The sequence below is a fragment of the Leuciscus leuciscus genome (genome assembly GCF_965113295.1).
Source record: "Leuciscus leuciscus genome assembly, chromosome: 1".
In the NCBI taxonomy this organism is placed as follows: domain Eukaryota; kingdom Metazoa; phylum Chordata; class Actinopteri; order Cypriniformes; family Leuciscidae; genus Leuciscus; species Leuciscus leuciscus.
In genome coordinates, this window is record NC_138725.1 from 48904297 (window position 1) to 49033619 (window position 129323).

The following is a 129323-nucleotide window of genomic DNA, read 5'->3' on the forward strand; positions in this document are numbered from 1 at the left end:
CATTCGAGTCAAGTTCCAGCTAACCTTGGCTACATGTTGACAGTTTCTCTGTTTGAATGTTTGCAGAAAGGTGGAAAGAATGAAACATGGGTATATCTAACTTGCCACAAGTAAATAGATGGATGAATATTTAATATGAGTGCACAAGCATTATGTGTTGCTAAAACATTTGATTGGTGATATTGGTGATATAAACTTTTTGTATACCAAAACCAGAAAAAAACTAATGTTTACTACATTAAAGGCCACATTTCAGTCTGTGTTAACTAAAAATGAAGCTTCCAGATTTCCATGGCATTCATCTATCCTGTTAAAAGCACTCGATTCAGACTTGCTGACTACTGAAAGAGAAAACCCCCCAGAAGAGAATCATTGTGCCGCCAACAAATGTTGGATGATTATTCTACAAAGAGAGAATGGACATGAGAGGTATTGTAGCATTCTGGATGAAGACAAAAAAGGACAAAAAGTGTGAATTATTCATGAATTAATATATTCTCGCTCCTCTCTAATTCAGATTTGTACAGATGAATACTAGCCAGCTAGAAACTGCACAGTCACACGGCATAACATGGTTGAATAATATTTTGGTAATTGGTTATTTATTCTAAAAATGTTTCCATGAATCACAGTTGTACTTCTCGTCTTGTTTATTGTCACTAAATGCACTTTCGAGTCTCAAATGATCACTTCAGTGGCTGGTTTGTTTATCTTTTTTATGTGCAGTGCATGTAAGATGGCTGGAAAATTCGCAATACTTTTTAAAAAGGACTGTATAGCCTTTTATGAGTGCTTAAAATAAACATGAGAAATATGTGTTGATAAACAGTTCATACACTAGTCATTTATACGTCTAGTCTACTGCCCTCTAGTGAAGATTTAAAGCAACCGCTTTACGCAGGATCTACGTACTGCACTTACTCAGCCAATCAGAACTCAGGCGGAAGAAGGCTGTTCTTTCTGCTCTCTAACTGAGAGGTGTATTATTACTTCAAATCACTTATCTGTAAACTAACTAACGGTTGACGTTTTTGCATATGGAAAGTGTTTCTACAAAAGACTAAAATAAAATGGCACCCCGGAAACGAAAAAGTGACGAAACTACAAGCAGTAAGATTCCCAAAACGGAAGAGATCAGGTAATTTAGCCTAGTTATGCTTGATACATTTTCTGCATTATATCTGAAGACCACGTGAATCAAAGCAGCATTTTATTTCCATTATAAGTTGTTATAGCTATACATAGTTATAACATCCCTTATGACATGTTCTTCTCTTTGGTTGTTTATTCAGCTCTGAGTCTTGCCTCGATCAACCAGGCGATCAAAGTGTTCATGAGGTCGTAAATTACGAGCCATCCACGTTGCCAGGTATTTAATACATATTATAGCCTATGCTGCGTTTTATTCTTTCAAGAAGATATTGATCTTACAGGGCCTTCATTTTCTGTGGTCTAACAGCTATCCACTATGATCCTGACACAACTGAGCCCATCAGCTGCAGTCTGAAGTCTCTTGATGAGCTGTTATCATGGACAAGGAAGGAAGCAAGTCCATTTAATGTGGCCACTGTGCCCCTGGCTAGCAGGTTTCCTTCACTGGACAGCTGCCCTAGGCGTACATTGGTGTCCCATGACATGATGGGTGGCTACCTGGAGGACAGGTACAACTCAAGAGTTTGATTTTAGCCTGATTTTCAACCACTGTATGTCACTTTCATGAAGCCATTTTTAGCCAGTCTTCAGTATCTTCATGGTCCTGTTCTTTCTGCTGAGGTTCATTCAAGGCACAGAGGTGGAGATGCCATATGCCTTCTATCACTGGGAGTATATTGACATCTTCAACTACTTCAGTCATCAGATGGTAACCATTCCTCCTGCTGTTTGGACGAATGCAGCGCATAAGCATGGAGTGCTCTCTATTGGTGAGTCTCTTGGTGGGTTCAGTTTATGGGCCAAACTCACAGTCTTAAGGCCTGTTTACAATATAGTTTTAAGATATAGTTCTAAATATAGTTCTCAATATTACAGAATAGCAGAGTCCACACCACAGCTATAACGATAACGGCACAGATAAACGATATCGTTGGAATCACTTTAGTTTCAGAACGATTTTATCCATTTGATGAACGATTGAAAACATTCACACCCAATCAGAATCAATCCTGCTATAATGAGCTCGAGCATTTAGAGCGACAGATAAGCACACTTAGAATAAACCGAACCATATTGTCCACTGGTGTGGACTTTATAGTTATTGTTATAGTTATCTATATAGTTAACGATGTTGGTGTGAACGGGCCTTTAGGGTGTGTTTACACATCAACGATGTACTAAAAACGGAAAAGTTTTTCCTTTTTGTTTAAAAAAAAAAAATCCCCAGGCCAGAAGTTGGCGAGGTCAATTTGTAAAGGAACACTACACGTAATACGCATGCGCATGATTTCACTTTTTTCACAAATTGGCATTTTTGTTGTTTGACAGAGACGATACCGGTAATTCGACAGAATACGATACCGGTATTGTTTTCAAAAACTTGCACTTTGTAACCCGTTTGCAAAAGTTAAGTTGAAAGTTCTGTTTAGTTGAAAACGGTGTTGTGTAAACGGCCCATCAAACATATTAGCCTTGCTGTAAAAAGAATATCCTTGTGAAAAATAATTACACTTTAGCATACTTTTAAAAAGTACAGAAATAATATACTTTAAAATAATATACTTAAGTGTGAGCTGAATGTAATGTTTTCTGACTCTTCACCCAAAATTGAAAATTCTGTCATCATTTACTCACCCTCAAGTTGTTTCAAACCTGTATGGTTTTCTTTATATAGATATTTATATTGAATGTCTAGATATTTTGAAGAATGTCGGTAACCAGACAGTTGATGGACTCCATGAACTTCCATATATAATTTTTTTTTCATTATATGGATTTTTCCCTATCTCACTCCTACTGTAAGTCTACCTGGGTTGTCTCCAATCGACGATCCCTAACGTCTCCAATCGACGTTTAATATATAATCTACCTCTCTAAACGAACTCACCTGCTGCACAGCAGAAATTAAAAGACAGACTTCAGCAAATGTCCTTTAAATTCTTTAATCACGGCCGGGAGAATACTCGAGCAATTCTCAGAGAATCTCGCCCAAGAAGAAGCAAAGCCGGAGGATCTCAGACAAATTCCATTGAGAATCCCATCAGCTAAAAGAATACAACAGTTTTTATAGAATAAGGAGGTATGGCAAAAATGTCATATTTGATTGGTTTTCATAGACAAACCCTTCTGTTACTAGGTAAAGCAAACTTTGTTTTAATGATTTACTTCATTGTTAATCACAAGGTTCAAATCTAGTCATCAGTCTAGTTTCATTTCCCATATTTGTTATTTTTATACTCACACAACCAAAGTAAAAGGGGTATGGCAACACAACATACAACATTCAAAAACACAGGACAGAACGTTTTAGTACATTGCGTTTCAAACTGTTAGCATGTTAGGCCTAAAAAGAGAAATAAGGTTAGATGCTAGAAACATGGTTAGTTTAATATACAGTTTACTATTTTATCTATTAAAAATACACCACACCTGATGCATTTCTAAACCATACGTTTATTCTTTTTTCTGTGTTGCACAAAAGGAGAAATTTAGCAGAATGTCCAAGCTGCTTTTTTCCATAAAATAGACAGCAGATGGTGACCTGTGGCTGTCAAGCACCCTAAAAGGACAAAACAGCACCAAAAAATAGTCCAAATGACTTGTGCACTATATTCAAAGTCTTTTAAAGCCATATGACCTTGAGCTTGGGAAAGGCGCTTTATGATAAAATTATTATTATTATATGACAGCTTTTGTGTGAGGAATAATGAGTTAAATTTCAGTATGCTTCAAAAAGCTATTATATGCATAATATAGCACACAAGTCATAAAGACGCTCTGATTATACTTTTATAGTAGCCTGGGAAAACCCAGACGAACTTCCGGCAAATTTAGATTTGCTCTGCAAGTCAGTCTGACCAAGAGCCCATTCAAGCCCATTTCCAATCTTTCCAAATCTTGGCACCAATCACAAACGTTGAGGCGGGCTTTGCACAATGACGATCGCTCTGATTGGTTTTCGGTCTATCCAATTGCGCCTAGAGGCATTTGAGCGACGTCCGTTGGTGACGCCCCTTTGGAAATGGGATGTGAATGAAGCTTCCCCAGACCCACTCTCAGTTACGACTGAGAAGGGTCTGGTGTCAACCAGGCTACTTTTATAGTAGCAAGTTGATAGCAGTGGTCTTAGTGTAATGGCATGGGACAAGAGCTGCCTGGACATTCTACAAAATGTCTACTTTTGTGCTCTAAGGAAGAAAATCTATTAGTTTGCAATGACAAGAGAGTGAGTAAATGATGACAGAAATGTCATTAACCACAGCACCTTTATAGACAAGTGTAAATCAGAATGGATGTATTGAAATTCCCCTCCAAGGCACATTCATCACAGAGTGGACAGATGGAGCCAAGATATGTGAGGCCTTCCTTGCAGATGAGGAGAGTTACCGCGCAGCTGCTGATAAGTTGGTTCACATTTCCCACTGCTACGGCTTCGACGGCTGGCTCATTAACATAGAAAATGTGCTGAGTGTGAGTAAACAAGGCATATCTGATTGGAGGATTATACGGTCACTATGTTGACATAATGTCTAATACTTTACCTCATATTTGACTGACTCCTCAGGAGACTGCAGTGAAGAACACTGGTCACTTTCTGCGCTATCTCACAGACCAGATGCATGAGCGCGTTCCTGGCAGTGTGGTGATCTGGTATGACAGCGTACTGAAGAATGGCACACTCAACTGGCAGAATGAACTCAATGATGACAACAGGCAAGTGATTGTCTTGAGGGCTTCTGCAGGGGGAGATTCAGGTCTGTGAGATTTATACGGTAGATTTTGTACAACTTATGCCATCAGCTTCCTTTTGTCATCCTATCAGAATGTTTTTTGATGTCTGTGATGGAATATTCACTAACTACAACTGGACAGAGCAGAGTCTGGAGAGGATGAAGTCCTACTCTGCCGCTCAAGGCCGCTTTGCTGACATCTATGTTGGCGTTGATGTGTTTGCAAGAGGGAAGGTGATAGGAGGGAAATTTGAGACGAATAAAGTTAGTGAAGTTTTTATTTATTTATTTTACACTAGTTTTACACACATTCAGAAGTTTGGGGTTGGGAAGATTTTTTGTTTTCGAAAGAAGTCTCATATGCTCACCAATGCAAAAATACAGTAAAAACAGGAATATTGTGAAATATTATTACTATGTTAAAATAACAGTTTTCTATTGTAGTATGTTTTTTAAAAATGTATTTTATGTAAACATGTGATGGCAAAGCTGAATTTTCAGCATCATTACTCCAGTCTTCAGTGTCACATGATCCTTGAGAAATCATTCTAATATGATCATTTGCTGCTCAAGAAACATTTCTTGTTATCATCAATGTTGAAAACACTGGAGCTGCTTAATATTTTTGTGGAAATTTTTCAGGATCCTTTGATAAACAAAGTTCAATAGAACTGACTCTTACTGACTCCAAACTTTTGAACAGTCCATAATTTCTCAGTGTTTTTGGCTAAAGGTACGCGGAGAGTAAATAAGCAATCTTCTCGTTTTGTTTTTCATTAGGCTTTGGAGCTGATTCGCAAGTATGAGCTTTCAGCAGCCATCTTTGCTCCTGGTTGGGTCTACGAATCCCACGAAAAGGCAGAATTTCGGCAAAACCAGGACAAGTACGCTAATTTCTTGAACTAATCACAGTGCGTTTGCTGTTCTGCGATGGAATATGTGTGTAAACACACACACACACACACACACACACACACACACACACACACACACACACACACACACACACACACACAAGCAAACTTCACTGATGTGTATTATCTGACCACTCTTCTAAGGTTTTGGAGCTTGCTGTCTGAGTTCCTTTATATCCACCGGCCCTCGTCCAGTCTTCCTTTCATCTCCTCATTTTGTCAGGGCTTTGGAAAGAGCCTGTACTGGAGAGGACAGGTACACTACACACAATCACACTAAGATTCTCTTCTACACCCATGTGATACATTGATGGCATTTTTCCTGGTGTCAAAGGCAAAGTTTTGATGAAGTACACAATTGTTTGCAGAAATCCACATAACGTAAGAGCCCAATAAAATAAAATGTCTGTTGACCCTTTTGCTGCCTTGACCCTCAAAAGCATGTAGTCCTAGTCATGGTTTACTGTGATGAGACTTCATAAAACTTGAATGCTACACTCACAATAATTGGTAGCATATCGGCTATAGATTTTTATTTATTTATTGGTGTCAGTAGATATTGGAAATGTACTTGTTCATGTCTATTTTTTTACATTTAGATTACCTTTGCCATCATCAAACCATCACTTAATCTTTTTCCCCCTGTTTCACAGACAAGGCTTAAGCCTAGTCCCAGACTAAAATGAATGTTTGAGCTGGTTTAACTGAAAGCAACATGTGAAAATATGTCAGTGCCATTGTTTTTGTTTTCTAAGGCACATTTATAAAAGCTTCTTAAATGTCCTAATTGAACTAAGGTCTAATCCTGGCTTAAAGGGTTAGTTCACCCAAAAATTCTGTCAGTAATTACTCACCCTCATGTTGTTCCAATCCCGTAAGACTTTTGTTCATCTTCGGAACTCAAATTAAGATATTTTTGATGAAATCTGAGCGCTGTCTCACTCCTTCATAGGCTGCTAGGCAATTTCATTCTGCCGGTCCAGAAAAGTTACTGAAAATATTGTTAAAATAGTCCAAGTGACTACAGTGGCTCAACCTTAAGTTTATCAAGTGACGAAAATACTTTTTGTGCGCAAAACCCCCCAAAAATAACGACTTTATTCAACTATTCATTTTCTTCCGTGTGGGCCTCTGATGTGAGCTTACGAGCGCCACGACGCATGCGAACTGAGAAGAACTGAGAAGATGCCGCTCACAATCATTTGATGGGAAAGTGTGAAAGGTAAGCCATTCATTTGGCGTCATTGGTAAGGCACTTTTACGTTTTCTCGTTGGTTTCTCACGATTCGGACATCCAGGAAATGCACACTTTAGAACCATTTTAAACACTACATCGAGACCCATCTGCGTCATCTTCTCACTTCTTGCGCATGCGTCGTGGCGCTCGTAAACTCACTCAGAGGCCCCGAGGAAGAAAATGAATCGTTGAATAAAGTTTTTTTTTTTTTTTTTTTTTTTGCATAAAAAGTATTAGCGTTGCTTGATAAACTTCAGGTTGAGCCACTGTAGTCACTTGGAATATTTTAATGATGTCTTTACTAACTTTTCTGGGCCGGCATAAGCAATTACCTAGCAGCCTATGTGACACAGCTCTCAATTTCATCAAAAATATCTTAATTTGTGTTCCGAAGATGAACAAAAGTCTTACGGGATTGGAACAACATGAGGGTGAGTAATTACTGACAGAATTAAACATTTTGGGTGAACTAACCCTTTAATCTAAGCCCGGTCTGTGAAACCAGGCCTTAAAATACACAAAATTGAATGGCACTGTTAAATGTAATCTTTAGTAATCTCAAAATGAATCTACTGTACTTTATCATGTGATGCCTAAATTCACTTGTAGCATTCAAACGATCGATTTTAGTTTTTAATATTTTATTTTGAATTTATTTAGACAAAATAGAATAGGAAATGTTTTAAATATGGATACGTCCATAGTAATTTCTGACTATTTGATGTATGATGTAGGTGGAGATGGAGAAAAGCTGGTTCAATCTGCATGCTCAGGAGATCCAGCCTCTGTACCTCTCTGAGAACATGGAGAATGGAGGCTGGCTGAGAAGCCGCGGCTGCTCAAAGGAGGCTTGGATTGGAGGCAACTCTCTGATGGTGGAGGGTGTGATTCCATCAGGACTTCCTGAAGTCTGTGCAAGGTACTGGAGGTTTTGTTTTCTGGAGTACAAAAAACGTACAATCAAACACCTTCATTTTGCCCCTTTGTAGGATATTTTCTCTCCATGTTCCCTTGGCCGCCAGGACGTTTGTCTCTTTTGTCTACAAGCCACCTGTGGGAGTGAAGGTGTCCTTGGAGCTTAAAACAATAGATGTTCCCCTGTGCACTTTCAATGGGACGGAGGAAATAGCATGTTAGTGGTCTTTTAGGCCTTCTTCTTCTGATCTCTAAGAGTTCCTGTAAACTGTCATGATAAGAATGTGTAATATTAATCTGCTTTATTGGGTGTGTGTTTAGCTACCAGTGTCTTTCCAGTAGCGTTAGCAGAGGATAATCAGTTGGTGGAGCAGTTTGTTCAGAATTGTGGTCGGTGGACTTCGGATGGCTGGATTACCAAGTGAGAGTCAACCTTTTAAAGCAGGGGTCGGCAAGCTTTTTGTCATAAAGTGGCTTTTTTTATTTTATTGTCCCAGTTAATCAGGATATAACTCCCAATTATATATAAATATAATCAAATAAATACATCATGCATCTCTCATACAAATAATGCATAATCTTTAATATTTCTGAAGCAATTTTTCTTTTCAACTTTTTTTTTAGATTTCTCAAAATCCTAAAACTTTGTTTAAATTAGACTTTGAATAACAGATTTCCAGTGTAACCCTAATAAACCTCACAGTATGTACTGTATATGTGAATGTTGTACTTGTGCATCACCATCATTGTGATTTATCGGGTGATTATTCACTGGCCTGCCATAAGTTACCGACCCTTGCTTTAAAGTCAAAAAGGTTTTGGTCATAACAAACATATGAAACTCTTTTTCTAATAAATCTCAATGTGGTTTCATGCATAGATGTTTCCTGTTGAAAATGATTGGGTGCGCATTGCGAGAAGTGTGTATTCGTGTTTCCCGAGATGAAGGAGATGAAGACGTCTCCTTTAACTGCAGGATTGGAGAGATTATGGTGAGATACACATGGACAAAACACGCACAGAACATGTTACGCATTATGGGTTGTTATAAAAGCGGTTTTCATTTTATGAGTGAAATAAGGTCTGTGGTTCACAATAAATTCAGGCTGAGACCCATAAACCAATTATTTTAAAATATAGTCTATATATCCTATTAGTTTAAAAACAAAATGCTTTGAGCTAAAATCAGTATTAAATGCTGAATTTGAAATGAATTTCACTAAATTTTTAAGTAAAAAAAATAGACTTTTAACAGTTTTAATAAATTATTAGTGTTTTTAAAGATTGACTTTACAGTAAGTGAGCGTTATATGTAAATGAGCAAATGTAAATCTAATGTAAAAATATGGGGAAATGAGCAGCACAGTTAAAAATACAGTATCAACTAATAAATCAGCAAATGTAAAAAATCTCTAATATTGTCCGATATGGTTATTTTTTCTACAAAATAATTTACACGCATTAATACATAAAATGTGAATTTAGAAATCACAGGTTTTATATTTGCCTTCTGGGTTGCCCTACAGATTGACATCTTGATTAAACATGTTGTACACTACCATTCAAAATTTCTGTAAGATTTTTAAAATGTTTTTTTATTACATTTTTTACGAAATAAATCTCTAAAGCTCAACCCAGGCTAATCAAAAATACAGTAAAAACACTAATATTGTCAAATATTATTACAAATTAAAAAAACTTTTATATTTGAATTATTTTGAAATGTAATTTATTCCTGTGTTGGCGAAGCTGAATGTTCAGCAGCTGTTACTCCAGTTTTTTAGTGTCACATGATCCTTCAGAAATCTTTTGTAACATTAGAAAAGTCTTAACTGTCACTTTTGATTAATGCAGTCTCTCTGAATAAAAGTATTCTTTTCTTTCAATCTTACTGACCCCAAACGTCTGAACAGTAGTGTAAGTGTACGAGTAATGTTGGCAGTGGCTAAATTGTCTGTTTGCATTTTTGTGCACAGCTTTTGGATGCAGAGACTCTCCATGCGCCCCTGCAGTCTGTTCAAGGCATCTGCGTGAATGATGTGGTGTGGCAGACGGGTGCTTTGAAGGGACCCGGACACACACTGAAGGTACTTTTAAACACCACCTTACGCTGGCAATATCCCATTCAGCAGGTCCGCCATTTCCGGATACACTGGAGGCGTCTCCGTGGTCCTGACCCTCGGATTCCCCCTGGACCCCTGACTCTGATTGGCAGGTCTTACTCCACCCTGTACCGTGTGGTGGAGCTGGAGGTTCCCGCTGCTCCGGGTCTCATAGAGCTGGTGGTGGAGCCTGTGAGCAGAGAGGGATTCAGAGTGCCTGAGGACCGGTGGGGAAGACGCACACTCAGCTACAGTTCCTCAAGGAACCCATGAACATGAACGCTATTGACCAAATGCCTTAATACTGTATAGCTGACATGCTGTTTTGATAGTATAAACAAATTCTTCTTCTAGTCAATTTGCAGAAGAAAGTGAGATGAGTTGGTGCTAAATCTGTATTCAGTAGTTGTTTATTCTGAATATTTAATTGAAAGAGCAGGAAATTGTGTAAAATATGATTTGCACAATTATATCCTTTATTATAGTAAAAGCAGTTTTAAATACTAGTGTGCATTTTAAACACTAGTGTGTGAGGACCTGAGTGGTCTATTCTTTTAGCCATTGCACAGCCCTAGAAGTGCATATATTTACATTTATTCATAAGTGGCATGCAAACCTCATGAAAATAATCAAGTAGCTTCTTAAACTGATATATTTTAACCAGAGTCTCTTCATGAAATTCCATTGTTTATGCATTTGTGTGAAATCAAGCAAGGAGATGATTCCAATTTCCTTTCTTCTTAAAAGACTTGCAGATACATTATTATTTGTGTTTCAAATAAATGGGAATGTAAAAACAACTTTAAGGTTAGTTCTTTCTTAGCACATGTAGATTCCAGAATTCAAACTGTATAAAAATTCAGACTTTTATTGTTTGCACGCATTAAAATTTACAAATTTTACAAGACGGGCATTGTAAAATGATTACATTAAGATCTCAAACAAAATGTCAAAAGAAAAAAAGAAGGAAAAAAAAAAAGTGTCAGATTTTGGTAAAATAAGTGTTGATTGTCTAAAAGTGATTCACAAGCCAGTTTGTATCTGAATGAGATCCATCACTCCTGCTGAGTCACCATCCTCAACATCCGTAGAGCCATTGGCCCCTGGTCAGATGGGATCTGTGATGTAATGGATAGAGATGTTCACATACACTTAAAAATAAATACTGAGAAATGCATTTTCCTTTCAGGAAAACTAAAACTAAACCACTATAGCTCCTGCTGTTATTGCCATGCTAAAACTAAATGAATATGACAAAATTAAATATTACATGATTTTATAAACATTAAAATGACTTTAAAAAAAAATAAAAAAAATGTGTACCATATGTCCAGCTTTGAGGATCCAGTAAAAGGCAAAGTTCTCAAAAGTCTTATAGAAAGCTGCAGTCTGGCTCTCAGTTTGCGGGTCTTCCAGTGCCGTCCATTTCATCTTGTTGAAGTATTGGAGTCCATCCCATTTCAGCTGTTTCACCCACATCTCCTGCCCTGCTCATAAATAAACAAATCAATTATCACTGCAGTGCAGAAAAGCTCTCCTGACGACAGCCTATCGTAATGGTCTTCCTAAATATCAAACTTATGGGCAAAATGGATTACAAAAAGCTTACAGACACCTTCTATTAACATCCCCTTCCTAACAGGGTGATCTGGTCAGCTGTGACATGTTACCAATCACACCTGGTATTAAAAGGCATTGTGTTTGACCACTTCTGTTTGGATGCCATGGATAGGACTGTCTCTGTCTACATAAATCAGTGTCTGGTGAGTATGTAATGGTCTTAGTGTATGTTACTTTAAGACCCATGTTTGGGGTGAAATATATGCTGTGCTATTCTGTTCTGGTTTGTGCTTTTCTTTAAACAAAATACAATCGTTAACCTGTCATGTGGATCATTTTCAACACACTATCGGTTACAAGTAGAGCCTTTATTTGTCCCAAACGAAAAATAAAGACAGTGACACACCAAGCCGACTGTGTAGGCTGCGTCTGGGCCAGAAAGCTGATCTGCCACTGCCACTAGCCCGACTAGAGGCGACATAGAGCCGCTAAAACTAGCCCGAAAGCTGCTCATCGATCATCGGCTTGGTGTGTCACGGCCCTATGAGGATATATGGTGACATGCACAACTACCAGGTGTAAATGGTCCAAGCGCTAGTCTAAATTCTGTTGGCCAGGAGTTTCCATTCTGAAATGTTTACTAACGGTTGACGTCCTCACCCATTGTGTCCACGATGAGATCCAGCTGGCCATTGTAGACAGTGACATTGACACCTGCAACCAGAAGCTGATCCACAATGTTCACCACAGGCTTCATGAAATCTCCTGCCATGCTGACAAACACGGCACCAGCTTGTCCTAAAGAAACAGGTTTCACTTGTGAGAATCATAAATTTTGTTTTTTTATTTACACAGACGTACCTCTGTAAATCATAAAAAGAATAATACCTCCCCATGTGACATTCTTTGGTATGATACCAAGCTTCTGTCTGATTGGCCCGTTCATCAAGTTAGAGAGGGACTGACGGTGCAAAGGGTGAATGTGGCGCCGCTTCAGTAACGCTGTGAAAAAACAAGACAAAATGATTCCTAAAACATTTATGTAACGAACAGACATTTTTAATAACAGTGCATGTTGAAGGTCTCACTGAGAAATCCATCCATGGCTTGATTTGAACTGGTCTTCATCTCATCAGATTCTTGAGTGAGGATGTTGTAGAAGTTCACACCATTTGTGTTCTGTAACAAAATAGTTTGAGGAACTAAATGAATCACATGATGTTCATTAATCCTATTTCTTTAATTAAACAATGAAACCTCTACCTAAACCTATTCCTAAGCTACAGAAAGCTCTGTAGAGCACGTTCAGCTCACCTGCTCCACAACATTCTCTGTGATGGACCACAAGTCAGTGGCTTTTCGGTACTGGCCCTGTTCTACTGCGTCCAGCACCGCTTTTGCTGCGTTAGTCACCTCATTCAGCCCATTCTCATCCAACAGAGACTATAGACCACAGCACAGACACACATCAGAAGCATTAAACTCTTTAATAGCAAGTTATGAACAGTGAATGGCTGCAAGGGAACATTTAATTTGGCCAAATCATCATATTAGAATGATTTCTGAAGGATTATGTGAAACAGAAGACTGAAAATTCAGCTTTGCATCCCAGGAATAAATTATGTTTTAAAATATATTTAAATATAAAAGAGTTGCTTTAAATTGCAATAATATTTCACAATATTACTGTTTTTAAAATAAAATAAATGCAGCCTTGGTGAACATATGAGACTTCTCTCAGAATTTTTTTTCTTTAAATCTTACCAACTTCGAACTTTTAAATGGTAATGTATGCATATATGTCAGATCATTACTGTAGTAGTATGTTTTGATCATGCTAATGCAATCATGCTTAATCACTGTGAAGAGGAGACAGAGGAGTTATGGTGAATTACTCACTGTGCTGTAAAGATAAGGACCCCATGTCATGACTGAATCTGCAGGAAAAACAAGCAATCGGACGTGTTTTTTGGGGGGGTTTATCACCAGGTTTATGCAGTCATGTGAGTCAGGACTATATAATCATGATGAATCATGATGAATGTGCATGCATAATGACTAGTAAACTGAGATGTGATAACTTAAATCAATAAAAAGACATATAGCTGTCCACAACCAGACTGAAGCTTAACAAGCTTTTTACAAACCTATAGGAGAGATCCAGGAGTCTCCTAAAGCCACCCCAGAAAACTTGCATTTGATTGAACCAGCTTGAACTGCCTAAAGAGAGAGGAAATTACCATTCAGTGCAGATTAAAACAAGTATTCTGAAGAGTTGCCTGATTTACTTATAAGGAACCAAAATATCTGACTCAAGCTCTCCCACTTTTAGAGGAAATCACCGAAGCACATGACTTAAATAGTGTTATGCGTGTTGTACAAAATTGCCTCTCATGAAGCCTAAAGTGAGAACAAACATTTCAGTACCTTTGTGAGCTCGAGGGAAATAGCTGCTGCCATTTTGCCTCCGTAAGACTCCGAAAATATATAGAAGGGAATGCTCTGTTGAGGAGAAAAGTAAGATACTATGACGAATGTGAAGAGTATAAATTCAGTCTGGTAGGTATTTTTGTTTTGCTTACTTGAAACTCTGTCTTTCGAGAGAAAAAGCTCTTGAGGAGGACCATCATGTCTGATGCTACCATCGCAACGTCCTTGGCGAGGGCATCTTCAGTGTCTGTGTAACTGTATCCGGTGCCCACTGGGTTATCCACAAATAGCACACTGGAAGCACGCACCTGCATAGACACATATTTTTGGATGAACAATAAATTATTCACAGATTCCACAATAAGTGTTTTTTTATTGTACATAATGCTTATATTAAAGTTATATATACAGAAACACTGAATCAAAACATGCAATATATGAAGAGTTCAGATACAAAAGCCTCTAAATGCCATCTGAAATTTTCTTATAGAATGATAATTTTTATCAAGCTCGTATATTTAAGTTCAGTAATTTCACTTAAATGACAATTAATAGGTAATCTTCATTGCCATTTAAGTGAAATTATTGAATTTAAATATACGAGCTTGATAAAAATTATCATTCTATAAGAAAATTTCAGATGGCATTTAGAGGCTTTTGCATCTGAACTCTTCATATATTCCATACTTCCTGAAATAAACTTCTTAATCAATATTGCAGATATGAGAGCCAAGACAATATATTAGTTTACCAACCCAAGAGGTTTCTCTCAGCTTCAGGTCTCTATCAAGAGGTCCAATTTCCTCAAAATTGCCAAAACCACAGCCAGATCCCCCAGGACCTCCCTAAAATAAACAGGAGCATGAACGACCTTAGATGTACTTCAGAAAATGACAATGAAAATCAGGGTGGATAAACAGGAGAAGGTAGGTATAACTATGTGAATTCTGATCACTGAATTCTGAAAAGCTTCCAGTGAGATATTTTCTAAATGGAGAGGATATATGACAGTTCACACAGGTCAGAGGAATGACTAACCTGAAGCCACATCACCAGAGGTAGTTCTTTATAACTGGCACTGGAGCTGTTGGCGTAGTACAACCACCAGAACATATGAGCTCCATCACGGACATCCACATATTCCCATGATTCTTTGGCTTGAACTGGAACACAACTACCTGTTTTTTTGATGATAAGAACAACAAAAGTCACATTATTTATTATTCGAGCTTGGAGTTTGTGCAAAACGGTCTAATTGTAAATAAAGCATAGATTTTCTTAAGAGACGTTTAATGGGCGACAAGAGGGAGGATATGTAAATAATTAAACGGTTCCGATTCTTTTAAACGATTCTTTTTTTTTTTCTTGCAAAACATACAGAGATTACATGTTTATGATATACAACTTTGAATACAATATAAGTTACAAACATAACACACCTGTAACAGTTTTTGGTTCATTTCGAGTCGGACATGACGACAGTAATAACTGCGGTATAACAGTATGGAATTCAATTCAGTAACAGCTCCAATTTAATTATTTATGTTAAAATGAGAACTAAGCTGTACAAACAATATAAAAAAAATTACAGCAAACATCTTACAGTATTAAACTAGTTGCATGATCCCTGTTGTAAATTTTTACTTTAAGATATTGTTTCGATCCGTTTTAATGTCAAATTTAAATAGTTCAAACATGAATATTATTCCATTCCATTTGACTTTATGAATATAGTAACGAACAATTATAATAATTAAACCAAATATCAATGCTCAACTGAAGAGTTTTTGATTCTATAAAAAGAGCCGACTCATGAGTCATTCGTTCTGACTGCCAAACTGTAGGCGCATGTTCGAAAACGGTTAAGGGAACCGAAATTTCAGGAAGAACATTCGGAATAATTTTAAAAATGGAACTTGGTTCACAACCTTGGGTCGATTAACTGGATACAGTTGAAACAACGGACAACATCTTTCGCTTTCAATTTGTGTCTAAAGTTACAAAACATTTTAGTATATATTCTCATGCTGCAATTGCACCCCCTAAGACCAAAAAGGGTGACTGTGCCTAAACATTAACAAGTTATCCCTAAAAGTGTATACAGCACATAAATATGTCATACCTTTGTGAAAGCTCAGAGAAAACAGCAGCACAACCAGCATGCCAATCCACGACAGTGCCATTGTTATTGATCTCAAGCTCGCTCAAAACAGGCTTCCACAGTGACCCACCGGCGGCTGGTAGTGCTCAAACCCAAACCTGTGAGCAGCAATGTGATGTACGGAACCGCATCATGTGATTTCAGTCAGCTGACGAACTGGGAAATAAATAAACCGCCACTATTCTCTTCCACACCAGAAGAGGACAGCAGAGGGTGTGACAGCGTGACTGAAGCCCTCGTTTAAAACAGTGAGCGCTTCCATCGGCCTCATTGATTCTAACAAACAATACTGCTCAGGCATGGCCACCTCCTGTCTCAATGCTGTCAGGGTTAGATTGTACTTTGATTATCCTCCTCCCGCGACACCTGAGTGTCGGATGTGTTGGTTGCTGGTGGACTTGAACAAATGCCGAGTTATCGCAGATCTTTCCAGCATTATAAAGGAAAAGTTTGGCTACAGCCGTAAGACTATTTTAGACTTGTTTATTGAGGATTGCTACCTTCCTTCCACAGAAAGTATTTATATAGTACGTGATAATGACAGTATAAGGTAAGAAGTGTATTTGTATAATAATGTGGTGGACGTTCTTGCTAGGTTAAATAACCTTTTAAATGTTGATAAATGTTTATTTGTCATCCCCATTGACAGGGTAAAGGTATTCAGTCCTGTTTATGTTAATGGTGCCGAGGCTTACCAGAACTCTGAAGTACAAATCTCAAAGACCAAGAAAAGAGTGAGAGAGGATGAGACGCAGATCTGTGAAGGTCTGAGTAAAAAAAAGAGGAATGAAGATGCTTATAGCAATGGCTCTGCACCAGCAGAGGATGGTAAAAAGAAGAAGAAAAAGAAGAAGAAAAAAGGGGTGAAAGAGTCAGCCACCAAACCTGCCACCCCTCAAAAGAACATTGCAAGCCCCTCCTCTTCGAAAAGCAACAGAAAAAGCACTTCCGCTGTCGCCATCAGTGACAAAACAACTCGTTCAAAGAATCATGAACCAACGTCAAGTTCTTCAGATAGCAGTGAGGACGAATCTCACAAAAAGGCCTCTCCACCAAAACCTAAACCCAAGCAGAACGGTGCAACCAAAAAGCCCGCTGTGGCTGCGCGAAAAGAAAGCGCATCATCGGATTCATCATCTTCGGGTGCTGTTAATAAATCCAAAAGCAGCATCACTGTACAGCCACCTCCTGTTACACCGAAACCATCTAGCACAAACTCAAAACTTCTACTACAGACACCTCAACGTAGAGAGAGCTCCACAGATTCTTCTTCCTCCTCATCACCCAGCCAAGTCAAACCTGTAGCCAAGAAATCACAAGCAGCAAGTCAACCATCCTCAACCACTCAAAATTCAATTCAGTCGGTCTCGTCTTCTGTGTCTAAAGAGCCCCAGGATAAGGCAGAGAGCTCAGACTCGGATGCCAGTGAAATAGAGCTTGTGATTAAAAAACCAAACCTACAAGGAATGGGATTGAGAATTGCCGGTTTGAGTGAGGCAGCAGGCAGAGGCCGAGGAAACACAAGAGGTCAGGAGAGAGGCAGAGGTCGAGGTGCAAATCGAGGCAGTTGGAGAGGAGATTTTGGTAGGGCCAAGGGAACACCGTGGAAACAAGACTCTCCTTTCGAGCGGCAGAAACCGAACGATTCTCTGACTAATGAAAGTTTTATTCTGCAGGTGAGATGAATGTGAAGATGTGATTTATTATAAGAAGCTACTGTTATCTAAATTTAGCAAATGAACTAAAGCTTAAGCCTGCTAACAAATTCTCCACTACACCACAAAATCAAGGGTTTTCAAGCAGGACTCTGTGGATGTCCGGTTTCACAGACAAGGCTTAAGTTAGTCCCAGGCTAAAATGCACTTACTTAAGACACTTACACTGGCATATCTTGAAATATGTCAGTGCCATTGTTTTGTCTCAAGATGCACATCAGTAATGTTTTTTTTTTTTTCTCTAAGGCACGTTTAAAAAAGCTGCTTAAACGTCCTAATTTAACTAAGGCTTAATTCTGGCTTAATCTAAGCCCTGTCTGTGAAACCATGGGTTAGGAAAGGTTGAAAATTAAACATAAAAATGTTCACAATTTCTGTCATCCATCCAGACCTGAACAACACTTTCAACTAATAGTTCTTTGTTTTTCATACTTTATTATATAAATAAGTTATAAATGTATTAATGTAATGTATTATCTATGTATTTATTGTTTTATTTGATTATTTTTGAAAACTTGAATCACTAACCATGCGGTGGATGTTTTGTGTTGTTGTAGAATCCACCTGAACCTGCTCCCAAACGAGACTACGCTGCTTTACCCCTGCTGGCAGCTCCTCCTGCACTGGGTCAAAAAATTGCTTTTAAGGTGTTATGTGATTTGATGAATGATAATAGAATTATTTTTTTATTTTATAATTTTTTTATCTTCTTGATAATATTGTACATGCATGATTATTTATGCTCAGTTGTTAGTATAATACTTCTAGTTTCAGTGAGCACATGCCAGTGATCAGTTTTCCATGGAGATGTACTTTGAATCTCTTTGATCGTTCTCTCCTGTCTCACAGCTTTTGGAGCTGACCGAGAACTACACACCAGAGGTGTCTGACTATAAAGTAAGCCATCGTACACCTCTGTAATGTGAATTGTGTTGTGTGCACATTTAAAACAGTCTTTGCTGTTATTTAGGAAGGGAAGATTATTGCATTCAATCCTCAAACAAAAGTGATGGAGCTTGAACTCCTCTCTCAACCTCAAGGTATAACCAACAGCAATAATTTTATTATTATTATTGCCACTGTTATATAAATCTGACGCCTGAAGCTTGGCAGCTGCTTTATTACGTGCTAGATTGCACTCTTCCTTCTGCAGCAATAATTTATTTTGTTATGTGTCTTTTAGCTCCAGTTGAACCTGGCAAGTTTGACCTGGTATATCAGAACGCTGATGGATCAGAGATAGTGGAGTATGCTGTCACACACGGATCACAGGTACTGAATGCTCTCTTAAATGTTACTTTAGGTTCACACACCCACATCAAGTGGATTTTAGTATGGCTGGAACATTGAACTGACCAATCAGAATTCAGGGAAAGATCTATCTATATATTTAAAAGATTTTATTATAGGTTGTACATGAGCTGATCCGGTATAATACTAAACACACAGGCAAGTTTACTGGAACTACATCATTAGGTGAATGTGTATAATTTTTTATTTTATTTTTTTTCATCATTTGTAATTACAATGTAATTTGTAATGAACAAATTAACTCCCGGCTGTTACCTTCTTTGTTGGTGGGGAGATATTTTAGATATCAGCAAGATAGTCCGCGGTAGTCATATGAAAAAAATAAAAAAAGAAGCTTGAAGCACGAAGAGCGACTAATTAGCGCCACAACTAATTATATCTCAGCTCATGTCATATGGTGAATTCAGATTTTGGATCATAGTTACTACACTTGCTGGGGAAATGCATTTGACACAAAGGAATATAAAAGTGCATACTCCATGTTTAACACATGCCGTGTATGTCCTGAGCTGACAGTGCTAATGTGAGTGCTGTTTGGCAAAGCTCTAAACCCTTTTTTGTAGTTTGGATTGTAACCCCATCCCCCAATCCCACACAATTGTTGCTTTCTGATTATCCCTTTTAATTGTTGAAGTGAATAAGGGCAGTTCTTTGTACAAGTGCGTATGCTGTGGTAGGCTAAAACAAGCCTGTCTTTGATGTCTTTACTGCAGCTGACTGAGCGCTGGGATTCTCTTCTGGAGCCCCGGCTCATTATGGAAAATGTCGGATGATGGTCAGAAAACATGCAGCCTGAGACACACCTATTCGGATAACCTTTCTTATTTTAATTCTGTTTTGTGGAAAATTATCATGAAATTGTATTAACCTTTTATTTTTTATTCTCAATGTCAGTTAAATAAATACTTTGTTTAAAAAAAAAAAAAAAGGGAGTATTGGCCGTGTCTGTTTATTATATAGTGAATACAAATAGCCAACCTCTTGGCAAAGACTGTTTTTACTAATCACTGCAATGCCGAGATTTAATTTATTTTTTATTTTTATTTTTTACAAATATCATATTACTTATTTTTACATTTAGTTTGTAAACTTACTGTGAATAGCATCTTTCCCTATTTGGACTTGTAAACAATGATGAATACAGAAGATATGATGAATACAGTAAACAATGATGAATACAGAAGATATGATGAATACAGAAGATAAGTGAAGTCACCACACAAACCAACAACTAAAAAGTACACTTTTTTTACTTGTGAATGAATATGCTCCCGATCTTGACTACGCAGCTTTACCCTTGCTGGCAGCTCCCCTGTAGTGGGTCAAAAAATAGCTTTTGAGCTGCTATGTGATTTGATGAATGATAATAGAAATGATTTTTAAATTATCCTTGTAATAATATTATATATGATTATTTATGCTCAGTTGCTAATAGAGCTGACCGAGAACTATTTTATACTTCTGAAATTTAAATTGTTGCATAAACTGTTTTTGATGCTGTTATTAGAATGGAAAGATTGTTGCATTCTATCCTCATACTGTATATACAGTGTGTGTATAAATATTGAAGCATTTTGAGAGCATAGGGAGACCATCTCAGTTATGTCATTCTCAGTGCTTCATAGGAGTGGGCGTTCCCTGCAAGCTCTTTTGGCGCAATTTTGTCGCTGTGACTCTGATTGGTTGGAAAAAAAAATTAGGCAAACAGTATACCGCCAATTAATAACATCAAAGATCTCAATTGGTCTGACTTTAAAAGTTTATAAGTTACTATTATAAAACAATTTCCCGAATGGAGTTTTTACTTGCAGAACCCGGTCGTTGCACACTATATGCTGCATTTGTGTTTTCTCTCTGGAAGGATGAGGCCGGTAAAAGCAAACGTTTTTCAATACAGAGAGAGTCATTCAGATTAAAAAGTTTAAATAATATAAATAAAATCCTTTCATATGGGCGTATAAACATTATAACATTTTAAATTGGAATTACAACAATCCGATTCTTTGTCATGCCATTGTTGCAAGAACTAAATCCTTGGTCTCAAATTCTCTCTGTTTGGCCCATGCGAAAGCGGAGTTCTGTTGAGTAATGAATAGCAAAGATAGTATATATATAATAGCCTACATGAAAATGGTAAGAATATTATGAACTGATATTCATTCAGCAGTGCTGACAAGAGTACAGGAACATATATGACCATCTACTACTACTGTATCTGTTTTGAAACTGCTTTGGATTCAGAACAGTCCAAAATTATGTTAAAGTGAATTCAATTGATTTAATCCAATCAGAGTTTTGTTGACATTTATGTCAACTGCGTGAACCAATTAAAGCGAGCTAAACACATCCGCATCACAGGTGACGTCAGCAGGCGCGCGCTACCCCTCCGCACGCGCAGATGATGGTTTCTTCCAGCTGAACTGAAGTGATGCTGATCTGATGTCAGAGCGCTGAGTGAAGCTGAGCTCCGCGCGAGCAGAGATGATGGCGAGCGCGCTCACAGCATCACAATCTCGCTAATACAACGCGTTTAACAGCGCATCATCATAACAATGGACGGCAATGTCTTCCCCGACCAAGAACAGCTGTTGGTATTCCTGAAAAAGCTTAAAGAAGTGTTCGACGTTTGCGACGAGGATGCAGACGGATATATTCGTGTTGAGCACTTCGTGGACCTCGGTCTACAGTTCGGCCAAGGAGATGAAGTAAGAACCTGTCTTTACATAGTCATTCACTCATTTTCTTGACTCAGGAATGTTTGTCATTTAATTCTGCAGTGCACTTTTGTACCCATACACCTAACAGTCTCTGGGAATATTTCAGTAAATCACTTTAACCGATCTTGTGCAAACAGGTCGGCTTGTATTCTGTAATTGGTGCTGGACGTTTATAGTGCTATAGTTTTATTTAGGCTACTGGCATTTTAATAATTGCACTTCCGCCAAGTAACCAAGACAACTGTCTCCTCACTCTCCTTCAACTGTGATGTCATCAGCCATCACTTACAGAGTCAACAGTTCATTTTTGTTTTGTTTTTGTAGATTTAACAGATCAAATATATTCAAGGAACAAGGAATACATCACAATATTAATTCCACAATAGCCCAGTTTAATGACAGAATGTATTTAAATGTATAGTTGTTGTCCAGGACATAATATATGTCCTGAAAGGTACAGTATAGTTCGCCCAAAAATGAAAATTCTGTCATTATTTAGGTACCCACCTCATGTCGTTCTGTGTGACACTCTTCTTTGAGACATAAAAGACGGTATTAAATAATGTTGGTGATTAAAAAGTTTCCATTCCCTTTGACTTCCATTGTATGGACAAAAATAGAAAGGAAGGCAATGGGAACCAAAACTGTTTGGTTACCAACATTCATCAAAATATCTTTTGTGCTTCACAGAAGAAAGAAATTCATGACATGATGGTTTTCCCTGTTTGTTGTACTGAAGACATTGTGATACTTGACATAAACAAAACACAGGATACCTTGAAAACTACATTTTGAAATTCTTATTTATAATAAGCTACACACTTTTAGTTGGTGATCAAAATGACCATTCATTTCATTTTTAATGTTGATCATGATGTTATATACGTTCTGTTTGTAGAATCTCAAGCAACGAGCAGTACTGGTTTTCTTAATTGTAGATCTTGACCTTGCATTTCTGGCTTCGGTGGGTCAGCTGTGTTGCTCAGTGTGTGCTTCTTGAAGACCTGCCAATAAATACTTTTGTCTAGAAATCTGTCTAATGGAAAGCATGTCTCCTCGGAGTGACCAGTCAATATCCACCGGCCTGAGTGATGATTGCTGCTGCTGCTGAATATCAGTTGAGCTGAGTTTGTGTATTTTGGTTGAAATTACTGTTTATACTCAGTCACTCAGAAGACAGCTGTAGCACTATGTTAAAGGGATACTCCACTTTTTTGGGAAATAGGCTCATTTTACAACTCCCCCAGAGTTAAACAGTTGAGTTTTACCGTTTTCGAATCCATTCAGCCGATCTCCGGGTCTGGCGGTACCACTTTTAGCATAGCTTAGCATAGATCATTGAATCGGACAAGACCATTAGCATCTCTCTCAAAAAAATGACCAAAGAGTTTCGATATTTTCCTATTTAAAACTTGACTCTTCTGTAGTTACATCGTGTACTAAGACCGACGGAAAATGAAAAGTTGCGATTTTCTAGGCTGATATGGCTAGGAACTATACTCTCATTCCTGCGTAATAATCAAGAAACTTTGCTGCCGTACCATGAGTCCAGCAGGCGTAATGATATGACGCAGCACCTGAAAATAGTGGACCCTATAGTCTACCGAGCCGATTACTGCAGAATAGTCAAGTTTTAAATAGGAAAAATATCGAAACTCTTTGGTCATTTTTTTTGAGAGAGATGCTAATGGCCCTGTCCGATTCAATGATCTATGCTAAGCTATGCTAAAAGTGGTACCGCCAGACCCGGAGATCGGCTGAATGGATTCGAAAACGGTAAAACTCAACTGTTTAACTCTGGGGGAGTTGTAAAATGAGCCTATTTCCAAAAAAAGTGGAGTATCCCTTTAACAAAATAGAGCAAGTGAACTTTTTTTTAATTAATAAATTAAGTAGAAATATTGAAATTGGCAAAATAATGATAACCTGACCTTTCATAGATTTATTTAACGCTGTACTTTAAAACGTGACATTGCTTTTCGTGGTGATCATTTAGTTTATCGGTTAGCTGATCTGTCAGTTCAGCTTATCTTCCAGAGCATGACCAAAACAAACAACATAATGGGAATCACAGGTGCTTCGGCTAATCCTCATTATCTTTTCTTATTTACAGAGACGCCTGTTATTCTGCCCAGTTGGGCTACATTGTATTTGTCAGCTTAGTCGCTCATCGTGCTTTGTTTTAAATTTATTAGACCGTACACTGGAGAATCTGGACCCTGAATGTGCTTTCTCGTGTCATTAGGCAAGTATGAAATAACGGGTATAAAAATACCCTTTTCCTTTACTGTCACCATGGTAATCATGTCTAACACTCTGATGATGCTGAAAAGGCCTTTCAGTAAATGCTGGGTGGTGTTTACGATAAGGACATGCAGGTTGTTTTGGATCTGTAGGTTTAGGTTACATAACTTTACAAAAGATGGCTTGATTTATCTTGAGATTGTAGTTTGAGAGTTTTGGTGCTCTTAGTTGACCGTAGCTGAAGTATTTTCTTTACATGACAAATTATAGTCCGTTTTTTTCTGCTCTGTGTGCTGCTCAACCATGTGCAACCATTCTTGGTTGGCACTTGCTGTTTTATTCAGCTGATTAAGATGTTTAATTGGCTTCCTTTACACATTCAATTGAATCCATAATGAATTGTGGTGCCTCAAGGCTCTTTGTCATTTAAAATAAGTCTCTCAGTGGACTGCAGTAATGGTAACGGAATGAGCAACCTGCCTCGGTTTGCCTAAATCTTTTTCAGGAAATCTTGATGATGTGCACTGCTTAATGTGCTTATTTCATATATTGAACATACTTACATTCAGTATTATCTAAAGTTTTTTTTTTTAGAGATTAAGATTTATTATTTGTTTTTGTAATGATTTACTGTGGCTTTAGGCTCTCTTATTCCAGTCATTTTGGATTATTAATGTGATCATTAAGCACTGAGATCATCTCATTTGATTTCAGAAATTACCCATGCCAACTCAGACAGTATATTTTTACAACACATTAGGTTGTGCGACTGTATTGCTTGCTAAACAGTGTGAGCAGTGGTGACAAATGGGTTGATTTTATCAGATTGATAGTGGGCACAAAGGGGAAGGACTCTGTAAGTGTGGGACGGGGCCTATAGTGCAAGGTAGCGGGAGCGGAGCCACCCCTCGGTCCGATAGCATTCGGGGGTGGTTGGGGTTCCATTCTGAGGGTTGTTCCAGAGGGTGGACGATCTCCCCCTCGGTCCGTTTGCCGTGGGTCTCCGGACGGCCCTGCCTTCACCACAGAATCAGAACAATCCAAAATACAAATCATTACTGCTGCACAGGACAAACTCGCAATGTCTTGCGGTATGTAATCACCTCTGATTACATCAGATTTGAGGTGTAAATTATAATGTGAAACTATGTAAATTACATTTTCTCAAATGATAGTTTAACATTTTGCAATTGTTGTTTTCTTTGTAATGTATATGATTTTCTGAAGTGTCTCAGCTGTTGATCATATAACACCGATTTTATCATCACTGCATTGGTTACCTATAAAGTTCCGTATTAATTATAAGATATTGCTACTGACTTATAAAGCCCTAAACGGCTTAGCTCCAGTCTATTTAACGGATCTTCTATCGCCCTATAATCCATCGCGCTCTTTAAGATCACTAAATTCAAGGCTTTTGGTCATACCTAGGATATCCAGAACCACCAAAGGAGGGAGAGCTTTTTCACATTTGGCTCCAAAACTCTGGAATAGTCTTCCTGATGCTGTTCGTTGCTCAGACTCGCTCTCCCAGTTTAAAACTAGATTAAAGTCGCATCTCTTCAGCCAGGCATTCATATAATCCTACAGTTCAAACTACAATCCGGCCTCTAGCTCATAAATGCCAGAGGAGAACTGGCCCCCGACTGAGCCTGGGTTCTCCCAAGGTTTTTTTTCTCCATTAGGTCACCTGATGGAGTTTTAGGACACCATTAGGTCACTTGATGGAGTTTTTCGGTTCCTTGCCACTGTTGCCTTTGGCTTGCTCAGTTGGGGATATTTTGGGGATATTTAATTTAATTTTATCAATCAATAAATTCCTCTTGAAACAAACTTTGTTGTATTATTTTAATTTAATACTGTGAAGCTGCTTTGATACAATCTGTATTGTGAAAAGCGCTATACAAATAAACTTGACTTGACTTGACTTGACTGTAAGATACTGTATAACCCATTATTTATCGGATTTGATAGATTGGCCAAATTTTCTTATCGGGCCGATAACGATAACATAAAAAATTAACATATATCGACCGATACCGATATGATGGCCGACATTATCGTGCATCCCAAATTTTTATGGTGTTTTTGTATGTTATTTTTAGTTGTATTTTTGTATTTAAGTACACTACTGATACACACCAAATCTAGTGTACACCAGAAAGGGATTAACAATTATAATAATAATATTATGATGATGGATTATAGGTACTGAAAATTGCTTTCATTTTTCAGCATCATTACTCCATCATTACTCCAGTCTTCAGTGTCACTTCAGAAATCATTCTGATATGATGATCTGGTGTTGAATAAATATTTCTTATTATTATTATCAATGTTGAAAACAGTTCTGCTGCTTAATATTTTTGTGGAAACTGTGATGCATCTTTTTTCAAGAATCTTTGATGAATAGAAAGATCAAAAGAACAGCATGTATTTGAAATATCAATCTTTTGTAACATAAATCTCTTTACTGTCAAAAAAAAAAAAAAAATCTGAATAAAGTATTAATTTCTTTAAATAAAACTTTTAATGAGCCCACACTTTTGAATGGTATTGTAAAGTAAACTTTTATCATATTCGTATGTTATTTATTTATTTTTGTTACATATTACTCTGTTACTTTTCATTTATTTTCCGCTTTCTATATTTAACTGGATACTATTATAGCAGAGTAAAATTGAATAATAATAAAAAAGAATCCTGTAATAAGTGCAGCAAAAAAATAGCTGTAAAGTAGTGCTTGTCATTAGTCAGAAGCAAATGTGTTTGTGCCATGTTGTACCATTTACTGTGATACAGTTCAGTGCTTTGTGCAGAAGTAAGTGATGTAACAGCATGAGTGTGAGTGTGAGGTACAGTCACAGATGACTAGTCTCTCTACATGGATTCTGAGTCACAGTTGTGAGGAACAGTCATGGTAGCAGCTTGAATGTTTGTGATGACCGTCTCGAAGTCCTGGCAGGTCTTCTCACCAATCCGTCCTCCATTTCTTTTCTTTAATTAGTTGCATTCAGTCTTAAACCATTTCAAATGTTATCACCCCTTCTTCCGTTTTCCTTTCCTATTATCTCATACCCTTTCCTTTTTCTCTGATGCCTTTTTCAGGTCAGCTTTTTCTTCATCCTCCATCTAGTCTTCACCTTCATTCCTTATTCCTCACTCTCATCTCTCCCCTCCCCTTCTCCATCTCCTCCTCCAGTCCGTTTCCTGACGCTGTATGAGGATTGCAGTGATTGATATGCATGAAGAGCACGAGGATGTTTCAGTGCAGAACGTGTGGTGAACGTGTGCCTCTGCTCTTCTTCCCCTCCCACAAGCTGCACTGTAGTGGCCTTGAAGAGCGCTTGCTAACATTGAGCCCTTGACACAACGCTCATTCACAGCAGCACTACTTCACAGGGACCCTGATAGATCAAACAGTGACAAGATGTGAGGGTCAACAGCATCTGACAGAGCTTTAATTTAATCGTTCATTGATGCTGTATGACTTCTCATGGCTAAGATGTAACAGAGAATGCAGAATTGAAAACAAGAATGGTGCTTAACTCATCACGTAGGACTGTGAGGACGAAGTTTGATGTGCTCAGTGAGTTTAAAGAAACAAATTGTTGGTAATAAATCTGCAGCTAATCTGGACGTGGTGTGAATTTTTAGATTTAGCTGATGTAGCCAGTTTTAGTGATGTAAACTGAAAACAACTGCGCCAAAGAACATCTTTAAAGGGTTAGTTCACCCAAAAATCAGTTACTCGCCCTCATGAGTATCCTGTCATTCCAAACCCATACGGCTTCAGTTCATCTTCAAATGAAGATGATTTAGATTGTTAATGAAATCTGAGAGATTTCCCTCTCATTCCCCTTAAAGGCATCATAAATGTAATCCAAGTCTTTTATATGTGAATAAAAGCCTAAATTAAATATGTTCATCATACTGTATAAAGCGATCATGTTTCTTTAGAAGACTTGGATTAAACTGCTCAATTCATATGGATGTCTTTATGAATTTTTTGAAGCGTGAATGTTTTGATGTAATGGACTTTCGATGGAGGGACAGAAGAAATTATTTAAAAAAAATCTTCATTTGTTTTTCGAAGATGAACAAAAGTCTTATGGCTTTGCAACAATATGAGGGTGAGTGATGACAGCATTTTCATTACTGTTAAAGTCCCCCTGTAGTCAATAATTGTATCCCTTAAAACTCATCTTTGATCACCAAAATGACATATTTAAAAAAAAGTTTCTTGAAAAAAATTCTTCATGTCTTAAAATAGCTTGAATGTAACTCTACACCCTTGCCTCATTAAGTATACGCGGTTCTATGAATATGAGAATTAGCCCCGCCTCCACTCACTTGCACAAGCTCAGAGATCCAATCGTTGACGTGATTGGTAACAAGGTAGTTAGTTTGTGATGTCAGAAACACCAGCGATTTCATCTTGCATTTGAGTTCACTGCAGTTTTAAAGAGAAAATACTCAGCAATGGTGTTTGACTTATTAATTTGTACATGGTTTGTCTTAAAGCATATTAAAAACACCACATAGACATAAACAACAGTAAAAGCTTGATTTTCACCACAGGGGGACTTTAACTATCAATTTAAGAACAGGATTTGATGCTTCTGCTGCACAAAACTTTTATGCATGTTGGCTTAAAGGGATGGTTTGGAGTAATTTCAACCTAGAATCACAAATACAGTAAAAACAGTAATATTGTGAAAATATTATTGCAATTCAAAATAACTGTTTTCTATTTTAACATATTTAAAAATGTAATTTATTCCTGTAATGTCAAAGCTGAATTTTTTAGCATCATTACTCCAGTCTTCAGTGTCACATGATCCTTCAGAAATTATTATAATATGCTGGTTTGATGCTCAAGAAACATTTCTTTTTATTGTTGATGTTAAAAACAGTTGTGCTGCTTAATTTTTTTGTGGAAACCTTGATGCATTTTTTCAGGATTCTTTGATGAATAGAAGGTTCAAAAAGAACAGCATTTATTTCAGAACAGAAATCTTTTGTAACATTATAAATTTCACTTTTTTTTTATTTTTTTTATTTAATGCACCCTTGCTGAGTTAATTTATAAAAGTATACATTTCTTAAAATAAAAAAAAGGACTTACTGACCCAAACTTTTGATTGATAGTGTGAATGGTATATGAATTGCATTTTTCTGTAGGCCTCTCTGAATTACTTTCTCTCTCTGTCTGAGCTGAAGTAGAGGAATTTGGGGCAAGTGATTTATTTAGCTCATGTGTGCTCCTCTGTGTGCATGCACCATTACACAGATGCATCACATCACCTGCTTTAATGGCCACTGTGTTTCAGCTCTCTGTTAGAGCTATTGCACTAAACACCTCTTTTTCCTTGGCAGCGTGGTGAATCATCCTAGCAGGTTATAAGGTGAGAGATTCAAGACTGAGAGGTTGTCAAGAACACTTCTCCTCCTATTGGAGGTGAATATATTTAGAAAGGAGTGACGTTGTCAAGGAGCTGTGTGTGAGGTGTGCAGTGGTGGACGAAGTACACATACCATGTACTTGAGTAAAAGTAAAGATACTCAAGGTAAAATATTACTCAAGTAAAAGTAGAAGTGCTGCCTTTAAACATTCACTTGAGTAAAAGTACAAAAGTATTTGCCTTCAAATGTACTTAAGTATCCAAGTACTATGATTTTTTTTATGACTATAATGTCCTATTATAATTTTTGTCACAAGACTCTTGCTTAACTCAGTCTACGTGAAGACTCCAATGTCACTCTTGGCACATCAATCTATTAATAAAATGACATTAATTAGTCTATATATATATATATATATATATATATATATATATATATTTGAATTGAATACATTTTTTGTTTGTTTAATTTTGGACGGAAGGGCACTGTTCCCAATACATTTACAGTATTTACTGTATATATTTTGGAAGACTATATATATATATATATATATTTTTTTTTTTTTTGTATATATATATATAAAAAAAAAATTCTACGTTATGGGAGTAGCCAATTTCCCTCCAAAATTAAACACCAAAACATAATGCAGTGTTTCTGCTACTCCCCAGAAAAAAAAATGCTATTATATGCATGTAATTTTAGTGTCAACGTAATAAGCAATGTTCATTATGCCCCAATATTTACCGATAATTGCTGCTGCTCTCTGCCCCGCTTAAAATCATTGGCAACGCGATTTGTTTGGAACTATTGAGAGCTACACGAATCACGTGACCGCGCGGAGGCGAGATCACAGCGGCTGCACACTGCACAGACCATTCGGTGAATGATATTAAAATACTGCGAGATCGATTAGAGTGTACTAGTGTAGACGGCTCTGTATGCTTTTCAATCACTCTCGCGATGTCATAAACTGATCGGTCTGTGCAGCTCCGGTTCAAGTCGAACAAGCCTAGTGTGTCGCAACCTCATAGCCTACTGTCTATGGTCGCAACTCTCATATTTAACGGCTCTGGTTCACGCAGATAGCGCCAAGGCAAGTTCAAAACAAAGCACGCACGTTAGGCTAGTGATTGGTGGCTCGTTTGACCAGTTAAGTTTTTATCCACTCATAAATAAAAAGGAACGACTGATTTTGAAAATGTAGTAGAGTAAAAAGTAAGATATTTGACTTTGAAATGTAGTGGAGTTAAAGTAAAAGTCTTCCAAAATTTAATTACTTAAGTAAAGTACAGATACGCAAAAAAACTACTTAAGTACAGTAACGAATTACATTTACTTCGTTACTGTCCACCACTGGAGGTGTGAAACACAGTGATGATGAATTCTGTGTTACCATGGAACGTTTTCTCATAAACTCGAACAAGTCTGGCAGCCCTTAAGGGCAACTTTCCCATAGGAATGAAAAATGACTAATGAGATCTTGATATCTCCCTCACCATACAACCAAGGTAGCTGGCATAAACAAACAAACAAACCTTGATGTCTCAGTTTCATATAGATGTGAGAATGAAGACATTTGCTAGAGAAAAAGGTACCCGGATTTTGGCGCGTTCGCACCGCAGGAACTATTTTAGCTCTAGGAACTACTTTTGGAGGAACTAATTTAGCTCCTACTTCAGAGTAGGGTCTAAACCAGCGCTATAGGAACTATCCGTGACGTTAGTGTTCGCTGATTGGCCGAACGCACGCGAAACACCAGCAACCGCCATTTTTAAAAAGGCTGTGTAAACACACAGATTATAGCCTATATATTTACTCCACAAACTAACTCTACGAACATGGAAAACAGTGATAGATGAGCCTCTTAACCTTTACGCGGAGGAGAAAATCCAACGCAATTTTGAAGGGATCAAGTGAAACATGATCATGTATTTCTGCTCAGCTAGCAACACTGGACATCAACCACATGGCAAACGCTAATAACTTTTCATTACTGTCTATGTATAAAAGTTTTATCTAATAACATATTAGACTGTTCGACAGATCATAAACTAATGAACATGGAGAATGCGAACACTGTTTGCTCAGGCTCTGGCGTTCTCAGCGCCGTCAAAATAAAAGTCACAACAACAAGCGCGGCTCACGTCATTTCAGAGTTCCTACTGGCGGTGCGAATGCAACCAGGAAAACGTTCCTAGGGGAACCATTAGTTCTCGGGGAACCGCCCTGGTGGGCTAGTCCTAGAACTATCTGGTGCGAAAGCCCCTTATATCACTATGAACTTGCTATGAACATTCATCATCAAATTCTTCCAAGACCAAATGATCTGAGCTATACTTTTTCACATTTCACATTTGATAGCTTTAAACAGACTGTATGTTAACAATGGTCTGTGTGTCATCTTTAGGAAATGTTGGACAAGAACATTTGAGACTTAAACATAACTGAGAACTCTTAAGTCTTCTAAGTCACGAAAAAGCAACCGCTGAGCAATACGGTATTCACTGTTATCAGAAAAACATGGTTTATGAGATACAGCTACGCTTGGCCAAGGTGTTTGAAGCCAAATCGTCTATGAGTTGAGTAAGCGAGTCGTGTCACGTGTCAGCAGAATGTCAGGATCAGTCTATTTCTCTTGGACAGCTGTCCAACACAGAGACTTGCTGACAGTGGGAGACGACACATCCTGACAGCAGCTGCTCTACTGCATCATCTGTGGGAGGTGAAGCTGACCACTGATAATACACACATCTTCCCATTTATCTATAGGAAGGTACCATCCTGAACATGTCAGGTGATCGCCCTCCTCATTAAGGTGACTTTGTGCTTACCATTCTCACGACTGTCCTCTTTTCTTTCTTTTTTTTTTTTCAGGTTAAGAAGTTTGCCAAGTACCTGGATCCCAATGCTCATGGCAGAATTAACTTCAAAGATTTCTGTCATGGAGTGTTTGCAATCAAAGGTAAGAGGACGGTTCCCCTCGAGCAGTATTTCATGCCCATATATACCATTGATGAATCTGTTCTTAGTAGATCAAAGGGATTCTAAAAACATCAAATCATGAAATCATGAGCTACACTGCAAAAATTATCTTTTTCCAGTAAAAAATATCAAAACATCCTCAGAACTATATACATTTACTTGAGAAGAAAAACGGTGTAAAATAATATATATTTTTTACCTTTACTGCAGGGTTCATGAGGAAATTGTTGGGGTTTAATTTGATGATGAAAAGTTAATAATGAATTAAATCATAAAATTGTAACATTAAAACAAATAAATTAAATATAAATAATAAATTAAATTAAATACATTTTAAAATACAAAACAATCAAAATACAATAAAAAACCCATTAAAAATAATTAAATAATTAATTTGTTTACCTGCATGTTATGGGACCATTAACCAACATCAGAGAAATGTGAACATGCAAATGTGTTGTTAAATTATTGAAATATTAACTTAAAATCTAAGGCAGTTCTTTAATATAAATATTTTAGGTAAAAGGGGATCAACAATCAAAAAAGTTTAGGAATCCCTGCTTCACCCCAGTGAAAAAGATTTAATAATTAAATAATGCAATAGAAATTAAATAATGTATGTAAATTTATCTTATTTTAAAGTTATTTTTATTGAAAAACAAGAATAAAATACTGATTTATGAAAATTATTCGTATACATACTATAGCTTCCTTTCAGCCCTAAATGTTCATACTGTGGCATCAAATAAAGAGCAAATCTCTTATGTTCTGTCACACACAGGTTTCAATTTCAGCACAAAGTGTGCCAAACGATGAATACCGATAAATGCAATTTTATCTCCAGACTAGTATTATAACTTCATTTTGTTGAACAATTAATCTGAAGAATCCAAAGATCGATAAAGGTGCACATCAGCTCTGTCTTTTTAGCATTCCCTTCTATGTGTAGAATTGCTAGGAATAATGAATAGCTTGAGTGAGCACAATCTGATTAGAGATCTCTGCTTCAACGCTGAACACTCTTGATCTGCCTAATTGAAAATAACCACATTTGAACAGCAAATTTACGAGCATCTCTGGGTGTGCCTTTAATTAAGGTTTATCAGATTGAAATATTTTCCCATATAATGACAGCATAGTAATTCACTTGTTAGCGTGGGTTGTGCTTCTCAGTTAAAAGAAGGGGGGACTTTATTCCTGATTATAGTGTCAAGTATCGCTATGGGATATTTTTTAGGGTTTCACAGACACTGTTACTGTGTAATCATGGTTCAGCAGTCTAATTTCAGATTATTTATAGCTGTTTTAGGACACTTATTTTCTTGCCTAGATGGGAGCATCTCTCTTTTCCCTATTTCACTGTCATTAAGAGCACAGTAAACAGGGTTACATTTGTCAGGCATGGACACTCACGCTGCTTGGCAGACTTATGAAGCCCAGATCTGCCAGCTGAATAGGCAGGCCACGGGCAGGCACGGGGACCCGGGTACAACGTCTCTCTGTCAGCACTCTGTGGAAGTGACTGAAGAGGTAGAAGTAAGCAGGCCAAATGGGCTCCAGGCCGAAAGACTTTGTCCCAGAGTGTTTAATGAGCTCCAGTGGTCTTCCCACTCACTCTTTCCTTAATGAATCCCCAAATCCCTGATCCCCAGCACGCACACCAAGTCTACAAAGCTAAAGCCTACGTTGCCTATCCTTTTGAGGTCCCATAGGATACTCTGCTGTTGTGTATGGTGTACTCAAAATATTGTACCACTGCTTTACTATTGGTCTGCCTGTGGCATCTGCTAAAACTGACCTATTGTGTACAGCTTTATATATTTATGTATTGCCCACAATATGTTCCCATTTGGGACATTCCCGCAGCCGAGTCGAGCTGTGGCCCACTTGAGATGTTGCACAGAGCTCCAAACCTTCACTGCACTTCATGTTATGTGACTATAAATGGAGGCAAGGCCTTGGCTGCCCTACGCTGTGGCTCTCAGTACATTATTTATTCATGGCATTTTACTTAGCCTGTTGTATTTCTGCAGATGGGCTTGTCTGTTTGTGTGTGTGAGCAACAATATAGCCTTATATTTAAGAGAACAGTTCCCCTTTCCTACATAATATCTAATGTTGAACTTTCAGTTTTGATCAAAATGAGGATCTTGACATTTTTCTTGTAAGTGGAGCAAAGGAGGCCTACATTTTACAGTGATGTATAGTTCAATAATTAAAGCATGGGTTGAGAGAAGATGTCGTCAAATAGGGATCTGAAATTTAAAGTAGCAGAAGCTGATTTATACGTACTGTACAATGGCCGCAGTGTCTGGTAAATCAGAAAACCACATTTCTTGAATTAGTGTACATCTGAGATTCTCTAATGAAAAATATAATAGATATAAGGAAATCCTTCTAAACTAATGTAGTTGTTGTGGTGTTGCAACCTTAATCAATGGCTTAATTTTGTACTTTCATAAAGCACATTCGGAATTAGAATTAAAGTGATAGTCCAATCAAAAATGATTTACTCACCCTCATGTCATTCCAAAAGAAGATATTTTGAAGAATTTTATACCAAACAGTTTTTAATCCCATTCGCTTCCATTGTATGGACAACAATTACAATGTAAGTGAATGGGAACCAAAACTGTTTTGTTAAAATTCTTCAAAATATCTTCTTTTTCGTGTTCTGCAGAAAATAAGAAATGCATACAGGATTGGAACGACATGGCGGTGAGTAATTGATGACAGAATTTAAATTTTTGGGTGAACTATCCCTTTAAATGAGGTGGATCTTACAGGAATGTATAGCATATCAGATTCAGTGCAGAGAAAGATTCAGGATTTGTGCCACAAATTTATACAACTTTTTTACACAGTGCTCTGGAGTACTCTATTCTGATAGCATTCAGCAGTCAGATATTTCCTAATTTTAGTTGTCAACTATGGCACCTTTGCACTATTGCCACGGGTTGTTTTTTTCTAGCCCGCAGGTTGAAGGTTTTGGGCTACTTTCATGTTTCTCGTATCACACAGACATGCATTTAAATGCAACTGGTGCCATCTTTTGTTTCACTTATCGATTGTTTTTGAAAATGAAATTGATTCATTGTTGTAGTGTTCCTCTTGTTGATAGGTCTATTGACTATTTTTTCTAATATATATATAAAAAAAAAATTTATTTGCTGAGGTAGCCATGGATTAAGTGATATTTAGGTTGCGTTTGAAAGCTTAAAAAATGCTGCCTTCAGAGGACGCATTCCAAGGTGGGAAGACATCAACGCACGTCCAAAACCAATGTTAGCTTCACTTTCTTGTCTCCTGAGATACCTTCATCTGATGGATTTTTGAAGGCTGCGTATATGTATCTTTCACTGCCTTTGATATCCCACAATCCTGTGTACTCCATTCTGTGGCAGTTATGTTCAAAAATAAAGATGGCATCTGAAAGGTGCGGTTGGTGGTGCAGTTTATGCGTAAATGTACGTGTTCCACTTTTTATGTCATTTCTCGTGAGAAATTAGTATTCTAGTAATTAAATATTCATTTAGTAATATTCAGCAACAAGTCAGCTGCCTAAGCTTTTGAACACAGCCGTAAACTGCACCCAAACCGACTGACTGCACATTATCTCTTACTTATTTGTGCTTAATGAGACGTGTTTTCACAGGACTAATGTTTCTTTCTATGTGATTCAGGCTGTGAAGAGATTCTGAAAACTGCACTTGGGAGTGGGACCCCCAACATCGGAGCACAGACATACCAGACGGACAATGGCTACTACTACCAGGTGGGCAGATTTCTGTGTTTGGCTACTTGATGTTTTTTTTCCCTTTCCCACATGACATGCCCAATTAGACTGTTGGCCCCCCAAAAAACAAGACACTGGGTCTGATCAACTGAAAACACTGCATATTTGTCATTTGTGCACCTAATTGCACCGCATTGGATTAGTGGCTATTGACAGAATCAATAGGGTCACCTAACTACTGAAAGTCTAAAAGTTTTGTATAGAGATTATTTTATTGTTTAAAGGTTTCTCTGTGTAATGTGTTAAGATTTATCTCTAGTGGAAGAAAGGGATTTTGTCTCTGACTGGCTGGTATTTTGAGTTTTTCCCTATTTGTGAACCAGCTAATTTTTTTTGTTGCACAGGTTTTGTTTCACTTTACTGGGAGGCAAGCACTCCTGCTTGTTCTTATGGTGTTCATTGCACCATATTGAGGCAGGCAACCCAACAGCAAGCCAGAAACTGTAAGCACTTCTGTTGGCAATGTGTCTAGACGCATTAGGACACTTAATGGAGAGATGCGTTGTTCTCTGATATAACAAGGAATGACCTTCCTTTCGTCTGCCTTACTAGCAATTCAGTGCTTGGCTTGTATGAACTTGATGGATGAGAGTAAGTAGAGCCAAAACACCCCCCCAGCATGTCAGCTCTCAGTCACACACACACACACACACACACACAGCAATCCATACTGCCACTGTTTCACAGGCTTCTGCTTGAGTTACTGTTTAAGCCTTGTAAAACATAACCTGACTCGGGACGTTTTAATGGCTCCTGTCAGCATGCTGTATATGACTCAATGGAGCTGTCAGTCAAACAGCTCGAGTGGAGGGGATTCCTGACATTCATCGACACATACTGTACACAAAGACATGTATATGTATTTTTATGCAAATAATTACACACTTTGTTTTTCTTAAAGGTCTTCACTTTTAGCAGATATTTGTATGTAAGATGTAGTTTTACTCTTTTATGTCTTGCAAAAAAAATGGAGCATAAATATTAATTAAACTCCTCCATATGGCATATACAAATTTTATTGGCCAGCCTCATCCCCCTGAATTATAAATATCAAAAATAATTGAATGCTGGTAAGCAGACAGAAATGTAAATCTGTACCATTTGGAAACATCAAAGTCCTCCCATTGTTGACCACAGTTCTCTTTATAAGTGAAGGTGATCGTGTGAAATCCTTCATAATCAAAGTATCTATATCGTTTTCATTCATGGTAAAAGCTGTTAGGTGTATTTTCTCGGACTTTGATTTAAAAGCTTAATGAACAAGCCCATTCATACATCCAGATATATATGGGGTTTTAAATAGGGGGTTATTTGCAATTTGCACTTTTTTTTTAATTATACATTTGTTCAGAGTAAATGTTTTTCTATATGTACAAATTTGGCAAATCCTTTTGTTGAAAACCTAAAGTTTTCACTGTTATTACTCAATTTATAGATTTTAAAGATATAGATCTTTACAGTCAATACAGTTAGTACTACAACATCACAGTAAGCATAAGAGCTGTTTCTAATATTAGAATGGAGCAGGTGACTGCAGCAGTGTTGGCATCATCACTAGGTGGCAGTGTTTGGAAAGATATGAGATGCATTTAACTCAAAACAACGATTGAAACCGCATTCATAACAAATACAGCAACACTTTGGAGATAATATTATACATGCATGTGAAGCGCAATGATTAGTGTTTTTCATTTAGGAAAAAATGGCATTATGCAGATTTTATACATGCACCATACTGGTCTATCCATTCGTATCGTCCATCACAAGTTATAATCTAAAATAGCTTATTCATTATTACAGTAATGCATGGATAATTTTGAGTGTTTTATCAGTCAGACAATGCACTTCAGAGTGAAGCTGGATCATAGTGTCCCTGTGGATATTAAACACTGCAGCAGCAGCATTGAACAGACCTCCTCCACAGTCTGAAACACATTCAGTCACACTAGGAATGTAATGATGCGCTTCGTAACCATATTGTCATTCATTTTAAGACACTAATAATTACATAGTAATTACATAGCAATACCCGAATGAAAATGTTGAGAAATATGAAGAGAAAAGGAGAGAAATATGAATCATTCTTGAAGACGGGCTAATTATGTAGCTAAAACATTGCCTGTTTGAGACGTTCACAGTCTGAGCAGCATGTTTTAGTACATTTGTAATTTTAGTATCATTTATTCCTGCTCATTTGCTCTCTGGAAAATCCAGCTGCTGCAAAAGCTAACTATAATTTTTCCAACAGTTACAGGAAATGTTTTCTATATTGTTGATATAGAGGGTGGCGCAGGTTTTAGAAATATTTCCATGATATCTCCTGCACTACAGCTTTTTAAAAAAAAAAATTATTTTTTTATTGTGTGATGGCTATCGTGTGAGGATGTGCAAATGAAGTCTGTGTCATCTACTGCATTGCTCTTTGCTTTTTCTGTGCTCTGCTGCAAACGGTTCTATTAGCACTTCAAATGAACACTGGACTGAAGCTTTGCATTGATCTTCTGCAGAGCACCTTTATGTCTCTCTCTCTCTCTCTCTCTCTCTCTCTCTCTCTCTCTCTCTCTCTCTCTCTCTCTCTCCTTTGATGAATAAACTGACACCATAAGATAGAATATCAGTGAATGGCATGATTACCTCCATGTCATGAACATATTTTCTAATTGGACCAGCATGCACCTCTCACTAATATTGTGCCGTTTCTGTGTCAGACATGTTCTCACTGTCATCTGTCAGGTAGCACAGTTTTCCGATCATAGTAGTGTAGTGTCGTGGTGGCTGTCACAAAGCAACACTGTCATATTAACACATTGCTTTTTAACATACTATTAACATACTATTCACAGTGTTTGGTGAAGTCTTCAAAGTGTGTGTGTTTCATTGTATGGATAATTATGTGTGTTCCCAGGACACACACAGCATGATTTAGAGATTAAGGTTACAGACAGCTGATCAGATTGACCAAGCATAATATGTCTCGTGTACAGGACCTGCTTGAGAACAGTTAATGGCTTACTTGGTCTGTTAATGCTACTTATGTTAATACTATATCCTTCACTGACACACAAAAGTTCTCCACTGACATTTTCTTTTCTCTTTGGTAACTAAGTACACACTAAAGTTTTTGATAAGACTATTAGTGGAACATTTTTGTCTGGGGTGAAAATAACATAGAAAAATAACCCAAAGTTGTAATTTGTGTAAAAATGTAGGAATACATTTTCACACAGTAGATATTGAAATGATGTGTGTTGATTTAACACTTTGTGTAGATGATCTTAGTTTAACAAATATAATTTTGGCTCTGGGGCTGGGCATTAAAAAAAAAAGAAAAAAGGTAAAGTTACTAAGGCACTTTTAATATGACCTTCATATAACAAAATGATATAAAAAGGTGCTGTCTCTTAGTTTTAATAAAATCACACTCAGAGACAAAACAATTCCGGTTGACAACATTCAAACCCGAAGCTCATATTTTAGTTGTGGATGTGGAATTGTGATTTTTCTGGGTTCATCGGTGTATGTGTGTATACGTGTATGTATTGTGCTCGGTACAGATCAATCGTGATTGGAGTTTGAACTCAGAGATGTTTCTTCTGAGTGACTGCTGCTGAATGATAGTTGAGTCAGAGCACTAATGAGCCTGTCACATTGATTACACTGATGGATAACCACAGAGAGAGAGAGAGAGAGGCTAGAAGAGCATGTGTTGAGGTGCTTGTCCTTTTTGTGCTCCTTTTTTCTAGAGATCTTATTAATATTATATTATTAAACTCTTTTGTTGTTGACTTCTAAGGAATACAATGTGCAATTTTTACTTTCTATTCTCACGGCCTTGTAGTCTCACCAAACCTAGTGTACACCAGAGATGGTAAATAATGGATAATATACATTAGGGACTGAAGATTTTGTGATGGGCTTTCAATTTGGACTTAGCATTTGGTGCTAAAACATGTTAACAACATGTTGAAACATGCTAGGATCATGTTAACTTTGCAATAATACATGCTAGCAACATGATAAAACATGCTAGGATCATGCTAGCAATGTTTTAAAGCATGCTAGAAAAATGTTAAAACATGCAACATGCTAAAACATGTTTGAAAAATGTTAAAACATGATAGGATAATGCTAGAAAATGTAAAATAATGTTAAAACATTAGCAACGTTAAATCATGCTAGACAAAATGCTTAAACATTCTAGAAACATGTTAGAAAATGTTAAATCATGCTAGCAACTAAATCAAATGTTAACAATGAGCTAAAACATGCTAGTGTAGTAGAACAACCGCTACACTAGCAACATGATAAAACTTGCTAGCAACATCTAAAACATGTTAAAAAGCTTATAAAACTTTAAAACTTTCAGAAAATGCTTTGCCAAGCCAACATAAAAGTTTGTACTGATGAACTTTACTTTCTACTTTAAAATGTAATTCATTCCTGTGATGCAAAGCTGAATTTTCAGCATCATTACTCCAGTCTTCAGTGTCACATGATCTTTCAGAAATCATTGTAATATGCTGATTTGCTGCTTAAGAAACATTTCTGATTATTATCAATGTTGATAATATAAAAGTTTTGTGCAAACCTCAGTTTAGAGTAATCTGTTATCAGAGGTGACTGTGTCAAAGTGTTTCAAGCAAAAAGATAATCATGTGCATCTGATCTGATATAACTGGGGGAGTGCAATTTTATGAGATGCATTATGTGAATGCTTGGCTAAAGAGATGTGTTTTTAATCTATATTTAAACTATGAGAGTGTGTCTGAGACTGGAACATTATCAGGAAGGTTTTCAGGAGTTTTCCTGAGAATGTTTGGGGCTCTGACTGTTTAAATCTAGATTTAAGACACATCTTGTCACTGCATACTGTACATTTCTTTTCAGGAATCTTTGAAGAATAGAAAACTCAAAAGAACAGCATTTATTTGATATAGAAATCTATTATAAATGTCTTTACCATCACTTTTGATCAACTTAATGCATCCTTGCTAATTTTTTTTGGCCCCATATATATGACATGTGTCTATAGACACAAATAGACACTTATAGACAATGAATGTCTAACTGTGTTACTATATCTTTGTAGTATCATCTGTCTATCAGCAGCATCTAAATCTGCGCAGCACCACAACAAACATCATTATAAGGTCCAGTATCTGTATCTGCTCAGAGCAGAATGAATGCATAAAAAGCATCTTTTTGCTTAAGCAGGAGATTCAAGCTGTTGGTATTTTAAGCACAGACGCGTGTTGAAATGAGATGCACCGCGACAGTGTATGATGAAGATGTTTCAGTGTGAGTAAAAAGCCCTCGGCTTTCATGCACCACATCTCTCCCTTCATCAGGAGCACTGCAACACTGCTCCATGTGACATTGAATTTCACAGGCCAGTGCCTGCTTCCTGTGAGCCTAAAGGGGGCTGAATTATTTTTGTAGCCATAATTGCTTGTTAATAGGTTTTATGATAAATACATTTGTTTTAAAGGAGAACTTGGTAATTTTTTTAACTTAATAAAACTGTCTAGAAATCATTTGGATGGTTAAACAACCTGTTCTGGTGATATTGGTGACTTTCCCCGCTCCCCCCAGCGTTCCCAGGCGGAAAACCAACCTTGCAACTTGCAACACTACCGTCCCGGCAAGTTAGAAATTGGAAGTCTCGTGAGAAGCGAGAACGAGAACGAGAACGAGCGCGAAACACAAATTGCTTTACGGCAATTCGACATAAACATACACGCATGTATGATGTATTACCAGATTACCCACCTCGGTAGACATAGCTCCACACGATACAGTTGGCTTGCTCCGATCAAAACAAACGCACATGAGCAGCGGTAGAGAGGGGGAGGAGGCCGCCGCAAATTAATTTTTTACAACTGTGTTGTGAAATATACGCCCCCCCACAGCTGTAGGGGGAGCTCGTGGGGAAAACATGCGAAAACAAAAGGGAAAATCAGCGAAGAAGTGACTAGAGTTCGCTAGAGTTACCGAGTTCTCCTTTAATGCTCCTGCTTTTTTCAGTGTATCCATTTTGTTAAAGGAACACGCCGACTTTTTGGGACTTTAGCTTATTCACCGTATCCCCCAGAGTTAGATAAGTCCATACATACCCTTTTCATCTCCGTGCGTGCCGTATCTCTGTCTGACGCACCCACCGCTAGCCTAGCTTAGCACAAAGACTGGAGGTAAACGGCTCCAGCTAGCATACTGCTCCCAATACGTGACAAAATAACGCCAACATTTTCCTATTTACATGTTGTGATTTGTATAGTCACAGCGTTTATGAATAACAAGGTCACATGAGACACAGCCATCTTCTAACCGTATACATACTGGAAACTATATTCTCAGAATGCGAAGCACTGCTACTTCTGCGGAGTGATTTACTCCAACTCTGAGCGAACTCTATGCTTTTTGTACACGCTGTGACTATACAAATCACAACATGCAAATAGGAAAAAGTTGGCGTTATTTTGTCACTTATTGGGAGCAGTCGGGTCTTTTTTTCTGTTCTTTTTTTACAGATTGGGCTTTGGTCGGACTCGGCCTCATTTATAGCTTCTCTCCTTTCATCGTGCCCATAATATACATGCAGAGCGCAGGCTACTGTATGAAATATTGTTATATTGATAATATTATAAATATGCAATGCAATATGCGATTACGCGAGTGCAATGCATTAGATGACAGTTGACCATGCAGAGCATCAGGGAGAAGTTGGAGCTTGGGGAGTTACTAAAAGTTCCCAATACTTCAGGAAAAGCTGCATTTTGAAAGAGTTTTGATTTGATTACCACAACAAACAATGAGCCGGAAGCCTTCAACAGTGGATGCTATTCTTTTTCTTCACAACAGTCGCGAATAAACAGTGAATGAGCCTACTCAGTTCAACAGATTTTTTTTACATTTATTATATTTTTATTTTTATTTAACATTAGCCAGTTGGCGAAGAGTTCTTTAAAAATGTTGTTCTTTAGTAAAGGTACTTAACATCAAAAAAAGGTAGGCCGTAAATCTTTATTTACTGCTGGATCACATTTGGCTATATAATATTCTCTACTGCATGCTTATGCTTCTCTACTAATGGACAGTCTGTATTAATATTTGTGGGCATAATTGTCGGTGGTGGTAGTTATGTTTGAGGCCTATAATAAAATTTTACCTAGTTGCGTGTGTGGATGTGTGTGCGTCTAACAGAGACAGCGTGCATCAGAGAGCGCGCGTCAGAGAGAGCTTAAAGTGATATTGATGTTGGTCTGGGGTCGGGTTCGGGCTGAAAAATTGCAGACGTTGTCGGGCTGGGGCCGGATTAGGGCTTGAACACCACGGGCCAGGGCTGGGTTAGGGCTGGATTTGTTTGCCCCGTGCAGGGCTCTAAGCAGTATGCTAGCTGGAGCCGTTTACCTCCAGTCTTTGTGCTAAGCTAGGCTAGCGGTGGGTGCGTCAGACAGAGTTACGGCACGCACGGAGATGAAAAGGGTATGTATGGACTTATCTAACTCTGGGGGATACGGTGAATAAGCTAAAGTCCCAAAAAGTCGGCGTGTTCCTTTAAATGGCAGGACTTAGTTCACCTAACCAGGGGATAGGTCACCCAACAACCTCCCTCATGTCATTCAAAATTAATTTCTTTCTTCTGTAGAACACAAAAGAAGATATTTTGGAAACATTTTTGTTTTTTGTCCATACAATGAAAGTCAATGAGGTCCAATTTTGTTTGGAACCCAATGTTCTTCAAAATGTGTGTGTGTGTGTGTGTGTATGTGTATGTGTGAGTGTGTGTGTGTGTGTGTGTGTGTGTGTGTGTGTGTGTCTGAGAGAGAGAGAGAGAAAAGGAAAAACGTATAGGATTGTAGTGACAATGTAATTTTGTTGGGAAAGAAAATATGAAAGACGGATGAATTGGTGGCAGTACAAAAAGAGATGATGTGTTCTGTCAATACTGACTGTGCAGAGAGATAGAGAGATTGAATGTCATGTGTATGCCAAATAAAACGACATCAAAAGTTATTTGAAAAACTGTCACTACGTTTGACATTGTCATTTGGTCCCGGGTCAGATTATAAAGGCAACCCATTTCTGGATGATGTTGTGCAGTACTGCTACCCACTGAGTTCAATCACTGCCATCAAGCTTTCAACATCCTCTCCTCTCTCTGTCTGGGTTGATGTGAGAAGCCAGGTTTTTCTGAGTGCATGCACTGCCACAATGACATCACATGTTAAGTACGAGCTTTCTCTTCAAGTAGCCAACTGTCACGCACAGCATGAGCTCGAGGTTGCCTTTTATCACTACCATTAGATAAAATGTCAGCATGTTGGTCGGAGCCATTTGCACAGCAAGAATATGACCTCTTTGCACTATAGCTTTTATTTTTTTAATTTTAATTTTAATTTTTAATTTTAATTTATTATTAAATTTACTTTTAATTTAAAAGTTTTCATTGCAAAACAAATTTTTTTACCTAAACTTATTTATTTCAGTAAGTTGCGAAGGCAGTTTCTATTTCAGTTTTTAAAGTTTTCCTCTAATATTTAGATTTTTATTTTATATCAGCTTTATTCCAATGGCCAAACAGGATTTTAAAAGTTTTATTTTTAGTTAACAATAACAATATTATAATTAAACATTGAAATGTTTGAAGATTACTATGACTGAATAATAGACTTAACATTATGAAAAAATTATTAACATCCCTGCTGGAAAAAGACACTTAACACAGCCTAAGCTGGTTTAAACTGGTTTTAGCTGGTTTAAGATTGTCTCCCAGCCCCATCAAGTTGTTTAGCAGAGTGACCAAGTGCCCAAAACCCCTTTAAAACCAGCTTGACTAGGCTGGGGAGCCAGCTAAGACCAGCAAATCAGCTCAGGCAGATTTATTTATTTATTAATTATTACCAACAGACATAACAAGAAAACAAATTGGGGTCTACACAAACTGTTTATTTGCAATGTAAATGAACTCATAATTAATGGAGCCTTGGTTGCATTTTCTTATAGGCTACTTTGTGTAGTTTCTTTGCATGATTAAATGGTTAGTTGTATTTCACTCTTTGGATCTAGCTTTTCTTTTTGCTGTCCGTGAGCCTATCAGAACAGACCTGTGACTCAGTTATACCTTGCAATCCACCGATTGAGACCCCTGGTTTTGGATTATAGAGGAATACAGTCATTTGTATGCACACTGTGCCCAAACTGCCAAGCCTGTGTTCACTGTGTTCCCTCTTGCTCTTCTGTCTGCTTCTTACTCTTGCTCACTCGCTTTGTCTTCTTTTCATTTTATAATCCACTCTGTGTTACACTAGTAGCTACTTGAACATTTGAGGTTTCGGTTGAGCATCTTCATTTTTAGGACTGTTGATATTTGTATGTATCAACTGATGAAAATTTGCTGTTGACCAGTATGTGTATGTTGTCTGATTCCTTGTGCTTTTTTTTGGCCTCATTGGGTCTGTTTGTGGCCTCCCTCTCTTATTCTCTTTCCCACTTTTCTCCTCGTCTTTCTTCACATTCCAGCAGTCCTCCTAATCTACCAGCTGTCAGTCACAATAAAGATGGGAAAGAGAAAAGAGAAAGTTAGAAGAGGTAAAAGCTGTGCTCGTATGCACAAAGAGGCTTCTCTGTTTAAATTAAAGCCTGAAGCAATCATTCACACATTAGAGAGCAGTTGCAGTTAACAGCCTAAATGTTTTCTGTCTTATATAAATCTTAGGTCTTACTCCTCACTGATATACTCCTTATTTATTACCTCTCTTCATTATTATGACTGTTGCTTGCAAGCTTCACTATTGTTATTAGATTGAACAAACCCTTTAGTGCCAAGTATTAAAGTTCTGTATAGTAAGCAACCACATAGCAACCAGTTAGACCCCTAGCAACCACCTAGAACATCCTAGCAACCAGATAGCAGACATCTAAAACACCTAGAACACCTTTGCAACTGCATAGTAATGCCCTGGAAACCACCCAGAAATATAGAAACCAGATGGCATTTGTCAAAAAACACTCTGAACACCTGCATAGTCTTGGCTTGGCTTCGCAAACGAAGATTTAGGAGAGACATCCACGTCTTCTACAGGCACGCTGATGGCTGACGAGGCCAATGCGGGACAGGCAGGTCCTGCCACAACGGCTGCAGGTAAAGGTCTGGTCCAGGATAGGTGCTGAGGGGACACGGTTCTTTCCTCTTCTCCTTTTGTCCGCCATACTGGCCCTGCGGGCATCTTCAAAAAGGGAGGTAGCCTGATGGACCGTACGCCGCCAGGAGTCGCGATCATCTGCTTGTGCAGCCCACTGACGGTGATCGATGCAGCAAGCAGGGACTTCTTCAGGGAGTCTTTGTATCGCTTTCGCGGTGCACTGATGTTGCGGTAGCCAGAGGACAGTTCCCAGTACAGCACGATCTTAGGTAGGCGGTGGTTCTCCATCCTGGAGACGTGCCCTGCCCAGCGAAGTTGTACCTTGAGGACCATGGCCTCGATGCTAGTAACCTCCGCTGACTCGAGGACTTCAGTGTTGGTGACGAAGTCACTCCAACGAATGTTGAGGATTTTGCGGAGGCAGCGCTGATGGAAACGCTTGAGAAGTCTCATGTGATGACGGTACGTGACCCAGGACTCAGCGCCATACAGGAGAGTAGTCTGTAGTCTGCTAGAGCATCATGCTGAACAAAATGGTGAACAAAACAGTGTGGAAGCGAGACCGCAGCCCTGTTTCACGAGAGGACGTTACTGTGTCTGATTGTCTAAGCTGATCTTCATGAAGCTGGATGATCATGGTGAGGAACTTTGGTGGGCAGCCTAGCTTTTCCAGAATTTTCCAAAGTCTCTGCTTGCTCACGGTATCAAATGCTTTTGTCAGATCCACAAAGGCGACGTACAGCGCTTTTTGTTCCCGGCACTTCTCCTGAATCTGCCTCAGGACAAACACCATGTCTGTGGTTCCCCGGTTGGCTCTGAAGCCACACTGTGTCTCTGGAAGGTGATCTTCTGCTATCGTGGGTACCAGTCGATTCAGCAGTACTCTTTCAAGGATTTTGCCGGCGGTGGACAGAAGTGTTATGCCACAGTAATTTGAACAGTCTGACTTCTCCCCTTTGTTCTTGTACAGAGTGATAATGACTGCATCACGGAGGTCTTGAGGGAGTTTTCCCTGCTCCCAGCAGCAGACGAAGAATTCATGGAGTTTGGTGTGCAGTGCTGGACCTCCGTTCTTCCATACCTCAGGAGGGATGGCATCAACTCTTGCAGCTTTTCCGCGTGGATAGCTTTTTTTAGACGTGTATATTTCCTTCTTGCCTGCGCAGAGGAGTTTTCAAGTGGAGTGCAGTGTGCACAGAACTGACCCCACCCTTTAAGCACGGGGTTCAACTGCCATGGCCTAGCAAGCTGGGACGGTGACAGCGAGGTCCTCGGGCCGTAGGTTTTACATCAGAGTTTCCCGCTCCTAGGCAGATGGCCTGCCAAGGCTGAAGAGATCTGCCTTCCTTGCTATTTGATACCATAGCTGGTAGGTGGCCGGTGACTCCGTCGTGGGAGTTCATTCGCCCAGTGATGCAGTGTGGACATTAGCCAGAAGTGAGGGATTTAGGAAATGGATGAGGACCAGTGTGTCCGTCCACTCAATAGTTGAGTGCAGCTATCAGGAAACAAAGGCACTACCCCTACCCAGAGCTCCCTACACCCCAATGCTATTGCATTCCTTGCCCTGGCAACCACACTGGACACCCTAGCAACCAAGTAACAAGTGCCAAAAATATTCAGAACACTTTAGCAACTGCATAGTAACTTCCTGGCAACCACCCAGAAATATAGATAGAAAAAAAAAAGAAAGAAAAAAACAACAACAAAAAAACACTCTGAACACCTTAGCAGCTCAATAGTAACGCCCTGGCAACCACCCAGAAATATAGCACCCAGATAGATTTTGTCAAAAGACACTCTGAACACCTTAGCAACTGCATAGTAATACCTTGGCAACCACCCAGGACACCCTAACAACCAAATAACAAGTGCCTAAAATATTCAGAACACCTTAGCAACTGCATAGTAACTTCCTTTTAACCATCCGGAAATATAGCAACCAGATAGCATTTGTAAAATAAAAAAACACTCTGAACACCTTATCAGCTTCATAGTAACGCCCTGGTAACCACCCAGAAATATAGCACCCAGATAGATTTTGTCAAAAGACACTCTGAACACCTTAGCAATGGCAACAACATTTCCACATAAACAGCTTTCACGTTTCCTTCTAAAACTCTAGCTGTGTATAGAGTAATAATGGTCCAACATTATTTTTCATGTTCAAACAGTTCAAAACAGTTTGTGAGAAAATTATACAATTGCAACTGTGTTTCCTTGGAAATCTGACAACAGGAAGCAAGTGGAGATCAACCACACCTGACTGAAATAACAGTCAGAAACAACTCTCTTTACACAGTTACCTGCAATAACAATCAGGGTAAAGCAGGACAAACATGTCTGAAATAGAATGGATTTGGCTTTGTAAACAGCTTCAGGAGCCAAGCACCAGTTTGTGATAGAGCTGTGTGATCGTCTTTTCATCTGCAGCATCCACTCTCGTGTTTCCACCCTCCCTGTCTCTCTCTTCCATCTACAGCTCAGACTGTATGTCAATCCCTGCAGCATCACAGAGATCATGTGTACTGTATTTTGAGATAATTTGAAGAGAGAGAGCTGAATTCTGACAGAGAGCTGAGGACGTGAGAGGTAGGAGGGTCCGGGTCGAGCCGCTGGGCCAAAACTAACTGCCGGTGCTGCGGCACTGACCTCATGGGAATCATGAGAAAGTGGGGCATCACTGATACACAGTAGAGAGTTAGAACGGAGGATTGCTTGCTTTTTCTCTCTCTTACACACACAGATACAGTATCTCATGCACCTGCATAAACATGCATCTCAAACCTCACACGTATGCGTTCACAAACAGAGCACAGCATATATACGAGACTTCTCACTCAAAGCTGTGGAAGTGTGAGTGTACATGTGTAAATGTTCACCATTGATTAGATTTTTATTTCATCCGTCTTTGCCTCTAGCAAGAGCTCATTGCTGCTGTGAGCCTGTGAATTTATGAGAAGTGTTAATTAAGGAAGCTCTTAAGATATTCTATAAATCAGTCATAAAGACCACTCTAGTTATGGAAGTTAACGCTAGTTCATTTTCCAATTGTATAGTTAAATTAGTTTGCTAATGATAAATAATGTCATACTGTGCTTAAAGTTCACCCAGAATTGAAAGATCTGTCATCATTTACTCACCTTCATGTTGTTCCAAACCTGTATGCCTTTCTTTCTTCTGTGGAACATAAAATAAAAGTAGATATTTTGACAAATGGCTGTTTTTTTGTCCATACAATGAAGGTCAATGAACACCAAAACTGTTTGATTACCAACATTCTTCAAAATATCTTATTTTATTGTTCCAGAAAATCATAGAGGTTTGGAGCAACATGAAGGTGAGTAAATGATGACAGAAATGTATTCTATCCTATATGAACTATCCCTTAAACCCTAGGTTAACATTAATCACTTTGATTAAAAGTGTGAAACAAGGATCAAGATTACATCACTATTGGTTAACTATTTCAAATGTTTTCAAGAAATTTAGAAATTTTCATTTCCCAGCTGTCACGATACACACCACAACTAAAGTAATAAACGTATAAAAGTAACTCGCTTTTAGTGACTCTCACTGGACATTCCACTTTAAAAGTTTCGCAAAACGTACAAGAAGCAACGTAATATAATTTTGCAGGAAAGTCACCGCATATTAGTTTTTCCAGTGAGCTTAGATGACCCATATGAAGTGTTGTGCTTTGGATTTGTGGCATTTCTGCTTGTAGTATATTAATAATGTAAAAGTTATTTTATAATGTTTGTTGGTATAGTAGACATTTTAACATCTGTATAAGGGATTTTTAAAGAAAAATACTTGGCTAATGGTTTATATTTAGGACATTTACAGAAAACAAGAGCTTTTACTTTTTTTTATCAAAATAACTGCTGATGTTTTTCCAGGGCAGCGCATGATCAATCCCCTATTGATTCTTTGATGTATCTGTATCTTATTTATCTTTTTGCTTTATTTATCATGGCACTTAAATGAGGAGAAGGTTAATTGTCTGTAATTATGTGTATTATGCAGCACAGCTGAGGTTAGGCTTAAGATAGCAGTGTGTGTTGCGAAGGAGCACACTCACGCTCCACTCGATGTCACAGCTGTGGGACGGCTCAGCGGAATAGTTTCCTAGCAACAACCGAGAGAACGAGGCAGAGAGAGGGAGGGAATGTGACAGGCAGGAGTAGGGGAGGTGATTTGCTGAGAGGAGTGGCCAAAAGCCCAACAACTGTTGCCAGATCAGTAGCGTCTCTGTCCGTGTGTGTTGGTGTGTGGCCGCATGATCGGTCGATGCAGGTCGGAGCGAGTGTGTGTGTGTATGTGTGAGGAGGACTGAGGCAGTTTGGAGCAGCGGTGGCTAGGTGGAGATACCCGAAGCCACACGTCCACAGGAGCACTAAAATCTGACAGGACTGGTCGCTGATATTTCACCTGTTGGACTGTGGTGAGGGTGGGGATCCTGGAGGGAGACGGGGACACTAAGTCTTGGACGTCCTCAGCCAACGAGGGCTTAACCGGCACGGGCAGAGAGGATGGAGATGATGGATCTTCATTATTGAGCGGAGGGGTAAGAGGATGAGATGAGAACACTAGCACGTGTGAACATTTGCTGCAGCCAAGTCCATTGTTCCTGCTCTTTCTCTTATGATCTTCTCTCATCCTCGTTCCTGCACTGTACAAAGTGGGAACCTGCAATTGTTACCTTAAAGAGCTATTTATACCTGATTTAACCCATAACATTGAGTTTTTTTGGTTGGTTCAGTAATGTTAAATAATATTTTTGACATAGATTTTTTTCAGTGTAGCATCAATGTAGACACTGTAACAATCTCTCAGCTTATATTATCATCTTCTCCCAACAATGATGCTAAAGATATCTCTTGGGAGCTCTCGTTGACTCCCAACAGCACTTTAGAGTGTTAAAGCTCAATGAAACGTGAGTGCATTTTAGATTTTTTTTTTCTCATTTTAGTACATGATGACTTCATGATGGCTCTGAGTGTAGTGGAATTCACAACCAGCCTGTGTCTTTCCAAAACGCTACACCTGCCTTTGAATGACAAGTTGAATGAATGACTAGAGAGCCGGGCTGGATTGTGTGGTAATCTGTTGGAGGGGAAAGGGGTCACGCTATTGAAATGCTAATCAGACAGTGTGAGAGACTATGCGTGTGTTTAGACTGCTTGTGTGTGTTTGGACTGTGTCGATGCGTTTTTGGCGGTGCCTGTGTGTGTTTGTGTCTGCCTCCGTCTACTGAACAACCGTTGGTGACCCCATTGTTTCCAGTTTTCTTCTAACTGTTTCGTTTCTTAAATGCCAGTCTGGTGAAAATATCTGTTCTTTGACAAATAACACAAATTACCTCCATTTTTACACCTCAAGTGAGACTAATGGTGTAGAAAAACTAGCAGACTGATTGATTACTGTTGTAAGTGCACATGCTCATAAACCTAAACAGTTAATTCTGTGTCTCTTGGGAGCAGGGCTTATGGTGTGTGCGCTGCAGAGTTGTGGTTTTGGGGGTTGTCGAGGGGGAGGGACTGTGGAGTTTTGAATACGGCTGATAGTTTGAAGGGAGTGTGTGAACATGAAAGGGGAGATTGAGGGTGCTGGGGTGGTTTGGGAAGACTCCCGAACGGTTAATGACCACCTGCTGGTAGCACCGCATCCACATTGCGTTTGTATGAATGTGTGTGGTTCTTAATGTTGAAGTAATGTTTTTTTCCACTGGCAAAGGACAATTCAGAAAGGTCAAGGAACAATAGGGTATACAGCCATTGAAATTCCTTCCCTGGCGCTTGCCTTTACCCTCTCTTGTGGTTTGTTTTGCAAAGGGGGGTCGGTCAAAGTCTTACTGGCTTCTTAAACTTTTACAACCGAGTACTTGGCTGCTATATGCTGACAATTGTTCACTGTACAGCTAAAGTTCAGTCAATACAAAGACCTGGTCTCTCTCTGTGGTCACAAAATATATATGATTTTATCATATAATGTGTTAGCATATTGGATTCCAGTACATGCCCTGTCAAGATTTGTAATTTTCAAATACAGTATATATTAAGAGAGAGAGTGTTTCTAAAATAAGTCTCTTATTCTCATTATTTTTAAGTATTATTAAAATGTAAAAAATTTGAAATGACTGTATTCAGTTTTTTAAATTGTAATTTATTAAGTCATTTATACAGTCTTCAGCGTCACATGATTCTAATTTGCTAATCTGGTATTCAAGAAACATTTCTTATTATCAATCTTAAACACATATGTATGTATGTATGTGTATATATATATATATATATATATATATATATATATATATATATATATATATATATATATATATATATATATATAGCTTGTTAGCATTTTTCCCCCCAGAAATTTTAGGATTTTTATTTTAACTTTTGCTTGCTTTTTGACTATACATTATAAGCTGATCCTGTATAGGGTCAGTCCAGTTCTCTTGTCTACTCCATTTAAGACTACAGTCATTTAGCAGCAGGTCTGACAGCTTTAGATATCGATCCTTTATGAAATGCTGTATCAGGCCTAGTTTATTGCGTGGGCAGCAGAGGACCTGTGTGTGACATTGGCACTATCTGCACTACCATTTCATGGAAACCGTAATGCAAAGCCCAGCAAAAGTTATAATTCAGTGTTATAGTTGAGACAGGAGGTTAATTGCAGTTTGGACACTCTAAAATGTAATAATATGGTGCATCCAGACTATTACGAGATCTCTGCCAAGGGACAGAGGTGGATGAACATTTTGTGACCGACCTTTTAAAGTCACTCACTGGTACGTGTTTGTGATTGTGCCCAGATCTTAGAGCAACTAAATTGAGAACCATAATTTTTACTTGTCTCCACATGTCTTGCTTTCAGAGGGACACCTACACAAGCTGTGGTATAATAAGGTAATTTGCTTTGCCAGGTGCCTCTGCAGTATTGATTGTGTAACTACAGCTCTGGTTGGCCTTTCTGTGTGTTTGCTGGGTTACCATTTTCAAGGTCAATAAAGAGTTCAAAGGTGTTTCGCTTTGATACCGTCCAGAGAAGGGCGGCTGGCAGTTTTAGAGCCCCGAGAACTGGATTATGACTCATGGCTCCCTGTAAATCCACACTGTCTTTTGTCTGCTGACTGTGTAGGCAGTGAGATGGCCAGCTGCATTTCCACTGAGAACTCAAACAAAATCAGCCAAGCACAATTGATACGGAAAATGAGCAGCCATGTTGAATGTCCCCTACTCGCATGTTTCTTTTGTCACTTCAGTAACGTAACTGATGGTTATACTTAAGTGTACATAAGTTTTCAATCCAAATACTTCGCTAGCGACAGGTTCATTTGGGTCATTAGCTAAAATTAGCATTTAGTTAGTTGATATCTGGTAAATAAGAACAAAACAGTAATGTTAAAGCTAAAGCTATTTCAAGATATACGATAATTTGTACATACTTATTGTTTTGAGGTAGTTCATTGTACATTGATTTGGGTTGTCAGTTGGTCCAAAATGTTTGTTTGGTCTGTTACCTGAAAAATCTTCAAAACTAGCAGCCAGTGCTGTATTTGGCAGGGATCGCTATTGTCATCAGAAGTTTGAGAGGTTTTTCTGTCATGTTTATGTGCACACTTGACATTTCTTGCGAGCTGCACTTGAAAAAGCTGTGAATATGATGGTGTGCTTTGGATGCTAGCCAGTGTTGTGTTTGTGTGTGTGGGTTGCTGTCATCATGAGACGGCAGATCTGTGAAGAAGTGCTGCTCTTATGGATCTACAGAGAAAAATTAAACCGCATCTAAACATTAGAGAAAAATATTTGCTCTGCTTTCACAGAGGAAAATAATCTAATGATGTATGTAAGTGTGAGACTGATGTGGATTCCTCCATCATGCAGTCCTCTGTGTTCCATATCTACTTCACAGACAAAAACTTCTCTATTATTTATAATCACAGATCTTTGGGACATGTTGTGCATTTGAATGTTTTCAGGCGTGTTCTGAGACAAAGAAATAACGGTTTCTTTCACTCTTTCTTGAAGACAGAACTTTCATTTTTGGGTGAACTGTCCCTTTAAGCCAAGTAATAAAAGGATATTACTGTTGGTCAGTAATAACACATAAAAGAGTGTTTGATTACACAGTAACTATTGACCAGATCGCACTTACACTCCAGAGGAATACAGCAGCTTTCACTCAGCATTGACATCATTATGCGTTTGAATCAATACCGGGCTGTATATTCCCGAGCGGAGTCATTGGCTTTTTAATGTTGATCTTCCTCTCCAACTCAGCATACTGTATTGTGGACACATTGATGGGTATATTTTAGCACTTAGTGTCCTTAGTCCGTACTCCGCAATAATGTATAAATCACTGAGGTAGGGTGGACCAGCAGTATTGCAGCATGACAGCATTAGTCCATGTTAATAAAAAGCAAAGAGCAAACTGTTTCTGCTGAGTTGAAACATTAAAATACAATTGTGAAACCCTAAATTTGTGTCTCATTACCCTAAATATAAACTTTCGTTCATCTTCGGAACACAAATTAATATATTTTTGATGAAATCTGAGAGCTGTGTCACTCCTTCATAGGCTTCTATGTAATCGATATCTGCCATCCCAGAAAAGTTAGTAAAGACATCATTAAAATAGTCCAAGTGACTACAGTGGCGCAAGTTTATCAAGCGACGAGAATACTTTTAATGCGCAAAAAAATAAATAACGATTTGATTAACATATATATCGATAGATATCGATTACATTGAAGGCTATGAAGGAGTGAGCCAGCTCTCAGATTTCATCAAAAATATATTAATTTGTGCTCCGAAGGTGAACGAAAGTCTTACGGGATTGGAAGAACATGAGGGTGAGTGATTACTGACATAATTTTCATTTTTGGGTGAACTAACCCTTTAATCGGTCACATAAAATCAAATCACTTTGTCACCAAATACACAGAGTATTGGTGTGTGAAAAGATAATAGTTGCAACTGCATATAACTGCTTTCATCTGTGAAATACATTTAAGTGTAACTATGCATGATATATAAAAGAACATTGAAATGTGTGTGTGTGTGTGTGTGTGTGTGTGTGTGTGTGTGTGTGTGTGTATATATAGGCTTTCTTTGTTTATGAAAGGATGTGAAGTATGTGTGTGTATTAATGCATGCCTAACATTAAAAGAAGTCTGTCAGAAGCAGAGTGTAAATAATGAATGTTAAGTCTAGGCATTCCAGACGGTGCTGTCTAAGGGGGGCTGGCAGATTCAGGTTGAGTTGGACCAAAAGGGGTCTTTTATCTGGGCTCTCACTGCAGGAGACCCCTGTGTCTCATCTTACATTACTGCAGTCAGAGTGTGTCTGCTCAGCTTTGAGAACTTCTATTATGCTGTCAAAGCTTCACATTAAGACTATGCAGATATCAGTCATCAGTAATCTGCTTCTCTTCTGTTATCTCCAAAGATGCAGCCATGTGGGAAGAATCAAAGTTTTGCTCACATTTGTGACTAGGCCTGCAATGTTTAATCTTGTGGCCGGACGTTACATTTCCTTGCCTGAGGATAATCTCAGATCAGACTGCAAACTCTTTTTTGAAAGACATTTTAATAAATGCACAAGACTAGACCAAAGCAGGGGTTACTGGATATCTAGTTATCCTGCAGTTTGGGACGACCCGTCTCTGCTCACAGCAGTGGTTCTATGTTGCAGATTTTCTTAATCAGAATTTTTGTCCAATTTCCATAAAAAAATATTGAAACATCCTTAAAACAAGATACATTTACATGAGAACTAAATTATTAGACAATTAAAAGACACGTATCTTTTTTAAGAATAATTTTGTTGCTGTTGTGCATAGGTCTTATTTGTTAGATCTGCCATGTGGGCATGAGTGGGAGGGGTGAGCGAGTATCGTGTGTGTGACCTACAAAGGAAGGTAACAGGCTCGCTGAGGTGTGAATGTAAATTCATATATATATATACACTGCATAGACTTTGATAAGAATGAAATGCTTTTCGAAAAAGATTGAAAGGTGTTGCGATGGGAGAAAAATGTATATATTGTATATTATAGAGGAAAGAAAAAGAGAAGCCTAAAATAAAGAAAAGTGAAAAAGAGGGTACACGTTTAGTATAGAGAGTGAGGGAGGGTCATAGGAGAGGAGAGCAGCTGACTACAACATTCCTGTGTTAATCAAGCAGTACTAATCAAGTGGAGTAGGTACTCCTGCAATACTGGAGGCTGCAGTTTCAGGACCACAGTCCTAGGACCACATTTCTAGGACCCTCTTTTTTATATGTTCTAGCAGTTTATACCATTTTATAGCACTTACTATTCAATTCTGTATTTGTTTTATTAATTTTCAGGACATATAGATATATTGTTCAGTATAGGGATAAAAAGTATTTGTAGTTAATGTGATAAAAGACAACCTGACTTCATAGGTCCATTAAAATTACCTCAGGAACAGATGGTTAAAAGTCATTTTAAAAATGAGTGCTATTTTTCTATGGGCAAAGAAACTTTAAAATGTGACTTCTAAGTGTTCAAATAAATTTAGAGCCACTGTATGACATTAGCAATTTATGGCTATTTATTTCTGGAATTAGTGAATGTTTATGTCACCTTCAAAGTAGTAGAAAGTTTGATTCTATTGGATGAATTACGGTATGAATAAATGAACAGCGTATGATCATCTGTGAGGGATGTGAAGTCATTTTAAAGCACACTGACTGGTGTGTATTGTAGTTCCCCAGAATGCAGTAAAGGCTTAATGACCAGCGATAATTCTGTTTTAATAATACAGTATCTCCCAAGACCTAGACAGTATCTCCTAGTTGCAAATATAAATATACTTTTATATTAGACAGAGAGAACATTTTGGGAACACTTTTTAAGGTGATCTGCATATTACCACATGCACTTGCTATAGTAATAACAGTAAATTCTGCATAATTACAAGTAACTAACCCTAAACCAAACCCTAACCATAACTCTATAAGTACGTGTAGTTAATTAATATTACTCAGTACTTGAGTACAATGTAACTAAGTCAGCTTAAAATAAAGCATAACCAAAAATGTTTATATATGTATGCAAACATATATAAAGACTCTGAAGACTTAACGATCTCTCATAGTGTGATAATTATTCTGCTCTTTCTGTGCAAATAACAGTGAGCCACTGGACAGCATCAGCTGATTCACATTGTCCTTTTGCCATTGAGATGTGACATGAATTTTAATAAGTTAAAATTTTAGAGCTGCACTTGTTGTTGGAGAGAATGTATGTAAAAAAAAAAATGCTATATCAAATGGAGAATATATCTTATTTCTTTACAAAGAGCACAATTTCTGTCTCTGCTATACAATCTAAATGATCATCCTTCTCTTTTGTTAGACTCGCCATTCATTAGTCAACTGAAATGTTTCACACACATTCACCATGATGACCTTTGTCCTGTCTTAGTGTCGTTCGTGTCTTCTGGGGTTAATGAGCAAAGTTTCCATAACCTTTGACCCATTATCTTTTGTGTTCCTCGGACAGAGGACTTCTAAAGTTCTTAAGTCTTCTTAAGTTCTCATGTCACTTCATTAAGACCTGTGTGTGAAGAGACCACATAGCGAGTCACAGTAATCCGGTCTAGTTTTGAGCAATTTCTGTATGTCTTATTTGCATTTGATTTTTGAGCAATATGACTTTATTGAAAAGGTTTTCTATGATATCTGTTTGCAGCACGGGGAGGGGAGTCTGGGACCCCCGATCATCGTATGCACGCGGCCGTACCCAGAGTGCCAGCTGTATTCGGATGAGGAAGGAATGGGTGGACGGGATGCGCAGGAGTCAGACATGGACAGCGGGGCAGGATCTGAATCTTCTGAAGGACGTCATGAGGATAAAGAGGAAGGACTGGGTGGACTCTTTCTACGTAGAAACAAGTAAGCATCATGGATAATTATGTTTTGGGTCTTTTTTATTTTAATCAAATTTAAAATAAATTTTTAATTATTCTTTAATTAATCTTTTTTAATTAATGTTTAATTCATTTGAAAATAATCACATTTGATCAAAATGATTTTTTTTTTTAAATAGTGATGAAATTATTCTGAAATGAAATGATACTCTTTCTCTGGTTTAGCTGTGGTCAGATGGTCTCGTCAGCAGCGGCTTCAGTAATCTCAGTGGAGGAGCAGTTTGAGGACTATGGAGAGGGAGAGGATGTGGACTTCACTCCCAGCAGCCCCATCCCCGATGATGACACGCGGACTAATGGTTTCTCTGACCTGGGCTCCTCTCTGCCCTCCAGGTTAACTAGCTCACAAGTACACATCTCTCACATAAAATACTGACACACTGTGTTATATGTGTGATCTCTGTCATTTGATTGCATGGATGAATATGGGTGAATAGCATGAAACCAGACAAGAAAATGTCCAGGCCAAAACTAAAAGAAAGAAAGAAGAAATTATTTATATATTTATAACACACACACACACACACACACACACACACACACACACACACACACACACACATATATATATATATATACTGTATATAAAATATATTTTTATTCATTTAAAGCCAATTTTATTTTATTTTTTTATTATTAATTATATTTAAAATTATATATTTGTGACATTATTTTCATGGTAATTAAGCAGATCTTTATCCAAATTATAATTACCAAAATGCCGAAAAATTACATTCTCATTTCTCAAAATTCTGCAACACAGTTTTAAAAGAAAAAAAACATAAAGCATTAAAGTCTCAATGCATTATGGTAATGATAAGTTGTGTGTAAAATAATGTACCAATTCAAAATGTACCAATCTTAATGATTAAAAAATAAGCACAATTTTCCTTTAAGCAAAATAGGATTTATTTTAATTTTAAATTTTAATTTTCATGAGATTTACTCCATGAGAAATGTTATCATTGTGGAGAACTTATTTATAATTCTGACTAAAATACGATTTCTCGGATGAATGTTGCTGGGAATGTTTGACGGCTATTAATTATCTCATTGTCAAACATACAATTTTATGAAACAGTTTTGCCTTACAGTGGTACTTTTAAATCTTCAGCTCTTAAATCTTCAGCTGTGTGATAATTATCCTGTCATGAACTCAATAACAGCTCATTAGACGTTCTTATAACTATGCTCATCATATTATTATTAAATATTGTGAGCAAGAACAATCTGAATGCTCCTACTGCCAGTATTGATGATCACTTGGTGTTTACAGTGCTGGCCAGACCCCTCAGAAGATCAGACACCTGTACAACAGCGAGCTTCTGGATGTTTACTGCTCTCAGTGCTGCAAGAAAGTCAACCTGCTCAATGACCTGGAGGCCAGACTCAAAAACCTCAAAGCTAACAGGTAAGAGGAGACCGAGTTTGAAGTTAACATATTGCTATGCTAATGGCACCGCACTCTACTAGAGTATACAAGGATTTTGCCATTGACTTTTGGATTATTGCAAAAAATAATCTCTGTGACCAACAAAACTTTATGAAATTAAAACAAAAAAATTAACACAACTTTTCTGAATTTTGAAGCCTAAATACAAAGTCGAAGTAAAAAGCTAAAGTTGGGCTATAACCCTACTACACCACGTCCGCATGACTAAGATTACAAAAACGCTTTCAAACTTGATCTAAAATCTACAAGTTTGAGTTAGAATAGTTTGCAAAAGTGTGAGGCTGTAAAAGTATATGAATTTTATGTTGTAGAATTAACCACAGACCTTATTTCAGACAGTTTAACCAAAAATCCCTTCAAAAAACCCAGTGACTTTAGGACGATGGAACTTTAAGTTCTAAATGCCAACTTGTTTTCTGGTTTTAGGACTCCTGCAGCTCTCTGTAAGCATAACAATACAAACAAATATTGGGTAAAATAAAAAAATTCTGATAACATGGAACTGTTTTTATTATTGATTGATTATTGATTGAGTATTTTATTGTTTTTACTGAGCTTGATACAGTGCATACTAATAATAAACTTATATTTATGTTGTAATGATGTTTTTTTTTTCTGGGCCCGTTTTATGCTTAAAATGTCGCATGCTGTCCTACCTTAATCATTTGTTACATGTCCAATCCTGTTTTTAGTGCCCTTAACTGCACTGCTCTTCTGAGACAATTCTTTATCTCTCAGTTCACTCTAAGTTAAAGCTAGATATATTTTTATGAGTCTCTTTAATCACCCCTGCCAAAAGCTTTATCGGGAGACGGGTTTCATTAAAGGAGCTGTTACCATAGCAACAGTGTTCCAGTCAAAAGGTTTACTAATCTTTTTGAATGTTATCAGAGACAGTGTGGGAAAACTGAAACCCTCAAGAAAAGCCTGGGGTGTTTAAGTGGGTGTGTGTGTGTGTGTGTGGTGGAATTTGATGAAAACTGCTGAAATAATCCTTTTATTGTCACGTGACCACATAACATAGTTGGTACTTCAGGAGAACGACACTGCAATCTTTCCTCTGTAATAAGACTTTAATGCATCATGGGATTATGAGGATTCCACCTCATATGCTACTGACACACCGAGACATTATACTACAGAGTCAGACATAGACGCTCTATCACAAAACCTGCTGAGCTGCCTCACTGCATACTTCCTACATAGACAGCTGCCTTGTTAGCCAGCATCCTAACCATCCTGACCTACATGAGTTACTTCATGAGCACATAGACGGCACACAAATAGAGTGCAACAGTGCCCGTCAGCTTTTTCAGCTGCCTTGGTTCCGGAAGTATTTATCCCATTCATTTTTTCCAATGGGATTTTCAAAAAGTCTTACTTTAGAGTTACAAGTCATAAACCAAACCAACCAGGTTAATCGCGACTTTTAGGGTTAGTGTGTAAGAGGTTAGAATATACAGTTTGTACAGTATAAAAACTATTCCTTCTATGGAGAGTCCCCACAAAGATAGCAAACCAGACGTACTGTATGTGTGTGTGTTATTTTGGTGCGATTTGCTTGTGAAAATGGGTGATTATGAACATGATTATTTACAAAAATCTGTTGGATTAATGTGTGCTGATGTCTTCAACAAAAAAAAGCATATACCTTGTAGGTTTGTCTTTAATGGTTTATAAGTTATAGTTCAAAAATAAATTTCCCTTTGAAGAAAATGAATGGGATTTTTACTTCCAGAAGCCAATTGTTGCACTATAGTTTGATATTAGCATGTTTCTAAGCTAAAAGCATGACACTGTAATACGCATTAAAAAGATTAACATAAATGAAAATTAAGATTAATATTTACATATGCTCTGTAAAAGTATATTTAGCTACATACATCACTTTCTCTACCACAAAGGAATCTTTTTTCCTCAAAGTTTAATGCAGCGCATTCTGGGATTGCCTTCTCATTATTATTATTATTATTATTATTATTATTATTATTATTATAAATGATAATAAAACAGTATTTTAGAAAGCAGCATAATCAAGTGTCTACCTTTTGGAACAGCCTAGGTTTGAAACGGTGCAAGAGAGACGTTCAGTAAGAGCTGTGTAATTTCCTTTTCTCTGGGTGAATAAGTGTGATGGGGAAGTGGGATCATGTGGCATTCTGTGGCCTTTGGCTATTAATCCCCTGGCATTTTTGTCCAAATCCTCCACTGCATACTCTTCCAAAGTTAAAATGCATTCATGCAAAACATGATTGGCACCGATATGAACTACACCTCTGTAATGATATGCAATTTTTTTTTCAAAAGCTTAAAAAAAACATTAGGAAGACTTCTGCTGTTGGATGACTGTTTAGTGTAAAAGCCATCAGATTTTTTTTCATTTTTTTTTTCATTACTAATTTCTGTTTTGTTCTATTTTTTTGTATCAAATATGTCAAGCCAACCGGTCAAGACAGGTCATGAAAAACTATGTGCAACTGCACTTTTGAGGGCATGTGTGTGAATGCTGAGTGTATTTTGTTGGTTCGCAGATTGTCTGGGTCTATCATTGTTTTTGTCAGTGCTGTGATGTCTGGGTTGGGTTTGAGGACAGGAGAGAGCTGACTTTTATTTCGGAGTTCAGACCTGTGTGATGTAACGAGAGAAGGGGTTTAAAGAATGACGTGGGTCACACAGTTACATAAACGCAGTCAGAGGTTTATAATTAGAGTGCAGGTGTTCTATTTTTACTGAGGTCCTCCAGAGCCGTCTGATTATCAGTGTAATCTCATTACCTAGGACAAACTGACTTCAGTACCTGATCTTGGCCACTTGGGGCGATAGTGAATCAATAATTAGGCTCTAAACAAAACTGATAACCAGAATCGAATAAACAAAACATTGCAGTGGACTGCAAGATTGATGGGAAGCACTGAGAATCAATCAATCCATCCATCATCCATCTATCTATCCATCTATCTGTCTGTCTGTCTATATCTGTCTATTTGTCATAAATATGTTTTTTCTGATTTTATCTTTCAGTATCTATACCCATTAAATTGTATTTTCTGCATGGTATTATATAATTTACAGTTTGTATATGATGAAAAATTTAGTGAATGTGTAGATTTTAGGAAGCTGTTTAATGTGTCAGGAGAATATAAAATGTAAAAGAGGTGCACTACTCTGTTCTCTAATCCAGGGATCTTTTGATTTTACAGCCCAAACAGGAAAATTACCAGTACAGCATTTGGTCGGTAAGTCTCTCATCTCTGTTACGTGCACAAGACTGTAGAATATAACATTATGAAGTGCTGCATACCCATTGCCTGGTAACTGGTTAGAGAGAAGATGTCCTGACTCTCTGTTTCTCTGTGTGTTTCACAGTCAGCTCTTCCACCACAGTAACTTCAGCAGCAGTCAGGGCAGCACAGAGGATCTCTTCAGAGACAGCATCGACTCCTGTGATATTGACATCACTGAAAAGGTATTGGAAGCATAATGAAGTTGAATTGAAGACCACATTTATTGTTGAATTGCTTAATGCATAATAAACTGATCAAAATCAAATAATGTTTCAGAAATACTTGTGAAGGCCATTATAATAATGCTGTTTATTTGTGAATGTGAACTCGGTAACACTTTAATTTAAGGTGACATAGTTACACATTACTACATGTACTTACTATAGTTATAATAGTAAATGATGCATAATTACAAGTAAATAACCCTAAACCAAACCCTAACCGTAACTCTATAGACTATATTAGTCTCACTACTTACATGTAGTTAATTAATATTACTCAGTACTTATATGAGTAAGTACAATGTAACTACGTCACCTTAAAATAAAGTGTAACCACAAACTCTTCTTTGTTCCTATTGCAGGTGAGTTATTTGGAAAAGAAGATAACAGAGCTTGAGAACGACAGCCTGGCTAACGGAGATCTGAAATCCAAACTTAAACAGGAAAACACACAACTGGTTCACAGGTAAAGAATGAAAGAGATCTGACTATTCGATACAGATATGATATGTTATAAAGAGCATACAGATTATTGAATTGTGGGGTCATTAAGACCATTTTTAAAGATATTAATACTTTTATTCAGCAAGGATGCATTAAATTGGTCAATTTAAATCAGTAAAGATTTATAACGTTACAAAAGATTTCTATTTCTAATAAATTCTTTTGAACTTTCTAAATTAATCAAAGAATCTGAAATATTAAGCAGCACAACTGTTTTCAACATTGATAATAATTAGAAATTATTCTTGAGCATCAAATCATCATATTAGATTGATTTCTGAAGGATCATGTGACACTGTAGACTGGATAATAATGCTGAAAATTCAGCATTGACATCACAAGATTAAATTACATTTAAAAATATTGTCAAATAGAAAACAGTTATTTTAAATTGTAATAATATTTCACAATGTTACTGTGTCACGGAACACACACGGGAAACAGGAAGATCCATTTGCAGTATTTTTAATGTTAGGGCAATCCAACTCGTAGTCATCCATGCATGGGTCAAAATCCATAATAGCAGTCCAAATACAAAATAACCAAGACACAAACAAGAACATGCTAGGAACACAGATCAAAAGTGTAGTGTGACATCTAACAACGACTCCGTGACAAACACTAAAACAGACAGGCTTATATACACAGGGAAATGACAATGCTAATGGGGAATAGGCTGAGTGCAATGATTAGTGACAAGGGACAGCTGAGTGCAATGAGGAAACAAGGATCGTGGGGAATGTAGTTCAAGAATGTGACAGACACCGTGGGGAAGGAGGACATCTAGTGGTGACCCAGGGAACACAAACCAGACACTGTGACATACTGTCTTTACTGTATTTTTGACCAAATAAAATGCAGCTTTGGTGAGCATAAGAGACTTATGTAGTATATGTTTTCTAATGTCTGTGTGTGTTTATTTGTACTTGTTTACCCATCAGGGTACATGAGCTGGAGGAGCAGATCAAAGATCAGGAGACGCGTGCAGAGCAATGCCTAGAGGAGGAGCTGAAGAGACACAGAGAGGCCTACAGTAAGATGGAGAGAGACAAGAGCACTGACATTGAACTGCTTAGTAACAGGTACCTGAAGTCTCAGATAAGAAACCTCACAAAAACACATGTGAAGCATGTGGGGGTTTCAAGACCATATAACATAGAAACACTATTCAGCAGGGGAGTGTATGGCATTCTACTTTATAATGGATGATTCCTCCCTATAGGGTCCAGCAGCTAGAAGAGGAAAACGCAGAGATGAAAGTGAATGTGTGCAGACTCAAGTCTCAGACTGAGAAACTAGACCAGGTCAGAGATGCATCAAAACTCAAGCTAAAACTCCCTTCACCATCACAACCACATGACCCACATGGTACATCAGCTCATCAAGATACGTGTCACATGATTAATTGAACAATTAAAAGACAGCACTTTCTTACTCCCCAACACACGTTCACACACCCATTTTCACACTTGTCACTTCTGACCTAACTGAAGCATTTTTTGACACATTTCAGCAGGCAGTGAAATCCCTGGAGCTTGTCAGTGTTAACAGCACACACTTTCGTGCTCCTTGCATTAGCCAGTGTTATGAGTGTGAAAGCTGCTGACTGCATGACATTAGCAGCCCCGGATTTAGACTCAGAGACTGTGAGGCTTTGATCTCTGAGATGGAATGAAACATTGTGGAGCAACTGCACGACTTGATGCTGTAGCCTTTCCATAAGGCTTTAAAACTAGGCCACTGTCTGATATAGCTAAAATATTAAAGGTCCTCTTGTGGACTAGACTAAATTTGAAAAATGCAGTTTTTAGCTGAAGAAGCTACATTTATGATAAAATTGTTGTCAGATTTTATTGCTGGTTTGAAATACATTAAAATGTGATCTTGATAGAGTTTTCGTTTTCCCCATTCAAGTTGTACTTGCCTACCTAGAAAACAGGTGCATGGGACGCAAAATGGCCGCCAAGTTCACTTAAAAATTAAACTTCTGTCATCATTTACTCACCCTCAAGTTGTTTCAAACCTGTATGAATTTCTTTCTTCTGCTGAACACAAAATAAGATATTTTGAAGATTGTCAGTAACCAGACAGTTGATGGACCCCATTGACTTCCATAGTAGGAAAAAAAATACAATGGGGTACATCAACTTTTTGGAATTTTCATTATCAAGTTAACTATTCCTTTAAAGGGATTTTTTTACTCACTATGTCAAGTCAAATTTATTTGTATAGCTTTTTTCACAATGCAGATTGTTTCACACTGTCATACTGTTATGTCTAAAATGCCTTAATGCTTTTAACATCGAACAGACTTAGGGGCTGGGTGACACTGCAATATACGGTATAACAATGGTATAAATGATCCTCTGGATTTAGATGTAACTATATTGCATTTATTATTTTGTTTATAAGATATATCAGTGTCACAGTGATTAGACAGAATTACTATATCCAAATTACTAATTTCATGGTAAAATGTTGTATATATTTGTACTGTATGTATATCTGTGCACAGGAGAAGCAGCGTATGACTGATAAACTGGAAGACACAAGCCTGCGTTTGAAGGATGAGATGGATCTGTACAGGAAAATGATGGATAAGCTTTGGCAGAACAGACACGAGTTTCAGAAGGAGCGAGAGGCCATGCAAGAGGTAGTCTAGCGCATGTCTTTTTGCAGATTACAACTGTACACATACATAAACTTAAATATACAGACCTCTCACACAATCCACTTGTGCATGTAGCTGATTGAGGACCTGCGGCGCGAACTGGAGCACCTGCAACTCTTTAAACTGGAGACTGAGAAGCCCGGCCGTGGTCGTAGCGCTGCTGGGCTGTCGGAGTACAATGCCAAGACTCGAGAGATTGAACTGGAGCACGAAGCAAAACGGCTTAAGCAGGTACAGTGGAAAGATATGGCCGTGCTTATTGTGCTGTCTGTGATATGTTATCTTACAGTATCATTGCTGATCAAACAGGTGCATGATTGTTTTGTATAGTGTACTGATTCTGTGTATACTATACATCAACGTCAAGCTCCAAAAAACACATCACAAAAGTGGCTTATGCAAGATAAAGAAATTTAAGTCAGTATTCATTGAAAATTGTCAGATTTTAATGAGAATTGTTATAAATACTATACATCAGAGGTTCTCAACCATTTTGACTCCAAGGCCTACTACTGTCCGAGACAATATCCAAGACAATGTTTTTTATTTATTGAAAGAAAATGAAAGTGGCAATAGTAAGTAAATTCCATAATTTCAGTTGATTAAGGACTAAATTGTATTTCAGGGTTCACACTTTTGTTTCCAGTCATTTGTGATTAAGGGAAAATGTTTTTTTAAATTAGTTTTATTCACATTTATAGCAATTTCAGCACAACAAAATATGTTATAGCCTGAAATAACAACAACAAAAAATCGTATTCATTATGGAAATGAACATGACTTTTCCAGGTATAAAGTCTTATAATTAAAAAAGCATATTTTTAAAATTCCCTCATTTACAGTAAGCAGGTTTCCCAAGGCCGTGGGAACCCTGGTTCTTAAATAAAAATGGCAGTTGTTGAAAGAACGTATTAAAATAAGAACTGATTTGAGCTGTTTAAGCTTATTTTGAAATTTGGAAGTGTGCTGAGGTACCCTAGTGAGAACCACTGCTGTATATTATATAGGCATAATGTATGCATATGTGCCTCCTGGAATTTAGTATGAATTGCACACTGATGTATTTCAACTTCTAACAGGAGAACCATAAACTCAGAGACCAGAACGATGATCTCAACGGACAGATTCTCAGCCTCAGCCTATATGAGGCCAAAAACCTGTTTGCTTGTCACACCAAGGCCCAGTCACTGGCAGCGGAGATAGACAACGCCTCCAGAGATGAGGTGAGAAGCACAGGATACAGAACCTCACAAACTAGAAATGACTGCTCCCGTTAAGTGATAGGATATTAGTCCCATTCTCAAAAATGTTTATTTTATGCAATTACGTGTTAGTAGAGTTATTTTATATTCATTTAAATTATTTTTATATCCACAAGCACTTTTTATAGTTACAATGTGGGTATTATATGTGAATATATATATTATATTACTTTCAACTATAATTCATTTTCATTTAACTGCACATATGCAAGTGTCCAAAAAATTACTTTCATTTAGCATTTCACACATAATCATTTATGTTAATGAAATCTCATTAAGTAATCGATAAGTAATAAATAAAAACTTGTACTCTTTTTAAAAGGATGCTACAGTATACAACTTTTTCACAAGGGACCTGCACCCAGATCTATTGAGCTGTGTTCACTATCACCTCCTATATCCTCATTCACTATTCCCTATGTTACTCCGCTAATATAGTCCCCTCGAAGGAGTGAATGAAAACGAGTGAGCAAATTCGGAGACTGAGTGCGCCGGAAGGGCTGCCGCTTTTGCATAGTTTGTGCTTGCCATTTAATAATTATTTGAAGCTTAGCAAACTGGCAGCTCCAGTAATATTGATAATATTTATCTTGAACTCCGTCATGGAAACTAGCATGTATAAACCTTAATTAAACAATTGAATAATCAATTAAAAAGGAATTTATACCTGTATGAGATTATGCTGTAGCCACATCGGACCAGCGGTTTTGGGCGACATCTTCTGGTCAGATGTGGGAATTCATTCGGCACGACTCTAACAGGGCATTATGGGCATTCTCTAGCCGTTGAGTGTACATCAGTTGTACACTCGTTGTTGCGGTGCATTATGGGATTAAATGAGTGCACTCGATTACATCCACTATGGTTTCGGGCACCACTACAAATGGCTGTCCCCTCAAATAGTGCCCTATTTAAGGGTATAGGGGGCGATTTTGGACACAGTCCTGGTTTATTTGTGCTTCATGTGTCGGATTTTTGACAGCTTAAAGGCTTTTGTGAAAAGTACAGATCATACTTCCGCATATTTGTATCCCTGCTCACGGACAGTCATATCGAGCCCAGTGCATTGTGGGAGTTGAAGTTTTCCTTATTTTTTTGGGCAAAAAGGAAAGCCTTTTCTCTAGTCATGTAGTCCTGGTTTTTTTCAAAAAGCCAATTTTTTTAAAGCCCATCTTGCCCATCAGTGGTGAATCATCCCTTTATGATTCTGTACCTTAATATATAGTTAAAGGGATAGTTCACCCAAAAATGAAAATTAGCCCATGATTTACTCACCCTGAAGCCATCCTAGGTGTATATGACATTCTTCTTTCAGACGAATACAATCGGAGTTATATAAAAAAATGTCCTGGCTCTTCCAAGCTTGATAATGAGAATGAATGGCTGTTTGTCTTTGGAAGTCCATCAAAGTGCGTCTATTCATGATAAAAGTGCTCGAAACGGCTCTGCAGGGGTTAATAAAGGCCTTCTGAAGTGAAGCGATGCGTTCGTACAACGTAATGTTGAACGCGGTTGCCCAGCTCTGTGTGTTTGAACCATAGACCGTAAAAGAAATGGACACAGCGACCCCATTGGATTCAACGGAGAAAAGTGAAGTCAGTTAGAAGCTCTCACTTCCTGATGGTTGAGCGTACTGCGCAGACTCAAACTGAGCTTGACGACGTAGATGTGACGTGAGCAACCTGTCTGTCTTCTAGTAGCTGTGCCAAGAGAAATCTGAATCATTCCCTTCCGAAACTTGCAGAGACGGAGAGTGTGAGTAGGAGGTGTCCATGAGCTAGGAGGAGCCGGAACAACTTTTGCTAAGTATTCTGATTAATTATTTTGTCATTTTGCCTCCACGTCCCCCCGATTGCCCGCGAGCTTCTCCTCCTGTCCATACGGTAATCTCTCTACTGTGCGACAGAGAGTCGCGTGGTTATGTACTAAAACTGCTTCTACGGGGCCATAACGTAAGATCCAAGGTAATGGAGCCTTTTATACATTTTTGTGTTTCTTTAGAAATAAATAATGGACAAATGGAGTCTTTAAACGCCTCAGATGTAAAGTTATTCGCTGTCAAAGTGACGCCAAAATGAATGGGAATCAATGGAATGCTAACAGCAGGTGATGGTCTGCTAATCAATGGCGGCGCCCGGGGAAGCTTCAGTTTTTTCTGAAAGATTACCCCCTTGGTTTGAACCGCGAGAGGCGTCAATTGCCGTTATTACGTTGTGCGTCAAGTGTTACTCTTTTGCCGTAAATCGATGCGTACGTCCGTCTGCTGGAAACTAGTTGTTTTAGTCGATAAAGTTTTGAATATGGATATGTATAGTTACACGAACGCATCGCTTCACTTCAGAAGACCTTTATTAACCCCTGCAGAGCCGTTTCGAGCACTTTAATCATGAATAGATGCGCTTTAATGTATTTCCAAAGTCAAACAGCCATTAGCCATTCACTCTCATTATCAGGCTTGGAAGAGCCAGGCCATTTTTTTATATAATATCTGAAAGAAGAATGTCATATACACCTAAGATGGCTTCAGGGTGAGTAAATCATGGGCTAATTTTCATTTTTGGGTGAACTATCCCTTTAAGTGTTTATATGATTTATTGAGGCTTTGCATTCACACTAAGAACATTAGCAGATGTTTTTATCTAGAGGAACCTACAAAATGTCCTTCAGCTTTATATGAAAGACTGCCATAATCATTTGGTCAATCTCTCTATCCTTCCAGCTGGTTGAAGCTTTGAAAGAACAAGAGGAGATCAACTACCGTTTAAGGCAGTACATGGACAAGATCATCCTGGCTATCCTCGACCACAACCCCTCCATTTTAGAGATCAAGCAGTAGGGATCTGGGCTGAGAGCAGGTATAGGACTCGAACTTGGTAGAGAGCTCCCCCTTCAGGCCGGGGGTTTGAATTGCACCTTTGCCCCCTTACACCAAGTCATCATATATTACAGAGCAAATTGCTTTAAAAAAAAATCGTGTCTCTCATGTGCTCTGCCTCACACACACACGAGTTACAGTTCCCATTTCCATGCTATGAGTTTAGGCTGTAAAAATGACACAAACAAGTGATGAAACTGGAATATAGAGTAGAAGTGTACTTTTCACTCTCAGTTATATATACACACTACCTCTGAGTATGTACAACTCAGTGTTGTATTCTAAACATGAACAAAACAAGTAGAATTATGATAAATATCACATGATCACACCATATAGGAGAGCTATACATGCATCCTATGGCATGTGGGGTTTATTATTATTATTATTATTACTATTATTTGAACATTTTAATCAGCCCTCTAGATTTTCTCTATAAAGTACTGTTTGCCTATGAATTTTAACAATCCAGCGCTGAATCAACGGACAGAGCAATAGAAAGCCATGACTGTATAATAACAATAATCTGCAGAAAAGGGAACTTCCTTTAAATGTTCTCTGCCTACATGCATTGTGGTCTGCTGTGAAAATAATAAAATCATGTCAGTCCATTCTAAGATCAAATACACTGCTGTTAATGGCTGATGCTTTCAGTTCTGAAATAATCATACAGCTTGTAACGGGACTGTTCTGACCATCCTTTGACTGTAGTAGAGAAGCACAAGTGAACGGTATAAGTACTGATGACACCGTTGTGTATAATATAGTATATACGTGTAGAAAGAAAAATCTATAGAAAATGTGAAAAAGAAAGGTTTATTTTTCTTAGAAGTCTGTTTGAATGAAATGATGGTCCATTGAAGTTTCAAGGAAAAGGTGGATATAGTACATAATGAGTGAGAAGTAAATGATTATGATATAATAATATTGTATAGTTTTACCAAGAAAACAATAAAAGCCCAACAAAATTACGGCCATAATACAGTGTAGTTAAAACATTAATATCATGGTAAATGTCTCTATTAGAACAATTTATGGTCTAAATATGAAATATATGCAACATCAAATATATATACACTACCGTTCAACAGTTTGGGATCAGTAATTTTTTTTTTTTAATGGAACTAAATCTAAATCTAGATGCATTAAATTGATCAAAAGTGACAGTTAAGACATTTATAATGTTACAAAAGATTTCCTTTTTTTAAACAAATGCTGTTCTTTTGACCTTTCATCAAACAATACTGCAAAACAGCACAACATTGATAATGAGAAATGTTTCTTGAGCATCAAATCATCATATTAGAATGATTTCTGAAGGATCATGTGACACTGAAGACTGGAGTAATGATGCAGAAGAATAAATTACATTTAAAAATCTCTTAAAACTGAAAACTATATTATTTCATAATATTACTGTTTTTATTGTATTTTTGATCAAAGAAATGGTGAGCATTGCAGTCTTCTTTCAAAAACATTAAAAAAAATCTTACTGACCCCATTATTTTACTGTTTTGTCTTGATCACATGACAGTAATATATTGATTATGTACATGAGTGAAGCTGCACATGTGATAAAAGTGCTTGAACTGTACATCCCATGAATGGATCACCATGCCACTCACAGTATTCTGTATTCCCATATTCCCATTTTACAGATTTAGCTAGTCAAATGCTATGTGAATCACTGTATTTTAAAGGAGCCAATACTGCTACATGCTCGATTGTCACAAACTAGTTTTGCTTTGTTGCACAAATTGTACTGAATCTGTTTCTTTGCATGGTCTTAATCTCTTTTTGTTTGTGCCCTTTATTTGGAATGTAACAATTAATGTTTCGGTTGTTTCAATAACTATTAATCTGATCAGTTATAGAGGAGCTTTGATATCTTTCTGTTCTACTTGTTCTGTAGCATTTTTTCACTCATTGTAAATGTTGTACAGAGAATAGTTAATATTTGTATTGATGTGCCACTCATTAACCTTAATGAATAAAAGAAAGGCTGTCTTTTATACAGTTTTATGACAAAATGGCAAGTTAGATGTGCGACCAAGTAATGTATAAATCATTTGCAACTGTTGAAAAGAAGTGATATCCCACCTTACTTATATCCTTACGTCACACCTTACTGATGTCACACAGACAAAACTCGTTCTTCATTATCAAGCTAAAGAAAGGAAATTTGATTTCTTCTGAAGAAACACCCATGTTAAAACCATAATGTTTCATATAATTTCCGTTTAACACTTGAATGACCAAACCCTGACCCATTCCCAGCAACAATGTCATTTTTGCACATTTTGAAGAGTCGTGCTGTGTCCGTGTCCACTGTTACAGGTTAGACATAACACAGTTTAACATTTTTCTGTGGGTCATGGTTTACGCAACCTTTTGGGTGTTTACGCCTTTTTTGTTGTTATAGAAAAGATAGACCTTTCTTTTGTCCAGTGTGTGGGTATAACTAGATTTACTATTACTCATATATTAACACAAGTAGGAAAGGACAAATGAAAAAAAGCTTTCAGAAAATTAAATAATAGTTTAAAGGCCTCAAGAGTTATGACAAATTTGAAATGTACAATAAATGACTTGTTTTGGCATGACTTGAAATGAAAAGAGTTTTGACTTTTTTTGTCTTCTCCATCAGTCTCTAATAATGCATGAACAGATCAATTTTAATCTGGAAATATTACTTTGCCTTCTTAGCTTGAACAAAATGTAACTTTGTCTTCATCTAGTGGACAAACGCTGCAATGTATAGCAAATGAGTACAGCATTAGACATCGAGATGAGAAACAGTAATTGATGACACCATCTGAGAACAGGATGGACCCCCCCCCCAATCATCTTCAAGTGTCCACTATGTGATCTTTTACCTTTTTTTTTGTTTTACCATATAGTCAATAATAGTTTGTAGTACCTCAACACATGTTGTGGGGTCTAGATGGGTAGAAAAATAAATAAATAGATTTCCAACTGACCACGATACCATGTTTTTGTTTTTTTGGCAGAAATGCCACTGATATTATTTAAATGCAACATTCCTAAAATGAGTGAATATGTAGTTCAGTTGAAGTGGTTAAGTTACACACTGGCTGTTCTCATCTGCAGATCTTACAGCTTCCTTTCATAATGCAGGCGTTTTCAATAGGAGATTTCAAGAAATGTAACCAAAATATTATTGATTGGAGAACTAAGATTTGTGTTATGACATAAAGTTATTTGCAATTTACAGTATGTTGCGTTTTTGTGAACTTAGTTTCCACAAGCATTCTTCAACTTTCTCTTGAACAAGCCACCAGGGGGTGTTATGGAGTTTTGTAAAAGTTTTGACCTACTAATAAAGTGAAACCAATGAACTGAGATGCTTTTTCTGTTTCGTGACTGAAACTGAGAAATATTCACAACAATACAACTAATCAACAAGCAAAGATTATTATCTCCAGCTATTTGTCTTTTAATTTTCTTTCTTTCTTGCCCATGCTGTTTTTCAACAGCTTTATGTACATATTTTCATGCCACAGTCCTATCATGGGCCTTTAATTTGAACAGATAATAGTCACATGACAATCTCACGTATATGTGTGTGTACAAGTCTCATGATAACTACATTTTCCTGGCAAAAAGTGTTTCTATTCAAGCAACGTCCTCATTCTTCACATTGCTGAGGCTCTGATAAGCCAGTCACCTCCCGCACAATTCTCATTAGACACATCCACCAAGAATGTGCTCTTCAAGAATGACTTACATGTGTTTTATCACAGCTGTCCAAACAAAAAGTCTCCCAGACCCTCTCCTGAATTCACGAAACGCCTCTTTGTCTCAGGTTTTGGGGTTTTTAAAGGGATATATTTAGAAATAGGTCCTTATATGAGATGATTGCCTCACTAGAACTAGATTTGTTGTCGCTATGAATGGGGAAAACAGCATTACTTATCATTTTCTATCCATCTATCTATGACTGAATTGAATATTCAACCAGAAAAAAAAAGAAAAGAAAAAAAAAACTAGTAGGTTTTTATCCATATCCGTGAAGAATTGTTTGGATCTTTCGTACCAAAATGGACCCAAACCAAGCGAAGTTTGAAAAAATAGCTATTTGCCTGTTATTCAACATTAGCTTGTGTGGTCCAAGTTACATCATCTTTTCTGAATTTATTTATTATTTATTCAAGATTTAAAATTATTCAAGATTTAAATTTTTTTTTTACAATCCTTAATAAAACAAAGAGTCCCTGGGACTCTTTGTTTTATTAAGGATTGTAAAATAATTTTTCTTTGCAAGAACATGCAATGGTGAAATGCTCATAATGAGACCAGGAACATGCTTTAAAGTGTTAGTTCACCCAATAATGAAAAATCAAGCGTAGCGTCAGTTCTGGCAGGTCACGTTAGTCAAGCTCACATCAGCTGATACACGTCTACCTATAGGAATACGATGCCTATCACTGTATACATATATAACCTCCTTCAGTATTATCAACAGCTATCGCGTTTCTCAGGAACTAATTATCCTCCTCTATCCCCAGTTCCTCCTCTCGTCCAGTCAGGATTTGGCATTCTGATTCCTCTTGAATCAGAATAAACTCTTGAATCATGTTGTACTTTAAAATCTTGAATTAATGATATCTGCAACACATTCTTGTTGGTTCTGTTGTTTACCCTAATGGGGGTTATTGTTGCTCTCCCTGCTCTTATCCATGCTAGGCTGCATGGATGCACAGTGAGTTCTTGCCCAGAACAGAACCATACCGCCAATCCTAATTGTATGCTAATTGTCAATCGTATTTGACTATAGTGGCCCTGCTAGAATTTCGTTCATTTGCAGAACACAAATTAAGATATTTTTGATGAAATCTGAGAGCTTTCTGTCCCTCCATTGACAGTCTACGCAAATACCACTTTCAAGCCCCAGAAAAGTAGTAAAGATATCATAAAAGTAATCCATGTGACTCCACTGGTTTAATCAAAATTTTATGAAGCGATGTGAGTGCTTTGCACAAAAAACATAATTTACGACTTTATTTACTAATTATTAACTATAGGCTTGAAAGTGGTATTTGTGTAGACTGTCAATGGAGGGACAGAAAGCTCTCAGATTTCATCAAAATTAGCTTCATTTGTGCTCCGAAGATGAACGGAAGTCTTACGGGTTTGGAACGACATGAGGGTTTGTAATTAATGACAGAATTTTCATTTTTGGGTACTATCCCTTTAAGGAAGTAAATAGAGGGCTAATAGCTTAAAGTCAGCTTCAAAATGGACCCTATGGTTTAAATGACCTGTCGATGTTGCTGTAGCCCACAGCTGTTTCACTCCCACTCCAGACCTTAGAGTCTCTACTCTCCTGTCATGGTGTGTGCTACATTACCTCTCTGCTAGGGGAATGTAGTGCTTTATTTGGGCCAGGCGCGGCTGCTCCTCATGATTGAGCACTGCAAGGTGTGAATGACCTCCTTCTCTCAAGAGCAGGGAGGACGTAAGTGATGAACCCAAAGTACAGGGGTCTGTCCCACTTACACACTTTTCTCAGATCTCCTTTTAGGATCGGGCGTCTTGGACCATAGACTCCAAATCACAGCTGAGAATGACTTTATAGTCTGATATATAGATGAGCATATTGACCTGATCTAACACTCATAAAGCCTGTTATGGAACATTAATTATTTGATCAGATCTGTTTAAGCTAGGAAACTCATCCAAGATCAGATTTAGTCAGATTTTTTCTATATTGTAAGTTTCTGACTTGATAAATCGTCACCTTGGATAGAAATGATAGTTTAGAAAGTATAGAAATTGTAAGGTTCTATCTGACATTTTTGTCCAAGTGGAGTTATTCACATATTCTTATTCTATGACAACTTTATGTGATGTTTTAAAAAAAAAAATGTTGGTGTACATTTTGGGATTCTTTATTTTTTTAAAAGAAGAAGAAAAAAAAAAAATAGTTTCTACAAAGTCGAATGGAATGAAAAAACTTTGAAGCTCAATATCTCAAAACCGTCCAGAATGCAGAAAGAACCTTATAATTCCAAGGTGGGGAAATGTAATCGACAGTTAAAAAAAAAAAAAATATTACTTTTAGTTATTTATTTATTATTTAATGAAAATGAGAAATATTGCATCTAGCTGCAATATAAAACATTTAGGTTTTTATGTATTTATTTTATTTCAGTTAATGTTTATTTTATTATCTTTAGCAAAAATGTTTTTATGGTTTTAGTTTTAGTTTTACATCCAAACCTGTATGTCTTTTTTGTATCTTTTTACATCTTAGAAAAAAACAGGTTTGGAAGGACATGAGGGTGAGTAAATGATGACAGAATTGTAATTTCAGGGTGAACTGTCCCTTTAAGTCTCTGTTGTCCATACTGAGTGCTTTTCCCACTGGGCCCTGTTAAGGGGACTCACATCCCTCCCCACTGCAAAATCAATTGACTTCGTGTTAATTGCTGTTCTCAACATGATGTCTGCCCTCTGGCCATAAAAAGATCACAGTTCTCCCACATGTCTGGCGGGCCATCTTCACACAGCTCTTTTGAGAGAAACTGTCTTCAGTGAGGTTTCACTCTGTGTTTCTTGAGGGGGAAAATCAATCTGAAGGCCTCCTGTGTAGTTAAACTGGTAACAGAAGGACAGAGGAGTCAATGTTAGATAATTGTCTCATATGCAAGGCTCTATTGAATGTAATGAAGGAAAAAATAATCACTGGTCATGCTGCTTAAAAAGTCAGTAAGTGTTGTTTTGGATCGGCCACATTCAGTTTCTTTCAGTCTGCTCTCTCTCTCTGGTTTTTAAAGGGATAGTTTACCCCCCAACCCCCAAAAAATCTGTCATTATTTACTCTGATGTTGTTCCAAACCTTGTTCTGCTGAGGCACATCTTATAACTAGATTACTACAGTCCATGGAGTGCATGTTCTTTGAGCCCCAGTGTTGTAAGTGAAATATCTTTATTTGTTTACATTTATGCATTTGGCAGACGCTTTTATCCAAAGCGACTTACATTGCGCTATCCTATACATTTATACATAGGTATGTGCAATCCCCTGGGATTGAACCCACAACCTTGCGTTGTTAACGCAATGCTCTTACCACTGAGCTACAGCTGCATTTGTTTCATGCAGAAGAAAGATAATCATTTGGGTTTGGAACGACATGAAGGTAAATCATGACAGAATTTTCATTTTTTGGATGAGCTATCACTTTAAGTAACTGCTTTTCTTGGCCTGCAATGCAGTATGAATGACACCGCATCAAGGAACTTTATGTACGGTAGTCTCTTTAAAACTGAACATATGGAAGCTTTACAATATTATGTGGCAGAAGTCATTGAGATCTACATTAAGAACAGCATGGGATACAGAAAAGATAAAGACAAATTTAGTGCGACTTTGGGTCCCAAATGACACTTTGTAAAAATAAAATTAAAAAAACTTTTGGAGAGCATTGAGTGTGTGACTCAGTGTGTGTGTGTGTGCTGTAAAGGGGAACTCCGATCTGTCCAGGCATGCCTCCAGCACTCTCTCTTTCCCATATAATGACTCATAGAAACGTGTTGTTTAAAGTAGGGGAATTCTGCCCTGGTCTGGCTGCCCTGCACTTTGGGGGCTAATGTGAGACAATGGCTCATGGAAAGCTTTTGCTAAGAAGCGCTAGCCATTGAGAGCCTAAAACAGTCCCGCTGCAGTGTTTTTTGGCGTATCGCACTGGAATGACATTTGGCAATAATCTGTTTGTCAGTCTAAACGCAGAGCAGAAACAGATTCCAACTAGGCATTTCAGGTTCTCTGTAACTGATGGAAAAACAGATTGCAGTGTTGAGAAATGTTCTATGTTCTGGCTTTGCCAAACCCGCCAATAGGGGAGCAGACTTCAACTGTTGCTGGGCAACTGTGCCAGTCCTGCCTGGAGAGAGTGCCAAGCTTAGAGAGAGCTGTGTGTGGAGCCATGTGGGTCGTGTTAGCACTGGCATTCCTGTTCATCTAGCTCATCTACTGCCACCAAGCCTAAGAAGATCACTCGGCTCTGGATGTCTCCTGAGATGGCACTGATGCCTCGGTCTAAGTGACTCTTGAATATCTTCTGACGCATGCCATGACCCCAAACGATGTCTATTCAATCTAAAGCATTTAATCAGATTAATATGCACAGCAAATTCAGTCATGCACAGCAGACAGTGTGCCTGGAGCAACCTTATGAGGGCACAGGTGGAAACCAAAGAGGTTTATGAGACTTATCTGTTAGCATTTCCATTCACCACAATGGCAGTTGCTCAACTTGCACAGAGAAGCCAGTTTCACACTTTAATGAGACTACCAAAAACCTACTATAACAGAATACTTGAATGGCCGTGGAGAAAGTTACTTTTTATCTATCAGCTGAGACTAACTGAACCGTGCTAACCAGCCGTGGTGGGAAACACAATTTGAAAGTAATTTTACGGACCACACTCAAAGTAGGACTTAAAATACCGCATTTGGAGCTCTCAGTAACTCGAACTGGCTTGCTAACAGGGCTCACAGTGCTATGTTTGTAACCACAGAAAACAGTCATCACATGTGAATTTCAGGTATGAGAAGAGCAAATGTTTTGGAAGGGCTGAAAAACTGCTTTGGCTTATAGTCTTGAAAAGAAGAATGATGTCAGTGTAAATACATTGTTGACTCTAGATTTGAGCTGCTTCCTGAAAATCCAGGATAATCTCAGAATGTCGGAAACAATCTTTCATGAAGGAAGCCATACAAACAAACAAACAAACTAACAATAAATAATACAATGGCATCATTTTGATATGTTTAATCCGTCGTTGCTGAATAAATGTATTCATTTATTTTGTAAATATATAGTCAATGCAATAGGCAACATAAAATAAAATGATAATGTGAAGGACAGATACTGTGCATGACAGAAATTGTATAAAAATTAAAGGATTTTGTAAAAATGATATGATCAGTAAGTCAAGACAACGTATGTTTTCCATTACTTTTACTCTTTAAAATAATTAAACCAATTTCAATTTCATTTTTTAAAGGTAGGGTAGGGAATTTCGGAGAGGCTAGAAAAAGCAAACTAGCTTAGAAAGCATAAGATCCCACACATTAACACAGCAGAGTCTGCAAAGCGTCACGAGAGATGGCGTTAAACTACCTCATGTCCCTATGCAACATAACATTACAATAATAATCATTGTAAACAACTTACAGAGCTCTTACTTGTACCACCTGACTGCTGCAGATTCATTTTGGCGTTGATAGTGTTTCCAGAGAAACACATAAATTCGAGTCTGAGGATGTAAACGGCTCCAGGTTGTCCCGAGAACATCACGGGTTGCCATCTTATGGTGTGAACACAGCATAAACTCGTTGTTTTGGTTCAGGAGGAACTTTAAAAGGCGGCTGTGTTTTGTTTGTAGTGCTCGCTGACTATCTGTCCAAAACTCTGCACCGAATGCAATGATTGGACGAACATTTTTTGGTCCTGTGACTTCCACAGAAGATACATATATATGTTTTAATATTAAAATTGCTATCAGGATGTGAAGAGAGTTTCAACCAGTAGGCATATAACAAAAAAAGGCTTTATAAAACAAATTGCCTATAGCCTACCTTTAAGTTACAAGATTCAGCTAGGCAAGATTCTTTTTTTATTATTGTTTAAATGACTTGTACAACCAATTTGATTATATTTGAATATGGCAGCAACTAAACTTAAGTTTTTAAGTTGAATTAGGGGGAATTTTGTTTACATTGTAAACATGAAATATATTGGAGAGCGAGTTGATATGCAATTGATACATGCTACAGGCCGGACTTGAACCTGTGTCAAGTAATAATGTCCCATTTACATTATATCACTGTACTCATTATATCACATGGCTCCTTTTATTCTATGACAGCTCACAATGGGATATTTCAGCGGTGGTATTGGTATTCCTCAGGAATATGAGGAAATGAGTCAGACTTGAAGACCTTGTCATCTTGGTTGCACACCCTGCCCATGCATCCTCCTGTGTCTGGGTTCAAGAGCTCTTGTATCTTCTGGTCAGCAGAGAACAGATGTTTTCCAGGACATCATTGAGTAAACATCTCTTCCTCTACGTCTCCTGTGCCATATGACAGGTTGGAGAGTTGTTTGTTGGGAAGGTGCGAAGCCTCCACCTTCATCATAGAGACATCCAAGACATTTATCATGGATTTTAAAATAACTACTGTGCGCTAATGATGCTATTTTGAGACACTGGTAAAAACGTCTACTGCATGATAGCCATCTTAAAATATTGTTCTGTAGGTTCTGGAGTTTGTGAATGTGTTACTATGAGTGGGAGAAGGTCTCATTAAGCTCGCTAGGATGGGACTTTGGGTCAGTAATATGAGTATTTGTCTGACAGTGAAACCTGCAGACATTGTGGCTTAACTACATAAGTCCAATGTTAACATTGGCTCTGAGCTTTGCATTGCCTGAGTGTTTCATCATCATGATTTAAGGCCATTGTCTCTTACTGTCTAGGCTATGGATTTCCCCCATGAGTTTGTCTGTGTGCAACCACCAATGAATACATTTATTCTATTGCTTGTGATACTATTTTAATGACATTTACAGCATTTGAACAACATACATGTTTGATGTAGGCCTATATAGCTACAAATGCATTATTTTATTAAGCAAAATCACACAAACACGAGTGCTGTCGTTATAAATATCAGCACAGCAGTAATTCAAACAAGCAGTTGATAAGAAACTTAAGCTTTACAGAAACAATCGAATCAGATTGGCCAAGCTTGCACTTGCCACCACCATTTGTTATTATGAATTTTTCTATTGCTTGTATTTTACTTATGTTCAACTTGTAAATAAGAGAAATATACGACAAATATTTCCAATAGCCCAGGCCAGAGATTGTTGATCACTGTTTCAGGTTTGCATCTCTGCGCTTGTCCGTGTACTCCAGTAGATGGCGACAAGTTACTTTCTTCATGAGTGAGTCATTGAATCATTCATTGAACCGATTCGTTCAAACACTCAGATTCATTGTGTGTTGATGAGACACGTCGCTCAAATTGATTCTGCTTGGACGTCGTTTGGATTATGTTCGTTGGCACTTGGCAGAGCGACTGGCAATAATGTGTCTAAAATGTAAGTTACTTAATATTAACTCAGTTTTTGTTTGTTTTAACCATTGAATAAAAAGCAAAAACACTTTGTCACATATATCACATATCCCTAGGCAGAGGTGGACGAAGTACACAACTTCCTTACTTGAGTGAAAGTACAGATACTACTGGTCAAATATTACTCCGTTACAAGTAAAAGTTGTAAAGACCTATTTTTACTTAAGTAAAAGTACAGAAGTACTCGTTTTTAAAAATACTTAAGTATCAAAAGTAAAAAGTAAAGGTCAATGCATTGTTTTATTATTGTTGCATTGTTGTATGTAATACTTAAAGTACCGTATGCCTCTGAATCTATGCCTACATGCCTGCCCTCATATCAATATCAAATTTATTTCTAGAACACAGTTCCAGTAGTGGGATTGAATGTGAGATTGAATAAGTGCACTCAATAATGTCCACAATGGTTTCGGACACCCAAATGGCTGTTCCCTCAAATAGTTCCCTATTTAAAGTTTTTTGGCTTTTAGTATGAATATGTTAGACTTACTGTTATCTATAAGCTAGTGTGCAAAAAAGTGACAAAATTCGCATTTAGAAAACCAAACCCAACGTTGAAAATGAAAATCAGGTTTATGTCAGAATCCAATGTCAGATTGACGTTGATCTCCAACATTGGACAGACGTTGTATTGTGGTTGAAAATGAAAATCGGGTTGACGTCAGAAACCAACATCAGTCGGGTTCTGACGTCAACCCTACTTTTATTTTCAATCAATATCCAACGTCAATCTGACGTCGGGTTCTGATGTCAATCAGATGCAGGGTTCTGACGTAAACCCGACTTTCATTTCCAACCAAAATGCAACCCCTGCAACCAAAATCATCCACTGACTGATGTTACTTTCTACTCAAGGACCTTGACAGAATTGTAGTGGAGTAAAAAGTACGATATTTGTCTTTCAAATGTAGTGAAGTTAAAGTAAAAAGTTTCCAGAAAAAATAATACTCAAGTAAAGTACAGATACTCAAAAAGTGTACTTAAGTACAGTACTCAAGTAAATGTACTTTGTTACTGTCCATCTCTGTCCCTAGGTGTGGGGATGAACCTTTTGAAACTCAACAGCATCGCTTGGCTTAAGAAGAACTTCATGTTAGTTAACTTGGTATGTCAGCGTTGTGATTTATCTCCAGCTATATGGAGGCATGGATTAGTTTTTGTCTTTTGTTACTGATAGTCCTGTTGATTTACACCGGAGCTCCGTGCCTCAGGCCTGACCTCCCAAAGCATCGTCTCGTTAATTCAGCCTGGTCTCCATCACTGTAATATATACGAGATGAGGATGTAAATAATTAGAGTATACATCGTAATCCCCTCTAAAAGGGTGAAATTGAGTGTGACGGTGTGTATATGTTTGGGTTCCCCCTCATGCTTACAGTGCATATCTCACCAACAGGATAGCATCAGCTCGACCTTTAATTTGACAAAAGGGTCCCAAAGCAGTGCTGTTTCGTCGATTAATAAATTTAATGGAAAGAATGTGTGTGTATGTATGTATGTATATATATATATATATATAATGAAAAACTTAAAAACTGAATTGATGCCTTGGGAGCTAAAAAAAAGAAACATTTAACAAATCTAAAACTAAAATGACAAGCACAAAACCAAATTACTAAAACTAAAAGCCAATTCAAAATATTAATACTATAATAGAATATAAATAATACTAAAATAACATTGTTTCAAAGTCTTAAGACCACATTGAAAATCAGAGATTTAAAATTTAGTTTAAACCTGGAAATAAACAGAAAAAAAATCATCATCATCATAGAATTTACATACATGATGTAAGTAAATGGGACTTATTTGATTATGCAATATTTAATTCAGTATTAAGATTGCTAGATCACTACTGAAGCAAATTAGTTACATTATTCACTTGACTCTTTGTACAGACAGTCAGATGTTCTTCCATTTAAGCTCAAGATACTCTGTTGGAGAACATGATCATCAGAGTTTTTCACAGACTTGTGGAGTTTAAAACTTGTGTCATTAAAGTTGGCATGAGATGGAAATTCACCCCATTTATTTTCTAAATGCATGTTATTGATCTTATTGTGAATGATTAGTAGAAGCATATTTGCATCTTTTTTTTATTTTTTTTATCAATTTCATAACTTGATCCCTGGCGACTTCTCTCTGGTAACATATGCCTCTATCTTACTGCAAGCTCACATTCAGCAGATCCAATTCCTAGCCATAAAAAAAAGTCACAATATGGAAGAAAAGATTTGATGTGACTTTAAAGCCAAAGAGGACAAACCAAATTGTGTTATTTTCACTGTTTTACTCAAATTTTTATGCTGGTAATATAATTTGCTGATAATCACCATTAGTCACCGACTTTTCAACCACGTTTTGGATCCATGTTTCATATTCACCTTGGAGAGAAGTGGGTTTTCAGTCGTTTCTCTGGCCTCATTTTACTCCCCGTGGCCTTTGTTCTCCTCATCCAGACGCCTCTCTGTTTGAAATGTTTTTGGAGAGACCTGGCCCTCTCCCTATATGACTCCTCCATCCACGAAAACCTCCAGAGCGCAGTAACACTGCACAATCTCCCGGTCATCCTTAAATCATCCCTGGAATGTAATCTTAACAGAGTATTAATGGTCTCTCTTTTAAGCAGGGCCAGGACGGCTTCGTTAATGCATGGTGGCCTGTAGAAATGCTCCTCTCGGGCCTGACGCGGATGAGTGCTGCACAAAAGACAGGAAACAGTCTAAATAAAAACTTCTGATATAGATTTTAAATGCGAACATTCATTGATGATTATGTATTGAGAAGATTTGTTTTCAGTGCTGGATGTCTAAACACATCCGCTTGTTTTTTCCCCCATTCTGATCATTTAATAACATCTATTTTGAGGGCTACACCTGTGAAACAGAGTATTTAGCATTTTTACAGCGTGTGCTGGTATTGATGATGTTATATGGCTGGTGTGCACATGCGTCCGTGTTTGTGTTACAGCAATACGTCTCTCTGCATCTGTGTGCTATTGTGTGTTTGTCAGCTGTTGTGTCAGGCCATGCCCAGTTCTCCTCTCTGATTGGAGAGCAGCAGAGCCTCTCAGCGTTCCCGTGAGTAATGCTGGGCCGCTGATCCAGGGTGTGTCGACCCGCTCGTGTCCCTGCAGCTTACTGACTGACAAACCCACTCCAGCTCTCAGCCCACTGCTCACCAAACTCTTCAGCTTCACACAAGCACATGGTTATGGTTATTCGCTACAATTCCGTCCTGTTTTCTATTTGAATACATTTTAAAATGTAATTTATTCCTGTGATGTTAAAGCTGAATTTTCAGCATCGTTACTCCAGTCTTCAGTGTCGCATGATATTTCAGAAATCAGTCTAATATGATGATTTGATGCAAGAAACATTTATTATTATTATCAGTGTTGAAAACTGTTGTGCTGCTTAGTATTTTTTTTTAATATATATATTTGATTTGTCAGGATTCTTTGATGAATAAAAAGTTTAAAAGAACAAATTTTATTTGATAGCTAAATCTTTTGTAACATTATTATTAGTCACTTTTGATCAATTTAATGCATCTTTGTTGAATAAAATATTAACTTCTTAAAAAAAATAATTAAAAAAACTTACTGACCCTGAAGTTTGAATGGTATTGTTTCCTTTATTCTTTAGGAAGAGATTCTCCCACAGTATCATTCTTAGGGTCATTGACTAATGCATGCATTTCTAGGCAATTTCTTATTCAAATATGTTTCTGTGGATTCAAATTGCATTGCTTAAAATTTTATCAGGATATTTTATCAGGATAGGATAAAACAAACCGTCATCTTGATTAAATTAAAAACAGGATGACGACAATCATTGAGCCAATTCTATTTGTAAAAAAGAAGACAGAATAACTATGCAGTTTCAAAGATGGGCTTTTATTGAAATTCATGAGATTGATTCCAATCCATTGTGAGTTAAATAGGAAGTTGATATCCTGACTTGGTGCTTCGGGTGGAAATAAGCAAGCATGTGACTAGTTGTCCCCGTGTAGGCGTAAGGGCTGGAGTAAAAAATAAATACCAGAAATACTTCTATTATTTTTAACATTACTAACACATAAGTGAGAGAGCAATAGAAGACATCGAGAACATTTCTGAGTAGAAATTAACATCTGGTATGTGCTTTTATATCATCCAGTACATGAATCCACAGGATGTGTGACCTTTAAAGTGCATTCTGTTTCTCAGTTTGTGTGAACAACTTGTATCTGGTCTGGATTATCTATCTAGTTCTCCTGTTTCTGACCTCAGCGCAGGTTCAGGAGGCCTGAGGGATGACATACACTAGAGATGAAGTGTGCAGAAGGACCTCGTTTCTGTATCCCATTAACATCACCTCGTAAAATGCTCCTACACGACATGAGCAAACTGACACCCATATGTTAGCTGGCTCAGCTTTCTGCAGGTATGGCATTTTTGGTTTTCATTTAGCCCTTGGCTCACACAGTGGTGATGGATTGTCAGAAAACGACGTGGTTGCGGGTGTAGGGCATAGCAGGAGAATCTACCCGACCCTCTATCGAGCCATTTGTGCATTTCTGTGTGTTGTTTTGCCCTGGCAGAAGTGGCCGCTCATCTGTGTCTTATATTAGTGTCAGGGAAACTCACACCTTAGCAGTGCGTCCATCACATATTTAGAAAATCACTCTGCTAAGGAACTCGAAATAGAAGTAAACTAACTGCATAACAGCTGATGTATTAATTAGGGTTAATTTCGCATCTATTACAAAACATACCCGGTCTTAAATTGCAAATTAACTAACTGCTAATTAAGGTCATCACAATTTTGGCATCTGACAGCACATTTCGACTTCGAATGCTGATGTTAACTTCCATTAGAGAGTCATGGGTTGAATTTCACAAGCAACAGGCTCAGGATATTGTGTGTGTGTGGGTTTCCTCCGTGGCCTCTGTCATAAACACTGACTTGTTAATCCTGTGGGTCAAATCGCTGGGCTGTCGGAGAGGGGTGAGAGATGCTGAGAATACCTTGGCTATATTAAGCCACCCTCTTCATCAAAAACATCCTCTGTCTCAATTAAAGGCAGAGGAAAAAAAGAAAAAAAAGAACATTCTGTCATCATATACTCACACATCCATGTCATTTCAAATATGAATTTCTGTGATACACAAAAGAAGATATTTTTTGAAAATGTTTATTCATTTATTAAAAGTCAATGGGGTCCAGAGTTGTTTTGGACCCCACTTATTTTCATTATTTGGAACAGGACATTTGTTTCAAATGTTGCTTTTTTTAAAATGTTCCACAGAAAAGGAAAGGTTTGGAATGACATGGAGTAAATAATGACATAACCTTAATTTTGGGGTGAACTAACCATTTAAAGCTACATGTGAGCTCCCAGTGTTATATATGTATATATATATATATATATATATATATATATATATATTGGGATTCCCAATGAGATGTTGCATCTCAAGGGGATATCCTTTCAATAAAATTCAAATATATATATTTGTGTTTGGACATTTAAATACCTTAAATTAAGAACATTCATTACTACATTAAAAATGTGTAAAGATTTATATTTCAAATAAATGTTCTTCTTTTGAACATTGTATTCAACAAAGAATCCTGATAAAAAAATATTTGTGAATATTTTCAGCACAACTGTTTTGAACATTGATAAAAAAATAATAAATGATTCTTGAGCATAAAATCATCATATTAAAATGATTTCTAAAGGATCAAAAATGTAGCTTTGATCACAAAAATAAATTGCGTTTTAAAATACATTTAAACAGTTAGGCTATTTTAAACTTAATTTTAATAATATTGCACAATATTGCTGTTTTTACTGTATTTTTGACTAAATAAATGCAGCCTTGGTGAGCAGAAGAGTTCTTTTTTAATAACAAAAAAATTGGTTAGTACAATAAGGTTTCATTTGTTAACATAATTTAACAAAGAACAATACTTCTAGCATCTTCTTAATGTTAATTTTTACATGAACTAATACACTTATGTTAACAGATACACCTTTTGATGTTAATAGTTAATGCACTGTGAACTAACCAGAACAGTTGTAATTTTATTAACTAACATTATCAAAGGCTGATAACTGCTGTTGTCCTTCCTCTGCACCTGTGCAGTAGATGTGCTGTGCGGTCTGGAGCTCTCATTTAGTCCATTTAGCATCATCAATTTCTACCAGTCTAGCTGGCCTGGCCCACAATGGGCTAAATTTGGGCACTGGTGCTCCTCTTTATCTCCCTGCAACAAAGATGTCAACTCCCCTGATGTACTCATTCAAAGAGCATTCAGCACAAGTGGGTCAAGCCAGTGGTTGATTCCCTCATCCAGCCTGCACAAGCAAAAGTGTGTTTTGTTTCTTACTAGGGTTATTTAAGGTTGAATACTGCCTGTAATTGGTTACAGTTTGCGACCACATATGCCAAAAATTAATCAACACTTTTACAGCTCTGGTGGCGCAAGAACCCAGCAAATATGTTGCTCCATTAATACTAATTTGTTAAAAAAATATTCACTTTTCCCCCCAAATGACATTATTTGTTCTTTTTTAAATGTTTATTATTGATGAAGTGTAGCATTGTCATTATTTTGTTTGTCAAGAGAATGTGAGGTCTTTGTTTATAAAGCTATTATCTTAATATTGATAGTATGCTATTTACTACATATGTGTAAATAAAACACATTTGTGACATGCTAATATACACAGTGATTGCAAAATGAATGCTTTTTGTGAACCAAAAAGGCTTTTAAAACAGTCCAGGTCATGACAAGTGTCACTATATGTCAACAGTCCATTAATCTGTGGCCTGTAGTTCACAAATGCATTCAAAACAAATGGACATTATTTCTAGCAGAAGTAAGAGCTCTTGCTGTACACACTGGAGAAGTGTGTGTGTGTGTGTGTGTGTTTTTGGTGAAAAATCCTGTTTACCAGTAGGCTAGACTCATTAAACATGATGTTGAGGAAGGGTAAACGGCCCCCTGTTATTTTGGAGCTGTCAGTTGTGTACACTAGAGCGCTGGGTGAACTACATGAAACAGTAATTCTCTGCCAAATGTGGAAGAGCATGGCTTGGGCAAGAAAACTCCATTTATACTTAGTTTAAGCATTGTAGACATGATGAACATGGTCCTTGTATTTTTAAAATCTCTTAAACATTTCGGCACTGATTCAAGCAGTGAAAAGGCACATTGTTTGGCATTTAGGACCAGCATCGTTCATTGCAATGAAAGAAACATATTTGCTAACTTTAAGAAACTGAGGGATCATGACGTTTTAACAAACATTTTTATAACTTTTTTTATATAAAAAAACTAGATGAGTAAAGTTCGTAAACAAGTTGCGAATAAGTTGGCTTGAGAAAGCTAGAACAGAAAGTTTGAAGTAGTTTTAACAGCTTTTTAAGGTTTTAAGTTTACAGGTTTTAAGTTCAAAATAGTTATCAATAAACTTATAAAACTAACAATAAAATCAAATCCAGAATAAACAATAAAATCAAATCCAAACCAAAACAGACACTTCTCAGCACAGCATTATTAGTCTCGTCGTACTGTAGAGTTTGACAATAAAACATCTGCCTCAGATTAAATAAATGTAACACACCTGTCTGTTAAGATTCGCTGATTCTGAAATAAATATTTATGCATGCGACTGTCTCAGCAAATACAAGAGATATCAGCAAGAAAAATGTATGTGTGCTGTGGTGCCATTTACAATCTATTGTGGGATGACATCAGAAAAACAGCTGAAATTGTGAAATTCCCAAGATAGGGATAATAATGAAAAAAAAAAATGTATGTAATTAATACAACTTACATTTACATTCAGGGCATTTAGCAGTGCCATTAAAAAGTGCTTTATCTTGACATATGACAATATTGTGGTCAAAAGATGACCAAGATACTTGACTTACAGGCACTTTCATAGATCTTTTTATCACAATTTCACAAGAAACTTCAGGCATAATGGATAGTTGAGAATGGTTGAGATAACAGAGACTTTCTGGATTTGCTTGCATGTATCTTCTGTCGGCTGTCCAATTGTAAATGTTTGTAAAAGCAGATGTTTTCAAGCCAACTTTTCACCTGGATTCATCAACTTAACCAATATAAGGTTACACTTTATTTTGATGGTCCACTTTAGACATTCTACCAGCTAACTTTGCAACTACATGTCAACTACTAGTCACTGGAGACTTTACGGTTAGGTGTAAGAGTTCGGGTTAGCTTAATAAGTTGACGTAGTTGCTAAGTTACTAATAATTAGTAAAAAGTCTGTTGGGAGACTATCAAAATAAAGTGTTAGCAGATATTAAACACAGTCTAATAATACTCTAATGAGAGTTAGTTAACATGCAGTTGCAAAATGACATATAGTTATAGAGAATGTCAGACCATAAATAGACAATAGAAAAATAAAGAATAAATTATTGATCTACATTTATGAAAATGTCAATAATTCCATGTAATGTAATTTAACTTATTGGTTACTTTACTTATGTCTGAAACATACGTCTTTTAAGAAAAGAAAGTTATTGGATCTCTCTTACAAAAGGAATTTTTATTCCTTGTCTGGGATATGAAAATGCTTTTGGCTGCCCAGATGGATTGGCAATAGACTGACTTTACCACACAGTTGGTTCTTCTTACTCTCTCCAGTGTGTTTATGACTGCTCATATTGCATATCATTCAGATTGTTACAGGCCCAAGTCTTGACCACATTAGGGATTCGAAAAAGTCCAGTTCAGGAAGTTGTTTTGTCCATTTTTGATCCTTTTAACCCACTGCTAAAAGGCTTGTACCCTGAGAAAAGCATGTCATGGAATTATAGGGTGGACAGAAAGTTTGATAAATACTGTTTTCAAACAAATTTGTGCCTTGTATAAATTCATAATTTTCCCTTTTATAAACAAGAGGTCCAATCTGTGCACAAATTCAACCGCACTCTGTCACATCACTTTCCGTCTTCCTAAACTGATTTGATTTGATTTTGACGCTTTAATGAAAGAGACCCTGTCATCTATATGTTCGATTGACCAGACGCTCTTCAGAAACTTTCTCTGCTTGGCCGATGGTTAATAATTTGCATGTGGAATTATAGGTATCATAGGGCATATTCATGCCAGATGACAGACTGTGTAAGTCCACATGAAGCATGTCATTCGAATAAAAGATGTTTTGTCTGGTTCTTTAAAAAGCTTATTTTTCATGCCTTGACAGACATGCTAGGAGGGAATACAGAGAAAATTGTTTGCCTTAAACTAAAAATAAATGTGGTGGTATAGAGCACACCACAAGGCTGAAGACCGCTGGCTGGATACGGCTGAATGTGTAATTTGTTTCGTGTTCACAATAGGACTTCAGTTGTTCATGCATCATATATATCTGTTTTTTGCACATCACTTCTTTTTCTGTGATATCTGTACTTCTGCTTTCTCTGTTTCTTACTCATATCTCACCAATGCCGTCTCTCTCTTTTTTCCACTTAAACAAACGCAGATTTCTTCACCTCTGCTCATCTTGTTTCTTATATTTGATAGGATCTTTCGTTTCTCCTGGCAGATCTTTCACTGTTCACAAAGTTTTGGCAGAGCTCTAACAGACCACAGGGCATGTTTGCGAATCATTTTAATCACGAGGTGTATGATTTATTCTGGCATTCCCTCTCCTTATTCCATCCAGCAGAGGCTTTAGAGTCTGTGTATCTTGGTTACGTTTGCTTTGCATTAACAATGCTATGTATATACACCCGCACACACTATATAAATATATATAGCCAACAATTTGACTACTACAGTATGTAAATGAAAACTTAAAAGAAGTACTTTGATTGTGGTTAGAGCTTTGGATCAGTTGGAACTGGATGGTTCCTAGTTCCTACAGGCCTGAGGCCTCTTCCTGCTGCGGAGAAGAAAACAACGCTGTGTGTGTGTAGCAGGCACCAGAAACAACACCACTTTAAACAACCGAGAGGCGGAATTGCTGTGTTCTGTTAAAACACTGGCTTCAGTTTCAGTCAGGATCATCAAGCACCTATTTTTGCAGTCCTGGCTCATTTGGTGCTCTATAGGCAAGATAAGACATGACCAAAGTACATATATATATGTATGTATTAAAAGTGATCCAAAAGTGATCTTGCTAGGGGGGTCCAGGGGCATGCCGAGTAAATTTTGATTTTCCCGACCTACACGAGCATTTTAAGGTGTTTGAATGCAAAAAATAAAATGAAAAAATTGGATTACAGTAGCTTTAAAAGCATGTCAGTGTAAATTATTTGCAGATTGTTTATGCTTATTGTTGACAAAATACAATCACATAGCCTATTCGAAACAGGAATGGCCTTAAATGAAAAATGTTTCAAGGATTATTTTGCAGATGTTACATTTCAATCGAACGCCAATGCAATCGTTCTGTGTCCAGAAGCATATATGAGCAATTAGTGTGAGCATTGAGCATCAAAGGTCAGTTTCCGCAACTTTTTTCTTTCCTAAATTAATCAATGTTTTTGGACTATGCTGACTATGAAGCGTCACGCTGGAATTTATTTCTGAAAATGGTATATATATGATATATCATCACCACACAAAATTATCACGAGAACTTAGCACAATTAACTAAATTAAACAAATGCAACAAAGCAGAATGTGAACGAACTGTGAAGCATTAATATATCTAAATGGTTTCCAGATAAACAAATTCCTCAGTGTGATTGTGAGTCAGTGTGGCTCAGGAGGTGTGTCTGTGCTGAGTCACCACATCTGTGTCACCTTTCATTTCTGTTCCCCACCCAGTCAGACCACTGCCTCTTCACTCCTCAACAACACACAGCTGCAGTTTTCACTCGTGGTTATTATACATGGATGTTTATAAGAAGTGAGAGTGATTCATACATGTGTGAACTCTGGGTTTTTGAGTGTATCATAAAATCACATGCATGTCATCGCTTTCCTGTGAGCTTAATCAATATTACATACTACAGTCACAGAAGTAGATCACAATGTGTGATACTCAAAGGAGATGTCTGTAATCAACATCAGCTTTCATAAGAAGTATCCATGACCTAAATGAGTGAGTGGATGACCTCCATTTCTCTCAAATTAAACAATGACGGAACTGAAATCCTGCTAGTTGGCCCAAAATCTTTTTCTTCTCTGACCTCTGATGATCAAGTGAGGCCTTCACATGCTGTAACCTGGGTGTGATGTTTGACTCATTACTCAAGCCCATTTCAAGCACTTCATCAAGTCTTCTCATCTGCACCTCCAAACCTTTATTTGTATTTCACTTATCTTTAAAGATGCCGAAATTGTAATCCATGCCTTTATAACCTCACACCTAGATTACTGTAACTCCCTGTACTGTAATTAAATTGTTTAAGCAGTTGATTTTTCCTGAACTCTGCAGCCCATAACACTCCCATTGTCCTCCAAAGGCAATAGGAACTTCAGGGTCATGGCACCAAAATTCTGGAATACCCCTCAATATCTCTCTAAAATATCAAAACTCAGTTGAAAATCTGAACTGTTATTCAAATGTGTGTAATCTTTGATTCCCTCTAGTGTTGTACCTGTTCTTGTTTTTATATTAGTTGTTTCTGTCTTTTTCTTTTGCTCACAGCGCTCGTAATGCTAGACACGACACAACAAAGACGTCAGTCTGCCTGCATTCAGTACATAACCAACCAAATTAAACAAATGGATTGCTATGAACTTATATTTACATTTTACATTTATGCATTTGGCAGACGCTTTTATCCAAAGCGACTTGCATTGCATTTCAAGGTACACATTTACATTCTTATCAGTTCTTGTTCTTATATTGTGCTATAATGATATGGAAAAAAAACTATACTGACTTTTAAAGCCACTTTTTTGTAAAGTCATTCAATTCTTTATTTGTCTTCTACAATAATGCAATGTCTTTGAATTATCTTCATTTGGGGGGGGGGGGGGGGGGGGGGGGGGGGGGGGGTTCTCAGCAAGTATTAGTATTGATTGAATAATGCAATTAATTTGCTTAACATTTTAAATCAATTGAGATCATAAATTATTTCAAAGAAAAGAGTTGAATGAGCAAAAAAATTCAGTCGTACTCTTTCTATACTTTTTTCTTCTGCTTACAAAGGCTGCATTTATTTGATCAAAAATACAGTAAAAACAGTAATATTGTCAAATATTATTACAATTTAACGTTTTCTTCCTACATATATTTTAAAATGTAATTTATTCCTGTGATGTCAAAGCTGAATTTTCAGCATCATTACTCCAGTCTTCAGTGTGACATTATCCCTCAGAAATCATTCTAATATGATGATTTGGTGCTTAAAAAAACGTTTATTATTATTATCAATGTTGAAAACGGTTGTGCTGCTCAATATATATATTTTTCAGTATTCTTTGATGAATAAAACGTTCAAAAGAACAGCATTAATTTAACATAGAAATATTTTGTAACATTATAAATGACGATCAATTTAAGTTGCCTGTTTAAATGATTAGTTTCTAAAATAAAAAAAACACTGACCCCAAACTTTTGATATGGTATAGAGTAGATAATATATTATACATAATGTATATTTCAGTGTGTACAATGTCTTAAATAATGCTATGGTCTTTAATGGCCATGCCTTTGGCTTATTTTTGCACAGGGACGTCCTGACCCAAATCATCTTCTGCTCTCAGCGAAGGGAAATGCTGTGATAATAGTGACGTGCAAATGAGACGTGTGGGACAGCAGGCGATCTCAAAGAGCAGCTCGAGATTCCACAGGCTTACACTCTTAAGAGCGCATGCATCCTCTCCGAGCTGACTAATTTATCTCTCTCAGCCGCTGTGCAGGCTATTACCTGCCCCTCACTAAAATGAGACCATACAGACCGTTCATTGAGTATGTCAGTGTGATTTCCATGTGACATTATAATAAGATAGAATGAAGCAGGGCTCAGGCTCAAGCTCAAGTTCAGTCCAGAGGAACTGGATAATTTAATAGAGAGTTTTGGGAGAATGAATGTGCTCAAACTGATATTGACAACACAACACAAACTCTAAAAAGTCATAACCTCAAGCCAGCGAACTACATTCTGTGTTTACAAGGCTTACATTTACATTTACATTTACATTTATTCATTTAGCTGACGCTTTTATACAAAGCGACTTACAATTGCTATATATGTCAGAGGTCGCACGCCTCTGGAGCAACTAGGGGTTAAGTGTCTTGCTCAGGGACACATTGGTGTCTCACAGTGGATTCGAACCCGGGTCTCTCACACCAAAGGCATATGTCTTATCCATTGCGCCACTACCACCCCACCCACCGCTTACATTGACTAGTGGGCTTGACAAAAAGCAGTCCGATTCAGAGCAGAATGAAGTCACGTCTTTGAAAAGAGCTTGATGGTTTGAAAGAGAAAACGGACATTGCATTGCATTAATGAAAGGAAAGGGTGTATTTACTGAACCGCTTATTAACATAAACCACATATAGTGTTTTGCATTAAGTGACACCACATCTTTTGTCAATCCTTTACAGTCTGTCGCAAAGACCTAAATTGCTAAATTAAGAGCCTGCATTTGAAACAGGAGGGTCTGAAAAGTATTTCACAAGAAGGCTTTCTTTTTCTCTATTCTCCTGTTATGTTAGAGCATGTATGTGCGTTTAAGCCCTGCTAGGTCATGTCTGTCCACGCAGGGACGCTGAAAATTGCAAGAGCAATAAGGATTTTTAGGGGCATTATGACTGGGTTAATAAAACACAGCTGCCCCTAAAAGTCCCTCATTTTTCTTGCTGCCTTTTGGGTCCTCTTCCTAGACTCACATTTCAACAGCACGGAGCCGGCTTTCAATCCGGCGGCTGGGTGTTGGTGAGAGCCCTTTCCCTCCCCTGGGGAAGCGCAGACATGGGGCTGCTGTATCGCGTCCCTGCTTCTGACGGCTGGAAGCGAGCAAGACCCTGTTTGTCAGCCGTCCAACAAGTGAAAAGTTTAAATTAAGAAGAGAGAGAGAGAGAGAGGGGAATTTTAACCTCCCTCCTCCCCTCAAGCGTGCATGCCAGGGGTTTATAAATTGCCCTTATAAAAAAGGGGTTTGCTTTGGGATTTAAGTGGGTAGCGGAGAGAGGTGAATGAGTTCAGTGCATTTTGGAGCGGGATTCTTTCCTATTCGGATTGGTATTTCTGTGTTTATACATGCACTACAAACATGCCCATTAGACAGCGTGAAGTCCCTTTCAATATTACACTCATGAGCCACGGAAATGTTTGTGAAGTTAAAGTCTACATACTAGGTTCTAATTCCAATTTGAGTGTCCTATAAGTGTGCTAGAGAAACAAATCACAGTACAATAGACAATAACAATGTGCTCGGTCCAAAATGAGCCACGATGCAATTTAAGCAAAGGCAACAGGAAGCTTTTGGCAAATAGATCCAAACAAACTTTCATAAATTTTGAACTTCCAACAGTGGGATATTAAATAGGGAATCCTTGACAGAACACCTTGAGCAAACTATTTAATACTGTAATTCTAGTTACGTACAATAATACTCAGAAGTATTATATTCTAAATAGTATTCTATTATAGACTGATTTTAAAACTTTCTTTCCCATTTGAATGTATCCCATCAACAGTAGGCCACATATTTTTTCATTATTATTCATGTGTGTATTATAATGTACCTGTTCGGACAGACATAAGTGAGGATGATTACATGAGCCAGAAACTGGGACTTTGTAGGCCAGTTGAGAGTAAATTTAACTACTCACCTTGCCCGCAAAGACCCAACCTCTAACACATTAATGTCTTTAACCCCAAATATACACAGTTTATTATTATACATTTATATATATATTTCATGATTAATAGCCTTAAAAATACACTATTTCACAAAATGATTTCTATTTCACCTAGCCTGTTTCATTCATTCACTGCTATAATTCATATTGACATAAACCGAAACATATCACAAAATCTTGACATTTCATCAAGGATGAAGCAGCACATATTGATGTGGGCTATTTTCTTATCAACAATTAACTAACGTTACAGCAGATTCATTTACCTCGGCTGGACTTCCACTGTTTGAGCGTTGTATCAACCCAGCCTGTTTTTGATTCATGTCCACGGTCATAATCGCACGTATTGACACTCAAACAGTTGTAGAAAAGTTTGTCGATGGTACGGTCCAGTTCTGGATCTGATTGCTGCCAAAGATATGGAATAAAGATGCATTCTTCACTAAAGCCAACATAAAAGTTTCTTCTCAGAAGATATGCGTGTTTTTTCTGTCGGATGCGCCAAAATTGTATGAATATCCTTATTAGTTCCCTCCTCGGTAGCGTAGTCATGACTGTCACCGCCGCCTTAAATGGTTTACCTGTATTCTGCAGAGCCGCGTGCCATGTGCGACAGACAGCAGCGAGCGGAGATCCCGTGCCGTTCTCAGGCCCTCCCCAAAATGCAATTCTAGGTAGCACGTGCATTAATGAATGTCACACTCACCTATTGTTGGTAATCTTGATGGTATGTCTTAAATGCGTAATGTGTGCGTTGGTGTCGGAAGACATCCTATTAATTAATTTAAAATGGCAAACATATGCAACGAGTCCCACAGAGAAACAGCAGTCATGTTGTTTGGGTCGAACCTTTACAGTTTTATAATTTTGAGCTGTAGAATATTCACTATATTAGCTGCGTAGCCTACCCGTTGTGTAGATATGTTTTAATTTGGAGCGCTAGCGTCATCTTGTGGATACATGCATAACACTACATAACCGACCGTTAGGCTAGATCAGACACCAGTTTACATTCTTCTGTTAAACTTTCCCAATGCATTAACACAATAATAAAATCACACAATCATGAATATTTTTCTTCAAAGACATTCCTTGCATTAGAATCAATATTTTGTTTATTATAAATGTTTGTACTTTTAAATTGAGGAGTTTTTGCACATTATTCCTTGTGTTCAGTCCCACGTTTCTAAATTACACAGAGAGCGTCTGTAGACTGTTCAGGCCATCATAACCATAAACTCTGCTTGACAGAAACAGTTTTATCTTAAGGGTTTGCCTGAATTTGGCTCTATTCATGTTAGTCTTGATGCCAACAAGCTTTCTGTTTTCTCCTGCTGAACTGAAACCTTCTGTGGTGTAATAATCTTAAAGGAAAATGAGACTATTTGTATGTGGTTTCGTCACAGCGCATTTATGCAAAAGCAAGTTAGTTCCATTGATCGAGGCACGGACGGGGTTCGAACCCGCGATCTTCGGTTTACGAGACCGACGCCTTACCACTTGGCCACCGCGCCTATTGGCCGCCAGGGCGCAAATAACTTGATTTGGTCTAGGTTCGACCGAACGAAGACTACGAATAAACACTTGTTCTTTCTTATTTTTACCCCCGATAATTCTTTCTCCCATGTGAATTCACGCCTCTTCTTTGTACATATTATAGAAGCGATCTAACGACCCAGGTTATTTTATTCCCTCTGCTGACACATCCGGTGGTAGACATTAGATTATTAGAGGTGTCCCGGATGTGAATCAATTCAAACCAAGAACAATTTTTTTGACCTCATCACACAATAAATGTTAGCACGTGTTATTGGTAATTTAATTTTAAATATGGATCCAGCAAGCAATAATATTTCCCATGATTTTTGTATCTTGTAGCTACATATTTAGTTGATCGGATCCTATAGTCAAATAAAAATTCGACGAGGCACTAATTATATACTAGCAAATTATACTTTTTTGAGCTTTACATAAATACACAATACGGCCTGAAACATATAATCATTTTTATTTTTCCCTTTTCATCAAATGGAAACAGCTTAACCTTTAGCGTGCTTAACCTATGTCAATTTAGGAGGTTAAACTAAGTATTATGATTTTTATTTATTAGTTCTCCATTTTTTCCCAACATTTGGAACATGTATAAATGTAATTTAAGTATAAAATCTTGAAAAATGTGCATTTCACTACTCCCATAGTGTATGATTGCAGAAAAATATGTATGTTTTTATTGAACTTTGATGAAGCAACAGATTTTGTGTGAAAATAAATTATAAAAGTGGTTTGTTTGTTTAAAAATCTAATAAATGAGGAGGCAAGTGGGCCTGTTACCCCACACACGGGGTAAAACCAGCATGGGGCAAAAGGCACAAAGTATTTTATATTTATATTGATTTTTCTAATTATGTCTAAGTTAATACTTGTTCTAAACAATCACTTTAACAAAATTTGCACTATTTTCTGTTTATTTTGATAAATAAAATAATTAATATTTGTTCAATAAATATATTTTCATAAAAATAAAGATTCTGAAAGCATTGAATGATCACACAATAATTTGATATAGCTTTACAGTAACAATTATATGATATTTTATTATATGATATGATTAATATTTTATACCATCCTTTTACATATTCTTGTTGTTGAAAAACTGTTGCTTTAATTACCTTGAACAAAACTGAAAATCAATAATTAATTATTGAATTATATTCAATAATTTTAGCGATTCTCATTTGCTACTTAAATATTTAAGAAAAACCCCTATTTATTTTTATTGAGTGTTCATCGGAGTTGTCCAAGACCCAAGGACTTTTGTCGCCCTTGAACCACAAAAAATTGACTGGATTTGCGGAGTTTTGTTTAAAAAAGTAACAAATCCTATTTTCAGGATTCGCTTATTCTTAGGAATAAATAGAATGCGAGGAATGCTTCAGTACACAGAAAAAACTAAAAATGCTCAAAATTCAAACTAAAAATGCTAAAACTTTACCAAATAAAATATATTTTATACTGTCTCCATGTGTATCTGAATGCATACTGAAGAGACATGACTTTAGGACCCAGTGAGTCATGAAGAGTCATGAAAAATCATGTTATATATATTCTTTTTTTCACAAGAGGTCAGCAAAGACACACAATGTAAGATATTTTGAGCTGAATTAAAAGGGTTATGCATGAAATTGTGTTGTTTTGAATTTAAGTTGAAAGAATGTAAAGACTGTGCTTGAAGTCTTATTTATTCATTATTTATTGATAAAATCTAGTAATAAAAAAAAAAAAAAAATGTAAGTATTATTTTAGGGCTTCGGGTCATTTTGCAAAAGTGGAAAAGGATTTTTTTTACAAAGTGCGAGGGAAGGATTGCTGAGCTGAATTTATGTACCATCTGTGGTTTAGAGAAAAATAAAATCAAAGGCGCCTTTTACCCTGGTGTGCCTTAAGCCCCATTGTTTGTAATCAATACATGAACTCTAGTGTTGTAGCTTGGTTCCCCAAAAAAGTTGGTATTTTCTTGGCTTTCATAAGTGTTGTTACTGCCATATCAAGTGATGAGAGTCTCTAGTGAAATATCCATCCAAAAAACTTTTCATGGGGAATAAAATAAAATGGTGAATGCCATTATATTATGTAAAATATGTATTTAAAAAAATGAATAATATTTTTCACAGCTGCTCATTATTGCTTATTATTTGTGTCTGTGGACATTTGATCACATCTCAAAAGTAGATAGCCTATATAAGTATGTACACACAACTGATTAAAAGTTTGATCAGATTTTTTTTTTATTATGAGCTGGAAAAGTCATGAACTTTCATAAAGCAATGAGTAGTAATTGTTCCACTAATAACGAGAGGCCCTAAAAAAAGAACTGTTCTGTTAGTTTAAATTGATATAGTTACTATCAAACAACACAAACAAAACGGCTTTTAACATTTTCAAAAACAACTTAAATAATATGTCTACAGATAAATATTTAATACAACTAGAGGCCCGAATTCACACTGAACTTTTTTTTATCCACATTATCTTCTTTGAAAAACGAATTTCCCGCGAAAATATAATAAGCAAAACTGCAGGCAGCGCGAGCGCACAGCACACTACACTCTCTACCAAACTTGACTGCAATAATGTCCAAACTCGAGGCTTTATCAGCTGAGTGGAATACATTCAAGAAAGAGGGCGGGTAATATTCACGGCACTTTCGACTTCAGGCTGTTTCCCATAGGGCACAAAGCTTCTGGGCTTGTATATCCCTAACAAGTAAACAGCGGCGATATTCTCTTCGCAACACAATAGTGGACAGCTAATCTTTAAGCATACTTTCTGCTGCGGATGGTTCCTGTGTTGTAACGTTAGTCGGCGTTCACTATCGCGTGGAATCCAAATTATGATCCGATAAGAGTTCGCGAAGCGCTCATTTTTTTTTCACGCTAATGAGTCGTCGTTGTTGCGATGTTTTTCTACGTGTACATTTGTGTTGTCGCGAATTCCATCCGGTCTGTAAAACAAACTGATCTGCCGGCTCGTTGATGTTAACTGTTACTTTGTTGAGGGGGCGAACCGGTCTCGGCTGCTCTCCCTTTGTTTGGGCTCAGGACTCGGCTGAATCCACTGGGCTTCCGTTTCAAACATCTCATTCGACCGCGAACACAATTCTAGGATGGCTCCACAAAAGCACGGCTCTGGTGGAAATGGTTTTTATTCCAACAGCACGAGTAAAGCTGCAAATGGAGGAGCGCACGTATCGTCCGGTGTTGTGATGCCTTCAGTCAAGCGACCCAAGATGGAGCAGATCCAAGCCGACCACGAACTCTTCCTGCAGGCGTTCGAGAGTAAGTTGCTCCGGTTTTTTGCTTTTTTTCCGCCCTCTTCGCTTTATAAACACAATAATCTGATGTTTTTCTAGCACACTTAACAGTATCCAATTGTTTTATGTCACACACTCCTAGCTTGAGGACTAAACAACAATACTAACCAATACTACTGTGTCCAGTAGTTCGTGGAATTTCTTAAATATGAATTTTAATGTGGATTATCTGCTCAAGTCATGTTTTTTTGTCACAGTAGAGTTATTTTAAACATAATAGTTGTCTAGGCCACATCCTATACGAAACTTAGACACGTGCATCAAGAGATGACACGTGCTTTATGGTGATTTTATGTGTTTTAATATTATAATATGGCATTGGGGACTTAGACTTAAATGGTCATTGCTGATTTCCCTTGCTCTTCTGTCACAAACAACACAAAACCCTTGAAAACCAGAAGTTTCTCTACACGAGCTAAGACAAGTCTTGCCAAACTGCCATCTTGATTAATGTATAAGAGTGTCATTGTAAAATAATGGGGTTCATTTCATAGATGCTGGCTCGACATGCTTTGTATGATTTAAAAATAGCAGCTTATTTACATGGCATCTAATTTTGCAACATCAGTGTACGTGATTCTCTGCACTTCTGTTCACAGAACCAACTCAAATATACAGATTTCTTCGCACAAGGAATCTCATAGCAGTAAGTAGAGCATAATCATGAAGAAATGGTGTGCTGTTTTCCTTTGGATGTAAACTTTTGTGTAAACTTGGAGAACTGTAAATGGCTGCCATAACAATAGCTTAACTGGTTTCATCTTTAATTTTTCCTTTTCCATCAGCCAATCTTCCTGCACAGATCTCTTACGTATATGGCCCACAGAAACTCGAGAACAAGTTCAAAAAGGTAAAATGATTACTGTATATTAAACAAACTTCATGCAAGTTAATCTCTTTGTTTGTCAAAAAGCCACACCTTCCATTTCCTTGTGTAGGCCTCACAGTGAGACAATTTGTTGACAGATTCACTGCAACTGAGTGATCTTCTTTAGTTGTAGGTGTATAAGTTAAATGAGGGCTTCACATCTCAACAGATAAAATAACAATGTTTGTTGGCGTCCGTTGTTTCAGAAAGTGCTTTAGAGTGAACGATCTGCTAGAGAAGTCAAAAGTGGATCAGGAATCTCACAGGTAAGATGTCCTTTTATTGCAGATTTATGTGGCGCTTGTTTTCTGAACTTGACTGAATGGGTCAAATGCATGCAGAGGTTTTAACTCCAGTCTTTTGTCTTGTAGTGTGGCTTCAAACCTGCAGCTCACTTTCACTGGATTCTTCCATAAAACTGGTAAGTAAAAAAAAAAAAAAAAATGATGCTCTTACCAGCGTGTACAAATAATATCTCCTGATCCTTTAGTAATTTTGATTTGTTGTTCAATGTATCAGAGAAGCCATTGCAGAACTCAGAGAATGAAGAAAACTCAGTGTCTGTAGAAGTGCTACTCGTCAAGGTCTGCCACAAGAAGAGAAAGGTAAAACTTTGCGTCATAGAGAAGTAAAAAATAACTTGCATTGACCTTGCACACCAACAAAAATAAGCTTCCCCGATGAAAAAAAATGTGTCCTTGTCTTGATATTGTATGTGCACATGAAGGTTAATTTTTAATCTGGTTTTATCTTTGCCATTGGCACATAATTAAAGACCCAATGAAATCACTTGACAAGCACAGTTTTGTGTCCTTTGTTGAGAGCATTTGATTACACACAAATCAGCATAGTGCAACTTGTCATCAAGACTTTTGGTCCCAGAAGGTGTGGGCACATTTGCTCAAATTTTTTTGTGGGAGAAATTCAGTCAATTCAATAGAGATTTCAAGTGAGGGTGAAAGAATTCCCCACGCAGATTTCCAGTGGATCTGCCATGCTGACCAACAGAAAGCTGCTTGGTTCAAAAGTGAGCTGTGCTTTATACATTTCTACACTATTGACAATAGTAGGGCTGTCCCCAAATAGTCGACTAAACGTTATGCCAAGTTCACGCTACAAATGACAGGATTTTAAGTCTGATTTGCAAATCATCGAGCTCACCGTCAGGTCGAGCTGTGATTGGGGGCAAATCAGCGGGTGATCAGCCCTCAACAATCTTTATGTGTGAACTAGTTGACGGCTCGCCGACGCCAGACAAATATCTAGCATTATGAATATCTGGAGCTATCGGCCGACTCGACATCCTGTGGACGAGCTACAGCCAATGAGAGAGCAAGGTATTGGGTTGAGATCACCGAAAGAAAAACAGCAGCAGCTACTTTTCCATTATTAAACATGTTTTACTCGCCTCCAACTCTCTCTGAATCACAGACAATCCCTGCTGCCCACGTGTGCTGATCCATTCTTTCACACATATTCTTTGTCTTTTACTTTTTCGGGGGGTTTTCAGAACAGATCATCGCGCAAACTGCTTGCAGCGCTAATTTCTTCCCGACGTCCATGTTCAAATAAACAATTCGTGTTTCGTGTCGTTTCCCGTTCCACTTGCGTGTGTTTTCGTTTCAAAACGTGGTTTAGGGACCAGATAGAGTCGTTGTCAGCTTGTGTAGTGTGGGACCCCCTGTTGCGGATCATTTACGTAGTGTGAACACCACAACGACTTCAAGACTCTAGATTAACAGACAGCAAGTCATGTAATCTGAACAGCACAGCGATCTGCCGACGTTTAAAGTTGTTTAATCTGAACTAGGCATTAGTCGACAAACTAGTAATAGTCGGAACTACATTTTAATCAGTCGGTTAGTCGGAGAAAAAAACTCCACAGGATTTGGCGAAGTCAGGCGATGACGGATCACCAACTCGGCTGGCCCATGTGGTGATAAGTTGGGCAAAAAATCCAAAGTGTAGGGGAACGTTTCAAAAGGGTGAAGAACGACCCCAAAAATGTGACGTGCAACCTAATTGTCCATATTGTTGTAGTGTCTTAGTTTGCTTCTATACATTTTATTTATTTGTTTTTATATAGGCTAATGTATATTTATTGTTTTGTTAGTTTTCATTCAGTGTTAAGGCTATTTGTCCGTTGGACTGATTGTTTGCACTAATATATTTAAGTGTTTCAGTTTGCTGTATATTTATTTTATTCATTTGTTTATAATTTATATTTATGTCCTAAATTTCACATATATTAGTAGAATTTCAGGGGTTTCTTTGTTTTAAGATAAGGCTGTTATTTATATTATAGGTTTATTTTGTTTGCGTTCTGATCTCATGCAACATTTGCCTTTGTCGCTGCAGCAAGCTTTATGTGCGTGCTTGAGCGCTTAATTTATATTTTAAATGCTTGTTATGGTTTAGTATTTCTCCCCCTGACTAATAGAGTAATGGCTTAAATGAACGACTAACAGTTGACTAGGAAAATCTTAAGTTGGGGGCAGCCCTAGACGATAGACGACATCTTTTTGCCTCAAATTTCATAGAAATTTCACTAATGTAATTTTAAATTTGTAAATGTTAATTTAGCCAACTTTTAGTAGTACACTAGCATATTATAAATGGCTGCTAAGCTAACAGACATTTTGAACTCATTTCTGTTTTAGGATGTAAGTTGCCCAGTGAAGCAAGTGCCTACAGGTAAAAAGCAGGTGCCTCTGAACCCCGACATCAGTCAGACCAAAATGGGAGCTTTTCCCACACTGGTAGTGCCCAGCCATGAGTTTGAACCCAGTAACAGCCACATGGTGAAGTCCTACTCCCTTCTGTTCAGAGTGTCACGTCCAGGTGGGAGAGAGCTCAACGGCATGACCACCAGAGACTCCAGTATGAGCTTCAGCTTTTGAGACTTAATAATATTACACCTCGAAACACATTTTGATGAGGCCTGTTCACAGAAAAGTTGTTATCTTCTCAGATGTTATTGAAGAGCTGTCTAACAGGAAGAAGAGATACTGCTCTCATCAGGATGATGGAGAAACTACATTTGTGGCACAAATGACCGTTTTTGATAAAAATAGGTAAACATACTTTATTTAACACTACTTTAAATTGCTTACTCTTTTTCGTATTTAGTTGCTTTGTGTTTGCGTGTCTGGTTTAAGACTATATTTTTGCGTTTCTTCAAAAGACGCCTCCAGCTTTTGGATGGCGAGTATGAAGTCTCCATGCAGGAGATGGAGGAGAGTCCTGTAGGCAAGAAAAGGGCAACGTGGGAAACCATACGAGATGGGAAGGTCAGTTTCAGGCAGTGTGTTTTATTAATCTGCATGTGGCTAATTGAGATTTTGTACATCATTAAGTAGTTTTTGTTCATTCATTTGGGATCTTTACCCCGTGTTTCAGTGGCTTCCACCCTTTGAGACCTTTTCTCAGGGACCCACACTGCAGTTCACTTTGCGATGGACCAATGACACTGCTGACAGAGGAACGGCACCAGTGGCCAAACCGCTTGCCACACGCAATTCTGAATCCAGCACAGTAGACAGCAGCAAGCCTAGTAATGTAAAGCCGCCACATGCAGTAGGTAAGATCACAAGCACTGGTTAGTGTTTACAAGTAAAGTTCAATAACTTTTTGGCCTTTAAAGCATATTGATTTGTGTGCAATACTTAAGAAGATTCTAGTCATAACAATGGCTTTTGACTGGTTGCAGCTGTGAATGATTCAGTTGGCACGGATCTACCAGTAAGACGAGAACAAACTCATGTTGAACCTCGTCAGAAACTACATGTTTATTATCAGGTGAGTAACATGCATCTGTAAATTTACCTGACGACACCAACAGAGCTTTCAAAGCAGACGGCACACACAATAAAGCACACCTATCTGTGATCCCAGGCCTTTATATTGACTATCAAAGTGCAGGGTGTTTCCTTGATTGTCTTTCCACTGTAGATTTCTGTGCTGTATGATATCAGCATGAGAGCGCCGGAGTTCATAAGTCCTGCTGTGACATTTGGCTCTGTCCATGGGCCGCTGTATGGTCATGGTGTGTTGTATCCATCCTCTTGTTTTCTAGTTCCTCTACAACAATAACACACGGCAGCAGACGGAGGCCAGAGATGACCTGCACTGTCCGTGGTGCACGCTGAACTGCCGTAAACTCTACAGCCTCCTCAAGCACCTCAAGCTCTCGCACAGCCGCTTCATCTTCAACTATGTGGTGAGAGACGTCACCAGAAATGCCTTTTTATATTTATAAATGCATTATTTCTTAAAGCACTGGGTTAAATCACATATCTAACCTTTGCATATAGTCAGTATTTGGTAGAGAAGTTTATACTGATGTAAAGGTGTTTCTCACCCAGCCTCATCCTAAAGGAGCCAGGATAGATGTGTCAATAAATGAATGCTATGACGGCTCTTACGTGGGCAACCCTCAGGACATCCACTGCCAGCCTGGCTTTGCCTTCAGTCGTAACGGCCCAGTGAAGAGGACTCCGGTTACACACTTCCTTGTCTGCAGGTCTGTGTGGTTTGAAAAAGAGACTGAAAGTATGTGTATCCAAATAAAAAAATGCTTTAGCTGCTGCGTGGGCTTAGCGAAAGGTTTCATTATTAATTTCTATTGTGGTTGCGGTGTGTGTATATCTATCTATCACAATATAGTTACAATTTGATCAAAAATGCATTACTTGGTCATTCATTTCCCCATTAACCAGTCCGTTAAATTATTTGGAAGCAAAACAGATTGTTCATAAGAAATTAATGATGCGTCTGGCATCAGTGCTGAAACAGCTGCTTTGTTCTATAATGCTTGAGTTAAAAGTAAGACTCAAAACAGTAATGTGTTATGAATTTGACTGGTTGATCCGTGTTCTACTCCGTTGTAAATTGGTGAATATATTCACACTTTTTACGGCGCGTAATTTGAATTCTAGCCCGACTACTATTCAACTGGTAGGTGTCTGAAAGAATTTTTCATACACAAAAAAGTCTCTTATGCTAAACCAGGGCTGTGTTTATTTGTTCCAAAACAGTAATATTGTGAAATTACAATTTAAAATAATTTTCTTTTTTTAATGTCTGGAGTCATTACTCCAGTCTTTAGTGTCACATGATCTTTCAGAAATCATTATAATATGATTATTTGCTGCTCATGGAACACTTCTTATCAATGTTGAAACAGTGTTGCTTATTATTTGGCATATATTTTTTTCAAAATCTTTTGATTTAATATAAAAAAGTTAAAGAAAACTGCATTTATTTGAAATAGAAACCCTTTTGTAACATTATCAGTATCTTTACTGTCACTTTTGATTGGTTTAATGCATCCTTGCTGAATAGAGGTGTTAATTTATTTTTTTCTTTTAAATCTTACTGATCTCAAACTTGAATTTGCAATGTTTCTAGCCGTTAACAGCCTACATCATATGTACTCCGGACACTTGTATTGTAGACATAATCATTTGAGTGTAGACTTAAGGCAGCCATCTGTGGCACAGACTTATGTTCTCCTTGGTGTCAGATTTGCCATTTCTATAGTATATACTGCATTCACACTTGGTGTTGATGTGAGTATCATAGTGACAACAGCCAATCACTTTAACTTTTTCGGTGTTGCATGAACGCAATTGCATAGGCGATCTGATTGGCTAACTCCTGCGTTGGCGCGTGAAAAGTTGAACGTTTTTCAACTTCTGCCAGGAGCAAAGCAACGGAACCCACAATTCAGTTCGGCAAAGCATTACGTCACCTATTCAAAGTAAATGAGAAGCGTTAACTCCGAGGCCTGTGTGAATGCACCGTTACCGACCTTGTATTAATTTTTTTGAATCTGATGTTAAACACAGTGTTGCGGTCTCCACAGGCCCAAGCGCTCAAAGCCCAGCCTCTCTGAGTTCCTGGAGCCCGAGGATGGAGAACAGGAGCAGCCGCGGACCTGCATCAGCGGCCACAACCGCCTGTACTTCCACAGCGACAGTTGCGTGCCACTTAGACCGCAGGAAATGGAAGTGGACAGTGAAGACGAGAGGGACCCGGAGTGGCTCAGGGAGAAGACTGCTATGGTGAGGAAGCAGTCATAATATCATTAAGACTCTTTGGTTCTGTTACCATTGAAGATACAGCGTAGAGGACAGATGGCGTGCTGTTTGTGACTCATTATATGTGTGTGTGTGTGAGTGAGACGTCGTGTCAGAGGAATTATATTACATTCCCATATTCAAATCACATCTGAGAAGGATGTTACACAGGATCTGATTTAAATTTGCACTAAATCAGTGTTAGTCTGAAAAGGGTCAAATTGACCCACAATGTTGTGTTGAGTGACTATAGATTTCACGCACCTATGAAATTGCAAATAAGTTTGATTTTATTTGTCATTTTCTATTTAAATGATTTTGTTCATCTTCATCACCCCTCAGCAAATCGAGGAGTTCACCGATGTCAATGAGGGAGAGAAAGAGGTCATGAAACTGTGGAACCTGCATGTAATGAAACATGGGTACGTATTTTTACTTCTTTCACACTGTCCTTTATATTTTAAGTTTGTTGTATTGACTCTCCTCTTCCATTAAACACAATCCATGTTCCGTATGTTCGGTGTATCACCTTGCACATATGTGAGCTTATCTCTCAGAGGTTGATCACATTTCTGCCAGTAATTTGCTTCTTATTTCCTTCTGTGCAGATTCATAGCTGACAACCAAATGAATCATGCCTGCGTGTTATTTGTGGAGGACCACGGCACCACCATCGTGGAGAAGAATCTGTGCCAGAACACTCTGCTCCATCTGGTCAGCATGCACGACTTTGGCTTAGTGAATACAGTGACTATAGACAAGGCCATGGCTCACCTGAGAGATCTGAAACCGCACAAAGATAGCCTGGAGCAATCCAAAACGCAAGACAATGCTGACGGCGGATCCAGCGGCGATGGCGAAGTCAGTGTATCAAATTTAGTCAAGACCCAGAATCACTGAAACCACCTCCTCCTCACTCTTGATTGAATTAAGTGTCAGTGGGTGTCAAACGCCCCCTGGATGTGAGAACCACCACTTTCTGCACTCACAGGGTTAAAGATGATGTCTAGTTAGGAGCAGGTTGTGTGGGGATTTGACCTGATGTCATCAGAGTTCATCAACTCTAGATTCAAATTACTTGAAGATGCCATTAGAACTACATTCAGATTTTTTTTGTTTCTCTACTCACACAACCCCCGTAGCTCTAGCAAGTTTTTAGCACTTGTTTTAGGTGCCTGTTTTTAAAAGGACTATGAAAATAATTTTTTAATATATTTTTAATATTGATGGTTGGAAATGGCTCCTACAAACTTGCTTTTATTGCATATTTTTCACAGGGGTTGATAAACTCCTTCTGAAAACTTGAACATATTAGTTTGGCTGGTGTAGAGTGTGTTTTGTTGTTAGTTTTTCAACATTTCTGTTTGTGCCACCTCTAGCATTTTTGGACCAAAGTTTTGCTGATTTCTTTGTGGTGGCTAAAGTGAAAGTATCCACATTCATTTTTCACCACACTGGAAGACTTCAAATGACTTTTCTTTGGAATCTCGGCTTGAAGAATAACCATCAGTGATGCGGGCTGCCTATGCCTACACTGCAATTTTTTTAAGTTTGTCAAGTTTTTCAGAGCCTTTATTCCACTGACCTTGCAACACATATACACACAGGTTCAGGGTACTAAAAACAGTGGGATGGGATGCCTTGCAGAAATGTTTACATTTGCCTTATCCATGGAAACATGGACTCTAAGCAGGGTTTGATATTTTGGTGTAAATTGTGGCGTGAGCAGGTTTCTTTTACTCTTGTTTTTGAATTTCACTGACGTTTTACTGCACACAATACTGTGTCCAGTTCCACCTATTAATATATGTTAGTTTTCTCATAATGCATCTGCTCTGCTGTATCTATCAGTTTACTTTGTTCTTCATGGTGCCCATTTGTTTTATTTTCAGGTGTTTCTGTTGAACCCTGTTGTAATATGTATATAAATTTAGTGACATGGCTTTGCTGAAGGTGACTGCATTCAAGAACGATTATTTTAGACCAAAGTGAAATGGCTACAATGTTTGTCTAGTTTGTTTCAACTCAGAAATGCAAGTCTTCATAGTTGTTTTTTTGCTGTATGCATCTGTTTTAAAGGAAAGGGATCTGTTTGTAAAACACTGTTTTATTTAGCTAAAACTGTGCACTGGTTTAAAAAAAATGTTTTTGGTCAATATTTGAGATCAATTACTTAACTGGCTGATGCAGTTGCGTAACTGTGAGTGCGTAACACTCAATACAGCATCAATTACATAAGATGTGGATTACTGATATGAATTAATGTCAAAAAAAAGATATTTATATCAAGAATATGATAGGAACATTATGAAACCTGCTTGAGTTTCTGAATTATGCTGAAACAAGTGCTTCAGGTTCTTTATTTAAAATAAAGGTTTTTTTTGTTTGTTTTACAATTGATACCTCACAAGTCATGTTCACACATTCTTTCATTTGTTGGTTTTATTTTAGTAAACATTTGCAAAAAAAAAACGGGAATTTGTCTAAATGTTCCAAACTGTTTATTGCAAATGTTACATCTGTACTGAGAAGGCACAGGCAAAATGAGGTAAATATACATGAAATGGTCACAGTTTTATAAATATAATATCAGATATTTCACGGGTGTATCTTCATTGGGTTACAAATGTTCCCTTCTGCAGTGAGCAATTACATATAGTACCTTGTAAATGATGTTCTTCTACCTCAGGAGCAAGTGAATTGGGTGTTTGGCCCCTCATTTTGTTGTGTGAAATACGCTTTTTTTTTTTTTTTAATCACCAACAAATGCATTATAACAGTTACCATAAGGTAAGCCAGCTAATGAAAACATGAAATGGAACAGCAAGACGTATGTATATATATATATAAAAAAAAAACAGTTCATCATAAAATGGCACAACACTTAAGCTTAGTGCGAACGATCACATTTCTGTGGAAACAATTGGTATCTACTGATCAGTATTGTGTCGAAGCTGTGAACAGGTTGACATTAGCAGTCTACCCTGTGGTTTTAAAAACAGTACTTTATAGAATACTGAGTACCAGGCAAACAAGAATAAAATACTAGTTGTTAGGTACGCCATCTCTAAATATTACTGTGTCCTACATAAACCAACATCCAGCTATGTTTAAACAGGCAACAGTTTCTTCCACAGATACATTCTCCACTTCTGACTTGAGAAAACTCATGCAGAAAGATTGTCAGAGCATTAAAGATTGATCTTTGTTGGTCGTTGTGAAGAACTTTTTATTTTGCACATTTTCTGAGCAGTTTTGAGTGCCTTTGATCTCTGAATGCTTCACTTTTTTTTCTGTGGTAAACCAGACCAACATGCTTTGCAACTTAACACCTGCAGGAAAAGACTTTATTAGACTAACATGTAACAGTCTCTTTTGCAAACATGTACTGTTATGCAAATAACTCAACACCTGTAATGAGGTCAAAGAGTAGTGGTTGGCATCATACCTCAAAACAGAAAGTTGAATGTTATTCTGCAGTCAGTGATATCTGTGACTGATAATAATAAAAAAAAGGGGGCAAAATGTGACACTAAGCACTTGGAAAGTTTGATCAAATTAAAGGAACTTGAGGTCTTGAATTCCAGCAGACTGGATATTTCATCATGCAACAATCAAAACACCAGCACTTTCCATCCAGGGTGTGTGAAGGAGCAGCCAAAGAAAAGGCTGTCCACCACCTGATCCAGCAGCCAATCAAACACCACTTCTCTGTTCCCTGAGCCAATCGTCACCCTCAGCTTGAAGTTTCCCCCGTCGCTAGGGTTGTTGTTGTTGCTCACAGGAAAGAGATTGACCATTTCCATGTCAAAGGTCACAGATGAGCCAACAGTGATGGCTGGCAGCTGGTTGGTCATCTCCTTTCCGTTCACAAACACAGCACCTGGAAACGGGAAAGCACATGGTGACTTAACTCTAATGTTTGCATCGCCTCAAGAAGCCTGCAGTCGGTGAGTGGGCGGTGCAGCAGGGAACAATCACACACTAAAAAAACCCTCACTTTTTCTGATTTAACCCTCAACAGCAAAGATGGTGTTATTTTGAGCTGATTTAAAGAATCTTAAATGACCATCAATTTCAATGCATCCGTTCAAAACTGACTTGAACAAAACATTTGAGTCCCAGAAGTCAGTTTTTTTATTTAATTGTTTTAGCAATAAGTATTAATACTTACCTGTTTAGTTTAGTTAAAACAGTGTGATAAACAAGCCTAGATTATTGCTAGATTTAAAGCACCTACCAAATGTTACTATACATTGTTACTATTTACATTACATTTACATTTACATTTATTCATTTAGCTGACGCTTTTATACAAAGCGACTTACAATTGCTATATATGTCAGAGGTCGCACGCCTCTGGAGCAACTAGGGGTTAAGTGTCTTGCTCAGGGACACATTGGTGTCTCACAGTGGATTCGAACCCAGGTCTCTCACACCAAAGGCATGTGTCTTATCCATTGCGCCACCACCACCCCACATTAATGTGGATTTAAGTATTTAAGAGAAAATGTGTCACCATTTCCACAAAAATATTAAGCAGCACAACTGGTTTCAACATTGATAATAATAATAAATGTTTCTTGAGCATCAAATCATCATATTAGACTGATTTCTGAAGGATCATGTGACACTGAAGACTGGAGTAATGATGCTGAAAATTCAGCTTGTTTTAAATTGTAGTATTATTTCTACATATTACAGCTTTTACTGTTTTTGATCAAATAAATGCAGCTGTGGTGAGCAGAAGAGACTTCTTTCACACACAACTAAATCTAACCAACCCCAAACTTTCGAACAGTAGTGTACCGTATATACTGCATATCTTCAAAAGGTATTTAACTATATTTTCCTGCACGTACCATTAGTGGAGATGCAGACAGCCTGATCCCTCTGCAGTGAGTCTGTGTCAGTTCTGCTGTCCGCACACACACCCAAACTGTCACGCTTATCTGTCTGTCCAGCAGCTGTGATCCTGCAAACAAACAAAGAGCAAAGAAATCAGGCACAATGAGTGAGACATCTGATAGGCCTGCTGATATTTGTCCCTGTAAAAATGTCTTTTACGATGATTCTGCATCTTTCCGTCGTTTTGAATAATTAATTGGTATACGAGTAATATGATCTTAACCTATTTATAGTGTCCCACTTTCAAATGTCCCACAGTTTATCTGCTATGAGAGTGTGAAGAAGAATGAAATGATGATGTACTTGAAGGTGAGGGTCTGGCCACAGAAGTATGTGGAGGAGTTGGAGTACAGCACGCCTCCATGACCAGCTGATGAGTCACTGCGCATGGCGATGTTCTTCCTACTGCTTAAAATGTAACCATCCACGCCAGGAAGCCATTCTGGAAACACACAATGAAACAATATTCGTGAAACACGTTCGTTTGGAGGTGTTTTATGAACAATTTACACAGAAATATGTGTTATGAAAAAAGCCCGGTGAGATGTTCCTCTGAACAGTACTCTGAATATACATAAAGGTATAGTTTACCCAAAATTTTTAATTCTCGAATCATTTAATCATCCTCATGCCATCCCCGATGTATATGACTTTGTTTAACTATAGGCCATTGCTTTCGGCCAACTGTCCTAAGCGCATTTACAAGTTCAGCTTGACATAAACGTAAGAGGACCGCCACTTCTCGCGCCACGTCTCAACGTCCCATAGTCATGAACACTTGTATGACAGTAGACCGGAAGCAATAATTTACAGTTAAAAAAAGTTACAAATATTAGTATTTTTCTCACACACACCTATTGTTTCACTTCAGAAAACAGAATGATTCATCCGCTGGGTCGTACGGAATACCGTCCTGATCGCTGTGTGTGGTTTTTCAAGTGTCAATCGAGCGGCACCCATTCAATGGCATTATATGGACTAAAACATTTTCTCTGAAGACAAAAAGCTGTACATCGAGATGGCATGAGGGTGAGTAAATGATGAGAGAATTTTCATTTTAGGATGAACTATAGCTAATGTTAGAGAGTGTTTGCAATGCTAGGTTTCCTAGTCTGTACCGTGGGGTGCGAGTGTGGTGTAGCCGGTCTGCGGGATGCTCCACGGGCTCCATTCGGTTCGGCCCTCTCCTCTGGCGCACACGCGGAACAGGTGGTCGATGTGCGGGTCAAGGTGGAGCACCAGGAACTCATTGTCTTTCCCGATGTACGCGTCCTCATACTGAGAAGAGTTACCGCGACGGTACTGCAACCGGTAGTCCTGAGGGGTAAAGTCATCGTCCACCTACATGCAAAAAGAACAGGCATTACCAAGAGGCTCACATGGAGTTAAAACGTCTGATGGGCATGAACGTGGGAGGCCGGACCCACCTTACACCAGCGCACCAGCACACCGCCTGGTCTCTCCACCAGCTCCTCAATCTGGACGGGCGGATGAGACGCCACACTGCCGTGCCGAGCCACGTGCGATCGGAACATATGCAGCAGAGAGTCGTCCAGCTGCGCAGACAGACACGGCACGTCCACCAGCACAGGTACCTCGGGCAGACTGAGGACACACGTATTTACATATACTGTCCTTACGCAGACTCTTATTGATGTCTAGAGAACAGATGCTTTATATGATTCAATATAAATCTTTGGCAAATAATCCTAAAGGGTTAAAGAAATACCCTGTGTTTAAAACATGGCACATCAAGTAGCCAAACTGTCCCTCAGAGTTAGTATAAAGTAGCACAAAATGTGACGATTTTTAATAGAGGTGCACAGATATCCAGCAACATTGTCTTTTCATATTTTTTAAATAATTTCATTAAAACTAAAACTATCCAAAAACACAGACCCTCCTTAGACTTACAAGAGCCTAGCCAACAAAAAGGTGGAGAGCAACGGTCATGTAGGATCGGTGAGTAATGTTTTTAAGGCGGGAATTAAGTCCCGTTCACATGGGGAGGGTAACTATACATATAAATGATTCAAAAGTGTTTATTCTAAAACACAAAAGTTAGGATTGTTATTTAAATGCCATCTGAGTTAGATGCTTGGGTGATTCATTCGGCTGCCACCTCTCCATTAAACTTTGAGAAGATGCGTCACAAAACAGCTGAGTCATAAAACCAAGCATTAGTAAAGGTTAGCTAATGCGTTTAAGTAAGTGCTGCAGTAATGGAATTACGGGAATATTGTCTTCTGGATTTCAGAAATAGGTGGCTTTGTTTTGTGTTCTCAAGAGCTGAAGATCTCCTGAGTCTCCATGTATTCATTGTTCCTAGCCATGAACTGAGTGTGACAGTGATATATCAAAGCTCTGGGCCAGTTGAGGTTTGTTAAGAGAATGAGTGTGTGCGCTCCTCACCTGTCTAACTGGATCTGCAGGGCTTTCTTAGTGAAGCTGCCCAGCTTGTCCTCCTTCTCATTTATACCACAGCGGATGGCAGCCTCCCCTGAAAGGACAGCTGTATTATTACATTCATAACTGAACATCAGGGCAACTGTAACAAATATGTGACCCTGGATCACAAAACCAGTCACATGTCGCACGGGTATATTTGTGGCAATAGCCAACAATACATTGTATGGGTCAAAATGATTGATTATTGATATTAAGAAAAGATCATGTTCCATGAAGATATTTAGTAAATTTCCTACCGTATATATATATATATATATATATATATATGAAGAGTTCAGATGCAAAAGCCTCTAAATGCCATCTGAAATTTTCTTATAGAATGATCATTTTTATCAAGCTCGTATATTTAAATTCAATCATTTCACTTAAATGGCAATGAAGATGACCTATTAATTGTCATTTAAGTGAAATTACTGAACTTAAATACACAGGCTTGATAAAAATGATCATTCTATAAGAAAATTTCAGATGGCATTTAGAGGCTTTTGCATCTGAACTCTTCATATATATATAAAACATTTATTTTTGTGAGTGAATGCAGCAAAATCACGAACATAAATGGACAACTTTAAAGGAGATTTTCTCAATGTTTCGATTTTTTTGCACCCTCAGATTCCAGATGTTCAAATAGTTGTATCTCGGCCAAATATTGTCCTATCCTAACAAATACGTCAATGGAAAGCTTGTTTATTCAGCTTTCAGATGATGTATAAATCTCAATTTAAAACAATTGTGGTCCAGGGTCACATATAATCAAATGAGCTCAAGAGGACATTATAGCAATTGCAAAATCTAAATAAATTGCAAAATAAAACTCTTAAATATTTAATAAGCTAACAATTTGATAGCTAGCAATTATCCAAATGGCAGGGCACAACAATAAGATTTATTTTTCTGCTGGTCCATATAAGCCAGCAGGTTCAAATGTGTAATTTATCTGCTTATACTTTCAATGACCCTACAACAAAAATGTATATATTTTAAAGACAAATTATTTGAATAAAATTAATTTCCTTTTTAGCAACATCATTTTATGTTTGAAAAAAATATTTATGTAAATTATTATATTTCGATGTTTTTAAACAAATCTTAAAAAAAAAAAAAAAAAAAAAATAGTTTTAATTAAACTAAACAATTTTACACTGGCTCTGAGTGCCATTATTGCTGAGCCTTGAATAGCTAATTTTTTTCACAGTTTGATCAGATTCTACCACATAATGGCTATTCTTCAACTAAAGCAAATGTCTGGCCTGATTTCATTTCATACCATTGACATATCATATTTCATATGTTACAAAAACAGCCTTTTTCCACCTTAGAAACATTGCTAAGCTACGTAATATGCTATCAGTTTCTGATGCAGAAAAGTTAGTTCATGCATTCATGACCTCGAGACTGGATTACTGTAATGCTTTATTAGCTGGTTGTCCTGCATCCTCAATAAACAAGCTACAGTTAGTCCAAAATGCCGCCGCTAGAGTTCTTACTAGATCAAGAAAATATGATCATATAACACCGATTTTATCATCACTGCATTGGTTACCTATAAAGTTCCGTATTAATTACAAGGTATTGCTACTGACTTCTAAAGCCCTAAACGGCTTAGCTCCAGTCTATTTAACGGATCTTCTATCACCCTATAATCCATCGCGCTCTTTAAGATCACTAAATTCAAGGCTTTTGGTCATACCTAGGATATCCAGAACCACCAAAGGAGGGAGAGCATTTTCACATTTGGCTCCAAAACTCTGGAATAGTCTTCCTGATACTGTTCGTTGCTCAGACTCGCTCTCCCAGTTTAAAACTAGATTAAAGTCGCATCTCTTCAGCCAGGCATATAATCCTACAGTTCAAACTACAATCCGGCCTCTAGCTCATAAATGCCAGAGGAGAACTGGCCCCCGACTGAGCCTGGGTTCTCCCAAGGTTTTTTTTCTCCATTAGGTCACCTGATGAAGTTTTAGGACACCATTAGGTCACTTGATGGAGTTTTAGGACACCATTAGGTCACCTGATGGAGTTTTAGGACACCATTAGGTCACTTGATGGAGTTTTTCGGTTCCTTGCCACTGTTGCCTTTGGCTTGCTCAGTTGGGGATATTTTGGGGATATTTAATTTAATTTTATCAATCAATAAATTCCTCTTGAAACAAACTTTGTTGTATTATTTTAATTTAATACTGTGAAGCTGCTTTGATACAATCTGTATTGTGAAAAGCACTATACAAATAAACTTGACTTGACTTGACTTGACATAGACCTACAAGCTGGCATATGACAGATCTCTAAAAGAAACTGACAGCTCAAACATGAGGTATCCTCTTCTGGCACAAGACTAAATCAAATTTTCTGTCCTAATAAATACTTATTGAGGTTCTTCACATACTTTAAATCCCATGAAATCAGATTAGTGTAACTGTAGGTGAAGAATCATTGTAGCTCGAACAATGAGTGGCCAGCCTCCACTTCCACTGATCCGACAGACTCACCCTCTCGGAGCAGCTCATCAGCTGTGCTGACTCCACTCTCAATGAGCTTCTGACAGTCATCTAAGGGACTGACACTGTCCAGCTCGATGTTGTCGACTTCCTGCAACAGAGCGTTCAGTCTCTCGGTCAGCAGTCGACTCACCGCTGCCTGCACCTCCTGGAAGTGCCGCTGCAGAGCATCACGCGTCTGACTGGCACTGCCTCGCACCTGGACACACACACACACACACTTGTTTTTATTTCTTTATGTAGACTTTCCTTAGACATAATGGTTTTATACTGTACAAACTGTATATTCTATCCCCTTACACTAACCCTAAACCTAACCAATACAGAACATTTTCTGCATTTTTTCATTTTCAAAAAACATCACTTGTTATGATTAATAAGCTGTTTTCCTCATGGGGAGATTTTTAAAATGTTAAAATTTTCACATTTTACTATCTTTGTGGGGACATTTGGTCCTAGCAATGTAGGTTAAACCAGAACGAACGAACACACACGAACACACACACACGAACACACACACACGAACACGAACACACACACACGAACACACAGACAAGATTTACGTACAAACACCTCCATTACACTAAACTGCTGAGGATAACTTTGAAAAAACTCCTCAAACCATTAAGTATACTTCTTAAAGTGTATTTTTATTAAACGTTTAGAAAATGCTTCATTTTTCAGCCTACAGTGTAAAGTATAAAGTGTCAAACTCAGAGGGGCTCAGAAAAGGCCTCAGGTCATAGAGTGCACTGTGTCTCCCTTCAGTAGCTCGGAGCATCAAATGCAACAATGATAAGGAGATACTTTCGATGTTGAGATGTGCAGGAAGTGTAGGATGTGCAGGAAGTGTAGGAGTGTTCATGCAAGAAAGATTAAAATGTGTACCTGATATTTTCCTCTGCTTTAAGAGCAGGAAGAGGATGCGCTAGTACAAATGTAAGATAACCCAACGAATGACCATTGGTTGAGAAAAGTTTAAAAAGGTTGTAAGAAATCATATAAAGGCCAGGACGCACCAAGCCAATGGTCGGCCATCGGCCGTTTCTGAGCATCGTCGGCTTAGTTTTTTCGGTGTGTGCACAGCTCAGTCAGATTCCCTCAGGTTTTTTTGGGCCTATTCAGCATGTTTAATAGGCGTTGGGCTGTTGGTGAGAGAGAGAACTCTGATTGGCTGTTCAACTTAGCGAATGAGTCCGTGCACGAGAATAAAAGTGAAAGTGATGAAAGCGAGTCAAGATGGTACCGACAGAAGCTGTTATAATTTGACATCATCTTACCTGAGCGTTCGAATGCATGAATATTTTCATAATAACATGAGCCGACTGGAATGAAGAAAGTGATTAACATGATTGCTATTCAAGCAATGGTAAGCAAGTGCTGATTTGTATACGGTTTTATATCGTATAAATTATTGTCTTATTGTCTCCACCAATAAAGTCTGAGCTTCGGCATCTGGAAGTCCTGGAAGTCCTTGACTCGAGTGCATTTTGGAAAGAGGGGAAGACTTTTTCCACGACAACCACAGGCTCAAAAGAGATTTTGACACTGTTTGTAAGAAGTTTATAGTACTATTCAGACAGGACTTGTTTTTTAAACAATGTTTGAATTACAAATATTTGTAACAATTATTAAGTTATTTTACTTAGGTGTCGATGAAGTCCATGAAGGTGCACCAGGTAGTAAAGAAAATGATCTATTGTTATGGTAAATTACGGTAAATAAGAAGACATTTTGTGAAATATACACTAACGTTCAAAAGTTTGTACTCTGTAAGATTTTTTAAAGAAGTCTTTTACACTCACCAAAGATGCATTTATTTGATCAAAAGTACAGTAAAAATAGCAACATTGTGAAATATTATTATGGGGCTGTTGAATGCTTGACTCTGATTGGTTGACGAAGTTGTGCAGGTATTTTCAGGTAAACGCACGGCCAAAGTAGTTCCAGGCAGGTCTTGACAGCATTACAGTTTCATATCACTTTGCAAAATGATTTCAGTTATTTCAAAGGTCTTTACAGCCTACAGAACCAAAACCCACAATGACACTTTTATTGACGATATTATTAGTAAAATAGTTTAGAAACTTAAAAGCTACATGACGTTTGGTGTACTCACTTTTGTGAGATACTGTAACTGCAATAGACTGCTATCAGTGGCTCAAGTTCTCCGTTAGAAGCTCTACAATTATGTTTTGGAATTAGCAACGGAGGATGAGATGCATAAGAAATTATTCCCAAACAAGAGCTGTTTGAAGAACAAAAACCTGACAAACGTTTGTCAAACCTGTTTGTCAAAGTGTTTTAAGGTGTGGTTACCATAGTATAAGCGGAATAATTGACTCCGGCCCGTTGAATTATTAGAAAAATAAGGCACACTCCGCTTCCGTCGTGGGAACATTACCACATCGGGTGTGCGTTATTTTTCTAATAATTCAACGGCCTGGAGTAAATTATTCCTTACTTAAAATAACTTAATGTTTTAAAATGTGTAATTTCTTTCTTTAAAATGTAATTTCTTCCTGTGATGTCAAAGCTGAATTTTCAGCATCATTACTCCAGTCAGTGTCACATGATCCTTCAGAAATCATTCTAATATGATGATTTGCTGCTCAAGAAAATATTTAATCATTTTATGGAAACGTGAAACTTTTTTCAGGATTCATGATGAATAAACAAAGAACAGAGAACAGCATTTATAGGAAACAGGAATCTTTTGTAACATTATAAATGTCTTTACTGTCCCTTTTTATTAATTTAATGCATCCTTTAGTTTATCCTATATTTATTTCTTAGATGACCCACAATTTTTTTTGCACCTTTTTTTTTTTTTACAAAAGCTACAAGGGAAAAAGTTTCTCATTTCCTACAGGATTAAAATAATAAAGTACTGAGTACTTACATGACACAAATTTTAAATATTACGGAAAACTAGTCCTCTCTAAACAGGGCTCAAGTATAAAGAAACAAGCCGATAATAAATAATAATCCCTATTTGAATGCAGAAATATAAATGCTATAACAATAAATCAACCAATTTATTCAGAAATGTTAAAATGTACATTTATTCATATATGAGGGTTACATAAATCAGTGATAGTAAGTGCCACTGTCTTATTTTGAAAAAGAAGTGTAGGACTGAAAGCGGAAGTGGTGAGAAGTGAATGGCACATTTCTTGGTGCATCTTTCAGACTAACTGCTTCACCTTCAACAAAATGGAGCCAAGAGTGACAGGAAGCCTGGTGGTTTTCAATGTAAAAAAAAAAAAAAACAGTTCCTCTTATCTTGTGAACATGAAACTTGCACTTGCAAAAGAAGGTTAGGTTGGGCCCTTTAATGGCAAGTATCAATGACTATTTGTATCTGTGCTGCAAGTGAACTGTGACCAAGTACACTAGCTTAAAACCTAGTGAAATACCACACATAAGCACTCTTCACACTGACATAAAAGGACACGTTAAAGCCTGTAATTATAAGAATTCCTTGAGTCATATTTCTGGAATGAGGAAAAGTCTCATTCCCTTATAATCAGTGAAGCCCAATGCAGCCCTGGGCAAAGCATGTTGACAGAAATGCACAACAGACCGCAGAGCAAAAGTGTTGACTATTAGCACCGTGGAACTAGACAGACTGTAGTCACAGCGTGTGTAGGTAGAGACAGCACCAGGAAGTGGGAAGAGAGTCTAAAATAACACAGATAAAAAGTGGTGCAGGATAAATGGATGAAACCCAAAAAAGACGGTGCTATTAATGAACCTTAGTGGAAAGTTCCAGACATGGCTTTGTTTGCAATTGACGCAGGAAATGCTGCTGTCCAGTCCAGAGACGTGCATCATTCCTCATACGTTGAAGTCTTATCAGGATCAGTCTGAATATTTTGAGCCAGGACAGAATCCTTTGCCTAAATATTGTTATTCGTGACAATGCGCTGTGAGGAGCGCGTGGAGGGTGGAGGTGATTAGAAGTGCAGACTCCCCATCACAGGATGTTTAGACTCAGCCTTCCCAAAGATTCAGTAGGATCATACAAAACTCTTCAGTAACTCTTTTTAAATGTCAGATGAACACAGGCGCAAGAACAATATTCCTGGAATTTATGTTCAGCGGAATGTGATTCAAAATGATATTCTTAGCTTGTTCTGAGTTTGCATATTGGTCAAAGTTAAATAATTGAAAGTGAATTGACCTAAGGCCACAGTGAGAGTATGCGAGTGGAGCGACAGCAATTTCACTTCCCAATTAAAGCCCAAAATCACATCGGTCCATGTTTACTTCATAGTCAAATTGATCAAAATCGAAATATAAAAAAAATACCTGAAATATATTATTTATTTATTTTTCATCTGGGCACAAGACATTTAAATAAACACAAAAATAAACAAAACAGAACTGTAAATATAATTAACAATTATAAATAAATTATGATATAATTATATATTGTATACATTATTAATTATATTATTATTATTTTTTTTTTTATATATATATATATATACACATACACAGTATATTATTATAACAACAACAATTTATTAGTACTTTATTTAACGGGGACCTTAGACAGTCCATAACTGCCCCAGAATTAGCAAATGCAACCCTATTAATAATATTAATAATAATACTTTTAAATTTTTGACGAGAGAATAATAGCTACAGAGCTAAATTTAATCTGCAGTCTCTGGGCAGGAAGTAATAAAATAAAACATACTAGCTAACTAAAAAAAGAAATACATATTTGCTTAGACAATATGAATATAGAACTGTAAAGTAAAACCCCTCATCTATGCTAGTATGCTAGTGTGGACCAAACACGCTATAGCTCTGTATGTGTTCCCTGTGATCATGTATTAGACTCCAGCTGGCTGCAGTGTGGCTCGTGGGTGACAGGCTTTGGGAAACAGAGGCCACTTGAAGGATTTAAGGAAGCATCAGTGGCTGAGACAGAGTGTAACAACTTAAAAGAGGAAGTAGACAAGAAACAACAGCTAATGTTAAAGATCTAGCATCAAGCTCAACTACTGCCCAGGAAGCTTCAGTTCTTTTAATACATGAAGAATCTTGATACAGAAGAGCCTATACAGCTGGAAGCTGGAAGTAGTTCTGTTCATACAGGACAAATGCAGTTTGACCCAAAGATTGACCGCAAATGTTGTGTCACTGCTGTGAATAACAGAGCATGTGATAGGATCATATCAGATGGGCTGCACATATGGGATCTCACTCAGACAGCTGCACACGCTGTGAGGTTAATCACAGTACCGTGGGGCGTCATACAATCACCAGTCAATGATCCAAAAATGTTGGTTCAATTCTCTGTCCTGTGGTGGATGTGAGGAGAGAGAGCTTAACATTCTCTGAGTTTAATGTCTCATATGAAGAGCAGGAAATTACAGCCTTGTTTACGCTCTGAATGAGGCATTGTGGGAGGTGGGGGAAGGAGGAAGTTGGGTAAGATGCCAGAAGCAAAGACTGAAGATAACACCGAGCAGCAGGCCGGCTTTACATCCTACAGTCACCCCGGGAGACGTGCGGCATGAATCAGCCCTTCTGTGCTGACCAACAGGCTTCCTGGCACTGAGGATCCTACTCACTTCACCGAGACAGCGGGAGTATCACTTACCCACGCTCTCTCAAAAACACCCACATATGTCCCGTTATTTGGTTACTGTGAAGGGAACCACTATCTTTGTGAAACTGAATTGTTTCTGCCATTTTCTACATTGTGTTCGATGTAGTATTTTTATGCATTGGTGCATGCTGGGTGTGATCAGTAGCAATTTCATTACTGTCTCTATGGTTTGTCCTAACCAGACGCAATCAGATAAAAACAGATTTACAAGGAAGAGATCGCTTTATCTGAGCCAGCCTTGACCGAGACAAGAAACGAGCAAGAGGACATTTAGTCAATTGCTCGGTTCCTATTCCTGTCAATGTTGCGCAAAATTGGACAGAGAGATAGACAGACAGATAGAAACATAGACAGATAGATATAAAAAATATAAGCTAATTAAAAACATTAATAAATACTATAATATTGGATAAATCATTTAAAAATAACACAGCACAATTTTTATTTCATGGACCAAAGTGGAAAAACACAAAATTTCCAGATTACCTGTTGAATTCCAATACATTATAAACAAATTCCACAATTCAACTTCCTTTCTTCCTCAGTTGGTGTTGACAATTAAAGTGCCCCTATTATGATTTTTCAAATATTACCTTTCATGTAGTGTTTTCACATACAACTGTTTGTGAATGTAAAAGGTCTGCAAAGTTTTAAAGATCAAAGTGTGCATGACAAAGTTATTGTCTCCAAAAATAAAGATTTGATTCTGAGCAGCTGAAACAAGTCATCAGCAATTCCAGTCTCACTTCCTGTAACAAACCTACGTATTAACAATGTAACAAATTTGCATAATGCCACCCTATGATCTTAATTGGCTGCTCGTGAACAACGTCTACTTAGTACTATTCTATTCTATTGTTACTATTCATATCACTGTGTATACAAGCGTGGAAAATGAAATTCAGATATGGTCATTGTGTCTGACACACTGTGTAAGTGGTAGACCAATCACAAAATACTGGGCCATCTGACCAATCAGAGCAGCGTAGCTCATGGAAAGGAGGGGTTTAGAGAGACTAAATCTTCAAACAAACCGTTTTCAGACTCTTTGAGAAATAGGGTGATGTGCAATGTATATTATGAGAAAAAAAGTTTTTTTTGACCTTGGAGGCCTGTTGTAGGAGACCTCCAAAACCAAATTAGGAACCTTTAAATAGAAAATTCCAACTCAAATTCAAATTCCAACTCTTGAATTCTTAAATTCTGAATTTTGGCCAATCCTGATTTCTGCAGTGCCACACTGGGTAGCCCCGCCCACCGTGAAATCTCATTGGTCCAAAATCCCACCGTATATTAAATATCTTCTGATTGGCTGTGATTGTGTCACAATGCACAGCAGTTTCGGTGTGGACTGACATGTTGCTAGTTGTTGGAAACCTATTCATTCCTTCAGTGGCAGTGCAGAGAGCTGCAGCGTACCTGTTTGCGTGCCTGGCTGAGTCCATGCAGTCTCTGCTGTAGTTCGCTTCTGTAGTTCTGGGCTGCCTCGATGCTCTCCTTCGCCTCCTGCAGCAACGCCTCTGCCTCTATTGACATCCTTGTTGGCCTCTGCCAAAGCACAAATATCAAGGTAAAGTGTAGGAAAACATTTCCATTGATAGAGATAACTTTTAGTTTGACTAGATATCTCATTATGGGGTTAGAAAACATTACAGCGAAAGGCTAAAGCCAAACGCCCATTCTGGAAAATGTCACTCTAACAAAGCTAAAATAATAATAACAGGAGCATGAAATTCCACACAGGCCTGAAAAACAGAGCCTGTTCCTCATATGGTCTGTGCTCATAAAAATGTAACACCAACTTTATGCAACCATCAGGCCATCATTTCCACGTCATGTGGAAGTAAGGAAGCGTGTTTTGAAACACGGGGATGATGCAGTCATGTATAGTTATGACTAAAAGGCTCAGATGCTATATCCTTGAGAAACCACATTCAAGTCAACCGTCATATCAGTGCAAAATGACAGGAGTCATGGAAATTAATCACTGGCCTGAAGGTTACATGTATTGAAAACAAGACTTAATGAGATGTGTGTGCAATAAACTCATTCGCATAACAGTGAGAGCCACGGTTTTAGATAAGATGACATCAATCTGTGACACTCGACACACGGCTGTGCCTGTTTGTGCTTTGACTGCTTTCACTTTAGATAGCAAATCTGTGATCAAGGAACATTGATTCTCAATAAAAAAAATTTTTTTATTCATATTCACAACTGTTCTGATTCTGGTTTTTGGACAGGAGAGCACAAAGTCATTGTTAGATGCAAATATTAATAATGCAACTAACCATATACTCGCAAATAGTTTTAAAAAGGAGGAGAAAATGTTCCTATATATTTTGTTGTTAACATCAAAGAAACTCAAAATCATCCATCACTTGGCAATTAATGCTAAAATAATATTTGGACTATTGTTTGTTCTGTGTTAAGGGCCAGTCACACCAAGGAACATAATGATAACTATATATAAAACGATAAAGTTTTAATAAGCATTCTACTTCTATAAGAATAGTAAAGTCCTCTCCACACAGCTAGGCTATATAAACAGAAGAACGATATTGTTGGAATCACTTTTCAGAATGTTTTTTTCTTATCTGATAAACAATAACAACACTAGAGGCCAATCAGAATCCACCTTGAGCATTTAAAGCGGCAGATGACATAACTGCGGCACACGCTGATAACAGAATGCTATTGTGCTATTGTGTGAAATATGCTACCGTATTTATAGTTATGATTCTTGGTCTGAACAGGCCTTTAGGCTGGTAATCACATTTCTGCTGGTATTTATGAACTAACTTCATAAATACCAGCAGAAATATGATTACCAGCCTAAAGGCCTGTTCAGACCAAGAATATATTAAAAACCTTATTTACATATTTATAAACCTTCTCTACAACTACTAACAAGAAAACTCACTTCTTTACTGATCAGGGGATCTGTTTTGAGGCTAGCATGCTACAATGAAACCACTTCCGTTAAAATGGGTGTTCCGTTCAAGTGAGAGCAACTGCACTTTCCTTACATGTGCCCATGTGGCTTAAATTTACAAGCATGACTGAACCAACCCATATAAACTACCCTTAAATACAACTACACCTTAACTTTTGTACAATAGTACCTGTATAACACTGGTGTCATTGTGCAGGAGAGAACAGCTGCCTATTTGTTTTTGCGTGTAAGTGAACACAAATACAGGACAGGTGGATCGGCAGCTCTGTTATGCAAGCTATTAAATGTACCCTTGTTTAACACAAAGATGCTGACCTTAATGCACAGAGCAGAGAATGAAGCTGTGCTCAACTCTCAAAAACACCCTTTCATCCATACACATGTGAGAGAGAAACCTAAATAACAAACTGTGACCTGCACCAACAAGCCTGTGTTTCCACACTCATCTCCCTCATGATCAATGCCTAAAAAATGTTATGAGCTGCAACCGCTGCATATTTCGCAGATTTTGACATTTAATTATCAAGGGAAAGGGAGGGGTTCTCCAAATTCATAGTCTAATCCTCTGATTTAGCAGCAGGGTTCTCATCCAGACTGGGGTTAAGAGCATTAAGACCAGCAATTATATTATCTATTGCACTTCCAGAATCCTTTCCCACAAGTGAATCCATCAGGGAGTACAGCAGAGGACTGGATAATTTTCAGAGGGACATGAATGACCTAGATTCAAAGGTTCAAAAAAAAATTTCTGCTGCCGAAAGACAATTTTGGGAATTCCAGGATGAGATGTCTCAGATCTGAGGATCATGTGTCCAGCTTCACAATCTGTGACCGTTCCCTGATAAGGGCTACATTTTAAAGGGCCCTTTCTCTTAAGATGAATACCATAAGATGCATTTAAACAAACAAGTGTTTATAAACTACCAGAGGTCATTTTCATCCTGCTGCCTATCAGCTTTACTGTTATACTCTTACATAAAAACGTGTATTCCTCTTTTGGTCCAATCCAAGTATTAGAGGACAGTTATGTAAAGTGCAGTATTTATCTATGGGCCACACTGATGCATCGTGCACACTCAACATGTTTATACATGTCCAAAACAAGTGAAAAGTACAGGCAGATGGGAGAAGAGCAGTAAAGATATTTAAATATTACATTTAAAATCAGCTTTGAGAAACAACTGATAACTAAAGTAGATAGAACTTAGCAGTTATTTCAAAACTCAGAAAAAGAAGCAGTTCATGAGACTCTTCTATGAGGATCGCCACACCAACACTCATCACTTTAACTCATCTCAATTTTACAGTAAGCTCTTCAAACTGCTCCACCCATAAACCTGCTCACGAAGAGACAGCATATCTAATTGAGCACTGAAAAATAAACTGTAACGAAAAATATGCTATTATTGTAAAGAGGTTTTTGCAGTATTACCTTATGCGATTCTGTCTTGTGTCATATTAACTTCTGCTGCGGAGTTCCGCCATTGACGCCCTGGCAACAGAAGAGCTCGAGGCACATATTTTCACTTTGATACAAACCCGTCATCCAATCAGATGCCGCATCACTGTGTTTTCCTTCTGCCTGCTGTCAGTTCTAGCCAATCAGATGATTTAACCTATCTTAACCCCGCCCCATCTTTTGTTAAAAACCCAAAGCGCACGAAGGCGTCAACAGAGTTATTTGGCGTCAGACAACATAGGGAAGGTAACTTCTGTTAATCACAATATAACTGTTGTCTTGCAGATATTTGTGAATTATGAATAGTACAAGACTTTCAGAAGAAAAATGTATCGTTGTCCATCGTTGTCAGAACGCGGAATACCAAGTTTACTGTGAAATAGTAAACTCATGTTTCATCAGCTGAATGGTTGCTACTGGTATTATCTCTCTCTCTCTCTCTCTCTCACACACACACACACACACACACACACACACACACACACACACACACACACACAGACAGACAGACAGACAGACAGACAGACAGTTATCTAAATGGGGATATTCTAGACGTTATGGTTTTTATAATGTACAAACTGAGATTTTGTCAGGTTTTGTTCACTTCTGGGTGTGGTGGCAGTTTGGTAACTTTAGCTGCTTTGTGTGGGCAGTGAAAGCTAATTATACACATACAGTTATTTTGTGATGACTCATTAAATGTTGTGATATGAAACGTTACAGCTTGAAATAACGTTACAATGCCAAAGTACTTGTATGAATGAATGAATGAATGAATGAATGAATGAATGAATGACTGAGGCATTTATATAGCGCTTTTCATATGTAGCCTACTTCTGTTCTGTACACCCAAAG

At 37.7% G+C, this 129323-nt stretch overlaps 6 protein-coding genes and 1 long non-coding RNA gene across 11 annotated transcripts; 4 read left to right on the top strand and 3 right to left on the bottom strand.

Moving 5' to 3' along the window:
• The first annotated feature begins 920 nt into the window (after window positions 1-920).
• Window positions 921-10851, top strand: engase (endo-beta-N-acetylglucosaminidase). 2 transcript variants are annotated; one of them, XM_082165869.1, is made up of 14 exons: window positions 921-1138; window positions 1293-1369; window positions 1460-1661; window positions 1774-1922; window positions 4469-4623; window positions 4718-4866; window positions 4976-5147; window positions 5664-5767; window positions 5942-6053; window positions 7769-7953; window positions 8024-8166; window positions 8271-8370; window positions 8830-8941; window positions 9926-10851. In XM_082165869.1, the coding sequence occupies exons 1-14, from the start codon at window positions 1071-1073 to the stop codon at window positions 10322-10324; spliced, it is 2127 nt and encodes a 708-aa protein (XP_082021995.1). In that variant the 5' UTR covers window positions 921-1070; the 3' UTR covers window positions 10325-10851. The 2 variants fall into 2 exon arrangements, with proteins under 2 accessions (XP_082021995.1, XP_082021996.1); XM_082165870.1 differs by lacking the exons at window positions 921-1138; window positions 1293-1369 and having other exon boundaries at window positions 1525-1661; window positions 1785-1922.
• A 41-nt stretch (window positions 10852-10892) lies between these two features.
• Window positions 10893-16326, bottom strand: scpep1 (serine carboxypeptidase 1). Its single transcript, XM_082165944.1, has 13 exons — window positions 16164-16326; window positions 15080-15219; window positions 14797-14886; window positions 14194-14349; window positions 14039-14113; window positions 13759-13831; window positions 13511-13548; window positions 12926-13054; window positions 12700-12790; window positions 12500-12613; window positions 12272-12409; window positions 11375-11538; window positions 10893-11169 (listed from the first exon to the last, which is right to left on the bottom strand). Exons 1-13 carry the CDS (start codon window positions 16222-16224, stop codon window positions 11107-11109), a joined length of 1332 nt encoding a protein of 443 aa, XP_082022070.1. The 5' UTR covers window positions 16225-16326; the 3' UTR covers window positions 10893-11106.
• A 73-nt stretch (window positions 16327-16399) lies between these two features.
• coil (coilin p80) lies at window positions 16400-20273 on the top strand. The gene is made up of 7 exons (XM_082165898.1): window positions 16400-16752; window positions 16852-17878; window positions 18475-18564; window positions 18767-18814; window positions 18888-18957; window positions 19101-19189; window positions 19942-20273. The coding sequence occupies exons 1-7, from the start codon at window positions 16502-16504 to the stop codon at window positions 19999-20001; spliced, it is 1635 nt and encodes a 544-aa protein (XP_082022024.1). The 5' UTR covers window positions 16400-16501; the 3' UTR covers window positions 20002-20273.
• Window positions 20274-21655: 1382 nt separating this feature from the next.
• rab11fip4a (RAB11 family interacting protein 4 (class II) a) lies at window positions 21656-74113 on the top strand. 2 transcript variants are annotated; one of them, XM_082165892.1, is made up of 15 exons: window positions 21656-21933; window positions 32470-32557; window positions 36261-36352; window positions 58249-58451; window positions 58652-58819; window positions 59763-59897; window positions 63140-63175; window positions 63306-63405; window positions 63807-63910; window positions 64890-65030; window positions 65171-65252; window positions 66464-66601; window positions 66695-66850; window positions 67699-67842; window positions 70601-74113. In XM_082165892.1, exons 1-15 carry the CDS (start codon window positions 21781-21783, stop codon window positions 70715-70717), a joined length of 1857 nt encoding a protein of 618 aa, XP_082022018.1. In that variant the 5' UTR covers window positions 21656-21780; the 3' UTR covers window positions 70718-74113. The 2 variants fall into 2 exon arrangements, with proteins under 2 accessions (XP_082022018.1, XP_082022019.1); XM_082165893.1 differs by lacking the exons at window positions 21656-21933; window positions 32470-32557; window positions 36261-36352 and adding an exon at window positions 50697-51085.
• Window positions 74114-83053: 8940 nt separating this feature from the next.
• LOC309475234 lies at window positions 83054-97306 on the bottom strand. Of its 3 annotated transcripts, none has more exons than XR_014197557.1 (5): window positions 96998-97306; window positions 88014-88274; window positions 84903-85119; window positions 84311-84625; window positions 83054-83186 (listed from the first exon to the last, which is right to left on the bottom strand). It is a non-coding gene; the product is annotated as an uncharacterized lncRNA (long non-coding RNA). The 3 variants fall into 3 exon arrangements; XR_014197558.1 differs by having other exon boundaries at window positions 87986-88274; XR_014197556.1 differs by lacking the exon at window positions 88014-88274.
• Window positions 97307-100880: 3574 nt separating this feature from the next.
• On the top strand, window positions 100881-110949 carry suz12a (SUZ12 polycomb repressive complex 2 subunit a). Its single transcript, XM_082179923.1, has 16 exons — window positions 100881-101566; window positions 102201-102247; window positions 102387-102451; window positions 102676-102735; window positions 102841-102890; window positions 102989-103074; window positions 105130-105349; window positions 105441-105543; window positions 105654-105759; window positions 105869-106049; window positions 106179-106267; window positions 106545-106688; window positions 106834-106991; window positions 108336-108534; window positions 108892-108971; window positions 109158-110949. The coding sequence occupies exons 1-16, from the start codon at window positions 101395-101397 to the stop codon at window positions 109447-109449; spliced, it is 2052 nt and encodes a 683-aa protein (XP_082036049.1). The 5' UTR covers window positions 100881-101394; the 3' UTR covers window positions 109450-110949.
• Window positions 109887-128548, bottom strand: crlf3 (cytokine receptor-like factor 3). The gene is made up of 9 exons (XM_082179937.1): window positions 128442-128548; window positions 125473-125601; window positions 118416-118623; window positions 115870-115957; window positions 114885-115062; window positions 114576-114798; window positions 113761-113899; window positions 113412-113524; window positions 109887-112432 (listed from the first exon to the last, which is right to left on the bottom strand). The coding sequence occupies exons 2-9, from the start codon at window positions 125587-125589 to the stop codon at window positions 112164-112166; spliced, it is 1335 nt and encodes a 444-aa protein (XP_082036063.1). The 5' UTR covers window positions 125590-125601; window positions 128442-128548; the 3' UTR covers window positions 109887-112163.
• Window positions 128549-129323: the final 775 nt, after the last annotated feature.

What these genes read in the sequence shown, in the direction of transcription:
- engase (XM_082165869.1), top strand. Translation starts at nt 1,071, where the DNA reads ATGGCACCCCGGAAACGAAAAAGTGACGAAACTACAAGCAGTAAGATT. An exon ending in GGTGGCTACCTGGAGGACAG is followed by an intron (nt 1,662 to 1,773) that starts GTACAACTCAAG and finishes CTTTCTGCTGAG; the next exon opens with GTTCATTCAAGGCACAGAGG. An exon ending in GCCTGTACTGGAGAGGACAG is followed by an intron (nt 6,054 to 7,768) that starts GTACACTACACA and finishes TGTATGATGTAG; the next exon opens with GTGGAGATGGAGAAAAGCTG.
- scpep1 (XM_082165944.1), bottom strand. Translation starts at nt 16,224, where the DNA reads ATGGCACTGTCGTGGATTGGCATGCTGGTTGTGCTGCTGTTTTCTCTG. An exon ending in AGCTGAGAGAAACCTCTTGG is followed by an intron (nt 14,350 to 14,796) that starts GTTGGTAAACTA and finishes GTGTCTATGCAG; the next exon opens with GTGCGTGCTTCCAGTGTGCT. An exon ending in TCTCATCGTGGACACAATGG is followed by an intron (nt 11,539 to 12,271) that starts GTGAGGACGTCA and finishes ATTTATGAGCAG; the next exon opens with GGCAGGAGATGTGGGTGAAA.
- coil (XM_082165898.1), top strand. Translation starts at nt 16,502, where the DNA reads ATGGCCACCTCCTGTCTCAATGCTGTCAGGGTTAGATTGTACTTTGAT. An exon ending in CGTGATAATGACAGTATAAG is followed by an intron (nt 16,753 to 16,851) that starts GTAAGAAGTGTA and finishes CCCCATTGACAG; the next exon opens with GGTAAAGGTATTCAGTCCTG. An exon ending in ATGAAAGTTTTATTCTGCAG is followed by an intron (nt 17,879 to 18,474) that starts GTGAGATGAATG and finishes GTGTTGTTGTAG; the next exon opens with AATCCACCTGAACCTGCTCC.
- rab11fip4a (XM_082165892.1), top strand. Translation starts at nt 21,781, where the DNA reads ATGGACGGCAATGTCTTCCCCGACCAAGAACAGCTGTTGGTATTCCTG. An exon ending in GGCTCCTCTCTGCCCTCCAG is followed by an intron (nt 58,820 to 59,762) that starts GTTAACTAGCTC and finishes TGGTGTTTACAG; the next exon opens with TGCTGGCCAGACCCCTCAGA. An exon ending in ATTGAACTGCTTAGTAACAG is followed by an intron (nt 65,031 to 65,170) that starts GTACCTGAAGTC and finishes TCCTCCCTATAG; the next exon opens with GGTCCAGCAGCTAGAAGAGG.
- suz12a (XM_082179923.1), top strand. Translation starts at nt 101,395, where the DNA reads ATGGCTCCACAAAAGCACGGCTCTGGTGGAAATGGTTTTTATTCCAAC. An exon ending in TCGAGAACAAGTTCAAAAAG is followed by an intron (nt 102,452 to 102,675) that starts GTAAAATGATTA and finishes CCGTTGTTTCAG; the next exon opens with AAAGTGCTTTAGAGTGAACG. An exon ending in TCAGGGAGAAGACTGCTATG is followed by an intron (nt 108,535 to 108,891) that starts GTGAGGAAGCAG and finishes ATCACCCCTCAG; the next exon opens with CAAATCGAGGAGTTCACCGA.
- crlf3 (XM_082179937.1), bottom strand. Translation starts at nt 125,589, where the DNA reads ATGTCAATAGAGGCAGAGGCGTTGCTGCAGGAGGCGAAGGAGAGCATC. An exon ending in TCAGCCAGGCACGCAAACAG is followed by an intron (nt 118,624 to 125,472) that starts GTACGCTGCAGC and finishes GTGTGTGTCCAG; the next exon opens with GTGCGAGGCAGTGCCAGTCA. An exon ending in CTGCAGATCCAGTTAGACAG is followed by an intron (nt 115,063 to 115,869) that starts GTGAGGAGCGCA and finishes GTGTGTCCTCAG; the next exon opens with TCTGCCCGAGGTACCTGTGC.